The 144,179-nt window shown below is 38.1% G+C and overlaps 2 protein-coding genes across 5 annotated transcripts in view; one reads left to right on the plus strand and one right to left on the minus strand.

Moving 5' to 3' along the window:
- The window catches only part of mchr1b (melanin-concentrating hormone receptor 1b), a 9,252-nt gene extending 5,343 nt beyond the window's left edge, over positions 1-3,909 (plus strand). Inside the window, exon 3 of the mRNA XM_079891907.1 lies at positions 1-3,909. This exon is cut by the window's left edge and continues 728 nt beyond it. Coding sequence (XP_079748033.1) covers positions 1-288 — 288 coding nt within the window. The 3' untranslated portion in view covers positions 289-3,909.
- A 38,617-nt stretch (positions 3,910-42,526) lies between these two features.
- On the minus strand, positions 42,527-116,810 carry usp43b (ubiquitin specific peptidase 43b). 4 transcript variants are annotated; one of them, XM_079876279.1, is made up of 16 exons: positions 115,915-116,810; positions 106,101-106,253; positions 91,412-91,521; positions 83,586-83,678; positions 79,904-80,039; positions 79,315-79,459; positions 76,238-76,406; positions 70,923-71,034; positions 69,157-69,260; positions 61,841-61,918; positions 61,635-61,764; positions 58,476-58,821; positions 53,923-54,081; positions 48,581-48,739; positions 46,438-47,105; positions 42,527-43,199 (listed from the first exon to the last, which is right to left on the minus strand). In XM_079876279.1, the coding sequence occupies exons 1-16, from the start codon at positions 116,503-116,505 to the stop codon at positions 43,143-43,145; spliced, it is 3,210 nt and encodes a 1,069-aa protein (XP_079732405.1). In that variant the 5' UTR covers positions 116,506-116,810; the 3' UTR covers positions 42,527-43,142. The 4 variants fall into 4 exon arrangements, with proteins under 4 accessions (XP_079732405.1, XP_079732404.1, XP_079732403.1 ...); XM_079876278.1 differs by having other exon boundaries at positions 46,043-47,105; XM_079876277.1 differs by lacking the exon at positions 42,527-43,199 and having other exon boundaries at positions 44,332-47,105.
- Positions 116,811-144,179: the final 27,369 nt, after the last annotated feature.

Here is a 144,179-nt window from a genome sequence, read left to right on the forward strand (position 1 = left end):
CAACTGGCACACCTGAGCGTGCAACGGCCCAGTTACGCCTTCCTCTACGCCTATAACGTCGCCATTAGCATGGGCTACGCCAACAGTTGCATTAACCCGCTTCTCTACATCATTCTCAGTGAGACCTTCAAAAGACAATTCATCGTAGCCATCCGGCCAGTGCACAAAGACTTCCGGGCTGATCCGGGAACGGCCGACGGAAGCGTCAGTCTTCGTTTGGCACCTGACGGAGTGCAGCAGTCCCAGTCCTCTCGGGAGCTGTTGCCAGTTACCGTGGCTGTACCCTGAGACTATTATCTCACTAGAAATTCTTGGAAACTGCAGTCATGCTGAACACATTATTGTGTCCATAATGAGCATACAGCTGAAAAGAAGTCTATGAAGAAATTGCTCAGTAACGGAGTCCGTGGGTTTAAAAGGATCTGCGATTGCACATTTCCCTGGTCATATTTCTGTGCAGTGGAAGAGATATGATATGCAACCCAATTATAGCAAGTGATTTCACATTGATTTACTACCTTGCAGTTGCATTTACAACCTTTTGCTTTCTGTAAAATAGGGCTTTGGTAAGTTTACGGTTGGTACGATACACAGTGGAGATCAAAATTAGAAAACAACCTACAATTTCCTAAATATCAAGGTCACTGCTTAGTCCTATTTGAAGTTATAAGGGCAGTTTAAGAAAAAAACAAAAAACATTTTTCATAAGTTAAACACATTCTGAAGAACAGTATTAATAACTTAAACGAGACATTTAAAAAAAACTGATCAAAATTGGAGAACATTGGTGTTAATCTGGCACATGGTGCTAATTTCCTTAATTATCTGACAAACCCCATTTAACTAGCAGCATTCTTGTTAGAATAACTTTCCCATTTTCACTGACTTTGATGAAGAGGCGCTCTAAGGTGCGACAACAGGGTATTCAGATGAAGGCCTAAGTGGGATGACCCTTTCAGCCACTGCAAGAGAAGTTGGTCATTCCAAATCTGTGATTTCTAGAATATTGCAGCTTTACAATGACACTAATTCATTCAAGTCCCCCAAAAAGTCTGGTCGTCCACGTAAGACAAATGCATGAAAGGACAGGATTATGCGGAGACTCTCAATGGAGAATCGGTTCAACACTGCAGCTGGAATTGCTCACCAATACAGTGCTGAAAAGAGTAAGGATTTGTCTCGGCATCCAGTGTCTCGCCATTTAATAGAATTCGGATTGCCCACTCTGCAGTGTCCAAAATGCTTGGCTATCCTTTGCTGAGGAGTATGTTGTGTGGACAGAGGAGAATTGGCCCAAAGTTGAATTCATTTGTGTAATTTGGGAAACATTATGTTCGGCATCAAACTTGGGAAAGACTGAACCCAAAGTGCGCAAATAAGTCATTGAAAGTTGGATGAGGAAGTGTCATGTTTTGGGGGATGTTTTCTGCAGCAGCTGTTGGGCCTTTTGTACACCTACATGGCAGGATGAATGCAAATGCATTGCACATGTGGTTCCTTCCCTGCGACCATCTCCCAATCAGCCCGCAATTTTTGTGCAAAACAATGCTCCATGTCACACTGCAAAACAGGTAAAGCAGTTCGTTGAAGCTAAGAACATTGATTTAATGAAATGGCCAGCCCAGAGTGGCCAAACCTAATAGAAAATCTCTGGAAAATCCTTGGTGACAAAGTTAAGGCTAAGAAACCAATAACAGTTACCGAACTTTGGAAGAGACTAAGTAGAGTGGACCAAGATCACACCAGAGCAGTGTGAGAAAGTCATTCAATGCAAGGGCTTCTACACTTCCTACTAATTTGTGACATTTATATATATTGTTTTTGAAAGTCTCTTTTGCTCACCAAGATTGCTTTAATTTGATGAAAAATACAGTAAAAACTTGTAATATAAGAAAAAAAAATGTTTCAATTTTAATATATTTTAAAGCTAAAATAAGCGGAATAATGGATCTTGTCGTCATGCCGAAGGATCTAATAATGTTTATGGATGAGTGAATACATTGATGTTTTTAACATGACTGTGGTATGAAGCAGGGCGCGATTGCTAATGAGAGACAGATATCAGCGCCACACTCGCCCGCGGATATAAAGGAATAATGACATTTCATTCTACCGAACTACCCGCAAGTGCTGAATTACTACTCACACAGGTCAGTTTATTAGACGAATTAAACTTGTGAGGTAACGCAGCGCTGTTTCACTTGGTCTACACGATCACACTAAACTGCATTTGAGTGTGTTGAAAGTTACAATGTTATTCTATGTGTTAGTTTATCTGTATGAGACTTGCAGTAAGCCAGATCAACATTAGAATAACATACAGATCATATTCTAACATTTCATCATGTTGAGCTGTATAACATTGATTCGTTTTATGTACATTTGCTCACCTGTTTAATAAAGTACATGCAAGAGCGGCATCTCTGTCAAGTCGAAGTTAGTCGCGGACGTGGAGCTCTCGGCATCTCGAAAACGCCACGCTGATATTGATCCTCGTTTTAGTTCTCCTTTTGTCCTAAAGTCTGCTTGCCATGGTCCATAATGTTTGAATGAAACAACAACAGCGTGAGCGTGCCCTGTCTGTCGCCGTGGTTACTATGGCAGTACGAGCGGAAACCAGGGATAACGCGGATATTACGTCATTGACAGGCGACAAGTCAACCGGGACGAGCCATTATTTAAAATGGGAATTTCTCTGAAATTAAAAATCTTTGGGAACTTTTGGGATATTGTAAGTACACAACTGCAGGAAATATATCACATTGTGCAAGTGATTTTTGGATATTTTATTACAAAAATCTTACATATTGTATATTTAAATGCAATTTTTTACTGTTATGACAAAGCTGTTTTAGTTGTATTTATTTTAGATCATTAAGTTACACTAAATGAAAATGATAAATGTCACACAAAAAAAATTCAAGTGCTGATTTTTAAAAATGGTTTTAGTCTTAGTTCACTAATAACCCCGATGACAGTTTCTGTATGTTACCTATATTTCCTCATAAGTGTCACAGTTTCCCTTTGTTTATGTTAGTATTGCACTAATACACTAATATGCACTAACTGTCTAATCTGTCGTCATGGACACTAATGTAAATTTGTTATTAAATTCAGGTGTGTCCTTAATTATCTTCATTTACCTGTGTATTTAAGTTCCCTCGTTTCAGTTCAGTATTGTCGGGTCTTGTCAGTGTTATGGTTGTGTTTGTTTGCAATGTAAGCATACAGGTTTCCTCACTTCTGCGAAAACGTGCAGACTTTGAATGGGACAGTTTCGTTTGCACTTTTATGGACTTCAAAACCGAAACAGCAATTCACTGCCATTATAAAGCTTGGAAGAGCCAGGGCATTTTTAATATAACTCCGATTGTATTCGTCTGAAAGAATGTCATATACACCTAGGATGACTTGAGGGTAAGTAAATCATGGGCTAATTAAAATTTTTGGGAGAACTATCCCTTTAGTGCTTAGTGTTACCTGTTTGTTGTTAAGTGTTAAAATTGCATTTTACGTTTATAAAAAATCTGCCAACATGTTCACCGAAGGCAATTTTCTGATCTTTGCTTTTAACCAAAATAAATGTTTTAAAACCCAGAATGTTGTTTTCTTTTTCCTAGTGTGACTACTCTTATGAAACTTTAAAGTATAGTATTTGAACTTTGTAATAATAAAAGCAGTATTTCCTGTAAAAATACAATGTATTGCTGTAGACAACAGTTTAATATTGTAAAAGTATGTGGCATATACTGTATTTGGTAATTACAGTGGAGTACTGTAAATGCTGTTTACTGTACTAGTGCTGTAAAAATACAGAATGTGGCTGGCTGCCAGTATTTTACTGTAAATTTACAGTGAAAAGATTTACAGTGTGGATTTACCTGTGGATACTATTAAAGCCTGTCTTGGATCTTTATCTTCTTCGTTGTGTGTGTTACTACAGCCAATTGTGACTAAGTCCATTCTGTCACATTGTCTATCTCACAAGAGACTTGCTTGTTACATTAAATTATTTTGCGTTGTAAAGTCATTGAAAATGGTTCTTATGAGCTATTCTTTGTTTTAATTAGATCAACGCTTTTTGTTGGAAACAACTCTTGTTTTTGATGTTAGTGTAAATGTGTATACTCGTTTTTGATATGTGTTTTATGTTGACTTCTTTAATCATTTTGGTGATTGCATTACATTTTTAAATAGTCTGTACATATAAATAGCACTACAAAATATCCTTGATTGTCACTCATTACAGGCATGAAGATGTAGTATGGCAAATTGTGTGTCTGTATAACAACTATTGAATATAGTCTTCACAATGCCAGCCATTGTTCCTCTGAAAAGAGAGGTGATTTGGATGGAAAATAGTTTCCCCCATTTTATAAATATCTTCTGTTGCTGAAATCAGCATATAAAGGAATTCAAAGTGCTCCACTTCCTCTTTTTTGTTTGTGGTGGAAAACAGAACAAAACATGTTTGATATTCAGAAACTGCCTTGCAATTTCATAGCATCCCTTCAGTGCAACACACGTCAGCAGATTTGTCTATGAATTTTTAATTTTATAATGAGGGCTTATTAATTCAAAACCTATAGACAACGCGAGGCTCGTTTAAAAAGAAAAGGTATTGCTGTAATTTATAGCAATATCTTCAGTATTACTCAGAAGTCTAGTTTCAAATATAATTCTTTTGAAGTGATGGTGTTGTCTGTGACGTTATCTAGCGTGAGTGATAAATCCCGTTTGACATTTGTGCTGGCTACTGTATACAAGCCACCAGGGCACCATACAGACTTTATCAAAGAATTAGCTGATATTCTATCAGAGTTAGCACTGGCTGCAGATAAAGTCCTAAATGTTGGTAATTTTAATATCCATGTAGATCAGTGGTTCTCAACCTCTCCTACAGGGACCCCCTGACAGGCCATGTTTTTGTTTTAACCCTGCAATGGCACACCTGATTCAATTGAGTAGTTATTAGAGTAGGAAGAGTAGGAATTAGTCAATTAATTAGTCAACTACTCATTAAGCCTTTAATTAACTGAATCAGGTGTGCCATTTCAGGTTTAAACAGAAACATGGCCTGTCAGGGGCTCCCTGCAGAAGAGGTTGAGAACCACTGATGTAGATAATGAAAAAGACGCATTGGGATTAGCATTTACTGACATTCTAAACTCTATTAGAGTTAGACAACATGCGTCAGGACCTACTCCTTGTCATAATCATATTTTCGATCTAAGGTCACATGGAATCAATGTTGATGCCATTGAAATTCTGCAGCAGAGCGATGACATCTCAATTCATTATTTGATCTCATGTATACTTAAGGTTGCAAAGCCGACTATCACTTCTGCCACTAAAGATAGATTTATAAATAATCTTCCTGATCAGTTTCATCTCGTCAGCATCCCAGCTTTGAAGAACTCGATGTTGCAACAGAAATGATTGACTCTCTTTTCCAGCACTTTAGACACAGTTGTTCCATTGCGCTTAAAGAGGATTAAAGGAAATAGTCCAATACCGTGGTACAATGAGCACACTCGGGCCCTAAAGAGAGCAGCCAGAAAAATGGAGCGTAGCTGGAAGAAAACAAAATGAGACGTTTTTACATTTCGTGGAGAGAGAGCACGATTGCGTACAATCAGGCCTTAAAATCTGCTAGATCTGCTTATTTTTCAACACTTTTTGAAGAAAACAAACACAACCCTAGGTGTTTATTTGAAACAGTGGCTAAATTAACGAAAAATAAAGCTCCAACACCGGACATTTCCAAACTGCACAGTAGTAATGACTTTATGAACTTCTTTACTTACAAGATTGATAATATTAGAGAGAAAATTATAACTATGCAACCGTCTACTACAGTATTGCATTAAACAGTGCATTGTAGTCTCCCTGAGGAAAATTTAATTCATTCATTGCTATAGAAAGAATTGCCTAAACTCGTTAAATCATCTAAATCAACAACATTTATGTTAGACCCTATACCTAAGCTATTGAAAGAGCTGGCTTTTAAGCTGGCTATTATTAAAACTTATTAAAAAACCGCAACTTGATCCTAGAGAATTAGTCAATTACAGGCCGATCTTGAATCTTTTCTGTCCAAATTAATAGAAAAAGGCAGTATCCTCACAACTATGTTCCTTTTTAGAAAGAAATTATATCTGCGAGGATTTCCAGTCAAGATTTAGACCGTACCATAGTACTGAGCTCTGATTAGAGTAACAAATTATTTGCTCTTATCATCCGATTGTGGTAGTATCTCTCTACTAGTGTTACTGGATCTTCGTGCTGCATTTGATACCATTGACCACAACATTCTTTTGAATAGACTTGAAAATTATGTTATCTTATCATAAACAAACTTATCTGACCGTTATCAGTTTGTAGCAGTAAATGAAGAGATGTCATATTGATCAAAAGTTCAGTATGGTGTACCACAAGGCTCAGTACTAGGACTGTTGCTGTTCACCCTGTACATGCTACGCTTGGGAGATATCATTAGGTCATCATAGTTTTCACTGTTATGCTGATGACACTCAGCTTCTTCGCACCCCGACGAAACTTACCAATAGCTGATATAAAAATTTGGATGACTAGTCATTTCTACTTAATTCTGAAAAAAAAACTAGTTTCTAATTATTGGGCAAAAAACCTCTGCACGTATTAACCCAGAATACTGTCTAACACTTGATGGCTGCTCTGTCAAGTCATCTTTGTCGGTTAGGAACCTGGGTGTGCTCTTTGATACCAGTCTTTCATTTGAAAGCCACGTTTCTGTAAAACCACATTCTTCCATCTTAAAAAATATATCTAAATGCTTTCAATGAAAAATGCTGAACAGTTAGTTCATGCGTTCATGACCTCAAGGCTAGATTATTGTAATGCTCTACTGGGTGGTTGCCGTGCAAGCTTAATAAACAAAGTCCATCTCCAAAGTCCAAAGATCCTTCTCCTATTTAGCACCTAAACTTTGAAACAGTCTTCCTAACATTGTCCGAGAAGCAGACCCACTCTGTCAGTCTAAATCTAGACTAAAAACGCATCTTTTACCTGGCATTCATATAGAACATTACACATTTCTATTATTCAAATCAGTTAAATGATTATTAGGCTGCATAGATTAGGTCAGCTGGAACCGGGGACACTTCCTATAACACCTGATGTACTCGCTACATCATAAGAAGAATGGCATCTACGCTAATGTTAGTCTTTCTGTTTATTCCGAGGTTTACTAAAGTCAGCCGGATCCGGGCCGTATCCAGATCAGATGGTGGACCTGCGCCTGGACCCATCCACAACGCATCCCTGAAGTGCCAGCCTCATCAGCCCTGTGAAGGCCTCATCGACATGACAGCCATCGGCACTGATCCTCAACAAACTCGTCTCCATACCGGCGTGATGACTCCGACTTCCAACCAGATCGAACTGGATAAATATTCTGAATGTTCTGATCCAGTCTGACTTCTGACCTGTAATGCTGCCTGAATCATAATCATACACTGTTCGTTCATTGGCCAGAGGAGAACTGGCCCCCGACTGAGCCTGGTTTCTCCCAAGGTTTTTTTCTCCATTCTGTCACCTGATGGAGTTTTGGTTCTTTGCCACTGTTGCCTTGGCTTTTGGCTTGCTTAGTTGGGGACATTTCATTTTCAACAATATTATTGATCTGCCTTACTTTACTTACTGTGAAGCTGCTTTGATACAATCTTTATTGTAAAAAGCGCTATATAAATAAAGGTGACTGGACTTGACTTGACAACAAACTTCCTCTGTAAAGGAAACTGAGAGGAAATTGCCTGAACAAATGTAAACTACTTAAAGCTTTCATGTCAAGAATCACAATGAATGTGTAAACCATGTTCTGTTACCACAGAAAACGAGCCTGATAGCTTGGTCATGTTTCAAGGAAATGCAGTGAACACGTGAATTTTGGTGCATAAGATACAGTGGACAATGTTTGGTCTGTAATACATTAAGTGGTTTGTGTTTAATTCATTTGAGCACGCACGTGAATACAGATGCAATAAGGCTGAGTGCCTGAAACTGTTTTAGATTTTCACAACGATTGTGCCCGATATCCTGGACCGTTTCAAGTCTTTCTTTCCTCAGGACCGGGGCACAGACCTCTCCATCAAAAAAGTGTCCCCATATTTTGGTTCTCTTTTTTGATACTCTGTGATACTGTATGAGATATATGGATATACATTTTCTTTACCTGCAGTAGCTATAAAATGTGTTGGTCATTCATAAGCTGCACACGTACAATAAAAGGGCTGCTTCATCACATGACAGCATTTTTAGAGGTTTGTTTCATACAATGGATTGCAGATAAATATCACTCCATCCAGTGCTATTTTTGTTTTCAATGCAATATTTGTAGGTAAGGAGCAAGAGGGATTTTCTGCACTTCCATCTGAACATATGAGATGGGGCCGTATTGTGAGCGCATACGAATAGGTTCCCGCTTACCGCCAACGAATAAATGAAATGCATGAAACCAGCCAAACAAAAATTTGTAGTTCACTCGAGGGAAGAAAACACTCTTCGAGAAGTGGTGTCTATCTAGTTAGATCACACACACACACACACACACACAAACAACATAAATAATGTTTACACTAAGTGCAAATAGTGATAGATGCTCACACTAAGTGAAAATAGCAGCATTTTCTTAGCGATATGCGATTTACAAAGTGAAAATAGCGACAGATTCTATTTACACTGTATAAAGTAGCAGTTCTTTGCAATAAGTGCAAATAGTTTTTTGATGCTATTTATAAATAGTGGCAGATACTATTTGCACCTCAGTATTGTTGTACATTAAACGGTATGCAGTAATAACACAGAGTGTAAATGACTATAATCATTAAAATTATTAAATGGATGCCGCCTTATCTGGACAATAAAGCCCTCCCTACACCAAACCCTTATCGATTAACAGTTTATTATTAAACAGTCGTTAGGAACTTCATTTCCACTTTTCAGATATTTTCTTAATTTTTATTGTAAATAAATGCCTTTTTTGAAAGGGAGAAGAGCGAGTTCAGCAAAAGGTGTATTCGAAACCGGGTCGAATGCGTCAAAAGCTACTTTCAGGCACCACACTCCCTACGGCAGAGGTCTTCAATCCTGCTCCTGGAGGGCCACACTCCTAGCCTGGATGCCAGCTGAACTTAGCCCCGCCCACAACATTTTAGGTTTGGGAAGTTCGGTCTGGACTTGATCCATTGTGGAGCATCTATGCTCGAACCAGAGCTGTTCGGACCAATCAAATTGTCAGGGAGGGCTTTATACAATGATGGACAGATGATCAACAGTAACGTAATCATCCACGTCACCAAAGAGCGCTTGGGTTGAATTCGTTTACAACAAAGATGACTGCCGCTGGAGAACTGAGATGTGTAGATTCCGCCATCGCGTCTGTTTTAGAAGATATCGACAGCGCATTAATTTTAAAAGAGGAACAGAGAACCGCGATCATTTGTCGATCGGAAAATTGAATGAAAAAAAATACGTCACTTACTCCGTTGCTCTGATTGGTTGTAGGTCTATCCAATTGAGTGCAGAGGCATTTTCTTTCCTGGTTCGGTTGAAACACGCCCCATAATCACAGCCCAATGGAGCAATATCAGACTCATATTCTGACTAGAATCTGAGTATGACGACGTCAGGCTACCACAGTCCTGCAGACTTTAGTTCCAACCATAGACTGTAAAAAAAATATGGACGTAGTGTCCGTGACGTCACCCGTACGTTTCTGAAGAGCATTTTTGAAGCCTAAAGTGGGCGGAGCCGGCCGTCGCCATCTTGGCCTTGCGTCACTCCCGGATAACAGAAAATGGACAAACAGGCGGGGCGTGAGTGGAGCTGAGGAGCCTGGCCTGGCTATCTAAAATCTCCTAGCTCGACGTGATCGAGTTAGCTGATGATGTAAAGCCAATTAAACGTTCCTATTTTTGCCCTTCGAAATATTATAATAGTTAAAAGACATGGCTACAAGTGAGACTGTGTATTACTTCGAGAGTGTTTGTGTGTGACAGTGATTTATGTGCATACATGTCCGTCACTCTTTCATGGTCCGTCAGCGCGGCATCGCTCAAGTTCGTAGAGAGCTTATTCAGTCCATTTTAAATTCTGATGTTGGCTGTCTCTCAAATGGGTTAAACCGTTAAACCATAGATATATTGCCTTTGAAATGCAAGTAAATGCGCTTGAAAATCCGCGCTCATTCACGGACGGAGAAAGCGCCGACGCCTGCATGATTTCATCTGACGGTAACTTACATAAGCATATTATAATCCATCTGTTCCATGGGAGCAGAACGAACGAGCATTTATTGACGTTTTAAATTTGAAAACCCCAAAAAGCAACGAAATTGTCAGACATCCATTAGTGCATGTTCACAGAGGAAAACAACTGAAATACAGCGCTGGTTGTTCTCTCGAACGATAACGACGTAACTTAATCCAAAGACGTGAGCTTTGTAACGTTACCCAAGTATTAAAATTGTATGAAATGATAATCCCGAAAAAAAGCACAAACACTGCAGAGATGGCCAGTTCAGCAGCTAACATTGCTGAGGTGAAGTGACGGCTAGTAACAGCAGACAAACGGCTAGCACTGACAGCGGCAATCCATCTGTCACTCAAGTGGCTTGGCCACACCCTTAAATTTAAATATTAATCAACTAAACGGACGAGTTATAAAATAATTCACCCCCCTCACAGTTGTTATGAAGGGCAAAATTAGCTGTATAGACCAAATCCACATACAGACACCAGGCTTTAAACACGTTTTTTTCTGCTGTAAAATTTGGCATTTTAACATGGGGGAGATACAGATTTGACTCCCTTCTGACAACAGCCTCAAGCGGCCAGTCAACGAATTACAGTTTAACTCACTTCCGTGTTGGTTTCAAGGGAGAGACGGGGAGGTTGCCGCTTGGTTCCAACCCTAATCAAACACTGAATAAGCTCATCAAGCTCTTCAAAATCGCTTGAAAATACAAAGGCAGGTTGGAACTAAACTATGCAGGACAGTAGGCCTAGCCCTCCAGAAGCAGGATCGAAGACGTCTCCCCTATGGCCTACGCCACTGCATACATTAAGTGGCGCGCGTCTTTTTAAATCTTGTGTGGCCCACCAGACATCGGTGGGCAGAGTTAGTCTAAATAGCTTTGACAACAAGACAACAGACACTCCAATTTATATATCATAAATTTGATTTTATTCAGAAATCATACATTTGTTTGTTTTACCAAGAGAGATAGGCTAAACAATTCAACAATGTGAATGTCTCAGCAGTGCATTATTTGTTTGTATTTGGTGCATTTCACTGTAGATTATTTGGTAGTCGCGATTTCGACACAGGCTTTGCAAACAGACTTTTACGAAATGGATCTGCCAGCAACGCCACAAACATGTAAGTAATCATGTTTATTCTAATGCCTGATCTGAGATCAGTGATTTGTGATGTGTAATTATTTAAGTTCAGAGATCTTTCTCTCAAAATCATTCAATATGTTTATGCATCAGCAAATCAAGCTGGTGACTATTGACTAAACGATAAACTTCACATCGTTTCTCTTAGTAGGATCATTTTATTTAAACTGTGATGAAATTATATACAGAAAGCGATCAAAGAACGCTCCCTTTCCAGTTAGCCATGCACACAGCGTGAGTTTATCTGGACACATGCCTAAACTAGTTATGAAATCAATGATTCTGGCAATGATGAAATGCCTTTTATTTCTAAATTATGACAATTTTTATAAGGGCACCTCGTGAAACATTATAAAATAATAAAATAATCCAGTTCATGACCCCTTTAAAAATAATAATAATAAATTTAAGTTTTACACAAGCTGTGTTCTTGTTCATGATGAGGGAGTCTTCAGTAGACTCAATAGCACTGCAGTGCATTTTCCCCTCTATCCACAGTAGCCTATGTGATGACAGCTCATTCTTGACAGCTTCACTGGCAGTGATTACCATGGTCTGCATCAACAATAATACCCGCTGATGCTCTGATTTTCTAAGAACCACACTGAGTGTGATTTCTGGGAGCACTTATTTGCCTTGGGCTGTTCTTGAGGTGATGGGAACAACAACCACCAACATTTAACATAATAGCAGCTTTTTAAAACTGATTGTTATTGATTGTGCTCAATTCACTCTTTTATTTAATCCGGGAAAGGAGAAAAATCCTTACTGTGATTTGTAAAGATCTGGCCCTAACGAATGAACTTGCTTATTTTAAGCACAGGGAGTTTCAATCGATGAACTTTATTCATGCTTAATGTTGGTACAATGAACATTAAATGCAGAATAAAAACAATATTTACAGCACTGATACAGGGAATGCAACATAACTATAGAAATGTTTTGTAACCTTAAAATGTGCTACATGTGGACCCTTAATTGGAAAGTATTTGAAATGTTTGACTCAAATCATTAAATGGACCTAATTAGTAGAATGGACAACACATGTGGCCGTGAGGCAAAACTGTGCAGCAATGAAAAGAAATCAATTAAAAATATAATTAATTCCAAGCTCCAGCAAGGTTTACTTTTAATTTAAATCTGTTTTGTAACTCTTTTTTTTTTTTTTGTATTCGCTGCATTCATTACCATTACACTATCATTATCACACATGCTTTTTGCCATATTTAATTCCTCACAATATACAAGTAATTTATTTGACTGTTCAAAAATGAAGTTTGCTCACTAATATTTTTGTAATAAATACATCTTCCACATGGCGTACTGTAAGGGGATTTACAGTCAAAGACCCAGAACCAGATGAATGAAGTCAGAATTATAATATATTGAAGAAAAGATTTACTGAAGATAGTTTGCAGTTTCATCAGGCAGAAGTCAGCTTCAAGACTCACATGGAGTTCGTAGGCCACTCTGCTTCCACAAAGTATTTGAACATCCTTGTCAACGGCTTACTCTAACTCAGAATAACTACCGCTGCAGATCATGCCCTCACATTCTGCACCCTGGCTGCCCAAACAACATGGGTGGATGACACACTTGAGCTGCTCTTCTGCAAAATGCTGAACTCTGAGCTCCAATCTGAACTTGCATGCCGGGACGAGGGAAGGACTTGACAATTCGAGTGACAATCTCAGTCGTTTTTGCAAACCCCCTAGACTTCCAAGCACTGGAGTACATGGTCATGCCTTTCAGACTAGTTAGTCCATCAGTTTTCCAGACATTCATCAACGATGTTTTCCATAACATGCTCAACCGTTGAGTAATTGTATATATCAATGATATCCTGATGTACTCCAGCTCCTGATGTACAACACATCCTATGTCAGAGCAGTTCTACAATGCTTCTTCTACAATCAATTATATGCCAAGGCAGGAAAGTGTGAATTCCACCAGTCATCAGTAGCATTCCTGGGCTACATTATCAGTTTAGAGGGGGTAGCTATGAATAATAACAAGGTCAAAGCTGTTGTGAACTGGCCGTTACCCACCACTGTGAGGGAATTACAGAGATTTGGGGGGGGGGGGGGGGGTTATCACGGAAAACCTATGTATCTACGGCGCTCCGGCATTATTACACTATTACAGTGAGTCTACTCCTCGCTTTGCTCCGGAAATCCAGGTAACTGCATGAAAAGAGGTGTATATGGACCAGTCCTGTATACACCGCAGAATTTCAGACGAATCCGGGAGTATTGCTGACCAGATATGGGAAATACCACGGGCCCATACTGCAGAAAATTTACCAATTCGGATGTATGTTACTGAGGTATTCTTCCGTGTAACAGCCATTTGTTATAATAGCAAGCAATCCTCTTAAAAACATTTTTTCAGGGAACATTTACACCTTTGTGCCACTCTGCCCGTTGATCATTCATGTTATCTGGATTGGCTGCTTTGAGGCTAAACTCACCTTCTAGCCAGACAGTTATTGGGCCATTGAGCACACAGACTTTCCTCAAAAGTTATTGCATTGGTAAACTTGAAACTTATCCCACCCAAAATTCTTACAGCAAAGTCACTTTATTGGTTACATTTAAATATATCCCACCCCAAAACCCTTAAGGTGAACGATTTGATTTGTTTTTTTTTAGCCGCCTTAACCTAATGTTAGGCCCCGGGGCTGAGAGGTTTTGTAGGCCCCCTATCCCCTCGATTTATAGAGTCTCATTTTAAAAAAGTGTAATATCCAGGTAATCTACATCACAAAATGCATTAGTTTCTTTCGAGACATAACAGTGAGTTTTCCCTCTTTGAGCCAGAAAATATCTGACGCTCAAAGCACCCTTTAGCGTCCATATGTGACGCTTCGGTTATGGGTAGGTTTAGGCGGCATGTAACTGACGCTTTCGGAAGCGTCAATATCTGACGCTCAAAGCACCCTTTAGCGTCAATATGTGACGCTTCGGTTGGGTAGGTTTAGGTCTGTGGTAGGGTTATGCGTCTCATATGGACGCTAAAGGGTGCTTTGAGCGTCAGATATTGAAGCATGGTTGAAAGTGACGCCTTGGGTATGAGAACGGGTTGGAAAACACCATAATATTGTTATTAACATATCACTGAGCCCACTTGAGCATAAACACAAGACACTTTATTTAACAACCACACACAAAAACTAAATTTCAACTTTATGCAAATGAGAAGCGATTTTCGCGAGCGACAACCAATAGGAAAGAAGCCTTTCAGTGGAGCTCAGCTCCCGTCACCGTCTCAAGTGCAGTGCAGGCAAGACAGAAGAGTTCGAGGGCGATTTCACTGTTTTATATGATTTGACTGTAACCACAAACATGGATATAATAAAATGTTGCATGGAAAAGAAACTGTCGACAGTCTCAGTGAGTTTAATTCATACATTTATAGTTCGAGTGTTGTAGTTTTATGATGCAAGTTTAGCACTGCTGCAGTTCATTTTACAGTTTCCCCTGCATTATGTTGACTATTAGGGACAAGAAAATTGAGTATTTGTCAAATTCGGATGACGTTTTAGTAATTTATGACAGTATGAATGAGTTGAATTTGTAGATTGATCGATCGTTAATCTAGTAAATGATTTAATCCACTGAACACTGCTGTGTGGTAATATAAAAACACTCTCACAACAGCATACTGTTTCTTTTGAGCCTAATTCCTAGTCAAATTAAAATAATATAGTTGTATCACTTGTGATGGTGTTAGATGTGGCCAGACGAGCAGTCTACCAATAACATTAGAGCGACAGCACTACCAACGGCCACAAGCGACTTCACAGTATAGAGACTAGCGACATATAGCGACAAAATCGCTGGCTGTGTGAACGGGGCTTATGGGGCCACGTGGGTCACTCAATCAGCAGACATGTAACGTGCGATTAGAGTGATTGACAGAAAACCTGACAAGTTACAAAACAATATGACCTTTTCAGCTCATCATGAACCTGAACATGGGAGGCCCCTGAACTTGGGAGGCCCCTGGGCTTCAGCCCAGGTAAGCCCGTGCATTAATGCGGCCTTGGTTTTGATTGGTCTCTGTTGACCTCGTCCCCAGCAACTGCAATACAACAGTAATGTAACCACTGAAAATAATCACTAAAGGTTCATAGCCTATTTAAAATAGTTACATCATGTCAGTTTTCTAAACTTACTGTCTCTCTTTGGCTTTTTTTGCCACAACCTTGATTGAGTGTTTCATCTGGGCCTTTCGGGAATGAAACTATGAATGCTTCTTCCTCATAGCCTCATTATAAATCTTGCAGGATGTGAAAGGCGTAAAATATTTTTAGTAACAGAAAAGATTTAATAGGATAGGTAAAACAATACAAAAATGGATATTAAGATTGCAACAACCTTCTGAACTTTTGTTACTGTTTATAACCTCAGAAGATGAGTTGACCCAGTCTTGTATGTAGGATACTGTGGGAAAGAGGAAACATTATAGAATAATAACTTAGAAACAATACAGTATAGTTTTGACATTAAATATAGGCCTATTAATTTGGCACAATATAGATAATTAGTCTTACCTGGTCTGTGCATGATGTTGAAGTGGATTCTTCTCAGAACTAATGGCTTATAGTGTTTCAGTCTGTAGTTGTTGGTGTGTTTGAAACGACTCCCCAAGAAGTGTGACCGACCGGAGATCAGTTAAAGCACAAAAGTCTTTGCAACAGGGGGTGGGGTGTGTGTGTGTGTCTGTGTGGTGGGAGGGGATAATTTATGAAGAGTTAGAATATGACCAAGACCAAGGCTGTTTGACACACCTTTTACATTAAATATTTCTTAGGGGAGATATATTTTGAAAGTATGATTGTTTATGTATATGAAGTTTATATTTATTCATAAATAAAAAGTATTTGCTATTTTGACTAAACAGTTGCACTGTTATTGCCCAGGAAAAGATACACATGTCATAACACACATTTCAGGGGCATTAATCAATATCGGTAGAAATACTGTTAGAGAAACCACACTTTTCCCTCTACACCAGTAAAGGACCAGGTCTTATTTACTATTATGTAGACTATTTTGAGGCTGCTTTGTGAAACTTCCCTGGTTCACCCTCCTCCCTTCATCCTTCATCTGAGAACACAGCAAGACCTTAGGCCTGCCGACTGATTCCGCAAAGCTCCAGCACTGGAGACGGCTGAACAACTCTTCCATTCTGTCTTTCAATTCTATGGATTACCAGATGATATTGTTTCAGACAAAGGGACACAATTCACCAGCCGGGTATGGACAGCTTTCTTCTGTTTGCTGAACGTAACCATCAGCCTTACCTTTGGATACCACCACCAATCTACCGGCCAAACAGACAGATTAAAGAGCGATTAAATCAGGAGATCACATATTTCCTTAGGACTTACTTCCAAAGCAATCAGTCAGATTGGAGTCAATCATGGGCTCAATACACACAAAATTCCTTGCAGAAATTATCCACCGGCCTCACGCCATTCCAGTGTGTGTGCTGGGTTTTCAACCGCCCTTGTTTCCATGGCCAGGAGAACCCTCAGAAGTACCTGCCGCCAACAACGGGAGACGCAGTGAGGCAGTGTGGAATCAAGCACACGTTCACCTATTAAGAACTGCAAGCCGACAGAAGGAAAAAGCAGATTTGGGTCGGCATCACAAGAATAATATTGTACCATCATGATATAAAAATACAAAGAGAAAGAAAATATATTCCCTACTTTGCTGTTAAAGGAATAGTTCACTTTAAAATGAAAATTCTGTCATCATATACTCACCCTCATGCTGTTTCAAACCTGTATGAACTTCTTTCTTCTGCTGAACAGAAAGGAAGATATTTAGAAGAATGTCAGTAACCAGACAGTTTCTGGGTCCCATTGACTTCCATAGTATATTTTTGTCCTACTATCTCTCAGTAAGTAATTTGACCATTTATTGCTATGTCTTTGTAAGGCATTTTATCTTTCAAGCACATTTTTTTTATTTAAATTTTTTTATTATTTATTTTCATTTTTATGATTTAATTAAAGGAGTAGTTCTAGTAAAGATTGTAGTTATGCAATGTTGAGAAAACACTTTTTAAAATTGAAATGATTTCTGTAAATCCAGGGATCAAATCATTTGTGGTCTCTCAATTTTCCATGTAATTATAGACTAGTGGCTGGTCTGTGTGTCCAATTTCACAAACCTAGAAGACTTTCTGAACGTAAGTGATAAATCTTTATCGAAAGAAAATTTTAAAACATGAAATAGTAGTGAAAGATGAAAGATGTACTGCCATTGTGTAAGTAGTATGTAGTATGTAATCATGTAATCAATAAAAAAGTAGTCTGATTATGAGTATTCTAAAATGTATAACAATCTAATTACAAGTACAGTACTACATTTTAGGAATCTGCTTACATAATTCAAATGACATGTAATCAGTTACAACCCAGCAGAATAGCTGAACTGCTACACTTTTTATAGCATGTAACTTGACCTACAGGTCTATGACTGCATGTGTCCACACAAACATAATTACATGTTACGACTGAATAACTTCTTGAAATAAAATGACAACCTGAAATCCATTAATACCACCCACATATATAATTTATCGACTTCCACATGAATAAATAATTTCGTCCACACTGCAGATGATGACTGCCAATGGATGGTACTGACTTTATTATTCTGTCAAACTACTTTTAATGTGGTTTGACCATGCAGTCCATAAGCAAGAGAATGATCTCAACGCCTACTTCAGATATCCTTTGGCTGCTTCACTCTTATGAATGTGAATTGAATGTGATCATGCAAGAATCATGTCAGTATGACTCAATGCATCTTCTAAAAGAATGAGAATGCGTTTGAGCTGTGCCTCAGGTAACACTGCTGTATCTGAGGAATATGGATGAACATTTCCATGAATAATTCTTCTGCCGTTTGGAAGGACACCAACACCAGGAGACAAATCTCTTGCTCCTCTATCTTCTCTCATTGTCATGATCTTGCTGTTTTTCGAGAGTACCAGTGCACCCGGACTTCTTCGATTTAGAAGCACAATACCCAGGTGAAGCACAGAGTTTCTTATTGGATTATGCACCAATTTCCAGTCAGTTTTCTTCAAGATTTACAGACGCACATTAACACCAGAACAACAACAAAATACTGAAGTGCTTTGCTGTACTGACTGCTATACACTGGAGGTTTAAGTTGTAGAAGTATCCTCAAGTTGAAGTTGACAAATGACACCATCTTGAGACAGACAGGTACTATATAAGAATAGCAGCAATCTATTAGAAAATAGGGCCATGAAGATGGAGGAGAACTATCTAACATGTCAGATCGTTGGGTTTGTTCCTGTGCTCTTGTCTTGTCTCCTGGCCGGTTTCCTGAGTCTCCAGTGCATTCCCTGTCGGAATTATTGATCGCTCTGCCTGTCTTCTCTGAGGATCACCTGACGTTGTTCCCGTCCTTGTTCAGCAGTGGATTCGATTTCCTGATAGCTCCTCTCACTTCCACGGAGGATCTGGGTTGCCCATTGAGTCCCTGCGCTGCCAAGGGATAGACTGTTGCAGGCACCACATCTTCATCTGACCCTGTTCAACTACTCTCACCTGTGTCTTACAATAAATGTTTATTGTTTCACTCGCAATTGAATCCTCTGTCTTATTCCTCATGACAGAATTTGTATTTCATCAGCGAATCCAATGGCAGGAGGAATGTTTGCCATGAGGAACACTGCCAAAGCTGTTTTCTGGATGAGGAAAGATTATACTTTCACTGACTGCACATTCAATTTTCTTCGCACACGCTTATGAGTTTCACAATTTGTGATGTCAGCTGAAAAGGAAGCAGACGAAGACTCTTCATAAATTAAAGATTATGAAAACACTATCCATTATCCATACATTATCCTGATGCATCTTAAAGCGACAACCTGAGCTTACTAGAAATTCCATATGTTTGATGTTTTAATGAAAACGGATAATGAAATGACCCTTCACAATAGATAATGCTTTACAATGAACTCTTTTGGAGAGCTATATATGGCAATTTATCTGTTTAATAAAATACCTTACTCACATGCTGAGTAATGAAAACACCATCTCCGCGTCACTTTTACATAATTTGCCAGTAGACTCTCCTCTGTTCAGATGATTCACTGAAGGTCTGAGATAAAAAAAATTCCGTGTGGTGGACAGTAGCAAGTGACGGAGCGATACAGTTTTTGACCGTCGTTCCATATTGTGTTGTTATATAAAATGAAAAGGTTGTTCTTGCTTTGAAGTACAAAATAAACAAGAATGAAAAAGGAATATAACGACTTGGATGAGTTTGTTGCGTCAGACTGAGTGCCGTTACATCTAGTCAAAAACTTTGCTCTCGAAGGACGATCGCAAAAACTTTGATTTTGAAGGACGATCGTTAAACGGATTATAGACATTTGGGATTACTGTTTTTTCTAACAATGTCAACATCAAAGGGTTAAGCAATCGTATGGACGCGCTTGGTGGATGCACGTCCATTATGGAACAATGCATGTGGAGCGCACAAGACATTTAAAAGTTATTGCACATGGTTCAGTCTGTTGGGATTAGATAAGATTAGATTCAACTAATGACAAATGGAAGAAGCTTCCGATGTCAGACCGAAAAGGACACTGCATTTAACTGAAAAGGCATTAGAATTAAAGCTGCACAATTTAATAAAGGACAGAAGATCAAAATTTGGCCAAATTACCAAGTTAATGAACGAAATTGATAGTCTTAAAGATGATGAGAGGAATCTGAATAATATTGAGGAAAAGCTTCAGAAAGACTTTTCAGAGTTGAATCAGGGCTCTCAAGTTTTATCAAAAGTTTGGAGTGAGATCTGTTAGGGGAGGAGCCACCCACATATTTGCAGCAGCGGCCCCTCGGCCCCACCAAATTCACTTACATTTTTGCTAGCAGTTACATTTTCATAATTGACCTGCACAAATGGACATTATAACAATTGTTAAATCTGATAAAAGACAAATTCATCCAAATAAAATAAATAGTTATATTTCAAAAATACAAATTTATGAAAAAATAAAAAGAAATTTGGCCCCAAACGAGCCAACTGAACATCAGTGCTCAATGTACATACTCATAACAACTTGCCCTGAGCATGTATGTCAAGTTGTGTGTGTGTGTGTGTGTGTGTGTGTGTGTACACATTTAGCTTATGTTTTGTGTTGTAAGTGTTTGTTGCACATTTTGATGCCAGGGGTAGGGGGCTCACACTTAAAGCACCGTGGCTCAAGGCCAGCCATTTTCACAGTCAAACTGTTTCACCAAGCTGTTCCTAGTTTTGGTTTTGTTCAAACCCACCATGGAGAACACTCTCTCTGCATCTGTATGCGAGTAGGGAAGAACTAAAACCATTTTGGCAGTCGTAGAAAGCCTTCCAAATCTGCTTAAACCGGTCACCTTTAAATGGGTCATAGGATGCCCATTTTCCACAAGTTGGTATGATTCTTTAGGGTCTTCATGTAAAGTTTGTAACATACTTTGGTTAAAATTCCTCAATGGTTGTGTAAAACAACTCCCTTTTTACCTCCTCAAAAACAGCTCTGTTCACAGCGACCCGTTTCGGTGCATGTCTCTTTAAATGTTAATAAGCAACTGCTCACCCCCCACAGATACTCACAGATACGCACAGATACTCAGTCAACATTTTCGATAAATTTGGGAAAACAAGTATATCCGAAAGACTTTTTCATGTTGGCGTGACGGTAGTAAACAGACCAGTGTCGAATAGGATTTGTCGGCAGTGTGTCACCCTTTTAACAAGACTGGAACGAGATTTGCATGTGTATAGGAGATGGATAGAGGATGAGAAACACGATGAAGCCTCAACAAGTCGTTCTGATAAAAGAGACTGCAAGCCCACTCCATCCAAAACACCAAGGGCTCTGAAAAAGTTGTGCCACAACCCTGCAAGTCCTGGCAGAGCTAATGTTCAAAGGAATATCACGGAGGTAAGTTTGTTATACTACCATGTATTTTAACATCCAGTAGGCTAACTGTATAGAACATCCTGGTCTCTATTAGCGTCTTCATAGCAGCCGGTTTCGAATTAACCTACTCGTGGTCATGTTTTGTTATGATGGTGTGTGTCGCTGCCCCTTCCGATTATTCAACAGCTATGTATTAGTAGCAGAGATGGTTTGTCTCAGATAGCCTAGTTAGATCGTGGTTGGTTTCCAGGACAATATGTCACTGGTAGATTAGACTCTTGCCGTATCCGGTTGGCAAAACAGCAAAAACTTCTTTCTTGCAAGGGAACGATTCGAGCACCGTCTTCTGTCCCTCTTTTAGATAAAAAGCCAAGTCTAACTCATTCATTGTAGCGGCCAAAGCCGTTTCAAACAACTGGTGTTCACCCATAGCCATCTTGCAGTGTTTACTAATGACTTTGACGTCGCAGCGCTATCGTCATCTGTTTAGCTCTCTTCTGGCCCGCCTATATCAGATACACCGATGTGATTGGTGCAGCTCGGCATAAAAGGCATAGTTAATGAGCATCATTACTCAATGCCAGAGTGACTCGCTGAGCAAATTCAAATTGTGCTCTCACGAGAACTCTGGATTTCCAGGGTAACCGCAAACCGCATTCATCAGATCTTGCTCTTCCAACTTGCCGTGTGCGTGTGTTGCCTAGTAAAGAAGTGCTTGCAGCAGGAACACGTAATTTACCCGGAAACAACTAATTCTAATTTCTGATTGGATGGTAGGTGGCATTTAACTCTGTATAACTCGAGACAGCAGCTATGAACTCGGCAGAGAACTTCCCTCCATTTGCCTGTGCCTCGTCAATTAATTGTATAGCGGGACAAGTTATCCCTTACTCCTCAGCGTGAGAAATTCAAGGTGTGGCGTGTGAGTGTGTGAACCGGTTGAAATGCGTGTGTCTCACGGTGAATGCATGAGACTTGAGAGCCCTGGTTGAATAAAGAATTCAATTGCCTCAATACTGAATTAGGATTAGGAGTGCTTCTGTCTGAGGAAGAAAGAAAGAGATGGCGAAATTGAAGGCACAACAAGAGCAGTTGGAGTTGGACACAGAAATTGCAGCTTCCTTTGCCAAACTCAAGGTATTTAAAGACAATGAACTCCTGTTTGACGATAAGAGTGAATGTCAATCAAAACATGCAGATACATATTTTAAAAAGGAACTCTTTCCTTGTGGAACAGCATAGTAAAAGAGACGTGACACCACCACCTTCTCAGAGAACCCACAGTACAAGATTTAGAAAAGAACTTAAAGATAGCAGGTCTGGAGAACTTGAAAGTAATTTATATAAAGTGATGCAACGACAGAATCAGATCACTGAGATGTTTGTTGAACAGCAAAATTTGTCTCATTTGCCACAAAGAGACCTTGCCATCGACAAGCTTGGGACCTTTTGCACAAGGAGTTTAGCGACGAGCTAAAAATAGCCAGTGCTTATATAAACAAAGTGCTGAATTGGTCACAGATAAAAGCAGAGGATGGAAAGGCATTGTAAACTTATGCACTTTTTCTCATTGAATGTCGAAATGTAATGGAAGATTTTGATTATATGGATGAAATGGACAATCCCACAAAATATCAGAAATGTTATCTCAAAGCTTCCATTCAAGTTGAAAGAGAAATGGAAAGGTAGAGCCTTTGAAATTCAAGAACAACGTGGAAGGAGACCAAGATTTGCCGACCTTGTGGGCTTTATAGTCAGAGAAGCTAAGGTAGCCACTGATCCATTGTATGGAGAAATTCAAAGCTTTTCTGTAGGCAGTGAAGGAAAAGGAAAGGCCACATATGTCAATATTAAAGTTCCAAAGAAAATTCCACAAAACGGTAGCAGCTTTGTCACAGCCATTAATTAAAAGGAAGCATCTGACTCTACTGCAAAATAACCTCAGTGGTAACTGCCAGTGCATTTGAGAAACCCTGTTTGTTTTGTCAGAAGAACCACACACTGGAGTCTTGTGGTAAATTTATAGTTTATAGAGCTCTTCCAAAGAAAGAATTGACTTTTTGAAGTCAAAAGGCTTTTGGGCATGACTGTGTTGAAGTACACTGAGAAACAGAATACGCGGTTTTAAGACCTTTGTAGCTAATCGTCTAGCAGTCATTCAAGAATCAACTACAGCAAATCAATGGATGTACTTCAACACAACACTGAATCCAGCAGATAATGCTTCCAGGGGCATGAGAACAGAAGTATTCATCAGGTGCGAGAATTGGATACAAGGACCAAGTTACTTGTTGGAGGAGGAAAATGAATGGCCAAAAAGACCAAATGACATTGGGAAGGTTGTCAATGATGATGCTGAGGTCATGAAACCTACTTCAGTTAGTGTAACAGCTGTGGACAAGAGTGTTGATGCTGTGAACATGCTTCTCAACTACTACTCCAAGTGGCATCAACTGAAAAGAGCAGTAGCCTGTTTTATGCGGTTAAAAGAGTTAAGGGAATTAAAGGATGCAATACAGCAAAGTGGAAGTAACCCCGATAAATGCAACATTCTCCTCAAACAAAAGATGCAAAAACACACAGAAGCATGGTGGAGTAATGCTCTTGCTGTGGACGAATTAGAGAGAGCTGAGATGGAAAGAAAAACTCAAAAAGAAAAGTATGCTGATGAAATTGCAACTTTACAAAAGAATAAAGCTCCAGTTAAAAAGAGTAGTTCTATCTACAAACTGGATCCAATTCTTGTAGAGTGTTGAAAGTAGGAAGTAGATCGAATAAATCTGATCTGACGGAAGAGGCCAAACATCCAGTTATTTTGTCTGAAGACTTACACATTACCAATTTGATTCTCCACCAGCATATACATCAAGAACTTGGCCATAGTGGTAGGAACCACATGTTTGCAAGACTGAGACAAAAGTACTGGATTCCAAAATCTAACTAAGCAATTAGAAAGGTCATATCACAGTGCTCAAAATGTAAATGTCTGCGTGCCAAACCTGTAATACAGAAAATGGCAGATCTGCCTGAGGATCGTGTCATATAGCAGACAAACTGCCTTTTACTAATGTGGGCGTTGATTTTTTCAGACCCTTGGAAATCAAACCAGGCTGCAGTCTAGTAAAAAGATATGGCGTTATTTTTACTTGTCTGACAGTTACATATTGAAGTGGCTCATTTGTTAGACAGATTCTTGTATAAATGCCTTACAGCGCTTTATTTGTAGGAGAGGAAAAGTTACTATTATGTGTTCAGACCAAGGAACCAACTTTATCAGTGCTGACAAGCAATTGAGAAGCAATAAAAGCCTTAAATCAAAACAAAATACAAGATGCCATGAGCCAGAATGGCATTCAGTGGATTTTTAACCCACCTGCAGCATCCCACCATGGAGGTGTGTGGGAAAGGCAAATTCGTACTGTAAGGAAAGTACTGGTGTCGGTGTTAAAGTAGCAAAACTTGGATGATGAAGGTCTTCAAACGATTTTATGTGAAGTTGAAGCCATTGTTAATGCCAGACCGATCAAGAAGACATCAGATGATCCCAATGATCTTGATGCGTTGTCACCTAATCACTTGTTGTTAAAAACAAAGGCAATACTGACACCACCTGTCATATTCAGACAAGATCATCAATACGCACGCAGACGTTGGAACCAAGTGCAGTATCTTGAAGATTTATTCTGGACCAGATGGACTGCCGAATACTTGCCTCAATTACAAGAACGTCAAAAATGGTCTCAGACCCACAGAAACGTACAGATAGGAGATGTGGTTCTTGTAGTGGATCATTGTGCACCAAGAAACTCATGTGTGATGGGCAGGATCACTAAGACTATGCCAGAAGCAAACGTAACAGTAAGAGGTGTGATGGTACAAAAAAAAACAGTACTCTAGAATGACCTATAACTAAACTTTGTTTGTTAGAAAAGACTGTTTAAACTGGTAACAAAATAAAAACGAAAGAATTATTCTCAGTATTTATGGCTCCACCAAATGACTGATAATTGATATAGTGTCCCCCCCTATACAATTAGGGGCCGGAATGTTAGAGCCATAATATACATTGTGCAAATTTGATAATATTGAAGTGTTGTTAGATTATTACTTATTGTACTTGTATTTTTTAGACTAAGAATGTTTATTCTATGATTATTTGTTACACTGTTCTTTTGAACTTTCTAAAAATATTTATTATTAATGTCTAATTATAAAAGTATTAACATTGATGATAAGAAATGTGTCTTGAGCATCAAATCATCATATTAGTGTCACGGGTGGTTGCATGAAGGCAGATGAAGACGAAGATTATTAGTTCCAAGACAAAGTTTAATAATCTATAAATAGGCAAACAAGACACATGTAAAGTACCAGACAGAGAATGAACGTCAGGGAACAACTTAAATAGGAACTCAGAGAAGATAATTAATCAAACACAGCTGAACTCAACAAACTAATAATGACAGTGACCAATGACCATAGCAGCTAGGAAGTGCGGGAATACCGTACAAACAAAGGAAAACAGGAACTGAAAAAAGAAAAAGAAAAAAGTGCATGAACTGAGCTAAACTGAACATAAATGTGACAGTTAGAATGATTTCTGAAGGATCATGTGACAGGATCAAGACTGGAGTAATGGTACTGAAAATTCAGCTTTACCATCACAGGAATAAATTACATTTAAAATATATTCGGACAGAAAACAGTTATTTTAAATTGAAATAACATTTCACAATAATACTGCTTATACTGTATTTTTATCAAATAAATGCAGCCTTGAGCAAAAGATGCTTCTTCTAAAAACATTAAAATAACCCAAAACTTTTGAGTGTTAGTGTATATATGTAAACAAAATAATCTTTGGTCACACTTTAGATTTGGGTCCAATTCTCACTAATAACTAAATATTAACTCTGACTTCTGCCTCCTTATTTCTGCTTATTAATTGTAAGGTAGTAACATTTAGGTATTGGGTAGGATTAAGGGATGTAGAATATAGTCATGCAGAATAAGGTATTAATATGTGGTTTATAGGTTCTAATAAATTGGCTGTTTATTAGTACCTATAAACCACATATTAATACCTTGTAATAATCCTAGTAATATGCATGCCAATAAGCAACTAGTTAATAGTGAGAATTGGACCCTAAAGTATTACAGAATCTTTTTTTTCTGAATCCCAGCAAGATACAAATCTTTACAAAATGCAGAGGTCAAATAAGGTTTCCCATTACAGTCAGGAAAGAATGTGCATTATAGTCTTATCACAGCTATTTTAGCTATAGAAAGTGTTTGTGTTTTGGTTACAGTTTTATAATCATTTTTACTGTCCTCAGCAGAGTAAATCCAGTAGCTGGGTGCACAGAACCGAGAGTTCAATCTTCAAAATGTTCTGCAAGATTTGCACTCAATGACTTTGGGTTGCATAATTTCTTTCATTGTACTTATAATAATGTGATTTTAAGCTATTTTAAGCAAATGAATCATTTGAAATACTGAAGGGAACTTCAGTGAAAAGCTACAATTGTCCTAGTGATGAATTATATATATATAATTATATATATATAGACCTCAGCTGCACCTCAGCAAAACCTTGGTGTGCAGGAGGGTTGATGGTCATGTGCCCCTCTGTTATAAAGATTGCTACAGACCTGCAAGAACATTCAAGTCATTTCATGAAAGAAGCACAATCTGCAATCATAACATTTTATCACACACAATAAACACTTCTTTTGAAAGCACATTACATTCCTGCATTTTTCTCTTCTTTGGATTCCCGTGACAGAACGACAAACAACAAGACAGATACAGAAGCACATTTATTGCTCTTACCCAGGAGGGACTTTATTTGTTGACTTATTCTTAGTGTTGGCACAGCACTCCTTTCTGGATGATGCCACACTAAATATTTATTTACTGGATGGGAATGAGCTATTATAACCAACTGAGCTGCCAGAAATAAATAACCTACATGACAACATGGCAAAAAGCCATTCTTCGATGCCCGGAACATTTCTACCCATTGTTGTCATCGCCCACACTGCTGACCTAGAACCAGTTCCCAGCCTGTCATCAGCAACGCCACCTACGGACTTCAAGCCAGAGCTCCCCACAGACCCAGAGCTGAAGCCTACTTAGTCTGACCTGGTCCCTGAGCCAGCACCAACGTCCGTCCCAGAGGGCGTGTTATGGAGTACGAAGGCATGGAGAGAAGTACCGCCCACACTCCCGCCGCTGAAGGTGAACTGCATCAGGCCTCTGTTAATTATTTTGAGGATTTGGAAGAGGATTTTCCCTGAAATCACCCATCCCCGCTTGACCCGCCCCGCCTCATTCTCCCATCTCCTCTACCAAAGACAGCCAGTTCTCTGGCCCTGCCTCCGCTGGTTCCCTTCAGTTCCTTGGCTCCTCTTCTCTTTGCTCCACTCTGCTCCGTGGATCTGCCTCTAGATTTCCGATCTCCAGCTCCGTCTTGGAAAGTGGATCCCCTGGCTCCACCTCGGGCCACCGATCCTGTCACTCCACCTTGGCCTGTCGACCAGTCGGCTCCACCTTGGCTCCTCCCTTCCTCGGCCTCACCTGGGACCGTCATCCTTTACGGCTCTCAACAGGGCTCTCTTGTCCCTCTGGCTCTGCCTTGGTCAGTTGTCGCTTTGCCTGCACCATGGACCTCTGGGCCATCAGCTGCACCTCATCCCTCCACCCCTTCGACTCCGTCTGGCTCCGCCTTCCCTCCAGCTCCACCTTGGTCCTCAGTCCCATAGAGCTGCGCGATCAATCAGCGAGCGTTTGCTCAAGCAGTTTCAGTATTCTGGGCCGAAAGCATCGGGGCAGACAGTACCGATTTATTAGACCGAAAGCAGCTTAGCCTGCAAAGCGGGAACCTCTAGGTTATAAAACCTTATAAATGTAGACGGGGAGGCCCAGCCTGCCGCCATACAGATATCTTGCAAGGCAATTCCACTAGACCAAGCCCACGACGAGGCCATACCTCTCGTGGAGTGCGCTCTGACACCTAAAGGGCACTGCAAGCTCTTAGTGGCGTAAGCCAGCGCTATAGCATCGACTATCCATCTGGATAGGCTCTGTTTCGACACGGCAAATCCCTTAGAACGTCCGTAGAATTAAACAAAGAGCTGCTCTGTCTGTCTGAAAACAGACGTGCGAGACACATAAGCCCTCAATGCCCTGACCGGGCAAAGGAAGCTGCGTCCTTTTCCTCGTTAGAGACCGGCAGGGCGGACAGGGAAATCACCTGAGCCCTGAATGGTGTGTTGAGGGATTTAGGATCGTACCCGTGCCTCGGTTTGAGTATGACTTTTGAGTCATTAGGCCCAAACTCCATACATGTTGCGCTCACTGAGAGCGCTTGTAAGTCCCCTATACGCTTTACTGAAGCGAGAGCCAGGAGAAACACTGGCTTGAAAGACAGGTGTTTGAAATCCGCTGAATGGATCGGCTCGAAAGGGGCACCTTTCATGGCCTCCAAGACCGTAGAAAGGTCCCACATGGGAACTGAGGGAGGTCTGGGAGGATTTAACCTCTTAGCTCCTCTAAGGAAGCGAATGACCAGATCGTTCCTTCCAAGTGACTGGCCAAGCGTTGGTTTAGAAAACGCTGCTATAGCCGCCACATAAACTTTGAGCGTTGATGGGGCTCTGCCCTCATCCAGTAGCTCTTGTAGGAAGGAGAGAACCTCCGTCACTCAACAGTCTGGGGGTGAAAAGCCGCGTGCTGTGCACCAGCTAGAGAACACAGACCATTTTGAGGAATAGAGCCGTCTCGTAGAGGGGGCTCTAGCCTGCACGATCGTGTTTAACACTCCCTCTGGGAGGTCAGTGGGTACCCGTTGATGGCCCACGCATGTAGGGACCAAAGCTCCGGGCGAGGATGCCAGATCGAGCCCCTGGCCTGAGAGAGGAGGTCCCTCCTCACTGGTATTGGCCGTGGGGCAGCACTCATCAGCTGCATCAGAAATGGGAACCAAGCCTGGTTCTTCCAGAACGGAGCCACCAGTAGCACTGAGCATCCGTTTTCCCTGATCCGCTCTAACACCTGAGGTAGGAGCGCGACGGGGGGAAAAGCATAGAGCGGGCAGCGGGGCCAGACGTGGGCCAGCGCATCCCTGCTCTTGGAGAAAAACTCCGGGCAGTGAGCTGTAGCGACAATGACTGTGACATGCGGTCACATGCTGTTCAAATTAGTAAATCCTGGTCTCCAAACACATCCTCCGTTGTCTCCTTAGACAACAGTCTGTTCATGGTGCCTCTAAGTCTACCATGAACAGTCAAAATTGCATCTTTATGGTTCCCCAGAGGGACATTTGAGTCACAAAAGGAACCCTGTTTTAGAGAATCCACTTTAGAACCCCCATGTCTTTGAATCACGTGACAAGACTCGAGGCATTCCAGACACACACACACACACACACACACACACACACACACACACACACACACACACACACACACACACACACCAAGAGACCAACCTTTGTGTGTAACTCAGGATAAGCAATATTTATTTTAAATGTATGTACAATTCCATTATGCATGTGTGGTTAGTTTGCCTTATAATAGAGGTGTGGTTTGCTAGAGTATAATTTTGAATTCTAAAGGCTCCTCAATAGTGTCTTGTAACACGACCTCGACCTGGTCATAAACTTTTATGACTCCAAAGCTGCAGCTCATCCAGTTCCTCTGCAAGCCAACATTCCAGACATTTCCACACATGTGATCCAAATCAATGTTTTTGATATGTATTTTTATGTGTGTATAATTGGCCAGATAATGTCTGAGGTATCTATGCAACGTTATTATGTTAATCAAAATCACTATGCTAGTGATTATGAGGAAATTATGTAACCCTGTATTTCTTTCATGCAAAAACGTCATTTGAGGTGTCAATTTAATGGGAAAAACTTGTCGGAGTCGAATCTTGACTGCAAAGTACAATAATATGCATTTATTCCAGGAAATACCATATTTCTAAATATGAATGTTATTTTTCGATCTCTCACATGAAAGTCAAAGTAGGCGTTTCTTCTTCACACAAAGAAACTTTTTCCCGCTTCAGAGCAGAAGATCTGATTGGCTGTGTCCCAAAAAGAGGGCGTAAACAGATGTCTCTTAAAAAGAAGAGACCTTCACTTCGCTCTCTCTCTCTTTTTCCCTGATCCCTCTCTCATCCCTGATCTCTCACCCTTCCTCCTCTTCTCCCCGGTGCAGCGCTTCTCCAAGGAACATCTGAAGGAGGCCCTGGCTTTCTCTATCGAACGAACACATGTTCGAGTCGTAGCTGCGTCCTTTGCAACCAAGATTTGCAACCTCTCCCTGCCCGGGAGATAAATCTGAACTTTCTCGGTAACGTTACATTCAGTGAGCCTTTTTAAGCTTCCCGCGACACCGGAAGACACAGCAGAAACAGGACACCATCCTCGCTTCCTGCCTCAGCCTCAGCCTCACCCGAAAGAGCACAGAATCTTGCAAGTAGGCTATATTGATTCCTATAAAAGCTGTTCCAGGTGTCTCGTGAACTTAGGTTTCTGTATGTAATAATTACTAGCTTTTCCCTTCTCTCTATTTCTTTCTTTCTTTCTTTCATTTCATTTTATTCTGATCACGTATGTTATTGTTTGGTTAAATGTTTGTTTGTGTTTATTGTTTGCATTTTTACGTACGTTTGTATTTGTAGCTCATATAATCTCTAGTTTTACATTTATTAAAATCCATATATACTTTTCACTGTCTCTGTGTTTGAAAACCCACCTTATAAGTCAATGAAACTAAAAGATCTAAGCTACAAAGCTCGATATTGTAGACTACATTGAGTAGTTCTTAATTCATAAACTCAGAAAGTTTGATGTTCGTGGCCAGAAGATAAAACTTTCTTGGAGTTTGTAAAGGGATACCCCTTCTTAACTGTGATAATCTCACATTTATTCGCTGGACGAATGACTGATGACCAAACCAGTTACAGAACAAGGTAATCTCGACAATTGATAAAAATAAATGTACATGCGATTTCTGAATTATTATGACCATGAGTTATAATTATTAATATTTCCAAAATTCCCTATATCCTTGAGCTAATTCACATTTACCGTCGTTTATACTACAGAGCGTTTTCTTGAGACGCAAACAGGTCTATTTCCGCTCTGCCGAATGTCTCCCACAGCAGTTGGACTGTCTGCGGGTGTAGAGACCATTCCCCTGCTGGAACATTGTTCCTGGACAGTCTGTCTGGTCCCACGTTCAGGTGGCCAGGCACGTGCGCTGCTCTGAGCGAGCGCAGATTGTGCTGAGCCCATACCAGGAGGCGTTCTATCAACCTGTAAAGGTTTCGGGATGTGATACCTCCCTGGCGATTTATGTAGGCTACCACTGACATGTTGTCCGAGCGGACCAAGACGTGGTGTCCTGTTATCTGGGGACGAAAGCGCCTCAGCGCATTGTCGACTGCCATCATTTCCAAGCAGTTTATGTGCAGAAGCTTTTCCCGTTCTGACCACTGGCCGAAGAACGGTCTGCCCTCGAGCAGCGCTCCCCATCCCGAGGTGGAGGCGTCCGTAGACACCACCTTCACACTCGAGGAAGTCCCCAGGCTTACACCTGACTGGTACCAGTCGGTCGCTCTCCAAGGTTTCAGTGCTGAGATGCATTTCTGATCGACCTTGAGGCGAAAAAGACCGGAAGTCCACGCCCGGCGCGGTACTCGCGCTTTTAGCCAGAACTGCAGCGGGCGCATGCGAAGCAGACCCAGCTGAAGAACTGCTGATGCTGAGGCCATGAGACCCAGCATCCTTTGAAACTTTTTGAGCGGGACTATAGCACCGCGGCGGAAGGTTTCCGTCATGCATTGAATAACCAGTCTGCGCTGCGGCGATAGTTGAGCTGTCATAGACAGCGAGTCCAGTTCTGTGCCCAGAAAAGATATTCTCTGACTGGGAGACAGTGAACTCTTCGCCCAATTGACTTCGAGACCCAGATTCTCGAGATGCTCGAGTAAAATGGTCCTGTGTTCTATGAGCTCTGAGTGTGACCGAGCTAGAACCAGCCAATCGTCCAAGTAGTTCAAAACTCGTATTCCCCGAAGTTTCAGGGGAGCGAGGGCTGCGTCCATGCACATCGTGAATGTACGGGGTGCTAGGGACAGGCCAAACGGTAGGACTGTGTATTGATATGCCTGGCCCTCGAAGGCGAATCTCAAAAATCGCCTGTGACGTGACGCTATTTGTATTTGGAAATATGCGTCCTTCAGATCTATTGACACAAACCAGTCCCCCTGGCGAATTTGCGAGAGGATTTTCTTGGTCGTGAGCATTCTGAACCGGCGTTTTGAAAGCGCTTTGTTCAGCTGTTTTAGATCTAGAATGGGTCTGAGACCCCCGTCTTTTTTCGGTACCAGAAAATATCTGCTGTATAGCCCCCCTTCGCTCTGAGCTTGAGATAAAGGCTCTATGGCCCCTTTGCTCAACAGTTTCGCAATTTCGGCATGAAGTAGATGTGCTACTTCCTTTTCTACCGTGGTTTCGATTCGCGCCGCGCAACGGCGGGGGTGTCGAGCGAACTGTAGCGAATAGCCTCTTTCTATAATGTTCAGCACCCATTCTGATACTTCGGAAAGCTTTGCCCACGCATTTGCATGAATAGCTTGGGGTTGAATGAGATCTGGGCTCTGGCCGTGACATAGCTGTAACATAGAGACCGGCAGCTCGCCCGCGCTCGACTCTCTCACGGCGGGTAGCTGAGAGATGGCGAGCGGGGGGGGGGGGGGGGGACCCGTGGGATTCGTCATGTCTGTGAGTGAATGTGGGCGCGGGACAGCGAGCACATTTGCACTGAAAACACCGTCGGCCTGAGCTGACTGTATGTGTGTTGGTTTCGTTTTTACAGAAACCGGGAGACATGCAGTGTGTAGTGGATGTGGGCACGTTCACTACATTTAGAGCACAACCGACATGAGTCGATTTTATGTGTGCGACCCCTGCAATGAGAGTGTGTGTTGCGGTGGCGAACACACACACACACACACACAAACACAATAGAGGAGAAAAGGATATAACGCCGGATAGCGCAGCAGGAACGACGACTGAAGGCGGCGCGGCCAGCGGCTTCAGATGCAATGGCTCGTCCCGCTGAAAAGGCTTTTTCTGACGGCGCGGCTTCTTTCTCTCAGGATCCAGCGATGCGTGAGCTCAGCTGAAGAGATAAAAAATCAGCTAGCTAGCCTCTCGAAGCTATATTTATAGCCCAAGGCCACGCCCGTTTCGGCGGGAAGTGACGTAGTGGGCGCGAAGCGCCCCCATTGGAGCTGACGTCACGATAGGGCCTTATCGATAGGCTGCTGCAGTTGCCGCAGGGCAGCCAATAGGCGCGCGAGCCGTCTCGCCTGTGTCTGCATGCTGCCGCAATGCGTTTTACATTATTTCAAAAATTGAGGATAATTTTTTGGCTTCAGTATCTCGCGTAAAAGAGATTTTCCCCTAGCGTAAGACTTACGCAGTACGAGAGAACCTCTCGTAAGAGAACGGATGCTGCGTTAATTGCGTTAAATATTTAATTGCGTTAAACTGGACAAAAATTAATCGCATGCGCAACGCATTAACATTGACAGCACTGGTTTTAAATGTAATAATTAGGTTTCTTAGTTTCCAAGTGTACTTTTCTTATCAGTGTACTACATTAGGGTTTTATATTTTATCTTTTGTTGTTTAATGAATGTTTCAGTCTCATGTGTTACATGATGGTGTTTTGTGTTTGTACACTGTGTGCAGCTTCTATATATTTACCTCAGGTTGTGGAAAAGTTGTGATGAACTTTGATTAATCTTGTGGTTTTCTCTTTACCTCCTGTTATTATGGTAGATGTCAGTAGATATGTATAAAGTACATAATAGATTTTAGTGGCATTGTGGCCTTTGCTAATTCAGCAGAAAGATGTTGGATTTACAGGTTTATTTTATTTTTTTGTAAATTACAGTTTTAAATTGTAAAATGTACAGGTTGTTTTGTAAATATGTTTACATTTTTACTGTATTTTTTTAACAGAACTATTCTGTCAACCACAGCTACCAGTTTATTCTGTAAAAACCTAATTATATATTGACATGACTCTTGTCTGTGAATGCCGCTAGACTGTTTTCAGCTTGAGCGCTTCCCTTCCTCTGAGGAATCGATTAGTGCTTTTTATGTCAAGTCACACTCGATCATAAGGCAATGTGATGTGAACCTTCAGGATCAGTAGCGTTTTGGGTCAACATGGTAACACAAGCTTGGAGGTCTTGATCTTGAAATCGGTCCAATACAACAATAATTTTGTGGCCATATTTAATGCATCATTATTGCTGTTTTAGGTCTGTTTTATGGAATAAGAACATTTGGGATTCAGCAAAGCCTGGGCAGGTTTGATTGAAGAAAGACCGAAAGTTGTTTTTCAACAAAACATTTTAACATCAAATCACTTGCCTGACAACAATGATAAGTGTTACTTTTCAGCTCAAATCAAAGAATAAAAACTGCATTTTTCAGCCAGGATTATTCAGGGAACTGTAAGCAAATTCAGTATAAGGTGTGGAAATTAGGTAACAGCCACTATCTCTGGATTTATAGATTTGATGAGACACCTAATTAGTCTCAAAGTGATACTAAACATTCTCTACGGTCATAATCTGATTCTGTTCGCATTCTGCCCTTGAGCGAAGCACTGAGCTCCAGGAGGCTTCTCCTTGAATTACGTGCGTTTTTTTCTTCCAAAAATCGAAGGAAAAAAACCCCAGCTCATTAAACAAATAGAAGGAGAAGATCAAGTGAGAATTAATAAGATAAATAAAATATATATTTTATGTAGTGGATCACTGTTTACACCACACAGTTTGTCCTGACCTCTGTACAACTCCTGTCAATCACCCAGAATCTTTTTCAAGAATATTTCAGTCTGCAGAAGAACTGTAAAGATCCTGTAGTATGATAATTCATATATATATATATATATATATATATATATATATATATATATATATATATATATATATATATATATATATATATATATATTATATATATATATTATATATATTTGGACACCTAAATCACACTTAATCAGACTTAAAATATATGAATGTCATATATTAGATCAATATCAAAATCCAATTAGATTTTTAAATATCGTTTGCATATATAATTACAATACAGTTTATACAGAAATACAGTTTATTCTAAAGAAATGTAGCACACTTTTCAAACTAAACTTTTCACAAAAGATATAAGTAGGAAAAGAAAAAAGAAAATCCTACTGACCCCAAACTTTTGAAAGATAGTTTATGAATACGAAAACTGACATTAAGATTAGTTGGTGAAAAGTTAGCTCAATTGTTTGCAGATACCATGTGGTTTGATATTTTGTAATCTTATGAAATAAAATGCAATGAAATTCAGATATTTTAATTAGTCTAAACATGTCTGAATAAGTATGTAAGGGAGAAAGACAATAATTGAAACAGTTCTCTGACCTGTCATGAATGAACTCAATTACCTGGAACAGGAAGCGCTGGGAATATTTCCCACAACATTTTACAACAGCTTCATGTTCTCATATGTGGGAATTCAGTTCTTAACATGAAGTCGATGCCCTCATCACTCTTCCTTTGTTTCAATTCAGCATTGTTGGTGTGATAAGTGTTCTCTCTTCAAAGAACCTTGATGCAGCGTAAAAAAAACTTTTATGCTCAGGGGCTTTAACTCCTCCAACAGGAGGATTATAATAATCTCTTATTGAAGAATTTATTCTTTCTTCTTTCAAGCTGTGGATGTCCTCGTACTATTTTCTGTACACTTCAGTGGTTTGATAAAACATAGTTTAAAAACGAATCCCGTTCAAACTTACATTGGATCACGCAGGTACAACGATGAAAATGAAAGGTCCCATAATGACAGTTTAAATTGCTTTGATTTGAAAACGAAAGCCTATAGTCACAACAGGGTCTCTACTTCTACCTTTAGCACAAAAATGAATGTGGAATAAACACTCATTTTGTCTACGGAACACATAATATTGAACAACCCTGGAATGAAAGGAAATCAAGTCAGCTGTTTTTCCATCAATGTTTGTTTCCATACAACAATGTTCATGGTGACAATGTGTTTAAAAAGCTTAAAAAAGGACCAAAAACTTCAGAAGACTTGGATAGGCTGTTAAGGACTACTTTTATGGTCACTATAAAAGCCATTGTATGGAGGAGATCTCTGAAAGAAAAAAGAAAAAGAACAAGCATGATTTAAATAGGGTTTGTTGCTGTCTGGGAACCTAAACTGGTCCGGGTTTGTATGGCCATATCTTACCCAAAATCAGACCAGCCCTTATGGTCCGTAATCGGGCCGAATGTGGCTAAATGTGCCGTGGCTCAGCACAAATCAGGCCAGATCCGATCCAAAGTCTAGCCAAATCGGGCAACCATTACTGGGCCAGAGCTGGCTCGCTTTTGGTGAGCCGCTGCCAGAACACGGCAAAGTGAGCCGACACTCAGCCGCAATTGGCCCGATTGCGCTGGCTACCTGGGCTCAAGGCCTGGGCAGTCAAGATATGCAGCCTAGGATGCAGTCCAAGATATGCAGCCTAGGATGCATACTGTTTGAGAAGCACCCTTAATGATGGCTAAACAAAGCATCAAGGCTTTCTTCTCAACTGTATAGCAAAAGGGTTATTCGAAGCTTTTCAAAACGGTGTACAGTATGCCCAGTGGTCATACAAATGCATTGGATGTACCAAACTGCTGCTTCCTACACATGCTGGTTCAGTTTTGGTTAGGCAAGTATCTTTTTGTATCAAGTATTTCTTGAATATAAGATAACAGACATCGTCAAAAGTGATTATTTTACTTATTGTACTTTATTACTAGTACACCGTTAATGAAACATAAATCAACAAATTAAATCTGTGATCTGCCTATTTGCCTATAACTATATTTCATAGACAAAGTTAATTTGGGCTTTCATGAAAAATTATGATATATAAAACAAAAATGTGGCCAATTGGAGCAAGGAAAATCACTCTGGGATTTGCTCCTTATGAACCAGATATAGGCAGTCATGTGGTTTTCAGCTGAACGAAGCGTCGGACGTTACAAATCGCTTGCTTTTGGCAAGAACAAATCTCGCTCCCATTCTGTTATGGAACACAGACTCGGACATATTACTCAGCAAAATTCCTTTTTCTGTCTAACTAGCTTATGTAACCAGACAGAATGTTTTGTAGCATAATAATGTATTTAAAACAAAAACATACATAATATCACTCACTCTAATGGTTTTACTGTACAGTTGTGCAGTTTTGGTGGATTCATGGCAGGCTATTTTTTTTATTTGATTTTTTTGGCTCAATTTATATACATTTACATAAAATAGCAAAAAAAAAAAGAAAAAAAAAAGTTTAAATTCACTTTAAAGATGATCTACATTACCCAATTTTATTCATGGTGATAATATGAAGAATGTGCTGTGGAAGATAGCTGCCATCTACTGGAAAACAAACACTTTAAAATTAAATTTTCAACTACAACCACTAGATGGCAGCAGAGGATTACTCAATGGCTCATGTACCATTCCCATGTTTTTCATTTAGATTTGTAGCCTGGGAAAACCCAGACAACTTCCGGCAAATTTAGATTTGCTCTGCAAGTAGTCTGGCAAAGAGCTCATTCAAGCCCATTTCCATGCCGTCGAAATCGCAGCACCAATCAGAGACATTGGGGCGGGCTTTACACGATGACGATAGCTCTGATTGGTTTTAGGTCTAGCCTATCCAATTGCGCCCAGAGGCATTTGAGAGCCGTCCACTCCGTTGGTGAAGCACCAACTTTTAAATGCATTATTGTATTCAAATTGCAAACACATGAGGACAGTCTCCATGAAAGACCCACTGGCAGATGAACGTGCTGCTACATTTCTCTCCGAAACGGTAAATTAAATTAGATTTAAAGGTAGGGTAGGTAGGAATTTTATAAAAAACTTTTTTCCAAATTTGTTTAAACTTTCTATATATATATCAATACATAATTAAAATGTAAGTACTCTGAAAAAAAGAGTATAAAAATCGAGTGACTCTAGACCGTTTAATCTGCATTAAATACAGCTCATTATTTCCATTCGGGATGAAACAAAGGATTGGCTTAGGCGACTGTCACTCTCTCGCAACCATGGCAACCACCCTTTTGCTAAAGGATCTGCCCACTTGCGCGCAGTCGCGCACCCGTTTGATTTGAGGAATTCAAGAGGCACGGAACATAGGAATAGGAGATGCAAAACTCGACGCAGGTCCTCTTGTCCAAGAAGTGCTCCTTGCCCTGCACTTCGACCACTTCGTCCTCAGCCTCTACTTCCTCGGACCCTAGTTGCACGCACGGCCTCTTGCACGACCTCCTCTGCTTCGCCCTCGACCCCGGACCTGTCCTCGAGCTGACGATGCGGTACTTGTCACCGGAGTGTAACGTTAGTCCTCATCAGAGTCAACAATGCTTTCATCATGGAAACTCTTACATGCAGAACACCATATATGTTATGAATCTTACACGAAATTCATCTTCATCACAGTGTAACTGATGGTAATGGAAAAACGTGTATCAATGCAACCTGTTTTTAGCTTTGCCTTATAGATATAACTAGCTCGTTAGCGAATAAAAAAATATATATTTTAAACTTTACCAATATCAATATGCTAGCTTGATAGTGAGTACTAAAATACATCTTTTTTGTTTATATTCATAATGATAAAGTTAGATTTTTTTATTACATGTGATTTTGACATGATGTCACTACATGCACTGTGCTCCTTCCTCTCCGCTCGTCTCAGGTAAATAATGCGTCTTCCAGTTTATATACTGTCTATGCTTCCAGCTCAGCGGTCGGAGTTGTGGGTTCATGTGTTTTGGGGGCGTGGCTTTGGAAGGAGCCCAGAAGGGAGGGGGTGGAGTGAATGGAAATAATGAGCTGTCTTTAAAACAGTCGTGAGAGGTCTACAGACACTCGATTTTTATACTTTCTTTTTCAGAGTACTTACATTTTAATTATGTATTGATATATAAATAAAGTTTAAACAAATTTGGAAAAGAAGTTTTTTAGACAATTCCTACCTACCCTACCTTTAATAGAGGATTTTAACTGTGACAAGATGATTGACAGGGCAGTTTACGTGACAGGATGCACGCGACAGATCCGTCCGATAAAGATGACGAAGTAGTATGTCCCAAAGCTTGCCTACTTTTTTGCTACACATTCAAAGGTAAATACCTTTTCTTCACAAAAGAGTAGGCTACATACTTTTATGGCGTAGTGAAACTTAGGCGAATTGGGACGCAGCATATGGCTTTACACGATGACAATCGCTCTGATTGGTTGTAGGAGTTTTAGGTCTATCCAATTGCGCCCAGAGGCATTTGAGCGACGTCCGTTGGTGACGCCCCTTTGGAAATGAGTTATTAAAGAAGCTTTGCCAGACCATAACCCAGTTACTACTGAGAATGGTCTGGTTTTAACCAGGCTATTAGATTTGTATACACATTATAAATCATTATCATAACAATAATTTAACATTTTAGCATTTCTTTGTATTAAAGTATCTTTTTTTTTGCAATTATGTCAACATTTTAGTCAAACTAAATTATGTCAGATTATGTCAACATTTTTAGTCAAACCTGAACATGGTGTTGAACATGGTGTTGTCACCTGAACATGGTGGTTCACCCAGGACGCCATATGAGCTAGAACCGCCACTGCCCGTGAGATATGATGACAGGTTGCTTATTTTGCAGCACAGAGCAGAATGATTGGTAAAAGGTAAGTGAATAGAGCAATGAGAGATATAGATGACTTGATATGGATGATAATGGAAGTCTCTGTCTTACAGGTGCAGGAGATCATGGATGACTGAAGCAGGATGGCAGATGGAGACACACACACCTCACTGGATTGGAAACTAGGAGAGGAATGATGTTGGAAAATGATCATTGGAGAATGAATAGGAGTCAGATAGAGATTATGGAGAATGTAGTGCAGATACGGTGACTAGTGAGACAGAGTGGTGACCGCGACACATACAGTGCTGAAATGTGTTATTATTTTTTGACAGAAGCTTCGGAATCGAAGTAACATCACTACATTTTTTCATTTTATTTTAAATGGAATATTTAAGCATACTTACGGCTAGCAACCACCACTAATCATGAGGCCAGGTTATTAAGAATGTGCATGCCGAGTTGTGGCGTGCCATGCCTCAATGTGTTGCATTGTTCAGTAAGAAGTTAAAAATTACAATTTTAAAACAGGTCAGGCCACAACAATAAATATTATAGCTTCAAAATTGAAACATGCAGTCATGAAACATGAAACATGTTTAAAACACAACAGTCTAGCAGTTTTGATGGGTCTCCATAGGCAGAGTCTCTTCATTACACTCGAGGTTTTTTAATGATAACGACATTTGCTTCCAGCGGGGGGAGGCTGGAGAAGCTGATGAGCTGCTGGGATACTTTGAATATGATTCCAACTCTGCTGATCCAGTGGTTTTATGATGCTCTGTTTACTATCCTTTTATGACAAATATGATGCATTATTAATGGATAAAATCTAAATGCACAGAGTCATAAACAACAGCATGAAATAAATGGTTTGGGAATGGTACCAACTGTGCTTTGATTTGAAAACAAAGACTGAAACCAAATACGTATCAAATATACATGATTTCATAATGCATTTTATCTTATATACAGGGGTGCACTGCACATAACTGGTGCTCACGTGTGGTAAAAATAAACGACGCGCAGCAGAAAACATGGAAGGAAGCGCTTTTGAGTACCAACATTTTGGCCCAAAATGTTGGTACTCAAAAGCGCTTCCTTCCATGTTTTCTGCTGCGCGTCGTTTATTTTTACCACACGTGAGCACCAGTTATGTGCACCCCTGCTTATATAAAGGAATAGAGCAATGCAATGAAGAGGTATTTTTCTAGGCAAACCCATAAGTTAGCATCAAACTGGTTCCCTTTACAAAAACCCCAAGTGATTTTTCCATTGGCTTTAATTATTATTTTTCATCATGATAATCTTCACAAAGGAACACAACTTTAATTCCGAAGCCTAAATACAATCGGCAGAAGTAAAAAGCTAAACGAAGGCTATGAACGAACTAGCTACAGCACGTTCGCAAGACATCAATGTCACCACCATTAAGCTTCCGACAACAGCAAGTCTTTATTGGGAGGGGGAATTAAATGGGACATATTTGAATAAAACGGGCCAATAGCTTGGTGTTAATCCTGTGGCAGGGCTAAATGACTCATACTGAGGAGGAGGAAACGTCTGAATCAATATCTCAGAATCCTTAAAATGCATTCAGCTAAGTCATGCAATTCGATGTCTGCAGGACATGGTGGATAATCAAAGCCAACCAAGACTGTCTTGTTAAATGTCTCTGATTTAAATTCTGAGACACAGAGTTCTTGTCTTACTGTAATTAATAAAAAAAGAGTCAGTGTCTGGTCAAGATTTTCCTGCTATCAGGAGAAAAGAAAGCTGAAATGTTCATGATTTGCACATTGAGATGTATGTGTAAAATAAACTTCAACAGGTGAACTTGTTATATATACAGACACACACACACGTGTATATTTAATGGTATTTACAATTTTCAAAATGTTTTCAAATGATCTTCACATTTAGATTAAACCCTTAATGTAACCCTTTAATTAAAAAAGGCAGCATGACTCATTTGACAAACATATGCAATACGCATAATTGTTGTCAAGACAAACTTGGATGTTATAGAGGAGAAAACAGCAATGTCTAAAACACAATAATACTGCTCATGCATACTAACAACTACGTTGGCCACAATGGTTTATTAATATCTGCCATTTCACAGCATACATTGGTATTGACATTTAGACTGTATTGCGTCATCGCATGAACGGTTAAGAATGGCAATCTTAGAGGCAGCGAAAGGTTTATTGATCGAGGTGCAAATGCATCTGTTTCTAAAAACGTATTAAAAACATCTTTAGAAAACTTGTGACAGCGTTTTAATTTACTAGTGTGATATGTTCAAAGGAAGAAGGACGAAAAAAGTCAGGGGTGGCGAGTAATCCAAGCTTTTTATTACTCAAAGAAAAAATGAACAAAATAAATACTGTCAGGCTCTCTGCCTCCACAATCACATGCACAGCAAAATAACAGTCTCTGTGAGTAACCAGTCTCTCCCTCTCCCTGCCCCAGGTCTGTGGGGCGCTATATCTTTTCTCTACGCCAGTCACTGGAATTAGAGACAGGTGGTAGTTATCATTCACTTGACCTCCTTATCACCGCTCATCTCCGCACTCGTTCCCCCGCTACAGACCTCGCTTTACCATGCCCACCACATACCCCCACCTCCCGACTCAGCCCACATACAGCCCACCCCCCCATTTCTAGAGAGGAAGTCGGCTACAGCCATCTGCACCCCTGGCCTGTGGACAACCTTGAATTTAAAAGGCTGTAAAGCTAAACACCAACGGGTGATCCGCGCGTTGGTATCCTTCACATGGTGGAGCCACTGGAGGGGCGAGTGGTCCGAACAGAGAGTAATTCCCATCCCATGAGGTAATAACGGAGGGTGAGGATGGCCCACTAAATGGCCAATCACTCTTTTTCAATGGTGCTGTACCTGGTCTCTCTGTTTGAGAGCCTTTGACTCAGATACAGAACCAGCCGCTCCTACCCTCCGACCACCTGGGATAGGACTGCACCCAGCCCCCCGTCCGACACGTCGGTCTGCAACAAAAAAGGGAGATCAAAGCTAGTAGAGTTTAAGAGCAGCACGCCGCACAGGGCAGCCGAAGTAGCTCCGAATAATTAGGAATAAACCTTCTATAATATCCCGCCAGCCCCAGGAACTGTCTCACCTCCTTTTTGGTCTTGGGATTCGGGCAGGCTGCAATCGCAGCAGTCTTACCAATTTGGGGACGCACCTGCCCATATCCCAAGTGAAAGCCCAGATACTGTACCTCCACACGCCCAATTGCACACTTTTGCGGGTTTGCCGTGAATCCAGCCACCCTCAGCGATCTCAGGACAGTGTGCAGATGTTCCAGATGCCTCTGCCAATCATTACTGTATATAATGATGTCGTCAAAATAAGAAGCAGCATACGCGTTACGTATATGGCCGGAGGATTTGGTCCATGAGACGCTGAAAGGTGGCGGGAGCCCCAAACAACCCAAACGGAAGAGTAATAAATTGGTGTAATCCAAACGACGTTGTGAAGGCTCTTTTTTCCTTGGATAATGGCGATAAGGTAATCTGCCAATACCCTGTCGTTAAATCCAGTGTCGAATAAAAGCGAGCTGAACCTAACAGATCAAGCAGCTCGTCAACTCGGGGCATTGCATTCACCTTCCTGTAATCGACACAGAAACGGACAGAGCCGTCTGTTTTAGGTACTAAGACTATAGGGCTCGTCCAGTCTCTATGTGAATCTTCTATTACGCCCCAGCATGGCCTTCAATTCACCCTATACCACTTTTTTCTTGTGTTCAGGTAAACGATAGGGGCGACTGCGCGTCACCACCCCAGGGGTCGTTTTGATATGGTGCTGTATAAGTTCCTTGCGTCCAGGCAGGGGTGAAAACACGTCTGCAAAACCTCCCGCACTCGTCTCCGCACTCGTTTCCCCACTGCAGACCTAGCTTTACCTCGCCACAACTAGCCTAAAGATAAACTAGGTGCAATGTGTTAGCACAAAGTGTGTAATGGCTTGCTTTATCTTGTTAACAAGCATCTCAGCATATATTTAATTACACATAATACATCCAATTAAAAAGTGTGGTACAAAAACTTAAAATCTCGCCCAGGAGCACAGGAGAAAATGCTCTTTCAGAATAAATGTCCTCCTCAATAACAATTACACTCAACAACATTTATCATAATACATTGCTTTTTAAGTAGCCTGTTACATAAGCACGGCTCTTCAGGTTTAGTGCACATTAACAATAACATGGGGAGTCTAATTTCAGGTGAACAGTTCACATATAGCATTATCATATTCAGATTGGTTAGTGATATGAGGGCACAAACTCACTCCAGAGGTCTGGAAAGTGCATTGGGATTATTATTTCATTAATTATTTAAAGTGTAAGTGGTGTAACAGAGTTAAGTAATATTACATGTCTTGCTTACCAATTAGACCCAATTAAGTTGCGGTCATATTTGTTCAGCAAATTTTGAGGCGAAATACAGGCATTTCTATCCAAGTGAGCTCAGCCATTTGCAACTTGAATGTGTGAGTGTGGTAACTTGAATGTGTTTTGAGTGTCTTGAAGTCTACGCCATTGCTAGGTGATTTCTCACTGACCCAAGTCATAAGTCCAATTGGTTAGAAAAGTCAACAAGCCATGCAATTTGAGGTATCATTCGTTTGCATAACAAAAAAAGACTATGCATGAGAAAAACAATCCAAAACCATTATGTTCCGATTATATTTCCAAACATAAGAATATGACATGCATCAATATTATCAAAACTTCTCAGACAACTGCTTCCTCTAATTATTTTATATTTTTATTCCCTGTGTTAAATATTGTTCTAAGATCCTGCCTTTTTTATGCCTCAATTTATCTTCACTTACAGATCTTCATTCATACAATATGAATATTTCTTTTAAAATGAAATTCAGCACCTTGATCCTTTTTGCAATTAGTGCTCAATTTCCAGCTGATGCTTAAACGCATTGAACTCGAGACGTGACGAGCACGACATGCACATGTCTGATTGTGCTTGCATAGTCCATTCCTGTCAGAAAACAAGTGAATCCAGCAGAGCAAGGTACACAATGAAACATTTAGTGTCATTTGGAAACTGTGTGGGAGTGAGATCAATAAATGTTTAGGCTGTTTGTGGATTTATTTTATCTGTGGTGAGGTGTGTGCATGTATATTCATGAGAAAAAAACTTAATACACAGCCATTCTGTTCCTACGAATTTCACTCTCCTGAGATCATTGCAAAAGGCACTTGCAGAAATAAACATGACAGTTCCACTGAAAGCATAAAGCAGACTTGAATTCTGACATTTAAGCAGGTCCTACTGTATCTGTACTGCTAATCAGGTAATTATTCCAGCAACTAGCGTGTGATGCTACATATCTGAAGGTATAAATGGAGATTTAAGAACAGGCTTTGAGATATCCAAGTTCAATATTGCTCATACCGACAATAGACTGATACAGAAAGACAGATTTGAGAGGGGAAACAAGCTCTGTTTCAAAACCTAGTGAGCTTAGTCAAGATAACCTTACTCCCAGACCCGACATAGCTATCTTCTAAGGCAGCATCCTTATTGTATTAGAAACAATTTGGATGCCCTACATTGGCTGAAACTGTCATACAAATGGGAGACTCAACTCGCAATTGATTTCAATACAGGTGACGTGAGAGGAACATACTGCCTCATTTCCAATCAAGCTGTAACTAAGTAGCACAACTGTGCCTTGAATTTGGCAAAAACAAGGTGCACACAATGCTTACTAGGTTTAGGAAAAGAGCAATAGTACAGCAATAGTGTGTAGTTTTTAAACGTTGCCAGATGCATAACACATATATACAAACACCATTTCCCACCGTGAAGGAGAAACCAGTCAGAAGCAGGACTCGGGCACAGGTCTCTGTCTGCCAAGTGAAGTGCTGCTGTATCTGATTCTCTGTAGTGTTGCATAGGAGGATTTATCAACCGTAAGTCCTTTATGGGGGGCTGGCACCAACGTACTATTTCTTTGGAGAGACGACGTCCTTTTCAAAGTCATATCTAGCCTGTTCTGAATACTGGATGAGCTGTAGGCGCGTTTTATATGAGCTGTGCTTGAACAAACCTGGTTTTCTCTGCTACTAACCATTTTATTGGCACTCTTGTGAGAAGTACCGGATTTCCTCACCTCGACTCCCTTCCCATTTAGAGTGCCGTTAGATAGAGAGAGTTTGGTCAAGCTCTTACTGGAAAGCGTTTTTCCGTGACCCACCTCCTTGCTGATGGCGGGAAGGACGCCATCTTTAGTCCTGCTTTCCCCAGTGGCCGTTTGCGTCTGGCTGGTGTGAATCCTGTTAGCGGCAGCCGCCTGGTTCCGGAGCCGTTTTAACGTAGAGTCTCTGGAATGAGATGCACTGTTGCTAGTGCCATTGGGGAGTGCAGTAGGGGAACCTTGAAGCGACTTGCTTCCTTGAGTCCTTTCGTGCTCCTGCCTGGTTGATGTTGAGCTGCTTTTGGCCCATGAACCATCGCAACCGATACCATTAAGGTCTGATGCTGGTCTGCTCTGGCCTTCAGGTAGCCTGGGCGAATCCGGACCTTGATAGCTACTTCGCTCCACACCGTTGAGACTACTGCTACAGCTGGGGGAACTCAGGGAATCGTCCTCGCGAAGCTGGGCTTTGACCTGTGAAGGACTAGCCACGATGCTGACTATGGGCTCCTTGGTACATCGAGGCCGCCGGCCAGACTCAAGGTACTCCACCAGCTCGTCGTTTGCCGATTGTGGAGCTACGCTGGAGGGCTTTCTGCGTTCCTTGGAAGCAAATGACCAGCGCAGTGGAAGAACTTTGCTTGGGCCAGTCTTGGATTTTGAGTGGTAGCGCATACTCATGCTGTGACCCCGGACGCTCCGTACAAATGGTGTCGGCTCAACTACACCTAAAAGCAAAAAATGGAGGGCTAGTAAAAAAACAGTTTGAGGAGAAAAGGGATATGCAGAATCTTTTTTTGTGTGTGTTTGTGTTTATTTTACTGTGTTATTTTTGATCAAACAAAGTCTCAGCTTACAAATAAATTTTCCTGCATATTTCAAATTTTATTTGCGAAATTTGCTAATGTTGTTTTGCTAATTTACATTTATTTATTTAGCAGACGCTTTTATATAAAGCGGCTTACAAATGAGAACAATAGAAGCAGTTAAACTAACAATAAGACAACAATATGCAAGTTCTATGACCCTTCCCAGTTTTATAAATACTGTTAAAGGGGTCTTATTATTCTCTTTTACGAAGTCTTGATTTTGTTTTTAGGATGTACTAAAATATGTTTTCATTCTTGATTGTTCAAAAGACTTTTTTTTAATACATATTTTACATTATTACAGCACCTCTCTCCCCAGTCTGGCTCGAACACGCCGATTTTGATGAAGCCCATCCTTCTGAAATACGAAATGTGTTGTGATTGGTTAGCTGGCCCAGTGTGTTGTGATTGGCAGCACTTAGCGTGTGTTTGGGGAATGTCCTGCCTCTTCATAGTTCTTCTCTAATGTAAATATTGTGGATGGCGTCAATTTAAAACCAATTTGAACCCGATTCAGACCCTGACAATGTTAACGAACAAGAGGATTGTGCAGAACGGATTTCACAGGATGTTTCAGAGTGGTTTGTTTTTTGTACTTTTCTTATACATTATATATACAATGTTATCCACCATTTAATCGTGATATCTGTCAGAAAACTAAGGTTATACAAACAGTAATCGATCACAAAACCATGGTTAACTTTCCTAAGGAGCGGTGCACAGTCTTACAAAAGCAAGAGCTTCCTAAAGCAACAGAAAACAAGCTGTTCTCCATAAAATGTGCAGTGCACAGATAAACGTTGGGGTTATAATGTTCATGAACAGTGTTTAAAATAAGTTAGGTCAAACAAATGAGTTTTAGAAATGTTGTGGAAAAAACAGTGTCTCTTCAACAAAGTGACATCACTGTCTTCTCTAATGCATAATAAATGCTTTTTCATTGTTAGTTCATGTTAACTAAGGTAGTTAACTAACAAGTGGAACCTTATTGTAACGCGTTATTAATTTTCCTTAACCTGTTAGTGATTATTTAATGTATATTTGAATAAATCTCCTAAAGTCTGAAAATGGTCAAAACAACTTGTGACAGTCACCATTTAATTGAAATGAAACTATCTGTATTGTATAAAGCGCTATATAAATAAACAGGACTTGTATTGATTTGATTACATCTAAAATTATAATAATTATTATCAGAAAGCCAGAGACTTTCCTTTAAAAATGACTCAAAACAATGGAGAAGGTCACTGTACATATGACTTCATTAAATTGTAAAAGAAATACCACTAATTGTTTTAAAAGGAGTAGTAGACATAAATCAAGAGTTTACTGACCATTATCTTCATTTAGAGGCTCATGGATGACAGGAACGTGTGGTGTTTGGGGCTCAGGAGCTGAAGATGAATTGGACAGCTTGCTAGTTGAATTGGAAATTCGGTTGTCTGCATTCAATCGGATGAGCCAGTGATCTGATATAGAGACGCTGGAGGAACCTGTGGGTCAAAAGTAGCCTAGTCAACATTAGGGACTTTAAGCAACAGCTGCTGATGGAACGGCAACGGCAGCCGGAAATAAACGCTTAACTGCCGTAGCTAAAGAGCACAAAAATCGCTAAGCAACAGTAAAGAGTAAGGCATAGGGGATAATTTAATCATTTGACAAAATACAAATAAAGAAAGTGATTTTAAAAAGCAGGAGAGCGTTGTTTTGGGCATTTAATGATATACATAAACAATTACAATGCCACATAACATAAAACATAACATTAACTTTCTTAATCTTTCACGTAGTAACGACTACAGCAAATCAGCTGTTCTCACGTAGTAGACGGTTACAGTAGAACGTTGCGAAGTAGCAGGTAAAGTTGCGCATGCGCAATAGAACGTCAGAATGCCGTTGCCGTTCCACCAGAGGCTGTTGCTTAAAGTTCCTATTACCCATTTCATGCAAGTCAGACTGCTGTTTGTTTTCTGATAATAAACTGAAATGCACATTAAGCTGAATCCTAGCATTGTGGAATTGAGCAAACAGAATTATGGTCAAGCATTTTCGTTTAAGGTTTCTGAAAATACCAGGAACCCTGTTCTCATTTTGCTCTAGCCTTTGTATGTGTGAGTCTCGTTTCTATTAAACACCCATGAAGATAAGATGGAATGGGTCCAAACAAGTATTATGCCATGCATACAAATGATTGTGAGATGCAGATGGACTGCTGGTACAATAGCCTTTCAAAAATGAGTAACAGAACATGGGAAACATGCAGCATATAACAAATGTCTCAGACGGGTTGACAGAATCAATGCATGTTTTTATGTGGGAAGGATGGTATTTAGCCTAATGTTTTTGAAAGAGGTCATGCTTACCAAGGCAGCATCTATTTAATCAAATACATTAATTCATTTATTTAATCAAATATTTTCAACCTCTTATGCTTACCAAGGCTGCATTTATTTAATCAATATAGTAAAAACAGTAATATTGTGACATTTTCAACATCATTACTCCAGTCTTCATTGTCACATGATCCTTCAGAAATCATTCTAATATGATGATTTGATGCTCAAAAAAACATTTATTATTATCATCAATGTTGAAAACAGTTGTGCTGCTTAATTTTTTTTAAAAATTTTTTTGCTGTCCAGAAAGTTCAAAAGAACAGCAATTATTTGAAAAGAGTTTTCATATTCTTGGGCGAACTATCCCTTTAAGTCAGCTATGGAAAGTAGGAACAACGTGTTCTCTGGATCAGACATGCAGAGAAAAAGAGCTCTCATATTTATGAGCAGGTTAGGCTGCAAAGTTTCATATTATAAGGATTGACAAATCACAAAGAAAGGAGAACTATTTGATGAAGTACATCACAAGCTTCAAATAGACATATTTGAGAGTTTATAAAGTTTCATAAATGCTCTGGGGCACGTTAGTGTGGAGGTGAATCATACAACTTTGATCTGAGCACAACAGCCAACACTGAAGGTGATCGCTTTAGCTCCACAAACGTGAACCTGACAGATCAGTTACTTTATTTTGAACTGTAGCTTGAAGCGGTTCACAACAGTTTATCTCAGTCGAGCTCAGACTCCACAGAACTTGTTTCTACTGTGAATCAATGGGAGCTACTGATAACAGATCAATTAATTACTACCACGATGGAGTAACCTAAGGCCTCTGCATGACATTTCATGACTAATTACAGCACCTAATGTAAGATTCAGTATATCATTGAAGAGCAGCTCACTGAAACATTGTTCTTATCCCATCTTCTTGAAACATACAAAATTGACCATTTACAAAAGTATACCAAAATATGCACGTTTAATTGTGCCTTGTAGCACTATGGAAAATATGTTAACATACCTTAAAGGTACACTATGCACCTTTTTTTTTCAAAATGTACAATATTGATATAATGAGTGAGTACAGCATGAATCCATCTTTTTGTCTTATCCTGAATCACTATGATACGCCTATAATAATATTCGGACTATTTTAGACCGGGCGTACAATGTTCTTCTGCAAGACGCATGCAGTTTTGATTATAAACCTCTGGTGACCTTCACTTGGTGGTCAAAAATGACTTTTTTTACTTCAATGAAATGAATGTATGATTTTAGTTCGATAATGTTTTTTCATTTAATATTTGTATTTTTACAGGATTTTATGGTACTAAATTTACGTAGTTATAATTAGTTTATTCTACTTTTGAGCATAGACCTGAAAATGAAATTTCCAACTGTCATAAATCTTGAATGCTTTGAAACAGCAATTAAGTTTGATCTTTTAAAAAAGACATTTGCCAGATTTTTGAAACTTTTAGTTTCCAATTTATTTCCAATGCAGTAATTTTTCACTGTGAGGAGTACATGTGTGACTATTTTTTCAGGACCATTTCACCCCGAATTATGTCAATTTTTTTTGTTAACACTACAATTTTAGCACTCATTTAGAAAACATTGCCATAAAATTTGGAATGTGTACAGTGTGCAGACACATTCTAAAAGTAAAGATTTTGTTAAGAGGAGTAATGGCTAAATATCTCAATTACCTGTGAAATTCAGACTTCATATTATAACTGTAACGGTCACCAGCTGGAGTGCCCTTGAGAGCCACCAGAGGGCACTCCACACCAGACTATTATCACTCCCTCACAAACTAAATTTCCCATAACTCACTGCCCGGACTGATCATCACTGATTGCATTCACCTGTGTCTCATTACCCTGTTAGTCTCAGGCTATTTATACTATGTTCACTCATTCACTCACTGCAAAGTTTTGTATTTTGTTGCACTGCATTTCCGAGTGTTTTCCCTGGTTTCATGTCTCTTTTTTTTTTTTTTTTTTTTTGCCTCTGACCCTTGTTTGTTTGTTTGGCCTACCTGTGTTTTGACCTATTGCCTGTATATTGGATTACGTGTCTGGTTTGCCCCTTAATTAAAGCTGGATCTCAACCTTCGTGTCTCGGAGCAGTTCGTAACAATAACTATACTACTGTACATTAGTCTTTTAATATGAATTTAAATTCAAACCCATTTTAATTGCATTTACTTACTGATAAGCACTTGATTCATGCAACCAAAGCTGATGTTCTTAACTTACATTACTGTTCAAAAAATTGTGCTCAGTAAGTTTTTTTTTAAAAAAAGAAAGAAATTAATACTTTTATTCAGCAAGGATGCATTAATTTTTACAGTAAAGATTTATATTGCTACAAATGATTTCTATTTCAAATAAATACTGTTCTTTTGAACTTTCCATTCAAAGAATCAAAAATACATTGATAATAATAAGAATGTGCAGCAAATCAGAGTATTAGAATGATTTCTGAAGAATCATGTGACACTGAAGACTGAAGCAATGATGCTGAAAATCCAGCTTTGCCATCACCGGAATAAATTACATCTTAAAAATATATCACAATAAAAAAAAAAACAGCTATTTTAAATTATAATACTATTTCACAATATAATCATTTTTAATGTCTTTCTGATTAAATAAACGCAGCCTTGGTGAGCAGAAGAGACTTCTTTCAAAAACATTTTTAAAAATCTCACCGATCCCAAACTTGAGAACTCTCATTGAGAGTGGTCTGTGATTGTAATAAACATAGCTACAAAGAAAGCATGCAAAATGCATTCAAATCTGAATCGAAATCTAATGATATGCAAGAATGCCATTTAACCACAGAGTCCACCAGCACTACAGGCAGATTTAAAAAAAGCTTAGACAGACGTTACTGAATTCATCTCATATCAGTTTGCTTTCACCCTGTGTTTTTCATCTCTTATTTGCATAAAGTTGCATGAACACTGCTCGACTTTTTGATGTGCGAGCCTTCACCCCCCATAGAGAATAAAATGAAAACGCCCACTCAGCTTGCTTCAATGGAGATATACGGTTGTCATAATACATTTTTAGGTTATATAACTTTGATACTTTTACATGTCATTTCATTGTGTAGATTTGATTTGTTGAAGAATCATACAGCATAACTTTAGAGGACTGGAGAGGAAAGGAAAACAGTTGCAGAGACATTTGGGCAGAAAAAGAAAGTGACAAAATTTTGTCAGTGTATGTGTGTGAACATGTACGAGACAAGCAACTCGAAACCATGTCTGTTCCCAGTGAGGCTAATCAGCAGCTCGTCCTTCCTGCAAGTGTTTTATTCCTATTCCCTCACCAAGGTTGTTGTGGCAGCACAGGGATCAAGTACGCTCTGGAGTGGTTATTGAATTCATTTGTGTCATTTCTGAGTTTATATTTGGATTCTGAAGATGTGGTTCTCAAGATGTTGAGAGAGAAAGATGTTGAGAACTGTGTAGAAAAGCCCTTGGAGTCAGCAAGAGATTGGTTGTGCCTTTTTTCTCATCATTGTAATGCAATACAAGTTGTTCAAAACTTTCAGAAAAGATTTTTCTAACGATTTTGAAGGAAGTCTCTTATGCTCACCACCTGCATTTATTTGATCAAAAATATAGTAAAAACAGTAATATTGTGAACTATTACAGCTAAGCATTTCTGATACAAAAATAACTTAAAATATTATAATATAAAAATACATCAAATATTTGAACTTGAGATGGTGGGATAGATACTCAGAGCCTAGAATGCACTATTTTGCGTAAAATAAATGGTAAATAAAGTTACTCTAGCAGCGATTTCAGTGTTCTGTAGAGTAGAGGTTTTGGTAAAAATAAAATAAAATAAAATAAAATGAGTTAGTATTGCATTTTTAAATAGCACCCTTTCTAACAATTCCTCAAAAGAACAGCAAAGCATATTTTTTTCTTTGTATCGATCTTTCTAACAATGTAATTCAAAAGCAGTAATGTTATTTTCAAACTGTGGCAAGCAGGGCTGGGCCGAGAGCCGTGAGAGAACGGCATGAGTGTTTTGTTTATTTTGATAAATGAAAGTGTTGAATCTTGCCGATTCCCGCCTCCTTCTTCCCTTATCAACATACATTGCTACACAAACTCAATAATAATCATACATTTCTTAGTGTAAAGTTACATTTCATGAAGAGATAGCACATCGGACAGGCTGAAATGATATGCTTAACAAAACTACACTACTACTTTTAAAGAATATTCTTGTACTCTCTTGATAATGCACTCTTTAGTATGTTTTTTTGTCCTTGGTATGAGGATATACAGCAATGCAGATATGAGTGTTTACCTTTTAGTGAGCAGTTAGCTGACCAGGATGGAATGGCATCACGTCTCTGATAGAACAGGATATAAGCACCACGAGTGCACACTTCTCCTTCAGGCACCGGCTCAACAGTGCTGTCATCGTAGGCGTACCACTGACCGTCCACTGAGTTCCTGCAGTATGCTGTTCAAAACAGAGATTCATTATATTCAGAATGCAGTTTACTTCATGCTCAAGTATAGCCTTGCACGGGGGCCAGAATTACTTGGACCGTGGTATTGTTTTAATTTTAAACATTTACATACACATGCATACAAGTACTTACACTGCAAAACATTAATAAAATGTACAAATTTGTACGTACGCATATAAATCTAACAAAATGAAGTACATGCACACTACTGTTCAAAAGTTTGGGTTCTCTTACGCTCACCAAGGCTTGATCAAAAATACAGTAAAAACAGTAATATTGTGAAAAATGATTGCATTTTAAAAATAATAGTTTTAATACATTTTAAAATTACATTTATTCATGTGATGCAAAGCTGAATTTTCAGCATCATTACTCTAGTTTTCAGTGTCACATGATCCTTTAAAAAACATTCTAATATGCTGATTTTCAGTTGGAAACGGTGACAGAGTCATTCAGGATCCTTTAATTATTAGAAAGTTCAAAAGAACAGCATTTATTCGAAATATATATATATTTTGCAACAAAGTAAATGTCTTTACTGTCACTTTTGATCAATTTAATGCATCCTTGCTAAATAAAAGTATTAATTTCTTTCAAAGATAATCATACTAACCCCAAACTTTTGAACACTAGTGTGCATTTAATATAGATTTAAAATGATACAAAGTGACTTACAAATGAGGAATATCACAAGTAATTAATAACAAGCCAATGATATTCACAGTATCACAATGCAGGGTTTCAAGAGTAAACTAGTTTGAAAAATAACTTAGTATGCTTCTGAAATTCTTTAAAGTTTATGATGTTCTAAAACAAGAATAAAAAGAGTTTACAAAAAAACAGAATTACAAACAGAATTAAAAAAAAAAAAAAAAAAAAAAAAACTCTGTCGAAAGGGGGTTTGCAGTGTAAATGAATTAGCACAAAATTCTCAGATAAAATATTTAGTATTTTGGCTTGTACGTTGAAGTATCCAAATGATTTCAGCTTCAGCAAAGTTTCTTCTCTGACAGCTACTATACTTGGCAATTTCTGCCAATTCTATCCAGCAGCTTGTGCAGAAATGAGGCTGGAATATTTTTCCCATTCCTCCTGGGTGAAAATCAGGAGCCATCTTGTGTCGCCTTTTTCCATGGGCTTTTAACTATGTGCTTTAGTTGCAGTCAGATGGACGGAAGTGACCCGACCATCGCCTTGCATAATCTGAATCAAGCATCCTGCCCTAAATAGCTGGTTCCTGAAATTTGTTTGGGGTCAATATCTCAATGAAATGTGAATCCTCTCCCCAGGACCCTGGATCTAGAAGATGTGGTGAATTTTCAAGTGTTCTTCCCTAATAATGATTCCATAAATCCGACTGTGATCTCACAATGTGCAACACTGCTAAACAACCCCATCATTTTGGACACAGGTGATCTGTGGACGTGCTTAAAGGGATTGTTTTATTATTTCAGTAAATTTCAGATACTATGCAATATTAGAGTTTTTTTTAAATTTTTATTTATCATTATCAGCTGACATTAGACATTTATACATTTTTTAGGAGTTCCAGTGTGTAGCGCTGAAACCCTATTGTCCTTTTCAGGATTTTCAAAATTCGGGCAGACCAAACCGTAAGACTTGAAACTTTGAAGGATAGTAGTACCCACCCCATCTACAACGTCACCGAGGCTCACCCCAATTGGCCTGGCAGTGTTGATACAGCGATCAAAAGTATGAAATCACTCATAAATCCTAAACCGTTGGTTGCAGGCTCAAGTGTTTTATTTTTGTTTTTTTGAAAAACGTCTCAGGTTACGCATGTAACCTTGGTTCCCTGAGAGGGGAACTAGACGCTGCATTCCAGCTGATGCTTTGGGAAATGCCTTCAGCACGCCTGCATCTGAAGCACGTGAGCAACTAGTCCAATCTTGATTGGTGCTGCGTCAAATTATGATGTGTGCCGGCATAAGGCGGAAGCTATGAAGGGAAGCCAGCAACACAACAGCATCAGCTTTTGATAGGCTGAAACAAGCTGCTCCCAGGCATGCAGGATGTATGGCAAGGGGACGCAGTGTCTCGTTCCCCTCTCAGGGCACCATGGTTACATGCATAACCTGAGACATTCCCTTTCGAGGGAACTCCTGCTGCGTCCCAGCGGACGTTTTGGGGAACTAAATACCCACTTCGCCATGCTGTCAAATGCCTGTCTTGGTGTGAAACTGTATAGGCACGACTCAGGACGAAAGCACTTGAGACCCACAGGTCAAGGCTGAAAAATCTTACAAATGTGTGCAGGGCTGACCAACCTGCTGCATCACAAACATCTTTGAGGGAGACTCCTGACAACAAGGCTTTTGATGTCTAGAGGATGAAATGTGTACAGATGAAGCTTCGGCCTCGTCTGTACCATGGCATCCAGCCCCAGTGGAGCTGGATGCGTGAGGGAGAACCAGAGTGGAACATCAGTTGTTTCTTGTAAGATGGAAACAGGTCCACGTCCGCCTCATTTATTCCACCATCTAGGGGTGGAGTCTCCATTCCCCGGGCCTCAGTCCCTGCCTTGACAGGACGTCTGCTCCCAATTCAAGTGCCCAGGGATATAAAGTGCTCTGAGCGAGAGCAGTTTGCCCTGGGACCACAGGAGGATCTGGTGTGCCAGCCTGTATAGAGGGCGCGACCTCAGACCCCCCTGATGATTTATACACAAGACCACTTTTGTCTGTTTGAAATAGAACATGGTGGCCTCTGAGATCTGGGAGGAAATGCCTTATCACTAGCAATGCAGCTAACATCTCTTGGCAGTTATATTCTAAGAGAGATGATGCTCCTACCACAGACCCTGAGTCGAGCGGCCTTCCATGACCGCACCCCACCCTATGAGGGATGCATCTGTCGACACAGTCTTGCGATGACAGGATGCTTCCAACACTGGGCCTTGGGACAGGAACCAAGTCTTCTTCCACATGACCAAGGAACGAAGGCATCTGGGTGTAACCTTGATCGTGCAAAACGGGTTGCCCCTTGGGGAAACCCCCTGGTCCTGAGCCACCAATGTAAGGGTCTCACGTACAGCAGGCCAAAAGGTATCACATTGGATGCAGCTGCCATGAGCCCTAACAGTCTGCAACGAACTTGTGTGGACACTGAGATATGCGAACTTGTCACTTACCTCCAGGGGGACTGCCCTGAGAGGTCTACGCTTAGCGTCAGTACCTCTTTCCCGAAACCTTCCTCAAGAGAATAACAGCCGATAGTGCAGCTTCGACCCCCAGGCTTTTTTCATTGAGGGGGGGCTCAAGCCACAACCCTCTCCTCTTGTTCCACTACCAAAGCCTGCTCGGGGTCGACCACTGAGGGAAGTACCCCGTTGAATCGAGGCAGGCGAGAACCGTTCCTACAGTCTGCAGGGCTATAACTGTTAGCTTTATAGAGTATATATTTCCTTAATAAATTGCCTGTATTGTCTATAAATGGTCTTTTCCATCTATAATCTAGGTCAGTGGTTTTCAAACTTTTTTAAGTGCGACACGTATATAGGCCTACAACAATTTACATGCAAACAAGTCACCAAATAAGACAAACAATTTCACATGTAACGCTAACTCAAGACACAGAAACATGTTTTATAGTTTCTTGGTTCGTGACGTCACCCGCCTCTGACGTCCCGTCACACCATTGGACTGATTTATTAACACGTGCTTCAAGACGCAATCACGCAGAGCATTCCCACAGCATCAATCGACGCAGCACGAGTTCCCTTGAAAGGGAACAATGGTCTTGCCTGTAGTTTTTTGCCTTAAAGGGCGACCTTGAAATTAATTTCAATTTTGTAGGTTGTGGCTAAAGGCCGCAAAGAATCGTAAAAATAGAGAGATTGCTGAGACAAAAAAAAAAAATTGTAGTCAACATTTCAAACTGGATGACCATGAACACTGTCATTGTGTCAGTTCCACCTGAAGCAAAACGTGTTGCATACAGGTAAGAAAGCTGTTGTCATAGTATTTCATTTTTACCACAATGATGTTTAAAGAGTAGATGAAGTACGATACAATTTTCAGTGATAAACCTACCCTTACAATAACTTTTCTGTTTACTCAGTCTATGTCTGTGGGTGGGGATACAAAAATGCAGAAGTATAATCTGTAGTTTTCACGAAAGCCCTGAAGCTGTCAAAACATTTGCTGACAAAATAAGTGGGAATTTCTCAGTCCAGGTAACACGGAGAACGAGTAGACATTGTTCATTTACATATACTACCGACATTGTAACAAAGCAAAGTGAAGTTGAAAATTGGTTACAATAAAATAAAAGTTACAGTTTAAGTACAAATTTTGTCTCATCAGGTTTTACTAAAAGGCACCTTTTAGATCATTGTAGACATATTTCTCTTTTGCTCACACACCTGTGTAGTGGCCTCCATGCATGCCTCCATGATGGTTACACACAGCGTACAGGTCGTATAGGAAATCGAGTGAGTGCCGGCTGGCTTCAGACCTGTGATGGGCCTGTTGTTTCCAGCCATGCGGTGGACGGACACAGTTGCTCCTCTTGACCACATGGCGGCCCATAGCAAGGCCCATGAGGGGGAAGTGGACCAGCGTAGAGAGCTTGTTACGCCGCTCTCCCACCTGTCGGAAGCGTTTGAGGTGAAGGATGAGGATGTCTGGGAGGGTCCACAAGCTCATCTGCACTGTGCCCTGCTGCAGCTGCTTACAGTGAGGGCACTTCCATGCATCGTCAGGGGCCAGCTAAGTAAACATGGATGAAAAATGATATACTAGTACATCTCAAGGAAAGATTATTTGAGTGCTTTTTTTGGACTTAATTAATGGTCCTGACAGATTGAAATGATGGTGACTATTTTAGAACTTTCTAAAACTTATTTTATGAAATTAATTTCAATTTTTTTTTTTTTTAAATAAAGTATATAAATGCAAATATGATCCAATTCTCATTTGTATTTACACTACCATTGTAAGTTTGGTGTCGGTAAGATATTTTATGATACAAGACGTTTTATAATATTTAAAAAATAATAATTCTCTTCTGCTCACCAAGGCTGTATTTATTTGCACAAAAAACAGTAATATTGTGAAATATTATTACAATTTGAAATGTTTTATTTTTAATATATTTAAAAATTTTCAGCATCATTACTCCAGTCTTCAGTGTCATAATCCCTCAGAAATCAGTCTAATCTGATGAACTGATGCTCAAGAAGATTTCTTACAAGGGGTGTGATGGTACACTTACAGTATCTCACGAAACAAGACGATAAACGATATTGGGTTCACAAGAATGTGTTAAATATTTTAACAGTTTTTAAGAAATCTTCAATGATGAAATATATCTTTTATTTGACAAAGTCAAGTGCTGTCACTTTTTGTAATCGAGCTTGTTAAAATCCTTGTTATAGGGGACCTATTATGCAAAAAAATTCACCTTTACATGGAGTTTGAACATAAATGTGTCGGCAGTGTGTGTACACAACATAAAAGGTAAAAATCCACCCACTCCTCTTTTTTAATCCCCATAAATCATAAGCAGTATCTCAGAACAAGCCGTATGCTTAGGCCCCGCTGACGGACTCAGCCCTATTAGCATAGACCCCGTCCCGAGTGAGCTGTACACAGTATGCCATGTTTATCTCCAAGCCAGAGCATTCACCAGGAGCATTCAAGTAAGAAATGTATTCTTATTAAAGGTACTAAGTTATTCAATCAAGAGTAGTGAGTGATTTTCTGTTTACCTTTTGTTGTTTGATTCATATTAATAGCATATATATCAGTAGGTACTGTATATTATGATGCTTTCACTTTAATACACAGATCTAATATACACATGCACATTTTTTTTTACTTGCTGTTTACGTTCACAGACATAACCAACTATGTTTATGTGAACTTTGTGTGTTTTTGACATAATCTTGTGTGTATTTGACAGTTTAAGCGCAGCCATCTTTCTGTGTGCATGCTTCAGGTGTGTGCACTCAGAAAACCACATATCTGAAGTTTAGACTGATATGGCTTTAAAATGCATGCAGATAATAAACTTTCATTTATGATGAAGAACTGCAATGTCACTTGAGCGTGTCCACGATAGCGGTCACTGTTTGGTTTTGATAATCAAAACCAAACAGATGTTTTAGTTTTTGGCAGAGTATTGGAGGCACGAGGCGCCACCCTCTTCTAGAAAGGAGAGCGGTGAGCAGCAGCTCATTTGCATTTAAAGATACATGCACGAAAACAGCATGTTTTTCCTTCCAATCAAAAATAGGCATTTACAACATGGTATAAAAAATCGTCTGTGGGGTATTTTGAGCTGAAACTTAATTACAGTCATATTCTGGTGACAACTGAGACTTTATATTACATCTTGTAAAATGGCGCATAATAGGTCGCCTTTAATATTGGCCAAACAACATTTAATTCAAATGATCACTTAATCTTTAATATTTGGCCACTTTTTGATGATAGAAATGCTACAGCTTCTATACAGCTGAGACGCGCTCCACACATGTAAATGATGACAGTGCAACACTTTGCAATGAAACAAAGCGTGTCAGACTTTATATGGGTTCCCAAACGCACATTATTGGAAACCCAAACAAACTGCCACAAAATCAACTCCGTCATGCTGGTATTGCGAGACAATCATGTTTTTCACCTCGACGAGAAATAACGTCGCGTTTTAATATCGCGAGATCTCATAGCATAAGATCTCGTCACACCCCTATTTCTTGTGCTGCTTAGTATTTTTTTTTTTAAATAGCAATAAAAACCTTACTGACCCCAAACTTTTAAACAGTAATGTACATATATTCAAACTTGCATTTTTAATGTCAATAACAAATGAGTGCAAATTAAATTTGACCACTTTTATGGTGCTTTTTTTGTCTTTTTGGAGCTTGACAGCCAGTGGTTACTACTGTATGTTTTCACGATATGGAAAAGAGCAAGACAGTGCCCCCTTTTGTGTTCCACAGAAGAAAGTTATGCTGGTTCAGTTCTCTAGAACCACATGCATGTAATTCTTACGTGTTGATTATATTCCATTGTACTATAAAAAGCACAATACTTTTCCCATTGTTAATCTTTTCCTGTTTTGTCCTCTTTCAAATAGAAAGAAACACCTGCTGCACAAGAGCAAATGTTACTGTTATAGTTGCTCAGAATCAAAGAATAACATCCCAATCATGTGTTTCAGAAAATGTCCAGGTCTCAGCTGTTATGCATGTTTATCTGAAATAATGAATGTTACTTGAAGAGAGGGAGAACGGCGCTTGCATTTCCAGAATAAAAAAAAAAATACTAAATAATAAAAATCACCCAAATCATAACATTTCAAAATTACAAATTACAAAAGGCTAAAAATGATCTGTCTGGCCAAGCTGCATTTTGACATTTTGTGTAACAGCAGTTCGCTTCACTTTTTTAATAGGTGGAGAAAAAAATATACCAACTAACTGGCTAAATTTAGTCTTAAATTTAAACTTGGTTGTGATTTTCCATTGCATTCTGCTGCTAATATTCAGTATAATGTGTGTTTTTGTGTTGTTTACTTGTTCTTCTTTGGTGTACAGCTCAAAGCACTCATCCAGGGTGCAGCTGTGCTGCTGAACGTGGTGTTGTTGTTGAGCACGGACGCTTTCCGAGTCCTTCACCACCTCCTCTTGGATATTACCAAACAGACTGCAAACAAACAAAGTGCAGAGTCAATTCTCTGTATTTTCGCACGTACTCAGAAGGAAATAAAAGATTACATTACCAGTCTTTGATTCTGTGCTCCCACTCAACAATGAGCTTCACATGTGGAGGTCCACCTGAGCCGCACAGCTTTAGAGCTCTGAGGAGATAAAAAACAAGCCAAAGGGATTGCAAAGGAAATCAACAGACATACACATTTTTTTTATGTTATAAAAGGACTCTGTATCATGAGTTCATTCTCAGTAAAGTACAATCTTACTCTATTTTTGCTTTCTTTTTGATTTCTGGTTTCCAAATAAAAGTTACAAAGCCACTGCATATAGGCATAACCATGTTTGAATAATATTTGACCTCATATACTAACCACGCAGCATCAGAGCATGATGAAAATGCGAGCTAGATAAATAGTGATCTGCTTTAATAATACTGTTTCATAATCAAAGAAAAGTAAATGTGACTTATTATTATTATTATTATTATTTTTGCTATACGATTATACAAAGATGTTCTGAGTTATTGCTATAGGGTGTTGCTATCTGAATCTTTCCCATACATTTTTTTCTTAGAGATTTTAAATTAGTCTTTGTAAATGAGTTGTAAGCCATGAACCAAACTAAACAGCAAAAAACTATTAGAAAATCGATAAAAAAAAAATAAAAAAACAAGGTGCAAGACAAAGGTGCAAGGAAAGAACTATAATAACAAGAAGCATTGAGAATAACATTAAAAAAGATGGAGAAATATAAAACTATTGATTGCTGATTGAAAAGCAAAAGGGTAGACACAAAGTGTCTAGAGTGCGTTTACATGCCTGTTCTTAACTGATGGTCATGTAAATGCTTTAACCCGTTTTCCTTTATTGTTGTAAGGTCATAAACAGCTTAAGTATAAACCAACTGAAACAGCAAAATTGTTGTCTCTTATCCCATTTTTCGCACAGCATGTGAACACATTAACTTGCATTCTGTTGGCTTATTGAAATGCAGATGTGTGATATGGAAAGCGTTCTTAATGTGGATTTAAGCACATCCAGATAGAGAAAGGGTTTTGTGGTAGGGAAGGAGGAAATATATTTCAAACTCTGTCTCTTTCTCGACCCAAGAAATAAGTGTGATTTCACACTTGGCTAGATTGCTTGGTCCAAACCAGACCTACTGCTTCTCTCTCCTCCTTCCCCTGCTGGTCTCTGTTCACATTGTATAATTTGTGTCCGAGCTGGGATGCGCTTGCTTCATCAAGCTGCAGCCATGTACTCATGTCGCTAGTTAACGACTATGAAAGAGAAAGTGACAAAATTAATAGGCCCTGTCCCAAATGGCCCCCGAAACATTCACGGTCTTCGTTTAGGGTGCAGGCTCAGCAAAAGTGTGCATCAAATGGTTGCATATTGACTGCAAAAAAGATTACTAAATGCGTGCGCACGCGGCAGCCATTGTAAGTCCACAAGACCGAAAGTGTAAATGAAGTGTGCCATTTGGGAAGGGCCCACAGATGTACTTGCAACACTTTTTTTTTTTTTTTTTACCTTTGGTTTTGATTTCAAATCATCCACACATAGCGGCGCTTGTGTCTATCTGCCGCGAATGTAATGCTAATGTTCTAAAGAACCCTAGAGTCTGTTTCTGCTGAAGGCGCGAAGAAGAAGAAAAGTGAGTGAGAACACACATACATACACAATAGTGGTTCACTAGTTAGTACGATTGCGTTCATATTAGCAGCGAACCATCCCAGAGTTTACATCAACCGTACCTCGGATCACCCTTTTTATGCCGACTCGGGTTCAGTTTGCAGGTTTGCACACAAGTTCGGAAAACAGTGTTTGCATCATCCATACGATCCGAACTCTGACATCAATCAAACTTGTGTGGGTTCGCACCAAAAGTACTAGTGTGAAAGCACACTTAAAAGGTATTCTTATCTCGTGCAGAAGCGGTAGAGTCAAAATGGTGCTTATTTATTTAACATCACATCTTACATCTTTCAGAGCTGCTCGAGAAAGTGGTGGCTGCTCAACTTCACAACTATTTGTCATCACACAACCTTTATGAATACTTCCAATCAGGTTTTCTCCACAGAACTGAGACAGCACTCCTCAGGGTTGTAAATGATCTTCTTATGGCCATCGACTGAGGCTCCATCTGCACTTTAATTCTCCTTGACATCTCCTCTGCATTTGACACCATTTCTTACAGTATTCTCACTTCACGACTCTCTGCTCTTGGAATTTCTGGAACTGTCCTGTCGTGGTTTATTTCCTACTTGTCTGACCGTCAGTATTACATTTCTAACCGTCAGACTAAAGGCCGGGCCACACTAAATGATTTTTAAAAAATCTTATAAGATTTTCAAAATGTGAGAGAGACCACAAAAATGTTGATAAGAAATCACTGGGTTAACCATTGTGCTCCGTGTGGAGTGCCGCAAAGTGGCCTGGAAAGCACACCACACTAACAGATTCCATTCACAAACAACCAGAGTCCCGTCTGTGAACAAGGGAAATCTCGTAAAATCTCTTCTTCTTCTTCTTCTTCTAGGGTTTATTGGCAAACAACATATTGGTGCATTACCGCCACCAACTTGTATGGACTGTGGACCAGAATGTCTACTATATACATTGTAAAAATAAAAATAAACTATATCCTCTCACTTAAATTAGTTTCTCTAAGATATTGAAACAATAAATTATAACACATGTGACTTTAGAGTAAACAAACGTGGCAGATGACCAGCAAGAAGAAATGGCACTTATAGTGTATAGAATGCTTTTTACAGAAAATTTGCAGGGGAATAAAAAGAAAATTGTTAGTGGAGATGGTGTGAACATGGACTTTACGTGTTACAGCGCAAGCTGGAGGTGAGTCTTCCGTCAGCTCACTGTCTGATTGGGTATCGTTTCATTTCATGAGATAATCTCCAGAGCGTGCACGTGTTTGTCCTCAGGGTTCCCCTCACACATCTGATGTTCTTCCAAGCAGATTCAGTCAATCTTAACACACCTCACAACACAGGAAAATCTGATTAGATGATCTGTAGAACCATCAAGATAATCAGGACTTTACCTAGGATTGTCGGAAGGGGAGAATTTAGTCCAAAATTGCCATGAATATCTTGTAGTGTGTGGCGGCCTTAAGTCCACTACTGCCCCGTCTCACATGGTGTTCCACAGGGTTTTGTTCTTGGGCCTTTACTCTTCATCATCTACATACTTCCCTTAGGTCACATTATCCGTCATCAGGGCTTTAACTTTCATTGTTATGCAGATGACACCCAGCTCTACATTCGTTCCTAATGCACTGCTCCTTTCCCCACCAACTCCATTTCGGCTTGTATTGATGAAATAAATGCATGGATGACCAGTAATTTTCTCAAACTAAACACTGATAAACAAATATACTTCTGGTTAGTCCACCTCAATTTACATCCCGTCTCTGTGTTGACAATATTAATATTGCTGGGTTTTCTAGTTTGACCGTCCACCACTGTTAAAAACCTGGGTATACTTTTTGATTCTTCCCTCTCTTTCTCTACTCATATCTTATCACTTACCAAATCTGCTTTTTTCCACCTCCAGAATATTGCTCATTTACATCCCTTCGTAAATATCAACGATGCTGAGACCCACGTTCATGCTGTAATTACTTCCCGCCAAGACTACTCTAATTCTCCCACTACAACACTAAATAAGTTCCAATATATTCAGAACTCCGCAGCCAGGGTCCTCACATATACCAAATACTCCCACATTACTCCTGTTCTACGCAGATTACATTGACTACCCATTTGTTTCCGTATGCAATACAAGGTACTTCTCATCACAATCAAAGACCTTCATGGTCTCGCCTAAAAGGAAGGACAGTGAGAATGAACAAAATTGCGTATTTAAAAAAAAAAAAAAGTTAGACTGTAGTATATTGAATTTCTCTGCAGTTCAACTCAGAAAATGTTGCAAAAACTCATTTAATGAGTTGAATTTAAAATAAATTGGAAAAATATGAGAGGCCTCTATTTTTCCATAGAACATAAGCAGAGTCTAAGGTTGAAGGCACAAATAAATGATTATTGCAAATAGGACCATAAAGAGAAGCAGAAGCAAGTTTAAAATGTTGTCTGAATTGCCTCCAAATCCTAAGAGAAGAATACAACTGGATTTGTAGTGTATTTTGAGGAGCGACTGGAAAAAGGAGCACATACTAAGGCAGGAAACAAAGACGAAGAGCAGGACAGTGCTTCTAACCTACATGGGGAGAATTATACCAGCTGTGAATTTTGCTAATATTTGCTGCCCAGTAATAAATATCATCTTTGCTATGAAAGCAATGCATAGGGATATAGTGTAACGACGCCCAGTTCCAGGAATGCACTAATATTTTGTTGGTAGTACCAGTTTGCAACAATTATTAGTTAACACTAAGTTATCAACACTTCGGCTCGAGGTCATGATGCAAAGGACCCTAGGATGAAATTACTACGAACCATCCCTTTAGTTTAAAAGCCTGCAGTCTTACGTCCTCTGAATCTGGCCTATTGCTGGTCCCACACCACAAACTAGCATCGTTTGGGACAGGGGTTTCTGCATCGCTCTGCAATTCTATTCCCCAACATATTTGCAACCTCATTATAAGAGCAGAGGCGAACCAACACTGAGTGGGGGCCCCAGGCAAAATTAATCAATGAGGCCCTTTTTTTATATATATGTTTTATATAATATATACGATTTTTTGGTTAATATATCTTCATTGCTTAGAGATATTATTACACAAAATTCAAAAAGTAGTTAAAACAGAACATCTAACAGAACATAAGTTGTTTATTTTGTACAGCATTGCGTGCTTATTTTTTTAATTAACGAAATGTCAATCTTCATCTTTATAACAGAAGATACAATACAATACAACAATTTTCAAGATAGACAGTAAATCTTCAAATGTGTAACAGATTGTCACCTTTAAAACATGCATTTGCGTGGTGGAACAAGCAATGCTATTTAGAAATAGTTAGCATCTTAATTTAACATTTGTTTTATTGTTTTATTAGTTCATTAACTAATTGTTTACTCAAGTTTAATGTAACGAGCTGGATACTTATTACTAATGAAATAATGTCAACTATAGTAAATGTATTGTTTAAAAGTGGACATTTCAAGCTTTATATAGATATATTTCTCATGTATGTGAGGCTAGTAGCCTATACGCTGTGTTTCTGTTTATTTTTGAGACGCGCTCCAATTCACAGTCCATGAAAGCGCGCCCTGATTGTTTTATTTTATTTTACAAAAGCACAAAGTTTTCTTGTTATTGTGCGTTTACTCAAATAAAAGTAGTTGCGACTGATGCATTATTCTTTTCTGTATGGCCAGAAATTGAGTATTTTAAGTTGTTTCCACTGTTTATAGGAAAATGCAAGTAATCGCGTCGGCGCCTCCATGTCATGCAGTGCGCGCTCCACACTTGCACAAACACTTGGATATGCGCCTAATAATAGCGAACATTTATCTATGTTAAGGTTAGAGCGAGCGGCCATGCCAGACGGATAAGTCCTTTTCATGTTTAACAAATCAAATCATGCATTTGCTAATTACCGCAAGTAAGCGCTGCTCCAGTTTGAAAAAGGCTGCTGAGGCGAGACGGTAAAAGCATAACAAGGTAACGAGAGAGGGACCCACTAAGGGGGATGCGGAGATGTTGCTGCGTCTTTATATTAACATTCCTGATTGTTTGAATGATCAGCCCTCGGGGGCCCCCTTAAAATGCGGGGCCCAAGGCAATTGCCTGGCTTGCCTGCCCTATTGCGACGCCTCTGTATAAGAGTTCAAAGCCCACCTTAAAACATATCATTTGACCTTATGTTTCTCTCATCCCTAGTCTAATGATCTGGTTCATGTTATGTATGTTATGTTTCTCATAACATAAACATGTGTTATGTATGTTATGTTTCTCAGTTATATTTCTCTACATTCAGTGTACATTCATGCTTGTCTTAATGCCTGCTGTCATGTTTATTGGACCTCTGTTGTAAAGCGACCTTGAGTTTGTAGAAAGGCGCTATACAAAATAAACATATTATTATTATAGAATATGAACAAGAGAATCATCAACTGCTGTGGCTCGTTACTCTGTAAGGGCAGGTGGGGCAGAGCCCTACTAAAATAATAACATAGGTCCAAAACATAGACCTTTATATAAACTGAGTCAATAATAAGCTGTAAGTGTGTCTACAGCGTCCCACAATTTTTCAAAAGTAAATATATGGAACTGCAGTGTGCTCTAATTGAGAGCCATTGGGGCAGATTTCAGACTAACCCGCTTTTTTTCATGCTTACGTTACGGAAACCTTGATCCAGACCAAAACGATATGAATCCGCTTAAGCCATGTCTATCATGTATATCAGGTCAGTCACTAGTTGGCATGTCTGTTCTTCCTATGTGGAGCATCGTATCAAATTAATAAAAGTATAAATCCTTTAGTTTAAACATGCTCAAGTGAATAGTCTTTATATCGTTCTGTTACGTTTGTTTTATGTTTGTTCTGAGAATAGTCATGACATTATTTTCCTCCCTGGAATTCCTCCATAATCTTGTAATATAAAAACAAAAAAAAACAGAGGCAGTAAGTACTACATTAAGCCAATTCTAAGATAGCATTATATATTTGTCACGTGTACTAAAGTCTGACCATCAATATTAGAGCGCCACCCTCTGGTTGAATAACGCAACCTCTGCAAAAAGTGTGTATGCATGTGTTTATGATTTAGAATATAAATCTTACAAAATGGGTATCACAAACAAGAGCCAAGACCCAGAAACTGCCCTACCTAAATTTGCGGTCAGGAACCGTTACTGATCATCAAGAGAATTTCAGCAGGAATATGTGTAAGACGACGTTAAGATGATTATGAGATTAGTGTCATCTTTAAAAACATAGCTGACAGTATTTTATGGTTTCGAGGGCTGATGTCATAATTTAACCCAGTGTGATTTAACAAACTCCTTAAGGTCTGTATATACATGTTATGAGTGTGAAAAAATATTAGCAGCAGCTCAGAGGTTTACTTTGATGTTTAAGATATTTTTTTTTTTTTTTTATAAACTCAATATGACTATATCTGTAAATACTGTACAGTACTATGCATTATGAAATGGTGCTAACAATGAATAATAAATAAAGCTGAACTGAATGTTTGTTTAATTTTATATATTAAGCGTGATAAAAAATTAAATGCTTATGTCAGAACCTGGAAAACTGTTTCAAAACGTCCTCTGAACTGAATTGCTGTTATTGGCTACTCAGAAAGATGAAATCCGCTTACATTCTGTTCTGATCCATGTATTTGAGCACACACACACACACACACACACACACACACACACGCAATATTACCTGTCCACTGCAGGGTGATAAAGCGGCCGTCCGTCTTGAGGATTTAAGTAGCTATAAGATGCAGATCCTCCAACAACACGAATCTTGAACAGCACCCTGAAATTCTAATGAAAAAGATTTGGAGACAATATCGATTTCTGCCATTGTCATGAAGGTGCAACTACACTAATGCTTCAATATGGGCATTGTGATATTGTAAAATATGCAGTTATAAACATCAAGCCAGAGAAGTGACCGCAGATGGCTATATATATATATATATATATATATATATATATATATATATATATATATATATATATATATATATATATATATATATACGTACAGTATATATCGCCATTACTCCAGTCTTCAGTTTCACATGATTCTTCAGAAATCATTCTAATATGATGATTTGCTGCTCAAGAAGCATTTCTTATCAATGTTGAAAACAGTTGTGCTGCTTAAAGGGATAGTTCACCCAAAAATTACAATTATCCCATAATTTACTCACCCTCAAGCCATCCTAGGTGTATATGACTTTCTTATTTCAGCCAAACACAGTTGGAGTTATATTAAAAAATGTCCTGGCTCTTCCAAGCTTTATAATGGGAGTGAATGGTGCCTGAATGGTAAGGCTCCAAAGAGGTCATCCATCCATCATAAAAGTAATCCACACGACTCCAGAGGTTAATAAAGGCCTTCTGAAGTGTTTTGTAAGAAAAATATCCATATTTATAACTTTATAAACTGTAATCACTATCTTCCGGTAACAACCGTCCACACATTCACAAGAGAGTCGAGTTCTGGCATATGATGGCATATTCCCTCCCATTATAAAGTTTGGAAGAGCCAAGGTATTTTTTAATATAACTCAGATTGTGTTTGTCTGAAAGAAGATAGTCATTGGATAGTAATTGGGATAATTTTCATTTTTGATTGAACTAACCTTTTAATATTTTTGTGAAAACCATGATTTAAAATAGAATAGAAAGTCCAGAAGAACAGCATTTCAGGTCAGCTATTGTCATCCTTTGTGAATAAAATAATTAATTTCTTTCCCAAAAATAAATAAATAAATGAATAAAAATCTTACTAACCCCAAACATTTGCACAGCAGTGTGTGTATAAATCTGTACGCAGATCCCCTGTAGTACCTTCACTGACCCCCAGGGGTCCGTAGACACCTATTAAAAGGCCCTGGATGTGGACTGACACTGTTTTATTCTGGCTGGTGTGTCTGAAAGCACCCAGCAGGGGGCAGCAAGCAACTGCTGAAGAGCAATAGGGATGATCACAAGAAAGTGACAGGAAGATGTTTTAGAGCAGGGGTGCCCAACCCTGCTCCTGGCGATCGACTGTCCTGCACAGGTTATCTCCAACCCTAATCAAACACACCTGCCTTTAATTTTCAAGTGATCCTGACATGCTCTGAAGACCTTAATTGGTTGCTTCAGGTGTGTTTGATTAGGGTTGGAGATGAACTGTGCAGGACAGTCGATCGCCAGGAGCAGGATTGGGCACCCCTGTTTTAGAGGAAGTGATGGAATCTTGTGAGGGACTTTACTCCGTCATCAGCCTCCAACTAACTACTGATTCTCTGAAACCTAAAGATCTTGAATTGCGATTGTCTTTTTTGGGATTGGCTGTTTAAAGTTTGCACATATTTTGTATTTTCTTGCATCCATCATTTATCTAGAGTTAAACTCTTATACTCCATTAGTTAAATTAGTATACTGAATGAAAACCTCCATGAAGTATGGTAGTCATAAAGTTCTTCTCACATGTGCCTGTGATCCGTTGATCATTAGATAGTAGAGTTTACTGAGGATGCTCTGCTGTAGCTGGTCCCACGACACTGATCTGTCCTCTCTCATCAGAAATGGAGGGCCAAATCTGCAGATAAACAGACATGAGATTAATGTGTTTATACTATAAGTGAGTTTAAACTCAAATAGATGCAATTACTTTGTAAAGTTAGCTAAGTAACACATTCATCATCTCTAAAAAGTATGAATGTTTCTGTTTTAGCTAATACGCTCATTTCATTGTTGCTTGTTTAAGATACACTGGTAAAATACCTGCGTATGGTGCAGGGAGAACGGGGCTAGTTGTCACACTTTTTTACTTCAGTGAATCTTTAGGTTTCGCACAGGTTTATTTTTTACAGTCAATTTCTATACACATACAGTATATCTTAAAATTTTTGCAACAAAAAGCTATTGAACATTTCCATCACTGCCTACGAAAAAATATACAGTTCATTGATCACGGTGACTTAAAATGAAAATTAATTTATGGTTTTAGTATAATAATCCTGTAATGAGATAACTTCATCCAATAATATTAACAAGCTAAAGTTCAGCTAAATGTTTCATTGACATCCCACATTAAAATGTTTAAATTACGTTAAATTATGCAACGTTAGCATCATGAAGTACCCAGATACATGTTATTGAACTCGTGTTATTATAGGCAAGGCCTAAACTGTACCAATTAATTATATAGAACAATGTAACATGGGTCTTGTACAATCTCTCTATCCACCAAGGGGTCCATATTTAAAAGATTAAATATGTACTACTGCAAATGTCTTATAAATCTCACGTGATTTCAGGTAGTGACTATGTAAACATTGTCACATTTTCAGGAGCATGTTTGTCAGATAAATTACAGTTTAATTTTGGACACTATGTTCCAGTGTCCTTGAAATCCACCCCACCCTTTTTAGTTTAGTTTTTTGCAGCAGGAGGTTAGTGATTAAATTTCCAGCCAGATTTCTGCCACAGGACCTGTACAGCATAAATAAAGGAGACAAAACAAACACAAGAGCTGAGGGAAAGCGAGTTTTCAGAATGTGATAAACACGTAATTGTGTTGGGTTTGGCCTCAGCCAAAAACAACTGCGGAGTTTTCCCTGACAGGAGGCAGAGAGAGAGAGAACTGAGATCTGAACAAACATGCTTTGATGCTCGTAACGTCACAGTTCGCCCCGGGCAACAACACGGTGAGATTTGGGTCTGTCTGTACATCAAGCAAACTAAATATCCATCCATTGCTTGATGCTGCAGACACTAAATAAATATCATAAAACAGCATTTTACCTCAATAATGTGGTGATGACAATTTTGAGGAGGTCAAATTCACCCTCGAGAGCATCTTGACATATTGCAATGTTCTTTTTAAATCTATTTGCTATTATCACATTAATGGTATCTATTATTAAATTACTGCATTACCTATTGGCAAGATTTTAATAGCCTAAACCAATGACTCAATTGCTATTTTGCTCTTGTTGAACATTATTTATTTGGCCTATGTGAAGTCAGCTGGAAAGGAAAGAGGGGAGAAAGTTATTACATATTAAACAAAGATAACAAAGAAATAATCATGCTCAATAAGGAAATGTATTTGCGTCAATTTAATAGGCTACATTTTTAATTTCACTTGGACTTCAAAGCAAAAACTTGCTGAAATCACTATAAGCCTACAACCTGCAACTAGCCACACACTAAATAAGTGTGGACACAAATGAGAAACTCGTTGCTCACTTTTTGAACTTTTCCACTATGTTTGATGTTGCACACTCTTGAACATCAAAAGAACGTTCTCTTGCAATATACCTGCTTCTGTGATGAACAGCAAAGTCCTTTTGGGTAGAAAACTCAATAGGGAACCAACTATTCTTTCTATAATCCATATGTTTTTAATGCAAACTCTACAGTGCCTTCTGTCTTTGCAAGTGCCCAAATGTCAATGCCATTAATTAGAAATAGTTGATCTTAATAATTTTAATGCTTCACATTGTTTTTTAGCATTATTTAAATTTATTTGAGTAATTTTAGTACTAAACTTGTTTTTTTCCCAGTTAATTGCCAAGGCAACATTTCTATGTTCTATTTTTTTTTTAGGTTGTCTAGATTTTTTAGGTTTTTCCATCTAATATTTATATTTCATAATATTTTAGCTTTATTGCTATTGTAAGCTGGATAAACTGGAAGAACTGGTTGAGGAACGACCACCCCTCTGAGAGAACAAAGGAAATTAACATTTGAACTCACTCTTGTGAAGTTAGCATCACCATTTGAGACACAAAGTCTCAACTCAGAATACATCTCTTCCCCTCTTCCCCCACTCCCCCTCAGGCTGAGATCACCAAAATTCACCCAAGAATCTATAATGTGAATAATTATCATACAGTATTACACATGTGTGGTATCGTTTGAAATGTCTCAGTGCGACTGGTACAAAGGTCTCATTCCCAAATAAGTAAAACAAAAGGTAATAAGGTTTTTAAGAGTGTAGAGATAACTGGCACACAAAAGAAGGTGGTCTCTAGGCAAATAGTCTCCTACTCCCAAAAGGTGTCAACTCTGAATGTAAATTCCCATTGTTAGCAGATGTTTCCATGTGAAAGAAGTTACTGTCTATTTAATGAAATGCAACTAGAGGATAAGCGCGATTCTGTACCTCAGATCAGCCCGTGAATGCTGAGAGTCTCCAGGATTATTTCCTAATGTCGGGTTCGCATTTGATGTTTTGTATTGATTATTTTTGAATCATGCAATTGGCATGATAAATTTACCTGACATAATAAACTGTAAACATTTGATTTTATTCTAACGGACTCATTATTTGCAGTAAAGAGATGAAAGGAATAGTCAAACATTCGCTCACATTTAATGATACACAGATATCATTAAAACCTTTTCATTTATGGAGTAAATACGAGAAAATACATATGATAAAATGTATTTCATTTAATCAAAAATACGTTGCCACGCGAAAGACCGTAACACGCATAGACCTTCCCCGCTGGTCGGATGCCTACATTGGGCCGATTGAGCACGGGCTTACACTATTAATGAAAACAATGGATAATACAATAGTTTTAGTTATGGTTAACAACAAAAACACTGTTCACAAAGTGAAATAATGGGTTATTTGGGAAACCTCAGCAGAAACCCCTTATGGCATCTGCCTGTTGTGGACGTTTCTACATTTAAACATTCCCAGTTAATGAAGCCATGACAACATTTGTAGGTGAAATATAGCCCTTTCTAGACTCTAACTTTACAACGATAGGAATTATCACTTGTATCAGAATCTGGAGGGGGAAAAAAATCAATCAAAATATCACTGCTGGACATCTACTCATCAGTAAGAGACAACTATCTGTTCTAAGCTATCTCTCTATCACTTCCATTAAAGTGTGGGAGAAACTCATATCACAAAAGGCCATGGAACAAAATTTGATTTCTGGAGGCATTCACACCTAAGAGAGTACTGATCTCAGAGCGACTGTCTCTGTCAAGAGTGTGTCTGAAGGGTCTCTCTGATGTGACACATGTCAAAAAATCTTTGAGAAGCTTTTAGAGCAAAAGAGAAAGGGTGAGGTAAAGTTGTCACAATTGATATTTATCCAAGCCAGCTTTATGTGGCATAAAGTGGCCCTATTTTACACTTGTAGCATGTTTTTGTCCTCTGAAGTACACTTAATGTGCTAGTTCAGACTTTTTCCACCCTGTGTGACCCTTGGAATTAATCTTTAAGATTCATTTTTTTAAATAACCTTTGATATGATTGGCTAACCTCTAAATACCAGCATAGTGTTAATATAGTCAACAAAATTACTGGAGAGAATGTTAATTAATTTTTATCAACATTTTAAAAATGTGTATCATGAAAAATATTTTTTTTATTATAGTTGTAAACTATTTTAATATAACTTAATATACACTACTATTCAAAAGTTTGAGGTCAGTAAGTTTTTTTTTTTGGGGGGGGGGGGGTAGAAATGAATACTTATTCAATATTCAGCGAGGACGCATTAAATTGATCAAAAGTGACATTAAAGGGTTTTATATTGTTACAAAATATTTCTATTTGAATAAATCCTGTTATTTTGAACAGCCTTTTCATCAAAGAATATTGAAAAAACATCAACGTTTACACAAAAATATTTAGCAGTTTTCAGTTTTAATTAACTGTTTTCAACATTGAAAATAATAATAGTTTTTTTGAGTAGCAAATTAGCATATCAGAATGATTTCTGAAGGATCATGTGACACTGGAGTAATGATGCTGGGAAAAAAAACAGGAATAAATTACATTTGAAAATATATTAAAATAAAAAACAGATATTTTAAATTGTAATACTATTTTATAAGAGTGAGCATAAGAGACTTCTTTCAAAAACATTTAAAACTTTTGAACGGTATAGTTTATGTTAAGAATATAAAACATACTGTTGATGAAAATATGACAAGAAAAAAAATAAATTACACCACAAGATACAGAACTGTCAGTAACCCATGTTTCTGAGGAAGAAAATTATAGAAATCATGTGACAGTTTTAAATAATCTGGTCATAGTTAACAATGCTGCAACCGTGCAACTTAAAATGTTATTTCCATTGACTGTAATTAGATGGCATTTTAGTCAGAGTAAATTGACAAAAATGAATGAATATGTCATGTTGAAATATTGACTATATTTAAAGGATTTTTTCTTCAAAAGACAAAAAATATGTCTAAAAAAACGTGTACGCTTTAACAAGTTCACACAGGGTGGGCCGAACTGATGAATATTGAACGTTACAACTGTAAAGACTTTTGTAAGTGGTTCAAACCTACATCCGTTTGGTTACAAGTCCAGATCTGCAACCTTAAAGGTATAGCGGAGGATTTTCCCGAATTTTAGAAAAGTACCGCCCTCTCCACTTTTTGAAATAATGCACATGCGCAACACTCTACCTGCTCCCGAGAGGGAACGCCTATTAAACGTGTGCACGAGAGAGCATGCACGAGCTAATCATAGCTTACATTAACTTTTACTAGCAGTGATTTTAAATGGATTTCTCCAAATAGCATGCCAAACTTTACCTAGAAACTTCGCGACTGAGGCATCAGTGGGAAGCCCAACCTGTGTTTTGAGCACGCCATCGTGTGAATCGTGTGCACGAGCACGTACGACGGCCTTACGTAAACATATCACCAGAATGATTGACACTTAGGAGGACCAATAGTCTTGATGATCCACCCGGAAAAAGAAAATCCTCCGCTATACCTTTAAAAAAAGTTGGTATTTTGTGGGTTACCTCACTGCTTGCTGTCCTGCTCCGGCTGCATTACACACCAACAGCAAGATCTTCACCATCCCATCGGCCTGGTTCAGGAACTCCGAGGACAGCGCTCCAGACGCAGCCAGTCTGTGACCCGCCAGCCCAGACGAGGTGTACAGAGAGGACGGAAGACTGTGGTGGAACCCTGCGATGAGAGGGGGAGCCAAGGAGAGGTAGAGGTCACCTCCTATCACTGATCTGCGAGCAGATTTACTGTCTGCGGCTCCATCTAGCCGAATAATGTCAAACTTTATTGTGCTTCAAAACAAGGTGACACACACAGATAGAGAGAGGAAGAGAGTGACAGATGGAGACATGCAAATAGAGCACAGCAGACAGCAGACTGAACACAGTGGGGTGTATGACTTGACCCACACACATACACACTAAATATACATCAAGCTTTCAGACGTTTTCTTCCTAATAAAGTACGACCGGGCAGCGGCCATTAAAAAACATGAAATTAAGTACCCAGAACAAACTAATAAAAAAGACAGAGACTAGTATATTAGATATTTTCCAGAAATCACCCAGTTAAATTGATCAAGGACAAAACAGACACATAGTTCAAAGGTGACATTGTTAAAAGCGGAAGTGTGTTATTTCTGCGCCTTGAACATCACCGAACAGAACTGGAACTTTAAAATGGTTTTTAAGACGCCCCTCATTGGACAAACAGATAGTTCCACCTCAAACTCATGCTATTGGTAAAGTCAATATTATTGTGTCAGGCTGGCCTGGATGTGCAAAAAGAGTCATGGTACTTTTCAGGAGAAATAACTTCTCAAACGGTCTAACTTTATTAATTTAGCACTTTAACACTTTACAGCTTTATTAATTTAAATTAAATCTAGCAAACAGAACACAGAATCAGTATCAGTACCGTGATACACTATACACTGCAATTCAAATGTTTGGGGTCTGATTTTTTTTTTTTTTAAGAAATTAACAATTTGTGCAGCAAGGATGCATCAAAAGTGACAGTAAAGGCATTTATAATTTTACAAAATATTTTTATTTCAAATAAATGCTGTTCTTTTGAACTTTATATTCATCAACTTTATTTATCAAAAATTATCTCACGATTTGCACAAAAATATGAAGCAGCTTTGTGTTTTCAACTTTATTGTTTTTGTCAACTGTTTTCAACATTGATAATAATCAGAAATATTTTCTACTAAAATACTTTCTGACCAAGCCCCATTCAACAGTTCACTTTGATTTGCATTTATGCTGGCCTATGACTCAGCTTTGCGATTTATGGGAAATCAATGTCGATCAGCAAAGACCATTACACTTTATGAACACATTACACTTTACAACAGGAAGGTCACATGTGCCATCATGGACAGATGGAGGCCTGGCTGGCTTTTTAATCAAGAAGGGATGTTTCTATGGCAAAACATCAGGATGACTGTATTACCCAGTCTCAAGGTCTTTTCATATCAGGTTTTCAAAATGAAGAATGGGAAGGTCTTGGAATGACCTGTGCTGACTTTAAGTGGGTGCAATTGCTCTTCTTTCTTCTCATTCTACAAACCTTACTGAGTGCGTTCGAGGTTATCACTCAAGGGTAACACTGTGAGATTGTTAATTAAACACCTCTGCTCTCCACAGATCACACAGCAAACCACCTGAACCCAACAGATGAATTACCTAAAGAGAACCTAATGAGACAGAACCTGGTTTCACAAATGCATTTATATTTGATATGCCCTGCTGAAGTTTTGATTTATATAAGGAGTGTGTTTTCAGAGCTGTAGTGCTGACTGTATTGTAGACTTCAGTGTTGTTGTGCTTCATTCAGAATTAAAGGGGTACTTCGACCGCTGGAAAAATGCGTTTTCAAATAAAACTTGGCTGCCTATACAGTAGAAAGGCATTTTAAAAAAATGATATTTTTTTTTTTTTTTTTTACATCAGTGCTAACTCACTACAGAAAGCAGAAAAAATGGCTGTTGTCTTCCCTTTTGCCAAATAGGTAGGACAACTTCAACACCCATAATGCACTGGACATGTGGCTGTCCAAGGCCACTCCCACCAGTCTGCTATAGATACGCTTACCAGAGTCAAATACTGCCTTGCTTTAGTAGGAAATACTTCTTAGCAAACTTTTAGTCATAATGGAGTCGACTTGTATTGTTCCCAGGAGCAAGAAATCAAAGAGTAAATGTTTAGCAGGAGTGAGTTACTTTTGGATTCTAGTGAAGGAACCAGCACATTGTAGGTAGTGATGGGAGAAACTAAGCTTTTCAAAGCTTCAAATCAATTGAATCAATTGCTTTGTAAAATGATTCACTGTTTCGAGCGTTCGAAACGCCACATGCTGGTGACCCCTTGCTGGTCAGAAAAGTGTAACTGCAACAAAAACTAATTTAACTCAATTAACATTTATCAAATGCAATTAACTAATAATCTAATAAGATTAAATATCAAGTGTCTGTATAATATGTGTTTAGTATGTGTTCTTTTATACATTTTCAGGACTTGTTTTGTTTGTTCAATAGATGGCTTAGCCAATAAGAGACTATGAACTACTATTATTACTTTTAATTATACATCTCATTAAACATCTACAAATGTATTAAACTGACCAGAGATCAGGTAAAGATCATGGGCATTTGGTTTCTTAGAGAATCCGCATGATTCGTTGGCCCCCCAGTGGTGAACCATTGACATTTTGAAACATTTCAAAACAGTTATGACGTAACAAAGCCTCGTTTATTGAAGTCACGTGACTTTGGCGGTTTTATATTTGCTCCGAACCACTGATTCGAAACAGAAGACTCGTAAAGGTTTCTAAGCTTCAGATTTTATTTAATTAATTTATTAATTTCCAAATACTGGACCAAAAACAAAATCACAGCGGAATTTATACAGCAATTTAATCCAATTTAAATCTAAATATCAATCTACACATGTATAATTTCAGTCAGAAAACAACTCCTATATTTAGAGTTGTTTTCTTTTATATATATATATATATATATATATATATATATGAACATAATATCCTAATAATCCTCAAAAGCATCCAAAAAGGTAATATTTACCTGAGATTCGTGCAGATCCACCCCTGATGTAAAGGGGCGGGGCTTGGAAGGCATAGATGATGTCACTCTCTGCGATGCTGGTCAAGTCATCGTCATCAAAGAACGAGCGCTTGAAACCTGTTGTGTAGATCTCTGTCAATATTACCTAGTACAACAGAGAATTAAAAATTGAAAACTGAATAAAATTACTCAATTGTTGCAGGATATTATCATTAGATAAAGATACAACTAAATATTCAGAATTGAAGCACATTGTTTAATTTTATTATTTAAATAAATCACATTTATTAATACCCAATAAGTTAATAATAACACATTTAATGAGTAAAACAATAAAATAATCATGTTATAAAGCATAGTTGTAAAAAAATCACAAACAAGTACCATTGTATTCTTAGTACTGGTATTGGAGTACCATGCAAATACCATATTACTCTATATATATAATCATCAGTTTCAGTATCATGGTATATAGTATTACCATCTGACAATCACTGTAGCAGTGGGGGAGGGAAGGTGGTTTGGTCAGGTGATATATTGTTTGCAGGCATGAGGTCTGTCTGCGTGATGCTGTGTGTGCACCTGTCACCTGATCAGGAGAGATCTTGCCCTCATCCGCCACCATCCTGCGCAGGCATGCCAAAGAGCCGAAGAGAGGCACAGCGAGACCCACTCTCAGATACCGCTGCCCTTTACTGCTGAACACCAAAGTCACACACACTGGTCTGCAGAGAGACAAGAAAACACATCCTCTATGATCAAAAAGCAGCTTTCAAATTTTACTGATACCAATGAAGGGCATGTCAAATCTCAAACAACCTCTTTCAAAGGCTACAAAAGCTAGCAGGTGGGTGTGGCTTCAGCAGGCTGGTGTGGCTAAAGAATACATCTGATTGGCCACTCGGTTACGCACTGCTGGTAAATGTTAACTACACAGATATCCTGGCAATCAAAAGTAGCTGTGTATACCTTTAAAAGGTTTGGGGTCTGTATGATTTTTGAAGGTTTTTGTAATAAGAAATAATACTGTTTTCTAACTGTTTTCTATTGTAATATATTTTAAAAAGTAAATTATTCAGCATCATTACTCCAGTCTTCAGTGTCATTTTACAACAGTGTCACTTCAGAAATCACTATAATATGATGATTTGATGCTTAAGAAACATTTCTGATATTTTTTTATGGAAACCATGACATATTTTTCAAACGAACAGCATTTATTTGAAATAGAAATATTTTCTAACAATATAAATATCTTTACTGTCACTTTTGATCATTTTAATGCATCCTTGCTGAATAAAAGTATGAATTTCTTTTTCAAAATTATTAGTGACCCCAAACTTTTGAACTGTATAGCTCCAGCTGAAGCAACATCATCTACTACACCATTATTTATACTGTGATCTGGTTTTCATCTACTCTTCAGAAACAGTGTGAAACTTTAGTGAGAGAGCTACACAACCCTAACCCTGCTGAGATTTGACCTACAGCCTGAAAACGCCCTCAACAGACATAAACTACTGTGAATAAGTGTGGCGTTAGATGCTGAATGAATTGCCGGAAGCAGTAAGGCAATCGGCCATGTAGAAAGTGCCACACCTCAAACAGTTACCCAACTTTTTTAACTGCAAAAATGTTTAGATTTAAAAAAAATTATCGCAAGCCTGGTTTATATGAACATGTATATATAGAAATATCTGATGAGACATCATACTGTATGTGGGACAATAGTTTTGCCTTTGTGATATAAACGTAACAGCAGTTTCTCCAAAAAAAACAAACAACAACAACAACAAAAAACACCTTAAGGATTTCCCTGGCTATCCATCTGTTGCTGCTGGTTTGAGTGCTTTATTGATTTTACTTACTCTTGTCTGTGTTAGTCATTCATCTGTTATTTTGCTTGGTGATTTTAATATACATGAAAACACTGCACAATGCAAAGAATTGATGTCTGTGCAGGACTGTTTCAACTTAACTCAGCATGTAACTTTTGCTACTCACTCCAGGGGTCATACACTGGATCTGGATGTACATCTGGCTTATATAATAATCTTGTTAGTGGCTCTAATTTTGCTTTCTCAGATCACAAACTCATAAACTTCAATATCTCTATCACCACTGAAGAAAGTGCTCACCTATCGTAAAATCAATTCTGTGAATCCATCTTCTTTCTCTGTTTCAATAAGGGCTTCAACCTTGTCAGAATGTTTACTATCTAACTGTCCGTCAGAAATTTACAATAATGCTTTTTCTCAAATACTTGAGAGGCATGCTCCTGTTAAAACTAGACTGGTTCCATCTACTCGTGCCTCACCCTGGTTCACTCCTGAACTACGAACGATGAAAACTGAGGGTCGCCGCTTAGAAAAACTACATAGGAAAGCTGGACTAATTGTGCACTTTATGGCTTTTAAAGAACATTTGCTCAACTACCGTACAGCCCTCAACGATGCAAGATCCTCATATTTCTCCTCTACTATTGTGTTGTAGAGTCTACTACAAACTCACTTATCCACCGCAACATGTTATTTTGGGCTCTGGGGTGCTTGTGAATAGCTTTTCCCAATTCTTTTCAGACAAATTGAAGTCAATCACTGAATCCATCACCAAAGACACCCCTCATACAAGTGACTAAAATGTTCATTTGATGTTATCTGATTCAGCTCACTCAACAAACTCTCTCTCTGCTTTTACTCTGACTACTCCTGTTGCCATAAGTGATATAATTGTGAAGTCTAATTCCACATCCTGCCGGCTTGATCCTACACCTACTGTTTTGCTTAAGTGTGGCTTCGCAATTGCGATCATTTTTAGATGTTAATGGTCTTTTTGAACCTTTTCAGTCAGGATTTCGCCCATCTCATAGCACTGAAACTGCTCTTCTTCGGGTGGTTAACGACATTCTTTTGTCCATGGATTCAGGGTTAATAAACATCTTGATGCTTCTCGATCTAAGCGCTGCATTTGACACAGTCTGCCATGAAATACTGATCTCTCAGCTTTCTAAAATCTGCATCACTGGTTACGCTCTTTCCTGGCTCATTTCCTACATCAGCGACAGAAAGTACTATATTACCATACAAGGGAATAGATCTGCCACTGCTTCGCTTACACAGGGTGATCCTCAAGTTTCAGTTCTTGGCCCACTATTGTTTATCATCTCTATATATATCCATTTGGTGACATCACACGCAGACATGGACTTCAATTTCATTGCTATGCTGATGACATTCAAATTTATCTTACCACCAGCTCCGATAGGCCATCCCTGCCTGACTCACTCACTGCATGTATCAGGGACATCAAGCATTGGATGTCCCTGAATTTCCTCAAAATAAATAATAAAAAAAATGAGATAATGGTGATTGGCTTTGCTGCCTCAGTCAAAAGGATGGACCTTTCCTTTGATATTGATGGAGTTCATGTTAAGCCTTCGTCATCTATTCCTAACCTTGGTGTCTTAATCGACTCAACTCTATCTTTTGGCTCTCATACAGTATTTCTTCTCTTGTTAAAAACTCTTTTTTCTATCTTCGTAATATTGCATGTCTTCGACCTTCTCTCACTCTAGCTGATGCTGAAACCTTAATTCATGCATTAATCACATCACGTCTGGATTATTGCAATGCTCTATTTCTTTGTCTGCCCAAAAAACTTATTGTAAGTACGTTCAAAACTCAGCAGCAAGAGTTCTCACCTCTGCCAGGCGTTCTGCTCACATTACTCCTCTGCTTCATGACCTTCACTGGCTACCCGTGGCATCACGTATTCACTTTAAGGTACTACTTCTAACGTTTAAGGCATTAAATGGTCTTGCACCTCCATATCTGTCTGATCTACTTTACTCTTACTGCCCCGGCCTGGTCCCTTAGATCAGCTGAACTTGGTTTATTCCGGTTGTCTACAGTAGGTGGAAGGTCATTTAGTGTTAATGCTCCTAAATTATGGAATTCACTACCCCTTACACTTCGTAATATCTCATCTGTGGCTACATTCAAGACTAACATATCTATTTAACATGTATTTTGGATAATGTGACTATATGTGTCCTTATGTGATTGTAATGTGTGTGCGGGTTTGTAAATGTATTGTAATGTACAAATGTAAAGTGACCTTGAGCTACGGAAAGGCGCTATATAAATAAAACTTCTTTTGATCACAGAGTAAAAAGCTCACAATACTGTACAACAAGTAACACAAGTAAAACAATTAAGTTTCTGCATGATTCAGAGACTTCAAATAACTTTTGTTGGGTAGAATTTACTCACCTCGTCTGTCTTAGAGGAATGGGAAGAGAAATGCACAGAAAAGGATCAAACGTGTTGCTCTGCTTTAGACAATGTGGGCATGTCAGAGATGACCTAGAAAAAAGCAACAACTAAGATTAATAAACACACAAACATATACAAATATTATATAATAAACACACAAAGCTATTAGCAATTGTATTGCTTGAATAAGCCTAAATTAAAGTTCATTGGAGGAGGAAGTGATGTCACAGGGAAGAGGAAGCACAGAACGTCTCTTGGGAAGACTTATTGTTGTAGCTACGGAAACTGGTGCTCACAAAATCACAATTGCAGCTTTTTGCATCATCCTTGCCAGACATTTACAGCATGATTTCAAAAGCAGTACAGATCCTGTATGACTTTGACGATGAAGTCTGTCAGTCTGTCTGTCACTGAGTGAAAATAGTATATTTTCTTAGCAATAAGTGTAAATAGTATAGTTAGATGCCATTTATACTTAAAATAGTGTCAGATACTATTTGCACCTCAGTATTGTTGTACAATAAACGGTATGGAGTAATAACAGAGTGTAAATGATCATATTTATTAAAAGTATTAAATGGATGCCGCCTTATTGGGACAATAATTCTATAATTCAAATCTTTCGTTGTTCTGGAATCAGACTACACTGGTCGCCCTGTATGTTTTTGATTCACTAAAAATCAAACGGGACTTGGACTATACTGGTCACTCTGTATGTTTCTCAAACGGAAGGCTGCATCCTAGTGAGTCTGTGTCCTTCCTAGTCCAGTCCTTCTGAGGCTTATAGGCTTGAGTCCTCCTCAGCATTAAACGCTAGAACAAGACAGTCTAGTAAGTGCACATGACTACGTTACACATGTTCCCACCCCACGGTCACGGCATGAAAATACTATTTAAACTTAATTTTGGAAAAATACTTTGTATTAAAAATCTTTATAAGCTGGCTTTTTATTAATGTAGATAATCGTCTGTGGTCTCCCACTGGCTCACATTATTTGTTTTAATGTGTATTATTATACACATTAAAACAAAGCTTTTTGAAAACGCTCAAAGTAGATTAATTTGAAAAAGCCGTTTTCGCGGTGTAGTGTGGACTGTCAAAAACGATGATGTAAGTTTAGTCATGTGACGCATGTACCAATAGATATTCATGTTTATACCGGTATTGTGCTTGTTATGTGCTATTCACTTTCACACTGCTGCTAAAATATGTTACTTTGCACACTCTTCATATCACAGTCCTGCAAAGATGACAGAAAATGTACTCACATTTGATGTCCTGCGGCAATACATGAGAGCAGTTTTAGACCAAACATATGGTGAGTGCGACCTGGACGCATCATTGAATGGTGAGATATTTTGTTGTAAAATTATCCTGTCAGAAGAATTGCGCGATCCCAGTCAGCAATATAGTGTCGGCCCAGATCCGGGCCACATCTGGTACATGTGTATTCAACGCGTATCAGATGTGGGCTGGATCTGGGCCGACACTATATTGCTGTCTGGGATAACTTTATTATTTATTTTTCCGTCTGTATCATCTCAGTGAGCTTTTGTGAGGTTTTCCGCCTGCACAGTAAGGTGAATTTAGTGTTTTCATGCGTTTTCCAAAAGTTTCTCATCCCCACTGAAACATAGGGAACTTCCTAAAAACACAAGTGTGGACGGAGAGCGTTTTTAAACGAAAAACAGTTTTCAAATGTATCCGGATTAATGTAGACGTAGCCTTGCTATGATGTCATGCTGACGTACAGTATGTCAAAAAACTCTTGCGAAGTGTCGGATTCTGCAGTATTAAAAGCACAATGGGAAACGACTTGCTAACGACAGCTTAATGCTCATTGATTTAACAACTCTGATGTATTGTTCTCTTTTAAAATGTTTGATTTTAAAACTCTGATATCAAGTTTTTATGTGCATGAATTATGTGTAAATATTCCCAAACTCTCTGACAGTGCAATCTCTATGTGATTGTTGTCATGTTTATAAAAACATGTCTGTAATTAAAGTAAAAATGATCGATAAACACGTCTTTCGAATGGAAATAAATAAGTACTTTGGGTGTCTTTAATTATATTTATTTTCATATAAAAGCAACAGAACTTAAAAAAATTGCATCCATTTTATCAGCAACATATATATATATATATATATATATATATATATATATATATATATATATATATATACATATATGAAGAGTTCAGATGCAAAAGCCTCTAAATGCCATCTGAAATTTTCTTCTAGAATGATCATTTTTATCAAGCTTGTATATTTAAGTTCAGTAATTTCACTTAAATGACAATTAATAGGTCATTTTCATTGCCATTTAAGTGAAATTATTGAACTTAAATATACGAGCTTGATAAAAATGATCATTCTAGAAGAAATTTTCAGATGGCACTTAGAGGCTTTTGCATCTGAACTCTTCATATATATATATATATATATATATATATATATATATATATATATATATATAATCAAAAATCATGCTTGATATGGTTTCCTGCCATACTGGTTATAAAAAAGGGTTGAGTCAGTTGCATTGTGGGATGCAATATCTAGTGCCATGTGCTGTTGTATACTGGCAAATCTTAGTATTAATATCATATCATACTGTAATTTATTTTGTATTGACAAATTAGGATCATATTATTAGTGCAAACAAATAAGCAAATATAAGCTCAATATTTACTGGTCTCCAGACAACAGAAGGAGCTAGCTAAATATTTGGAAGACGTTGATGTGAATAACATCCGTGCCATGATCTGCATTAGTATGAAGGCCACTTGAGTGGGAGTCATTTAAATTCCACACAGGGCCTGTCGTTGTATACAGCGCAATGAATCTGACTTTTAAACCTTCTCTCCTGCTGTGCTGCAACTGAAGCTCTTTCAACAGTTTCTTCCACAAACGATCAACCTCTGGGCCTCGGGATAAAAGCGACTATGAGATGACACTGTACCACCTAACTAACATCAGAAAGAGATGGTTTGGCCTGAACTTTCTTGTAATTACTGGAAATCTCTGGTGCTTTGTGGTGTTGTGTTCAGTCCGACCTCCGTGGGAAGTATGCATCCCTTCGAAGGGGGCGTCCTCTGAATTGGGACACAGCTCTTAATTGTGCAGTGCTGGAGGTACTTCCAGGGTCAGGGATGGGAACCAATGCTGTGGACCTAGTGCAGCAGTGCATGTTTTTTGTTTGTTTTTTTTTGTGCTTTTTTTTTACACTGGCCTTGGTTCTGGAAGTATTTTTCCAAAAAAAAAAAAAAAACCTCATTGAGATTTAAATAAATTATTTGATTAAGGGTTATAAGCCAGCTACGAGGTGAATCAGAATATTACAAACTATTATTTGAAGAAAAATTAAAATGATATAATCGAAATATAATTGGTGGAGAAATATAAAACTATTTATCTAATGATGTTTAATATATACTGTATATATAATTTAGAATTGTATTGTCATTTTCAATGCTTCATGGGATTAGTTCTGTCCCTCATTAAAGCCACTAATTACACAGTATATATATATATATATATATATATATATATATATATATATATATATATATATATATATATATATATATATATATATATATAAATAATTTTATTTTATGTATTTATTATTTTTTTTGCATACAAATATTTAGATAATTTGAGTATGTTCATTCGCAGACAGTGCCGAGTTGTGATTTTGCTTGTCACTATTCTCTGATTGCAGGATATTTATGTGCAGAATCATGGGAAATTGTTTTTATTTATTTTATAATTATTTTTACTAGGAATTATGCTGTTAAACATGATGTATGATTAACAATGTTGCAGTTCACAGTAGGTCTCTTTTTAAAGGTTATCGCTAAAAATCAGATCCACAATATATTTTTCATTTTTAAATGGGCATTGAACAACACTATGATAAAATGGCAGATATTTCACGATTTTTTTTTAAAAGTACAGTAGTTACTTCCTTTAGGAGCAAATGTCTAGTATGCTGTTATTTTCAAAACTAATTACAGTTCTCATGAACGAGAGGTTCAGACTACGTCACACATTTAATCAGTGTTTTTATGTCTGTTTGTGTATATATTTGCGTGTTGATGTGCTCAGGCTTGCTGATGTCTGGACTGCAGGCCAGGTGTTTGTGCAGAGCTTTTTTGTCAGCAGTTGGGTGATGATAAACAGTAATTTTCTCTGTCAGTGATTCATCATAAAATTTATGTCAAATGACGAATTAACCAGCTAGCAGCAGATGGAGGGTGGGAAAAAAGAGATGTGGATGCCAAAAGAGAAGGATAAAGTAATGTAATGATGTCTCAAAATGACAGTGAGAACACAGGTAACAGCTTAAGCGAGGCTGGATGAGTGACATAAACTGTTCAGACGAGTGTCAGTGGAGAACTGCAGTGAAGGCACAGGGCAAAACTGTCTCTGCTACTGCATTTCACCACTAGAGCGAGAAGAAGATTGAGAGGGAATATAAGATCTGAACTCTCTAGGTTTTAGAATGTGATTCAAACTCTCACAATATATTATATTATACATAAAGGGTATAAAAAGACTGAATCTTCAAATTTATATTTCATATTTAAATTTTAAAATACTTTCTCTAATCCCAGTTTAACATGCGGAGGTAATATTAAACTCTACTGTTTGTTTGAGCATCTCAACACAGTAATGTCTCAACCAGTGGTGTGAGTTTGAGGCGGGACTATTGCTGCGTTCCGTTTACTTTGGAGGAGGGATGTCGAATGTTCTAGTGCACAAGTCAGAAAACTAAGATGGACACGTCCAGGCAAACCTTGGTTGTGCTTGCTCTTTCAGAATACAAGTATCATGTCGACAAATAGAGGTTGGATAGTACTGTGTGCACCACTGAGTTTGAGACACAGACAAACAGAAGTGTTAATAAACAATATATTACTACTGTTTCACTACGGTTGATGCACTGAGCAGACATATTAGATTCTGAAGTCGGGGTTGTTGCGGTTCCCCCCCAGTTTCCCTTATATTAGAGATGATTAGGAACAGCTTAGAGATGATCAAATATAGCAGTTCTGTGAAATAAATAATCAAAAACAAAAACAAAAATCTTTATCAATATAAAGTAATCAAATGTAAAACAACACTGCACAGTCTTCACTGTATGAATTAAATATAGATGAATCCTACTAAATCTGCTAGATTTAGTAGTACTCGAGCAGTGAGTGATTTTGTCTTTGTCTTTTGTTGTTTGATTAACATTAATGACACAGATGGCAGCAGGAATATTAGGCTGCGGTCACTTCAAGATCGAATACACAGATCCAATAGACTGTTACACATGCAACTTATTTCCCAACTGTGTATGTTCACTTAAGACATAACCGGTGGTGTTTAAGGGAATAATCACCAAGCCATGCATTTAAGGAAGACAATAATGTATTTTTTCCCCAGCTCAAGTCATTTTGTGTTGATTCGGTTCAGTTCAAAAACTGTGTAAAGTTCATCAATTATGAAATTTGCTCATTTCAGCTATAAGCAGCTCTACACAAGACACCGGAGTCATTGTTCAGCTGACGTCAGCTCAGTGTTGATTCAGTTTGGTTCAATAACTGTGCAAAGTTCATCAATTATGAAATGAGTTAAATTCAGCTACTGTATAAGCATCTTTACAGAAGACAATAGTGTCATTATTCAGCTCGAGCCAGTTCAGTGTTGATTAAATTCAGTTCAATAACAGTGTCCATGTTCAGTCAATGTTGTGTCCGGCTGGTTGGTTTAGCAATATTTTAAAAGCATCTTCAATATATTGTATAGTGCAACCCTGTAGCCAAGGTACCAATGCCAAGGTAATGGGTTTTGATTCAAAAGGAATGCATGAACTGATTAAATGTATACCTTGAATGCAATTTTAGTCACTTTGGAATGGATAGAAGAGTCTGCCAAGTGCTTAAATATAAATATACTGAACAGACCATTTAGTGGCTTGGTAGACTGTATAAATAGAATCTACACTATATAGTTTAGTCACATGTTGAGTCTGCTTCAGTATATGAGGCTGCCTCTGCCTATTAGACAAGCCTCTTCACTGTCTTTTTTTAAATCGCTTCTAAAAAACAACCTTTTCTTCTTGGCCTTTGACACCTGATGTTGACATTTTGTTCATTTATTTGATTGTTTTTTATGGTATGGCTATTTTTCTTATGTTTTATGTCTCTTGATTTGTTTTATTTGTATTATATGCTTTGCATGAAGTACGTATTTTATGTCTTTTATTTATTTTTCTGTACAGCACTTTGGTCCACTTTGGTGGTTTTAAAGTGCTTTATAAATAAAGATTGATTGATTGATATAGTATGATTGATTGATTGATTGATTGATATAATATGGTGTCTTACATAGTGTTGTTTTTTATAAAGTGTGTTACTACATAAAGAAACATAGCTTGAGTTGTCTGTGCAGTCAGTTTGAATGTGAAGTTTGTTTTATTTGAAACCGACTGGAGGTATTTGTTTTAGAACTTTAAATGGACCACTAAATCAAAGAATTTGCTTTTTTGATGGAGACTTCAAATGGAGATCCCTTGTGGACAACCAAACCATCTGGCCTGAATGGAGTTGATTGATGGTGATGGTTTGTTTGGATCTTCTGTCTAAGAACAGCTTGCTGCAGTTGGACATATGCTGCATCCCAAATCTGTTGGCTTTATCAATATCCGTTAACACAGATGATTAGCTGAACTGGGGGAAAAGAGGGGACCGTATCCCTGGAGTTAACATAAACTGATTCATCTCATGTCATAGCAAGTGGAGGGGGTCAGATTTGGGAAGTTGGTCCTGGGATTTTTTTTTTCTTTCATAAGTCATCATTCTCTCAAAACTCACAGAAAGAAAATTCGCAAAAATTTTACCTTTAAGGGCTACAACAGCTTGTCACTGGGACATATTAATATATATAAAATGGACTTGGTATGCTTTGGAAACAGTGTCCAAAACACAAATACCTGTTGGTTTTAATATGCTTTTTAAACAAAATAGTGTAGATACACTATCTACTGTATAGTTAAGATATGTGCCTTTTTTGTCCTCTTCAGCAATCTCTCCCAGACAGAAGGAAATTTATTCCAGTGGAAATTACCAGTAGTACACATTTTTACATGTATGTTATTTGCTACTAATATGCTTTCAAATGTCATAGTAGGATAAGTTGGCTCTTAAGTCATAATAAATTAGGTTGTGAAAAATCCAAATGTATATATAACTTTGATATAATTTATATACATTTAACAATAACATATACAAGTCTGAAGTCAGTAAGGCTTTTTTTGAAATAAATGTATTTTATGTATAAAAGTGACAGGTAAGACATTTACGTTGTTACAAAATATTTCTATCTTAAATAAAATGCTGTTCTTTTGAAATTTCTAGTCATCAAAGAATCCTAAGAAAAAGTTCACGGTTTTCACAAAGATATATACCGGTAATAAGAAGGACAGCTGTTTTAAACATTGATGATAATAAGAAATGTTTCTTGAGCATCAAATCATTATATTAGAATAATTTCTGAAGGATCATGTGACACTGAAGAACGATGCTGAAAATTCAGCTTTGACATCACAGGAATAAATTACATTTTAAAACATATTCAAATAGAAAGTTATTTAAAATTGTAATACTTCACAATAGTAGTCAGTTTTTACTCGTTTTTGTTTTTGTTTTCTTCTTCGATCAAATAAATGCAGCCTTGGTGAGCATAAGAGACTTCTTTCAAAAACATTAAAAAAAAAAATCTTACAACCCCAAATGTTGTGTGTTGCGTGTTGGCAGTGCACTTACTTGTATTGTGCCTGGAAGTGCTCCTGTACAAAGCTGTGACGTACATCAGGCTGCGCCTGTGGTGGGGTCAGGGTATCAGAGATGGGCTTTTCATCACCTCCTTCTTGACCCTGCGAAAAAAACATAAAGGTCATACACACATTTATACACTGTCACCAAGAGCGCCCCATGCATCTTTCCAGGAGGTGCTGGTGAGAATATCGATCGACCTGACTTCTGCCTCACCCAGTGAGCCAATATTGTGCTCTCATTTTAACAGTTTGTATTGAAGTTTTATACTGGCAGCAGTGAACTTGAAAACAGCTAAAAGAAAGACGAGAGGATAAAAACCACAGGGAGGACTGATTCACTTCTCAAGGTCACAAAACAAGATAGAGGTCGTAGAGACTGTTTCGCTTACCAAAAAGATTTTATGTCAGACAAAATGGCAGGTGTAGAGGCTACAACTAGTAGAAAATGTTTAAACTGGTTTCACCATGAGATGAAAGCAGAGTGGTGGCGTCTGAGACCTAAACGAATGAACAATTACCGGGACTTCCGGTTATGGCGGCACAGTGAGCAGACACGTTTTCCTCGTGCTTAGTTGCTTTTCAATAAATCCTGCATAATATTCCAGAGAGAGGTCATTTAAAGAGACAAAATTATAAGCGTAAGAGTAAACAAGTTCAAATAACATGCCAAAAAAAAGCAGCTATGGAGAATGAATAATTACCTTCTATCACCTGTTTTAGAGCATGATAATCCATTATAACCAAGATCTGAGGATTTTTAACCACAGTCAAACAACAATTTGTTTTATATCCATATAGGTTTAGCTTTTTATATTACATTTGGTTTATATAAACAAGTAGGTCAAGGCTTTGTCAAATTTAAATCTGTAAATGTTCAGAAAGTCAGACTTTTACTAGCATCTTAAGTAAAACAAAAAAACCTGGAAGCATATTGTCCTTATCAAAGCTTTGCAGTTGGATTCAGTCGGTTGGTTCCTTTCAAAGATGTCTGGCAAGGCAAAATGTTTGAGAAAGACACTCCCCACAATTCCTTGCTGTCAGCTGAGTCATGTCTGCCCCCTCACTGACAATCTGAAAGCGTTGGAATTTATGCTTGAAAAGAGGTTTTTCATGCAAGAAACTAGAGACACAGCAAAGTCCTGATGAGAATGTCTACTTTTGCTAGTGTATGATCGAAACTTTCCCTTTACCACCCAAGAGTTCGAGTAATAGGGAGAGTTCATTCACCTCCTTTCTTTGACCCTCCAGAAGAAAATGTGGTCTTTATCACCCCACATTTATCCCCACCTCCCCCCTTTAAACCCCCTTTTTTTCTCTCTTTCGCTCTTTTTCTGCACTAGTTTACTTAATACTCCTTAGCTATAATTAGGGCCTTGAGTTTCATGCAGAATGGTACTCCAGAGCACATAGAGGAACGAATACTTGTCTCTTTCTAAGGCTTGAGGTTCATTGACGTAATTACTGTTCATTGGGTCTAGTACTTTATTTGTGCTGAAAAAAGAGCAGTGTTGAGGAATAACTAACTAAAAATGGTGCTGCTAATTTTTAAGCAACAAGCTACTTTTTTAGCCACTGTGTTGCTTACTTGTTTTAGATATTGTATCACAGCTGTAGCTTTACATATGCGCAAACTAAAATAATAATCAAACGCACTAAACTGTCCTAAACTGTCCTCTCTCTCAGTGGAACTATTTAATTCTAGTGAATTGACCAATCTTAAATGATCTGATTAATTCTATTTTGATTAATTATAGTGAATTGGTATATCCTTAATGGTCTGATTCATTATGATTCATTATAGTATATCAGTTCACCCTAAATTATCTGATTCAACCTAAACAGTGTGAATCATTCTAGTTTGATTCATTCAAGTGAATCTGTGTACTAAACATCCCTCTCTTTCATATTGGAAAATCAGATGTGTTCCAGTGAATCAGTTTGTTGGAACTGTACTTGTTTTTGAATTGATTAAAAAAATATTCCCAAATGTTGCTGTTCATTACTATATTTTTTTGACTGTTTATAATGTACCATTTTTTAAAGTTTAATTGAAAGTATATTTATTTGTTCAGTGCATAATTAAGATTCTAACTGAGTTAACACATTCAAATACCCTCAATGTTTTTGTGGCAGAACATTAGGCGCTTGAATTATATGTATTATATCTTGTGGTAGATATTTTGTTGTTAATATCTTCTATAGTAGCGTAAGTAGCTTGACTGTGGTTAAACTGCTTCAAAACGGTTGGTTGCCAAGCTACATGCCTCTCAAAAGAGAAATCGTCATAATTATATTGCAGTACAGGGGTCTCTAATGGAATTGTAATTATTCTGATTTTGCAAACAAGAACTTAACTTAATGCATCTGGAATTTTGCAGCATCAATTTCAATCATCTAGGGCTGCTGTCTAAGAAGTTTTCCCCCAGTGACGTGTTTAGCCTTGTGATTTCTACTGAGAGTTAAGTACTACGTCCCACAGGCACAACACTATGAAATGAATTGCTGTACGAATACACATTCCATTGTTATCTGTGTAGGGCAGAAAGGAGGAAAAGACTTCAGGCTGTAATTCAACAAGTGGGCTTATCACTTCCCTAAATTCTTCTGCCTGCCCCAGCCTGGTTAATGAGTGTTAAGGTCCCAGAAGATAAATGGTCCCAGACCCTTAGTAGGGAATGTGTCTCTTGATAGTAACTCGAGTACCATTCCATGCTGGAAAGAGAGATCCTTTTGTTCATGAATGCATCGGTTTAACTGAATTATAACCATAACACTTTCAAATTAATCGCAAATAGCCTAATCACTGAAAAAGACCCCAGTTGAAGATAATTCAATGATGTGGCATATAAATAAATCATTGAATATATTGTACCAAAATACTAACTATTCATGCACTCATAAAAAAATAAAGGTTCTTTATTGGCATTGATGATTCATTGAAGAACCTTTAACATCCATGGAACCGTTCTATTCCACAAAAGGTTCTTTATAGTAGAAAAAAAGATTCTTACATTTTTTGAAAATGTGAAATTTTCTTCACATTGAGAAAAAGATGGTTCTTTTAAAGGGACACTTCACCCATTTGCATTAAGCTTTGTATCGTTAGAAACCCAGTCATATTTTTGAATGGTCGTGTATTATTCCCTCATTTTCCCATGAGACTGTATACGTATTTCAGTGTTGCGGTTCCTGCTTATAATGATGTAAATATCGCCATTTTGCGTCATTCCAAGCAGGAAGTCCCATATCTTTGTAGAGGGGTTGAGACTACAAACACTCGTTCCTCATTTTTCCAGGGGGTGGGACCCACTCACGCTACAGACCTATTACAGATCAGTGATCTGCACTTGCAGAAACTAAAAGCAATATCCGCCATCTTGTTTGGAAGCAAAGCTAACAGGCGCTGTGGAGCCAGATGTGAAGTTACGACAATGGCGGAAGGTACTCAATATGATATGGAAGAAGAGGATTTCGAAATTCTGATGCTCGAATTAGATGTTCATGGATACCTTAACGAGCCGCAATATAGCGAAGAGCAGCTGAGGCTGATGGAGGAACAGGAGGCGGCTTCTGCCGCCGAGACAGAAGACCTGCCTGTCGCGGACGCGGACTGAACATCCCGGTACCATGCAATAATTCACCATTTCGAAAGAAATACAAAATGAGGAGTAATTCACTAATGAGTTCGCCAACTAACTAGAAATTTTGTGTGAAATGAATTTCAAGCTCTGGTGGTAGTTAGCCTTGTAGACGGAAGAGTGATTTCTCTGATAGGCTTGCGGAGCTGTGCAATGTGGTGCATTGTGGGAGTTGTTGTCTTCCATACAAATGCACCCTAAAGTTACTTTCTGTCTTTCCTCGGTCAAGAAGGGACCAAATTCGAAATTTATGTTACATTTCGACTACATATATGACCAACTTTTAATAAAGATTAAAGTTCCCACGGGTGAAATGCTCCTTTAAGGACTGTTCACTGAAAGATTCTTTTGGGAACCAAAATTGTTTTCCAATGGCATTGCGAAAAAACCCTTGTGGAACCTTTGTTTTGTGCGAGTGTCACTTTCTCTAAGCATTGCTTTTTTCCTCGATATCCTTGCAACGTTGAAACCTGTGGAATCGCTGCTTTCTCTGACATAACAGGTCACAGTGCATTTTAACAAACCTACCACTGAGGCTGCTCTGCGAGTTATAGTGGTTTTGATTATTTTATTTACTAACAAACATTAGTCTCAATTGTGCAGACAAACACACTGTTGTTAAAGGACATTATGGATAAATTAAATGGTTGAGCTTCGTCTCACCAGTACTATATTGTTCATGCTTCAAGAAGAATGAGACAGACATCAAAGGGTTTGGTTGACCCACAATGTGATCCTTGTTTTGAATAGAGGTGGTAGTGGATGAGTGAACTGGTGCAATCGGAGTAGGAGAGCACAAGCTGCTTGAAACACGGCCAAATGTACCCGGTGCCAAAGGTGTCGTTTGAAAATGGCAGGTTGGGCAGCACTTTGATGTGTTGCATCTGGAGCCTATAAGTGAGTGTTTAAGACAGCCTCATCTTTAACCGTGTCCTGACCAGGAAGAGGATCACTTCTCCAAACCTCTTAAAGCAACCATGAAATCAAAATGGACAATTAAGAACTTCCAACGATGTTTTTTTTTTCATTCAAGAAGTCGTTTCACTCGGAAATAGGGAAGACAATACAACCGCAACTTCTTCCATTTCATGCTGATAAAATTGTCACAATTGATTTTAAGAATTTAGATGATTCTGCTGTGCAACAATTGATATACAAGTAGCTCAAGTTCAAAAACAACATGCAATCCATTTCGGCAATAGTCACCTGTAGACTTTTCTAATTTTTGTATTTAATTGTTCCCTTACAAATTAAAATAATGTAAATTTACTTACCCTATTTTGTTTCAAACAAACTTAAATTAAATTGGGGCTGTTAAGCTTCAAAACAAAAACACATCATAAAAGTACCATAATCCATCTCACCGGCATTTTAAAAATGGGGTGCCACCGATTATGTCAAACTTCTTTGATTGTGTAACAGAAGGTACGGTAACATTTAGTGTTGTTTGGTGAGTTTTCACAAGTGATTTTGTTGACCAACAGAAAGCTGAAAGGGATTTCACGAGGTGACCGCACCTTGTTTGGCATTGATTGTCAAACTTAGTTTCATTTTCTCCCATTTCTGTTTCAGTTTCCCTTTGAATTGGAATATAGCGTACAAGTCATATGGACTACTTTCGTGTTGCTTTTTGAGCTCAACAGCACCATGAAAAATGGCACATGTTCATTTTTGAGTGAACTATCTCTTTAAAGTTTTTTTTTTTTTTTTGCAAGGGAGATGCAGTTAACGGAACATGTGAGCTGGTCTGAGAAATTGAAATAAGGCCAGTATGTAGATTTGTTCTGCAATCATTAGCATATAGAGAACATGTGTTTCTGCAAGCTTGCACGGATCTCCTTTTAATTAAAGCACTGCGACATTAAAAATGAATAGGAGAAATTATGTTTTAAATTAGCAAATAGGTGAAGCAGGCAGTTTTTACTCTCATCATTTGTTCTCATAATCATTACTTTCTATCCTCTGCCAGGGTAATTTTGGCTGGGCTTCCTAAATCATTATCAGTGGTGTTTATGTCCAGTCTTTCATCCTTCTTCAGTCTTAAGCGTCATCAGTCACAACCATCAAATATATGTAGAAGAAACTGCACTTTGCTGTGAAGATATATGTTTGAAAACTACCTGAAAAGTATAGTCGGGCAATACATGCTGTCACAGTAATGGCATTTAGATGAATAATTCACAACCCTGATCAGACAGATGGATGCGTATACCTTGTGGAGGGATAGATTCAGTGCATCTGTTGTAGTGGCCGCAACACAGCATGGCCCAGATAAGCAAAAAGAGCCTTTTAAACCGCTTAAACATAGAAACACACACATGCCCACACATACACCGGATACATTAATATATAATGGACATCCCACTTCCTCAGAGAAAGACTACCTGCTGGGCTCCAAACTAAAAATATCCCCCCTTTTAAAAGATGGAGAGGAAAGAAAAGGATGAAGAATGGCACCTCTACTTATGGCCTACAGGAGATCTCTGAAAAATACAAAACAGGTGTGCACATCCCAAACACTAAGATTGGGCTCAGGTGCAGGACAACGAAGTAACATAAACATGATCATTATATGGTGTTGACTTTTCTGTTGATGATGTGCTTCCTGCTACTTTTGATGTTCAGAGTTTATATACCAATATCCCTCAAACTGAAGATTTACTTGCTTTTAGAACAATTTCTAGCACAAAGATCTGTGGATGTAAAACCTAGTACAGCATGTTTATTGGATTTAGCAAGTATTGTCTTGACTAACAATTTTTTTTCGTTTTCAGGATGATTTTTATTTACAAGTGAAAGGTACTGCAATGGCACCTAATCGTGCTTGTTTGTATATGAGTTTTTGAAAATGACTTCATTCTAAATGACTCAAATTTTTTTTTTCCTAAGATTTTGCTTTACAAACTATATATTGCTTTACATTCAGACATTTTTGTGTGTAGTTTAAGTGTCCACATAAAGGGGGCACTGCATGTGCCCTATCATTGTTGTTTGCATTCCTTACACATTTCCTCCAAAAGTTTTCTGCGCAATTCCACGAGGAGGAAATTAAGCATTAACTATGTAAATATACTGTGGTAAAACAGGGCAGGCATTTAATTAAAAATAATTATGTCCCGTCAGTCTGTGAGAGACAGTTGTTAAATGATGTGTCTGGAGCTGTGGATGTTTGCCTTGCTAATGTTAGCGTTGTTCAGTCAGAATGTAAGCAAGAGAACGATGGAAAGACTAGTGTCAGAGAAGAAATGCTGATTGAGGAGAGTCAGTGTTTATACTAATTCAAAAGTGTTTTCATGTGCGCCTCGAATGTAATTACAAGATCTAAACACTATTTAAATCATAGATGATATCCACCTCCTTCCTCCGGTAAAGAACTAGTCTTTTTGCTTGAAGGATGATGCTGTATCACTCTACAAATAGTTCAAGACTTGCAAGACAATGTTCAAAGAGAGACTGGCCTTTTATGATTGTGAAGGGTCTTTATATTAATGATTAAAATATGTTTTTTTAGCAAGGTTGTTGTTTCAAAAGAGTGGAAACTCTGAATATATAGACAGTTAGACAGTTATTCTAAATGTAATAGTCCCATGACAGATTGAGTAATCAAAGATGACATCACATTGAACTACCAACCCCATGATTCTGATGATTCTAATATCTAAATAGGTGGGTGCTGTTTTGCATAAATTGAACCAATCATATACGAGAAATATGATACAATGATCACGAGTAGTATATTATGCTATTTTGCTGTGTTCTGTATTTCTATCCTCTATAAACTGTTGTATTTTTGATGGAGCTGGGATTCTCTCTGAAATTTTTCTGAGGTCCTCTGGCCGATTTTAAAGCATGTTCGAAGGATTATCTGTGTTTGATTATTGCTGCGCAGTAGGTTAGACACTAGAGATCTTACTTCTATTCTCAAGTGATAGTGTTTAGTGGAGCAACTTATTCCCGGGTGATAGTGTTCAAAAAGGTTGAGACGTTGGCCAACTTTGTATTGAAGTATGCTTAGTAGAGTATAAAATCATAGGTGTCCGGGACAGCCGGTTTAACTCAAGTCATGTGCAGGGGAAAATCTACCACAATACTTTCTTCTTTTTTAAAAAAAATCCCAGTTTTGTGCAAAACTCATCTTGTGGAACCAGACTTTTGACTCTTTTATCATAAAGCAGGGTCTTATGAAGTGAGTTTTTTTTTTTCTTTTTTAATTATGTAAATAAAGGATTTAATCCTTTCTGGAATCTGTTTAATAAAATGTTAATAATCAAAAAGCATTGATTTCATTTTAATCAAAATATATTTTTATTTTAAAAAAAAGTTTGACACAATAGTGTTTTTTTTTAAACAGATATATCATAATTCAAGTTGAACCAAACTTTTATTTTGGCGGTTTGTAATAAAGACTTAGAGTGAATGAGTGCCTAATACACAATGAAACTCAGAGGTGCCGTTTACACGACACTGTTTTCAACAAAAAAAAAAAATGAACTTTTTTTTGCGTTTTGGCCGTTCATGTGATCATATTTATGAAAACTACAAAAACATGAATTTGTGAAAACGGTGACGTCATGTGCATGCGTATTATGTGTTCAGTCTATAGGCAGGGTAGCCAGGTCTATGCTACAAAACTAGCCCAATGACTTTAGCAACCTTTAACCTGTGGGAAAGAAAAGAAAAATCAACCTGCAGCAAATTTAGAGAAGCCCTACTTTGATTGATTAATCCAAAAATTGCAGAAATCTGTGAAATTCCGGTTTATAGAAAAATTGTTTTTAGTAGTTTACTGCTAGATTTTATGACTGGATTCCACAATATCTGTCAATGTTTTCCTTTGCGGCTTATCAGGCCAAGAGCCTCCAAATTAGACAGGATGAGACTGGCTCCCGACATGTAAAGTGAACGACTACAATTTGTTTTGTTTATATACGTCATTAAAGGGTGGATTTATCTGGGAAACGTTGATACTGCAATAATAGGTGTAAATAATAATAATAATAATAATTGTACAGCAGTATACTTGAGTGAGTACTCCGATGTGTGTGTACTTGCCATCAGAATTTCGGCTGAAAAACCAGACCCAATCCTGCGCCTGTTTGTTTGGTTTGTGTTCAGATAAAATGATTCAGATGAATATTTTAGGTGTTTAGATGCAGGGGAGATCTCATTAGTGTGACTGATCAATAACATTGTGCAAACAGACAATCTCCCCATCTGTTTAGGAAGAGGAAGTGAAGCTCCGCTAAGCAAGAGCTAAGAATAGAAAGTCCAATAAGGACGTGCACAAAAAAAAAAAAAAAAAAAAAAAAGTGTCTTTCAATGTTCCCTCTCTCCCTCTGTGTCTTTCCCTAGAGGTGGGCAACAATTCATCCAGCAATGCTGTGAGACCCTGGCTTCCTACCTTGTGCTGGTTTCTATGGAGATGCCAGTGGGCAAATACACAAAGAGAGACAGAGAGACCGAGATGAAGAGAGAAGGGGAAAGAAAAGCTAGTCCTCCGCGGAGAAGAGCTCTTGGCAAGCTTTCAGAACTGGATGCAGAGCAGCGTTTATTTCCTTTCAGACATCGTCAGGGAGAACCGAGAGTATGTGAAATGAATAATAATGAGGGGCACTTCATGTAGCGTATTTACCTCTGCGAGGCACCTGTGACGGAATGAAAGGGAAGGAAGGATGTGATGTCGCTTCTCAGTATCACTTGTCACAAGAGTATTCTGAGAGTATTACAAAGCATTTTTTAATTAGACAAAATGCTCTACATTTTTTCAATATTATTAGTTCTATATTTTAATAACTAACAACATGATGTATAATATATACAATCAATTCAGTATTATTAACTCTGTTATTTTTATAAATATAGAGATATAAGTTAAGACATTGGTTGGTACACTTTACTTGCATAAAAAAAAAAATTAATCAAACATAAATATGAATTAATTTAAATATAAATATATATATATAAAATTTTAATCATAATAATAAAATACTATAATAATCAATAAAATAATAATCAGTATTATTTTAATCATATATATATATATATATATATATATATATATATATGTATTAATGAAAATAATAATAATAATAATAATAATAATGAAATACTAAAATAATAGTGAGAAAAATATAATGCAGAAGAATTTTTTTTATTTTTTTCATAACTTTCTAAATCTGTATGCCTAGTTATCAGATCACATTAATGGATTCTCCTGAGCTGGTCTTGCTCTCCAAACTGACAGAAGAACACCTGCGCCACTAGCAGAACATATCTGGTGCTGCCAGAAGTTGAAAAGCCCACCTCATACAGTACAGCCCGCGCCAACTTTCTCTGGTCAGCCCAGTTTGCTGCTCAGGTTTGGATTGCTCCCCATGGGCAGCTCCAGAAATTCCCTGATATCCCAGATGTCCAACACAGCCCCTTTGTCTTGCAGATGTTCAACAGTAGGTGGTTTCCTCCACACCAGAAGACCTCCAGCAGCTTTCTGTACTTTGACTCATGGACATTACTGATGTTATGTATATTGGAATAAGGAAGTCAACAGAAAACATCTGCAGGTGGCGTGACCTACTGTTATATTGATAGAGTGAGACTGAAAAAAAGTCCCATGGGCCAGTCCCATGGCCTCACAAACTGCTGCAGAGATGATCATGGTCTGGCGTTCAAAAGCTAGACAAACTTCTTTAGACATTATATACAGGTTTGCAGTTATGCAAGAAATAACTTTATTTTTATTTTTTATCTTATTTTATTCTGACCCTATGCGACACGCAGTTTGGAAAATGGATGGATGTGTTTTTATATTTATTTATTTATTTAATTTTACTTTATATAAAATCTGCTGCTTCACTGTCCAAAAAACAGGTGAGCATAAAAGTGAGCATAAATTTCAACCTGCTTTTACTACATCCATAGTACTGTGTATTGTGTGGTCCATCGATGACAAAATACCGACAGATGGCACTATCTCTAGAGTTACTGTAATAACCAGATTAATTAAAAAGAATGTGTAATGATGATGTAAGAATTTTGGACACAGTCATAATGACATCACTGTAAATTAATTTAAACCCTCTATGAGGGCTGCAGGAAGGGGTTTGCACCTCTCTCTCTATCGCTCTCCTTCAGTCCATATGTCCTGAACAAGCGTCTCTTTCATCCACTCGTTCACAAAAGCTTCCTTTCATTCCATTGAGAGATGGCTCCGCACCAGTTCTGTTTCCAGAGTGATACCCAGTAAACATAGTGAAGGGAATGCCAAAAATCAGTGGCCTCGGGGTCAGTGTGTGTGTGAGAGAGAGAGAGAGAGGGAGAGAGAAGGAGAGATAGATCTAGCTGTTTGTTTACAGGCATGCACTTGTCAACCTCCATTAGAACACACATGTATAATACATTTATAATGAATGTCTTCAAGAGTGAGTCTGAAAATGTCTGCTGGGTTCTGGCTATGTCTTCATACTTGGTATGAAGGAGGGTCATGCTCCTTTTAGGATGTGTACTGACTCATAAATGAGGCATTTTGAGGCACTTATCCTTATTGAGATATATTTAAAAAATGATTTTTGAATTAAAGATGAATTAAATAAATAATTTTAACTGTAAATTTTAATTAACAAGTTGATTTTTGATTATCTATTCGTCACTGCATGAGCTAAAAGGCCTACCTTTGAATGGAAAGTCTGTCAGTGAAGTCAGTATAGTCTGGTTTGGTCTTCAGGATGTTTCTGAGGTTTTTGAACCTGGATAGAAATGGGTTTTAGAGGTTCCCTCCCATAAAAAATAACAAAAGGCACTTCACAACAGTACATTTTGCGAAGGCTATCTCGTTGTTATTCAGATGTTTGACTGCAGGTGAAAAGCAGATCTCTAGCAACTTGACACATAGCATGCATCAACACCGACTATCAATCAGAAATTTTTTTTTACTGACCTTGTAATGGCTTTTAAAACGACTACTGTATATCCCATGTTCCTATAGCGTTATACCACAAGCCTTTATCTGTGCGCCTACATAGGCAGTAGGCACGTATCTTAAAAGGAAAAAAAAGCGGGCTTTTAATAATGGATCAAGTTCAGTCAAAAAGGGCATCAACAGAGAGTAGATGAAAGAACTGCTCAGAGATAATAAGCCAGGCTGTAGCCACAGGCGTAGCCAGAGGAACTGAACCGGCTCGTGACACAAACGCACACATACACACAAAGATCATCAATTAAAGACAGTGTGCCGCTATGCTACCAGACTGTAGATTAAACGAGTTGTTTTACAGAAAATCAAAGACTCAAATCTTGGTTCATCACTAAGCAGAGGTTCAAATTTGTGTCACTAAACAAATTATTAATTAGCGAACAAAACCAACTACATCAAACCACATCTGATAACCATTCAGGCACTGTTGAGTTCAAAAAGAGACAATTAGCATGGTGCAAACGGAAGAAAATCGTAGGCGTATTATGGTGTTTGTGCGCTAAAAGCCATTTAAAGCTAGTAAAAGTGGGCCGTCACACTTCTGAGCTAGTGTTAAGCTAGCACAATGCGTATCACCAGCATTTCAATATGAATTCTGTAATGTCATTTATAAAACATATCAATAAAACATGTCATGTCAATAATTATGTTTGAAAACTGTGGGTGGCATTTTTTTTCCCACTATTTTTATCCATCCCCTTCCCCGAAATTCAATGAGAAAGTAATAACGTCTCTCATTAAACGATGCAGTTTGAATGTTTTAATGAAAGCAGTTCATTAGTCAGTTAGCATTTAGTCAGTTAGCATTTAGCATTGATCAAAAAGCAGGGGACGATTGTAAAGGCCTTAAGGGTATTCTTATTTAACTTATGTTTTAGACAAAATATTGCCAGTTACATTTGCTCCATCGGCGCAAATAGTTAAACTAAGGACTATGTCAAACTAGTCAAATTAATGATACATCTACACGACAACGATGTAGGCTACTAAAAATGAAAATTCTTTCCTTTGCGTTCCTCGCGTACAGACGACAACACGGTCAAAACGATCCCTGTTCACACGGATCCGGTAAAACCACTAAAAACGCTGCCAGGCCAGTAGTTGGCGATGCCACTTTTTAAAGAAACACTACGTGCCTATAGACTGAACACGTAATACTCAAGCACATGATATCACCGTTTTCATAAATTCGTGTTTTTGTAGTTTACAAAGATACAATAATGGTATCGTTTTCAAAAACTCGTACATTGAAACCAGTTTTAAAAATTTCACTTTTTCAGGCCCCCAAAATGCCGTCGTCTTGTAAATGAATGGGCAAAACACATATTAAAATTGTGTCGTATAAACGCCCCCTCAGCCAAAGCAATATCATTGCACATCTCTGAGCAACACACAGTGGTGGTGTTTTGCCCATGAGCGAACTTCCATTTTTCTTAATAAACCAATTCAGTGAATGAATCAGTGATTCACGCACCAAGAAGCGGGTGACTTGTTTTGTTCCTGAAAGTATCTGTATTTTTGAATAAATCATTTGAGTGAGTGATTGAATAATCCACTCATAAACATGGTCACTTGTTTTGTTCCAGAGCCTATCAGTGTTTTTGAATCAGTCATTTGAGATTCAGCGACTCATTCATATTGAACGAATCAATTAAGTGAACAGTTTAAATGATCATTGTCGCCACCTGATTAATGCTTTTTGACAATTAATATTAGACTTTGGATTTAAATAATTCTAAATATAAATATATGCATATATAAAGTTTTTTTAAAGCTTTTAAAATGGATTGCATGTCTTTTAGGCTTGTTGTGCTGCATATACATTTAAAAAATGTAAATTCAATTAATACACTTAATTTGTTCATGTCATCAGCCCTCTTGACATTTTCACAGCAGCAGAATTGTTCTTCTGGCTGCATACTGTTTAAAATTCTTACTTTTTTCGTCAAAATGATCTCTTGATTTTAATTCGTCAACTCCGTACATCACATTGGTGAATAGTTTCTTTTCAATCTCTGATGTTTTTTTTTTTTGCCTAAAGACCTCATCTGACCAAAAAAGCAGTCTACAATCAAAGCTCCTGTAATGTTCAGTGAATTTCAGCTACTCATATTTGTGACTTTTAAAAATAGCATAGGCTTTCTTCCGACATGAGCAGCTTTGATAGTTTGAAAGTAGATTTTTGGAAATGTTTGGCCTCTATATGGAGAAAAATATACCTGCGTCCTCTAGTTGTTTGAAAATTGTTTCTAAATAAGACAGTGGCTTTATTTAAAAAAGTCTTCTCCATTATCAGTGCTATGCTTTCTTTAAACACTAATAGTGGAGATATGGTGCAGTGATAATGGCTATAATAATGTTTGAAAACTAATTTTCCCTAATTTCAGAGATCTGGAGTAAATAAACTTGAATGCAGTTTAACATTAATGTTATAAAAAAACAAGTAGGCCTACATATTGCATGTTTCTTCTCGAGTGGCAATAATTGCGGAAGGTTATGCAACTTGCTGCCATGGTGATGTGGCTTCATTTGAGGTCCAAGATGAGTGGAAACCATTGCACACATGTAGACCTTCAAAATGCTATTGGTTTCAAATCAATTTCAGTCCCCATGAATATCGCCTTGTGAAAATCACAGCCACTGTGAAAAGCTATTCATCTGGGTAATGCCAAGGTTACGTACAAGAAGACCACTCTATCTCAATGCACACTGTGGCGCTTGGCACGAATCTCCATATTTCATAAACAGATGTGTTGTTTACGGGTGGCAGGGGTGTGTAGACAAGACTCTCTCACCTTGTCAAGTCATGGTAATGGTGAAGGTAACAGCTGTTTGGCCATATGGGGTTTTAGAAGAGTCATTGGTAACGCCTACTAACTTACTGATCTGTAAAATAATTATGAGTTCTCATATTGTAGATTTTTCAGGTGATGATTTGTAGTTTGAGGCATAATAATATAATGAGGGGAAGAGAAAAAATTCCAGAGCCAATTTTTGAGATTGAATGTTGCATCATTTCACTTCTTTCATGCTGTTTCATGCCCTAGGCAGGTTCTGAGACACGCGCTTACTTTGCCAGTTGATTTGCTTCTGTTATTTCCATTGGGTACGGTTGAAAATGAGTTGACGTCCTCATGGAGGCGGTCCAGAAGCCAGAGCAGGAATTCCAAAGCGTCATGCTGGGAATTCCCCCGGAACTGTGCACCATATTTAGATACGGTCATCTGGAGACAAGAAACAAGATAAAGGTCACACAAATACTAGTGTCAGATTGTCTATTAGACATTACACAAAAAAGGTATTGAACATGATCCCTTTATTCAGTCGACATACTCCATATATAAAATCCTGAGTTGTCTATTGAATGTCGAGAGAAACAAATCCTGGAGTCATTGAATAACATGATCAGTGGATCTGACTCAGAATAGGCAGTTTGTTAGAAACTGAGATGCAGTGGAGACCAGATGGAGGATGTAAATTGCATTCTGCTATACAGTGAATAATGCTTCGCACTGCAGATCATGACAACAACTGTGTAAATGAATAACTGAAGAATCCTCATCACATCTGTGATAACAAAAAAGTTCTGATGAAATGCATTGGCAGATAACAGCAGCAGTTTTTTGTGCTTGGTTTGTTTGTTTGTTTTTTTGCTTTACATATTAATGTTAAAGATTTCTATTTAAAAAGAATGCTGATCTTTAGAAATTTCTATTCATCTAAGAATTCTGAAAAAAAAAAAAAAAAAAATCACAGTTTTAACAAAAACGTCTAGGTTAGGTAACCCTCTTTCCCTCGAAGGAAGTAACAGAGACGTAACGTTGAAAGTGACCGACTGAAAGGGAACCCTAAATAGCACTACAAATGTTTTCAACATTGATTATAATCAATGTGTGGAAGCTTGTTTCCACCAGAGAATAAAACATTTTAAAAGATAATTGCTTCTTTTTATCTCACAATTGCCAGTTTACATCCCGTGATATACACTCACCTAAAGGATTATTAGGAACACCATACTAATACTGTGTTTGACCCCCTTTCGCCTTCAGAACTGCCTTAATTCTACGTGGCATTGATTCAACAAGGAGCTGAAAGCATTCTTTAGAAATGTTGGCCCATATTGATAGGATAGCATCTTGCAGTTGTTGGAGATTTGTGGGATGCACATCCAGGGCACGAAGCTCCCGTTCCACCACATCCCAAAGATGCTCTATTGGGTTGAGATCTGGTGACTGTGGGGGCCATTTTAGTACAGTGAACTCATTGTCATGTTCAAGAAACCAATTTGAAATGATTCGAGCTTTGTGACATGGTGCATTATCCTGCTGGAAGTAGCCACCAGAGGATGGGTACATGGTGGTCATAAAGGGATGGACATGGTCAGAAACAATGCTCAGGTAGGCCGTGGCATTTAAACGATGCCCAATTGGCACTAAGGGGCCTAAAGTGTGCCAAGAAAACATCCCCCCATTACACCACCACCACCAGTCTGCACAGTGGTAACAAGGCATGATGGATCCATGTTCTCATTCTGTTTACGCCAAATTCTGACTCTACCATCTGAATGTCTCAACAGAAATCGAGACTCATCAGACCAGGCAACATTTTTCCAGTCTTCAACTGTCCAATTTTGGTGAGCTCGTGCAAATTGTAGCCTCTTTTTCCTATTTGTAGTGGAGATGAGTGGTACCCGGTGGGGTCTTCTGCTGTTGTAGCCCATCCGCCTCAAGGTTGTGCGTATTGTGGCTTCACAAATGCTTTGCTGCATACCTCGGTTGTAACGAGTGGTTATTTCAGTCAAAGTTGCTCTTCTATCAGCTTGAATCAGTCGGCCCATTCTCCTCTGACCTCTAGCATCAACAAGGCATTTTCGCCCACAGGACTGCCGCATACTGGATGCTTTTTTCCTTTTCACACCATTCTTTGTAAACCCTAGAAATGGTTGTGCGTGAAAATCCCAGTAACTGAGCAGATTGTGAAATACTCAGACCGGCCCGTCTGGCACCAACAACCATGCCACGCTCAAAATTGCTTAAATCACCTTTCTTTCCCATTCTGACATTCAGTTTGGAGTTCAGGAGATTGTCTTGACCAGGACCACACCCTTAAATGCATTGAAGCAACTGCCATGTGATTGGTTGATTAGATAATTGCATTAATGAGAAATTGAACAGGTGTTCCTAATAATCCTTTAGGTGAGTGTAAAGTCACAATTGCAAGATATAAACTCACAATTGCGAGTTATAAAGTCCAATTCTGAGGGGAAAAAAGACTGACTCCTTTTCTCCGAATTTTGAGTTTATATCACGTAATTCTGACTTTATAACTTACAATTATTACTTTACATCATGCAATTCTGAATTCATAGTCAGAATTGTGAGATAAAAAGTCGCAATTAACTTTTTTATTTTTTATTCTGTGGCGGAAACAAGCTTCCATAGAAATGTTTCTTGCGCATCAAATCTTCACATTAGAATGATTTCTGAAGGATCATGTGAGACTGAAGACTGGTGTAAAGATGCTGAAAATTGTGCTTTGTCATCACAGAAACAAATTTCATTTTAAAAGTATATAATAATAATAAAACAGTTCTTACTGTATTTTTGATTAAATAAATGCAACCATGGTGAGCATAAGAGACTTCCTTCAAAAAAATTGAATGCAGTATATATAGTAAGGTACTACATTATACTGAATATGATGTCTCATAAACTGCTTACTTTTAGCTTAGTCTTTTTTCTTTAAAAGTCAAAAATAAAATAAAAAATAATGTTTATGTGCGCTAGTCTAGTAAAAAATCATAATTCCAAAGTAACTTGAAGGCAACATAAGTCTTACTAGTCCACATATTCTCAATTCAGTTAAAAGTAGTCTTGATTGTCAGGTACATTTAAAATAATAATTTTAATGCTGAGTGACATAAGGATTAATTACAGCAGCATTAACCATTCGAACTCAATCTAGCAGCTGGAAGCAAATTGCAGATAATAATATGAAGCCGTAGGCCTAAGGACTGAGATAACATAATAATATTAACATTAGTCATATAGTGAGAAAGTGGGTCATGTGGTCACAGAGTTTAAACCCATGTTCAAAAGAATGAAAGTCTAGATGCCCAAATGCCTTGTCCTCAAAGGAGTTATTCAGAGGAACAACAATTCATTCAAAGCACCCTCTATTTAAAAGAATGTGACAGAGAAACTGCTAGATATATTTATATATAAACAAAGGCCAAAGGTCACAAGGCTTGTGTTGGGTGGATAAAAATGTAGCCTAATATTTAATTATATGACATACAGTCATTATTTACTGTAGTAGACTATTTAAATTCTGGTCCTGTGAAATTTCTTTGGCGTATGTGAAAGCTTTGAGAAATGTAGGCCTCCACTTATAGTGGTATTAAAAGATAGGATCCCTGTCAGTTTTAAACTGTAGGAAAAGAAAAGCTTTCATTTCGTCAATGAGTGCTCAGCCTGAAGAGGTTTGACTTGCACTTGAATGAGAGTTTTGTACGCAAAACTAGTATTAGTATGGAAGCAGATCCTTGTGGCCATGCATTTTATTTGTGTATTTTTTGGTTTTTGATCCTCTTGTGAATAAACACAACTGGTTTATAGACATTCACAGACTCTTTTGATTTTTCATTCATAGCCATATTCCAAAAAAAAATTAAAAAAAAGTTCTGTACTGCATATAGAGAAACATTTCAGTGTTATATATTTCAAGACAAGAAGGAAAAGTACCCAGAACCATCCATTAAATAGTAAAAAAAATTAAAATAGTATTGGACAGTTTAAACATCAAAGCTTTGGTCTTCAAAGGCTCCTTTTTGCTTAAAATCCTGAGAGTGAACCCAAATATAAGGATAAAATAATTGTGTAAGATCTCAGTAAATTATTTGTCAATGCAATTTTCTTTCCTGTGTTGTTGTTCAAATTGAAACATGGATTTCCATGAAAGATTATTAAGACTGGATAAGGATTTTTAAAAATCTTTTTGAAGACATTGCGTGCACCATGAGGTATTTCTAACTGATAAGCATAACTAGGAAAACAAATTTAATTTAATATAGATATGTGACCTTTTAACATTTCATTCATTATCAGGACTTCCATTAATTTTTTTATTTTATTTCATGACAACTTTCTGTTGCTAGTTGTTTGCAGGTAGTACATATACATTCTTATCTCAGACAACATTTTATTTTTTTATATTTCGATATAGCATAAAGTTTTGGTTTGCTGTAAAAGAAACAGTGTAAATTAGAAATCCATATTTCTGCTAGTTTCATCAACTTTTAGGAGTACGCTACAGTACACAGATTATGTCAGAGCCAACAGACATAGAGACAGATTTACTAAACAGGGCAAATTAGCATGATAGCGCAATCCCATTAAAGCATGCTTTGCATCTGGTTTAAAACATGCTTTTTTTGGGGTGGTAAATAACGGCGCAAATACCAGTAAATTGATGAGCGCAAACCTTAGTAAATCACCTTGCGTGATTCATTTAAATACTCTCCTCCCATAAATTTTGCGTCTGAAAGGGAAACTCCAAATGCATATGCAATAAGGTCAGCCACAAAAATAACCCTATCCATGCCTTTTCAGTGCTAATTCAATTTCAGATTCATCCTTTATTGTCCTTAAAGGAACACGCTGACTTTTTGGGACTTTAGCTTATTCACCGTATCCCTCAAAGTTAGATAAGTCCATACATACCCTTTTCATCTCCGTGCGTCCCATAACTCGCACCCACCGCTAGCCTAGCTTAGCACAAAGACTGGAGGTAAACGGCTCCAGCTAGCATACTGCTCCCAATAAGTGACAAAATAACGCCAACATTTTCCTATTTACATGTTGTGATTTGTAAAGTCACAGCGTGTACAAATAACAAGGTCACATGAGACACAACCATCTTCTAACCGTATACATACTGGGAACTATATTCTCAGAGGGCGAAGCACTGCTACTTCTGCGGAGTGATTTACTCCAACTCTGAGCGAACTCTCTTCTCCTCACCACGGGGCTTCTCAGGTGCAGCGAGTAAAGCACTCCGCCCAAGTAGCAGTGCTTCGCCTTCTGAGAATATAGTTCCCAGTATGTATACGGTTAGAAGATGGCTGTGTCTCATGTGACCTTGTTATTTGTACACGCTGTGCATTCCTTTACATTTGTACATTCCTTTAAAAGAGGGGAAAAAAAATCACAGACTGTAGTAGGAGAAACATTCAATTCAACACGCATAATATGCACATACTACACCAAATATTGTACACATGAATAGACATATTGCACAAACAAATGGCACTAGCAACACAACAGTAAAAAAAAAATGTTTTAATTAGCCTATCCATTCTGTGAATTCAATGCTCTTATAGCTGAAAGTACAAAACTTTTCCCTAGGCGTGATTTTTGTTATGGGGTAACTGTCTGTATCTACGGCCGGAGTGGGAAGACCAAATATAATTCTTCACTGCGTGCCTTTAGTAAATCCTTTTTACCGCCAAAAGAGGGTTTGTGCTAGCGCAAACTGTTAGTAAATCTGGCCCATAGAGTACAAATTTGATTCCAGTAATTTTTATTCCCAATACTAACTTGAGCAGACTTGATGATTCAATGTAGACTCACATCAACTATTAACTCTGCTACGCTCCGCTCTGAGTGGGATAGTTGGACATCAGTCAGGAACAGTACAACATGACCTTGTGATCTGTGAAATACCATCCTGTCATCCATCAACCACATACCATCTCTATCAACAGCCTTTTTTTCCCTTTAACAACTCATTGGTTTGAGTTCCAACTGGGGTTGTCAAACGTACTGGTACTATTGGTTCCAGTCGGTGCAAAAAAAAAGTCAACCAGCATTTCTGAAGCAAGCATAGAATATAAATCTGATAGGTTGCATTTTTCAACAGAACACCGGGTGTGTTTAGTACACGTTGATAGACGCTGCTTTCAGACGCTCTTGTTCGTGTTTGTTTGAGCGCTCTCTGAGCATCAAAGGTTTCTATTTACAGCGTGTTTTAAACATTGAGCATTGTAGCAAATCACAATTATATTTGCTGATTGGGTGAACGCAATGGCCTATCAGAGGTGCTAGCCAGTAAGTTAAGCCGGGTGCACAGTGTACGATTTATTATAGTCCTTTTACCACAGTTGCTTGTCAGACTGTGCGAACATGACCATGTCCATGTAAGCCATGTCACACTGTGGGATCTCAGTTGTCATTCACGTCAGACTATACGGCAGTCAAGACATGTTAAAAAAAGGACGCATGCAAGAAAGACTCGTCCGGAGATTTACATCAATCCGTGACATGTGCGGTGACAGTGAGCTGCATTTACATGCAGGACTGAAATGGTGACTAGCAAACAAAAACAATCTCTAGCACTAATATTGATTGTGGCTTGTCTTGAAAACTGAAAAAAAGAAGAAAAAATGAACACGTCTATGTGGAGCAAGTGTTGCTTTGTTGTTGTCTCACTAATTGTGTCACCAGGTTCTGCGCTCCAATTGGTTTTAGATTTGACAGTTGCTGTTGTATGGACTTATCTAACTCTGGGGGATAAGAGGAAGTCAGGGCTGTGCGTCAAACCTTCAGACACTGCCAGAATTTCATTGGGGGTAAAATTTTATAGCAACAATCATTAATCGGCTGTCAGTAAACCATAAGCGGAGTTTGAGGGGCCAATGATTATGTCTGATCTACAAATAATTGTTTTAATTCTTTATTTTAGACTTTTTTTTTTATAGACTTGCTTGTTGCTAGGATGACAAAAAAATGTAAACGTACATTTTTTAGACTGCTCTTCCTCAGCAGTCTAACAGCACTCATCAATGTCAAAATGATCGAGACGGCCAATCAAATCAAAGAAGGCGGGTCTTACTGACACAACACAAAAACTTTATGGAAAGATGTAAGTATTAGACAACTGATTTATGATGGAAATGTTCAGCGACCGGCAGTAATAGACTATCTAGTGATGCAAACTATTCAACTTTTTTGAAATTTCACAGTTTTGAATTTTAAGTATGCGTTCATGATTCATGTAATTCATAAATGAATGTGACGAGACAAGAAATGTTTGCGTTTTCGAATAAGAGTGAATGTGTGCACATTTTAAAATAAAACATTATTTGCAAATAGTTTAAATTGATTACGTCATAGCTACAATAGACCTAGAACCAAGAATTTACCATTCTTATTTATTCATTCCCTTATATCCCTTTTAATCTTTTCATGATTTAATTCCTTTATTATTATTTATAAAATAATAAATTCAGCCTTGTGCGGTGAACATGTCAAACTAGTGATCAAAGACTTCAGATTTTGGCAAATCGTGACCAAAATCATACAGTGTAAACCCAGCTTTAGTCAGAATCTGCTTAAGTTTTTGTTTTGTACAACGTGAGCCGCACACTTGCAGATCCTTTCAATATAACCAACAAAGTGTTAACAAGTGATTCATTGTACAATTAAGACAGGGTTTTCTTAATTCTAACATGAGTTTTCGCGAGAGTGCAGAATTCCGTGAGCTTGCGCTTTAGAGATTGACAGCCTTAGTGATTATAAAAGGCGGGCTCTTCTCTTTCTTTCTGTTTATTACCCATTCACAATCTGAATACAAATTTAGTTTTTCATGCTGCTAAGTAGGCCTAATCTGCAAAGTTTCTGGGTTGACAACCGTAGGCCTATTTAAATGTGCGATCGAATTAGAAGCTGCGATGATTGACAGTGCTAACCAACGGATAAGGCAAAAGCGGGCCAAACATTTTTTAAGTACGTAATTCAACAGTTTTTGCTCTGGTACCGAAATTAGTCCCGACTACCGAGAACCGCAAAATTTTACTGGTATTGGTCCGACTACTGTAATTTTGGTACTGTGACAACCCTAGTTCGAACTCACACGTTCCACAAGATTTTGCTCTTGCAAAAATTGCACAAGTTGAACCAGTCACCACTTGTAATGCTGTCAATGTATAATTCGGGTCCTTTTTAGTCTAATTAGAAATAGATTGCACTTTACGCTGATATTAGGCAAATGAAGTTAAGCGCAGTGGGAGCCTTAAATTATACTGTAGAGCTCTTGATTGTTTATAGATGGCTCCCAATTTCTTCAGTTACACACTCATTAACTCTCGCAGACGTCTGAGAAGCAGAGTTTATTTATGCTGTCTCTAGACAAGATACTCTGGGCTCTGTCAACACAGGAAAAAGCAAATGAAGTCTCAGACAGCCTCATGTAAATTTACGACATGCAACTCATTAGACTCTGAATCAGATGAGGCTGTTAATGTTGACTTGTGGCCCAATCCAGTATTGTTTCACATTTATCCATAAATGTGTTGGGGGGGGGGGGGGTAGGGGTTCCCCCATTGATTGCACATTTTACCTTGAGTGATCTTGTAATTCTCCATTCGTCTAACAGTCAGCCCAGACCGGGGTCCTTCAAGGCAATACCGGTAATTTCAGACTTTTGATAGTAGGGTGTGAATAGAAATGGGCCTCTGTTTCTCATACCTTATGGCTACACTCCCACCTCTTCTCGATGACGCTTTTCCACAGAAATCTTTTCTGGATTTCTCACGCTTCTTAGTTTCCTCCTCCTACCTCAAGATAAATGGTTTGCTAAATGTGTTTTATTGAACATGTTATTCTAAAAGTCTTAAAGAGTTAGTAGATGTTCTGTCATCATTTACTCACCCTCATGTCATTCCAAATCTGACATTCATGGAGATTAATTATTGATCAAGAAGATATTTTGCAAAATTGAATCTGCTCTTCCAAAAAATTACTGTAAATGTTTTACTTTTGTGTGTGTGCGTGGCATGTGTGTACTATTCCTTTAAGTTTTTTTTTAGTAATCAGGGACACAACAACTAGAAATGTCAAGGTTGTTGAGTGATTTTGTTAGCAATATTATTAAAGATGACAAACGCTGGACTAATTAGGCAACATGACAGTCATCGTGAAGAAATTTGTACTTCTACCATATTAAACCATTAGCTTTCTGCCACCCTGTCTGTCTTTAAGACTGCAGTGGCAAGTTATTTTGTCATCATTTCTCAAGCAAATGTATTACTCTAGTAGTAGATTTCTAAGAAAGCAGCGTTACATAAGACTTGCGTTCCAGATTGTACTCGTCTTTGTGGACAGTTTCCAGTGTGGTGATGTCTTATCTGAGAGTGCACTCTAGTTTTTACATTTACTCTCTGGTGGTGATAATGCTATCTGTGGGAAGTTCCTTATCCTGATCTATTTTTTGCTTAGGAGAGATCTTCCTGTGGGAAAGCATTTGCTCGCATACTGAACAAAACGGTCACATCAGAGAAAGATTCATCAGCTGATTTGAAGTTATATATGGGAAGCTGAAACGCGTCCAAGAGATTTTAAGTTAAATAGATATATTAATGTAAAAGGAAATTTATATAATTTAGGTGCATTTATGGTCACCATTTCCAAGATTTTCACCATTTTAATCACTCGCGCATTTTAATAGGTCATCTGGTGTGACATTTATTTTTAAAAGTAGAAATATTCTCGATAAATACTGTATTTGGTCAAAAAAACTTGCATGCATTCTAATTATAAAAAACATTAAAATAGCATGCATACTAATTATGTATGATTTGCATGATCTTTGGAGACAGACATTAAAAAGGTTCTTCCTTAGTGGGCTATCAGGCTGTAAAACCTTTAGATTTTTAATTGGAACTCACAACACTTGCAAAGCGCATTTGAGCAGCTATAGGCTATTATATTGAAGTTCCTTGAATACAATAGGTTATTTGAGGAACCTTCACGGGATGCCTGTAGCCTAGGGGTGGATAAAAGCATCAGATAAGTGAAGAAACAGTAAACTTGAATGAGTTGAGTTTACCTTAAACTCAGCCGAGAGTTGTGGTGTGTATTGAAAAGTCCAAAGCGCTCGGACCAAAGACGCGAGCCGTTCCGTAACTTCTCCTCTCTCGTGCTGACCGTTCTCATCCATGATAAATCCGTTCATTCCCCTGTGACACAGATCCAGTTTATATCGCTCCAAACCCAGATATTCTGTGAGCATGTCCGTGTTGCTCAAGCACTGCACGACGGCGTTCATGAAGCAGGTGTTCCCGTGGTTCTTCAGACCCAACGCGCCTGGCGTTTTGTCCCCGTACAGCGAGAACAGTCGCTCTTTCGCGGAGGAACGGCAGGGAAGCGAGGAACTTTTCCTCACTTGGCTGCCGCTGTCCTCTTTTTTCACATGTCCCGAGTTTCCAGCGCAAGGTGCGCTTTCTCCAAACCCACCATCATCATCCTCAGCATCGGACCGTTCGGTTGTTTCCCCACCGCTAGCCAAGCTTCCCAAACTTTTCAAGATCTTACTCACCAAACTTTCCACAGATTTAAACGATTTCCTCCGGAACAGTTTCCCTGTGCGTTTAGTAGACTTCCCCGAATCTTTTTTCGCGTTCTTGTCGCGTTTATCCATGCTTCTTGTTTATTTCCCTCCGTGTTACTAAAACGTTCAAGCACATAGAGTGTTGTTATCCTCACCTGATGCTACGTCGATACACAGCATTGTGGACAGCAGTCGTTTCACGCGCACATCAGCGCTGAGATTTTTTCTTACGCTCGCCGTGAAGGAATGATTGACAGGTAGAGCGGTCAGTACGGAGACTCCTGTGACGTCACGCTGCCGGACGGTTAGGAGCGAATGAATGATTGACAGCTCTCAATAGTGGTAAGCACGAGCGCTCTTGGAACTACTGTGGCGGGGAAGCTGCCTTCGAGTGCGAGCGAAGATTGACAGGTGGAGCTGTCAGTAGGCTACGGCAAGCCTAATGACCAGTGTGCGAAGTATATAATGACTTTCAAAGGGTCGAGTATTTGAAAATAATTTTAAGGTGCTATTTTATTAAATGCTGACGGTCACTGCCAATAGAGGTCGCATATCAAACATCCAATAAATCATATTTTCCCACCTCAGGCATTACAGACCTTTTATTATTTTCAGTGTTGCATTCATTGGCTCCCATTCCTAGTAGAAGAAGCTAGTATTTAAGTCATGTGATGTTTACCTGTGATGTGATGTGATGTATGTAGCCTATGTTTGAACCTTAGTATCATTAACGCTTACCTGATGGCATTTGGTTGTTTGCTTAGTTAATATATTACACAACAAACACCTTTTATTCTCAACCCTGTAATGGACTAAATGGAATTGGCTTAAAAGGGGTTTCACACAAAACTTGTTACAGTATAAACTTGTTACATCTGTTCATGTGTCCCTCAGAACAACAAATGTACAATTTATAATATTTTTCAAATTTTTATGGGACTGAAGTTAAAAGTAGACAAAAGTAGACAAATTTAAATGTTTAACTAAAACCACAATTTTATTGTGCTAGTCCTTAACAGTTCAGGTGGTAATCAGCAAGAAATGCCTTCATTTTTAATCGTCTTCCAAATGCATAAATGTAAATGTAAATGTCTTCCCTATTTGTTTATTTATTTTTCAAAAATATCAATGTGGCAAGGTTGAGAATAGTGTGACGGGGGTGAAGACTGTAACAGGTGGGGCCAATTGCCTTCAATTTTATATTTTTAATTTGGTCTCCTTCTCATATTGTGCGCTTCTTTCGGTCAACATCTGCGTTTCTGCTGCTGATGTGGCTGCCATTTCTGACATGCTTGTCAATGTTCAAGTGGACACATTACATCAAAAATTAATGTGTTTGTCAACAAATTATGAGTTGTCATAAGTAAGTATATATTTACTGAAACCATGACTATTTTTTATTATTAAAATTATTCATAAATGAAGAGAAAAACTCAACCCTGTCACAAGTTTTCAACCCTGAAACAATGAGAAATACAGATAGCTGAGTGTGATGGGGTTGAGGTTTTTTGCTCAAAATGGCCACTTCTCCTCATTTAGTGTAGGAGACCATATACTGTATGAAATAAGTACATTGTGTATATACTTATGAATTAAAATAAAATTTTGAAAACAAATAATTTTCCATCTTAATTTTATTGAGTTGTTTAGCTTGACAGTACCCTCCCTCCCATTTCTGGTAAATTATGTCACATATGGGAAGAGTCTAAATTATTATAAGTGGAGAATGGTTGGCATGACAAGGTTGAGTTCAGACTTAGGGACGTAACTCTTTTTTAAAATTAAATATCTTGCAATTTTTTTAGAAAAATATTTTCACAAGAAAGTAACACAAATTGGGAAAAAATAATAATACCATGTAAGTCAATTGCTACCGTCAACTATCTGGTTACCAACATTCTTTATATTGTTTGTCTGTCTGTCTGTCTATCTATCTATCTATCTATCTATCTATCTATCTATCTATCTATCTATCTATCTATCTATCTATCTATCTATCTATCTATCTATCTATCGATGGTTTTATCTAGTGTTCTGTCTATACTGTAAGATCAGGCTTTTTGCACGGAAATTAACAATGCTGCAGTTTAAATGTCAGAGGTGTCAATGTCATTTTTATGTTAATGCTCATGTAGGTCCAGTGACCAGCCATTGGCCTGATATAATGAATAGACTGCAAAGATAAAAAATTATGAGGAAAAAAAAACTCAGGCGGTTGTGCTTTGTTTAAGTTTTTCTCAGTCGCTTTGGTACATTTCTTGAATCATCCTTTTGCAAACCAGTATGTGCATTTCTCAAAACAAATGGATTACCTGCAAAAGCCAACTTACTCAAAATCCTTAGTTCATCTCTCAAAAGTAAGTATTGTGTCAATGAACATATCAGTGCCATCAGAATGACAAGTCCTTGTGTCATAGTTCACAATATAACAAGATAGTTATATCTTATTATAAGTTAATAAGGTTATATTTATATTGTTATGAGATAGTTATAAGATGTAAACGATGGCTACCATTTTTATGACAATGATTGAAAATGCACTTTATCTTTGTTTCGTGTCTCTATGTTTGTGTTGTGTGAAAGGACATGGCTTTGTCTTTGTTTGTGTTTGCCACATGCTCTTCTTGTTCCGCCTCCTTGTTTCCTGTTACTACGCCCCCTTGTCCTTGTCTAGTCCTCTTTTGCTGGACTGTTTTCACCTGATCTTCATGTTCATGTCTTTGCTGGTTCGTTGTGTGCGTGCGTTCATTGTGTGTATGTGGTTCTCACAGATATTGTCAGTGCTAGATTTAGATTTCCTTGTTTGATCATTTCCTTTTTGTTAAATTCTAGTTTTTCTTTGGTCCTGTGTTTTTAGTCTAGTTCTAGTCTTTATTTATATGTATTGTAGTTATCTCAATCCTTGTTTTTTGGTTTCTCTTGATTTAAATTTTTTGCTAAGTAATCTTTTATTTCTTTATATATATATATATATATATATAGCCGCTTTTGAGAAAACCATTATGTCATCGTCCAACTCAGTTCAGTTCTCATATAATGGTGTCAATGCAGGCAGATCAATATTATTGTTGAATGTCCCCAACTAAGCCAGCTTAAAGCCAATGCCAACAAAGGTGAAAAAAGCGACAAATGCGACAGTGGCAAGGAACCAAAACTCCATCAGGTGGCAGAATGGAGAAATGCCAAGCCTCTGGTTCCTTGATTTACACCATTGCCACCAGAGCCTAGTGTGTCTCATCCCTGATCAGCCTGTTCTCCTGCCCTATTGTTTGGACTGTGTTCCTGCCTGTGCTTTGTCTTTGTTAATAAATATCACTCCCCGCTCATTCTGCGCCTGGGTCCTCCCTCTCTGAATCCTGACATTATCTGTATGGCATATATATTTCAACAGTATGTACTGTAGGTACATATTCCTCAATGTGGGATACTGATTGCAAGAGACTGGACAGGATTCACATTACACTTTTACTGTTGGTCTGTCAACAAATTATAGTACAATGCCAATATATAAAGAAAAAGACAAGACACATATAGTGTGTGTGTTTGTGTGTTACATTATGTCTCTATAAGGTATATTTACTGTATAATGTTAAATGCAACTGGACTACTGTAATAGTATTACAGTAAGTATACAGTGTTACATAGTATAGTGAACATTGTCTGATTACATACTTGTTCTGTCTACAAACGTTTGAATGATTGAGGACACGGATGTTCTCCCAGCATCCAGCTGTATCTTTCGACCCCACCTCGGCCAAAAGGTCATGACTGAAAACATGGTCCACAACAGTGGCCCTTATTTAATCAGAAATATCTATACAATCTTGGCCTCTTACCTCTTCCTCTATTTTGCCTCCGTACACCTTCACCACACATCTTTACTCCTCTGACCATGTTTGTTTCCTTGTTGTTCTTTCATTGTCAGAATTTGTTGCACTGTGTTATGCTCCGTCTTTCCAAATGAAGCTCTGTACCTCTCAACTCTTTTAGAGAACTGGTTGATCATTGGTTGATAGGCCTTTTACATTTCCCTTACATTTACATGTGTGAAATTCCAAATTCACCTCTGCAATTCATCAATTCAGGACACATTTACAAAAAAAAGTCTATAGAAATGTGTAGAAAATATGCTTGACAGTTTATGACAACTAGCTCAACCGTTCTCAACCATATAATATATATTGATCAACATGACATATAAGCAATTGATAATGTAGGAAACAGCAGATAGGCCTACTTGTACATAATCAATTGCATGAAAGTACCAAAGGATTTGCAATTTCTTCAAAACAATGAGATATTGCTTTTATGATGTGCACAAGTGACCAGATGATGTGAAGGTTGAACTAGTAGTTTTGAAAATTTCAGTTGTGATCCGAGAAACGCACCAACGCGACTGAGAAAAACTCTAATATGAATACACTGCTCTCCTCACACTGAATTGGTGTGAATGTTGTTATCACCTCTGACTATTTAATTCCACTCCATCACTCCCATGATGTTTGCACTGTGTCCCTGTTGCCGTGTGTCTTTTACTGGACTTTGAGTAACCCCACACCTTCACTGGTTTATCATCACCTCTTGTGGACAGAGAACAGACGCTCAGTCAGAGTGAAATCCACATCAACACTGTTCCCCGGTTATCTCTTGACTGCCTCGGTGATGGAATTTTGTCTCAAAACCAGACCACCTACAGTTTTCCATTTCTACTGCATTCAAACCGCCGAAGCACTGAGGTGGTTTTAAACTCATTCTGTCCTCTTTACATCTGAACAATCAGAGGAGATGAATGTCTAGGATAATGGCCAAAATGGTCTTATTTTTAGATTTCCGGTTCTTTGTACTTTTTTTTTCTACTGAGATCTTATATGCAAATGACTTCAAAGTACAGAACATGCAGAGCTTAAAGACTTTTTGTGTGTATAAATGTCTCTAGGTTGGCAGCTATCGCTTTCAGTGTGGCAGCCCTTTGCAAAAGAGCAGATTCGCAGTTATTTTTATATTCGGAGGTACATTTACTTCCTTTCTTTTCTTTTTCTTTTTTTTTTTCTGTGTGATCACAGACACAGAACAATGCAGAAAAGCATGACATTAGCTCTAGTTGGACTGTATAAACAGTTTGCATGTGGACTGGACTGGAAAATGAGAAGAGAAGCTATAAGTCTGGTTTTTATTTATCTACCAGAGGTAATTCAGTCTAGTCTGGTTTGCCAAGCCACAGCATCATGTTTCTCTAGGGTTTTTCATTAAGTCTTCATTTTGAACCTTACCATGCTTACATTCTTCTTTGGGATCAATAATCAACATGATGACGGGGTCTGTTGTCTCTAAAAACAGTCATTATCTCTAATGATAATATGCTGTTAACACAGCCTTGTGGTCCCCATACTTTGCTAGCAAGCTGTGTAGACCAAATAGATGTGATATACCTCACACCAAGGTATAAAATACTGAAAATAAAAAAAGAGCTTTACTTTGGACTAGAGGGAATAGACCTTATTCAGAGCAGCGCCATGACAGGTATGAAAGCGAGGCTGTGAGGGACAGACTTGCCGTGTTTCCAATGGCATCCGCTGTAAAAAAGCTGTATAAAGCTACTAGATTACACAGTTTTATATTGTCGGGAGTTTTTTGTCAACTGAAATTTCTTGGAAAGATATTTTTGCAGTGTTTCATGAGCAGAACAATCCAAAAAACACATTAAATAACAGTACAGCCCATTGAAGAGATGCATGTCTGTCCCTCACAGCCTCGCTTTCATTCCCATTAAAAAGCAAAGATGGCGCTGCTGTGAATAAGGTAGATAACTGTGAATTGTCCCTTTACACTCATTTAACATTTACATTTTATCATTTAGCATTTATCAGTTAAACTAGCAATAGGACAACATGTAAGTGCTGTGACCCTTCCCAGTTTAGTCTAACGCAGTATATTTAAAAAAAAATAAAAAAAATAGATATAGAGTAGAAGAGAAGAGAAAAGAAAGTAAAAATAAAGGTTCTTTAATAAAGGTTCTTTATTGGCATATGATTCCATGAAGAACCTTTCAAATGCACAACATTTTCTTTATTGTGAAAATGGTTATTTTAAGAAATGTTGACTGAAGGGTTCTTTGGGGAAACAAAAATGGTGGCATCTCTTTTGGAACCTATACGTGTTTAAAAATAGGCATATTCTTTCTTTTACAGAAACTGCTCATGTTTTTCTTTTTCATTTACAGAGAGAAATTCATTCTGAATCCACCTATGAATGTGAATGACAATAAGAAGAAAAAGAGCTAAAAAAAAAAAATGTTGTTTTAGAATATTTTATAAATATTATATTAAAATCCACAATCATTTTTAGCAAGATTACAGGTTAATGCTTGGATTCTAAAAAAAAAAAAAAAAAAAAAAACATTTTTTTTCCTCATATAGAAGTTTCATAAATGACATTTCTGATTATACCAGCTCCAGTAGGCTACAGCTTGATCTTAGTTGTTTGACGTTGTCGCAGACCAATGCTTTGGTCTCTGTTATGGTCTTGGATCATTGGTTCTGGCAATGATGCCTGTCGAGTCGCCGACCCATGATGTGAGTCAGTATCAGCATATTTCACTGGTGAAGACTTTAATCTAATCCTTTTTCCAGGCTGACAGATCTGAACGCTTCTAAATCCCACCACACGGATTGTCATGACATCCATATCACCAATTTTAGATTACAGATATCGCTTTCATTGAACATTTTGCAGATTATAAAATGATTATTTCTCTCATATGCTGCTGAATTCCGTGTTAAATTCCTGACTGAGCAAGTCCTCCGATCAGACTCTGGCTAAAACTCCAGGTAAACTGGGACTAAATGTTTGACTAACCAACGCAGACAGGGTAAGTGCTTCAGAAACCAGTTTGAATACTGTCATTATTTTTGCAGCTCGAATTGGTACCGATATCACTATCATAATCGCTTACAGAAGCTTTCATTTAATCAAAATCGATCTAAAGACAGTGATGAGTGAGGTGCACTTGAGTATTGGTTAGTCTGGGGCGCCATCTAGCGGTAAACAAGAAAAATACAGTGCTAATCTTTTTTTTTAATGACTGCTCTCTTGTGGCTAACACTAATTGAGTACACCTGAAGAGCAAGTAAAAATGGCATTCATCTCTCTTCCCTTGATGGCCTTAAAAGCCCTTGTAGAAAGAAATCTGAATGCATAATGTCCTTTCAGGTCGAAAGTGAAAATGGCTTGAAATTAGTAATTTTGCTGATAGAAGAACATTGCAGACTGAACTTATATGTTTACATATGGTTGAAAAATATAGTTCACCCAAAAATGGAAATTCTGTCATCATTTATTTGAATTTAGGCTTTTATTCACATATAAATATTGACCATGTACATGGACAGAAAGCTCTCAATTTTAAACAAAAAGATCTTAATTTGTGTTCCAGAGATGAACGAAAGTCTTTTGGGTTTGGAATAACATGAGGGAGAGTCATCGATGGCTGAATTTTCATTTTAGAGTGTACTAACGCATTTTTGTTTACCAGTGTTGTTATTGTTAACTAAAACTAAAATTATTAAAAATCGTTTAAAAAATAAATAAATAAACATTAGATGGAAACCCTAAACTTAAAAAACTTAAACTTTAGGCAGTTAGGCAACATTTACATTTTTAAGTACTAATATTGTTAAAGCTTAAATATAATATTAAATATTATATAATATATAATATTATTATATATTATTAACTATTAAAATGACAAAAGCACCCCAAAATGACTCAAATTTAAACTAAAATTTAAATTATAACCGAAAATATGAAAACAAAAGCTTATGAAAAATACTAAAACCAGGAACAAAGCAATCGAATCAAAAATATATTTTAACTGAATCTTACTATATTTCTTTTTTTATCACTTTTTGTGCCATTTAAGAAGTTTGAAATAGCTGTATACTTCTACAAAGTGTTGAAAAAGTATAGAAATTGCAAAGCTAATTGTTTATCTTAGGGCTGTCAAACGATTAATCGCGATTAATCGCATCCAAAATAAAAGTTTGTGTTTACATATGTGTGTGTATGGAGTATAATTATTTTCTATATAATACACATGCATATATATTTAAGAAAAATGTGTTATTTATATGTAAAATATTTATATATAATATAAATATATACACAGTATATACATGCAAATATTTCTTAAATATATACATGCATGTGTGTGTATTTATATATAGAAAATAATTATACACCATACACACACATATATTATGTAAAAACAAACTTTTATTTTGGATGCGTTAAATCGCGATTAATCGTTTGACAGCCCTAATTTATCTACATTTTGGAGTAGAAAAGTGATGATAGCAAGTCATTTTTAAATCATAGTTCAGTATCTAAACTTTCTTTATTTTTTATTATTAAGTAGCGGTGAAGAGTTGACAAAGTTGGATCAGCTTAGCTGTTGCAAGCCACTTTTGCCATGTACCTTATAGCCACTTTCTCAAAATGACCAAGCTTAGTTCATATTTCTGTACAGTAGTTAGTAGCTTACTGTAGCTATTTCTTGAATACCTTACACTGCTTCTAAAGAAGAAAATAACTAAAACAAATGAAAGAAATTCAAATCTGATTTGAAAGGAGTACCTCTGTTGTAATTGAAATAGTTATGTTTACAATAATTCAGAATACACAGCGTGTTATAGAGGAGTCTACTGTATACGCAATGGAGAGTTATGCATAATGTTCACTGACCATTTGCCCTCTGACACCTCTGTCCAGTTTAAAGTTCAAATTGCTTAGAAACAGGCAATTTAAGGGTCAAACCGGGGTCATATCCGGCACGGACCACCCATCCGTATGCACAAAATCCATTCAAGTCAACATGTGGTTGAAAGAAGACCCCAATATGCATGTGTGATAGATGACCATAAAAAGAGTCACAAAACAGACTCAAACAAAGCAAGCGCTTTGCTGTCCTGTTGAAAGAAGGATTTTTTTGTTGCTGACCTTTTCCAGCGTAGGAATCAGTTTAACAGTAAATGGCTCTTGTACACAAAGAATCACTTTCAGCCGAGAGAGACCTTATGTTTCAAGATTCCCCTGTGAGTGGGAGAGCAAAGGACAAGCCAGACTATTAGACTTCATCAAACAGATCTCTGTTCAACTGTGTCTTACTCATAACTGGAATGCTCTGACCCCAATAAATCATGTGGAAATATTTGTTCTTCTCTGTACATTTCAAAAAGGCTTGATTTAAAGGTGTAGATCACAGTCGATTCATTGTAAGTAAAAGGAGATTCTTCTGATCAAATTAAAACGCCAACCAAAGATATGATTTTGCAGTGATCTAAATGAGTTGCAAATTGCGTTTTCACCAAAAGAGGGCACTATTCTGAAAGAAATTGATTACTTTAGGATTAGCAACTTTGGGATCATTTATAGTGTAGAATTTGTAAATATTTTTTGTAGGTTTTTAGATTTCGTTTTAATTTTAGTTTAAGTTTTAGCATGTTGTTTTTGCTTTTGCCATTTTTTTTATTATTATTTGTATAATTCTATATAGCTTTATCTTCTGGTTTAGTCATTTTAGTAATTCAGCTTAAAGGCCAGGGCAACATTTCTAATCTATATCGTTTTTTTAACGTTTTTAAGCCTAGGTTTTATTATATGTCAGCTTTATTTCAATTAAATAAGTTGTAATAGTTTTAGTTAACAAAAACAACCCTGGTCAATCTTATCATATCAGATTTGACAGTTGTTTTAATAACTTTGTTGCAGCATTGGAACCATTTGTATTGTGAATAGCACTATACAAATCAACAGAAGTGAAATTCAATTATGGCTTCTAATTAAACCGTTCAAACAAAGAAAACAAACAAATATGTTTATTTCATCCTGTGTATTTCAACATTTCGTAATTGAAACTCAACCCATTTCTATTATTAGAACAACACGGAGTCAACATTGAGAATCACAAGGTGAGTAGAGCAGGTAAGTAGCCTAGTCTGTTAATGTGACCAATGACTGTATGCGAGTTGTGTGCTTATATGGCAGATCTGATTGCTGATTGTGAACAGGAGCAGAAGTCGGGTCGCATTCGGGTGAGTGAGCGAGATCGCTGTGTGTGTGTGTGTGTGTGTGTGTGTGTGTGTGTGTGTGTGTGTGTGTGTGTGTGTGTGTGTGTGTGTGTGTGTGTGTGTGTGTGTGTGTGTGACAGGAGCCTGGTGAAACCGTGACAGTTGTGTTGATTCCACGACCTGTAAAAGAAAAATCTGTGTGCACACTCAAATAATCAGTTTTAAACTGAACCATTTGAACAGAACTGTTTGCAAATGTATAAGCCAAGAGATAAAAGAATATTGAATTGGACTTCCCCATTGGCTTCTTTCCTGCAACTCTATTGTAAAAGGCCAAAGTAAGCCGGACCTATTCAGATGGTGTTAGTGGAGGCTCAGATGCACTTGATTGGTTCAGTGAATATCCACAGGTACCACATTTTTAAATTAGCATTCGGTTTATATAACATGGGAACAGAGGGTCAATGTGAAGTCAAATAGATCTGTAAGTGTGGAATAGGTGGTTGTTAGTGTATGGGTGTATTGTGCTATTGTATAAGGCAGGTCTTTGGGTTTAGACACTATACGTAGAACCATAATCATTGGTATTTTAATAACCACATAAGCTCTTGCAGCTAAAGACGGCATTAAAAGACTTTTGTGTAATGTGTATGTGTGATTTCCACCAGTCTTCAAAGACACATGAGTGCAGCACATGTGAAAATGACCCACGCTGCAGAGACAAATGTTAATGTAGCAAATTAACAGTTCCAATCATTCCATCATTTTAGCATTAGGTCATTGTAATATCATTCTTAAACGTTGCCCAGATGTTCCGTGTTGGCCTTAAGAATCCCATGAGGAGAGATAATGCATACAGGTTTGCTGTTTGGCCGGCAGTGTTGCAGTGCTCTCTAACGGAAAATTTGTCTGAACAGATTTGTCTGTTATATAATTTAAAGATCAGCAAATAATCCCATCAATTGTAAAGATTTATGCTTTTCCTGTGAACTTTTTGTTTTACTATGCATTTTTTTGTTGCATTGTAAAAGAAAACTGCCAAATAATTTTGTCAGATTATCACTTCAACCAATTTTAGTGTTTTGTTCTTTTATCATATAAAACATCATATTTTAATGGTTTAATCGAACTTGTTGGGTCATTAAAGGCAAATGTCCCCTCCAGGCATAACTTTTGGCAACTACTGTATGTGTGTATATATACTTTTATTATTAAAAGTGACAGTAAAGACCGTTATAACGTTACAAAGTTTTCTATTACAAATAAATACTGTTCTTTATTAACTTTTATTTTGTTACCTCTTCCAATAACCTGTCATATAGTGACCACTTTTACAATCGGATCAATTCCTGATGGATAAAATCATCTACAATTTTCTCTTCATTTAAAAATACATCACATTATAACAGTTAAAACTTGACTTTAAAGGGGTGGTATATTGCCCTTTTCACAAGATGTAAAATAAGTCTCTGATGTCCCCAGAGTGTGTATGTGAAGTTTTAGCTCAAAATACCCCACAGATATTTGCATATAGCATGTTAAAATAGTCACTTTTTGAGTGTAAGCAAAAACGCACCGTTTTGTGTCTGTTCCTTTAAATGCAAATGAGCTGCTGCTCCCGGCACAGGGGGCGGGGCTTCAACAGCTTTAGTCCTTTTTACCTCACACAGACATGCACTGAAAATTTCTAAACTTTTAGCCTTTTATGTTCAAACCGGAGTCAGACAATGATGGAGAGACTCAAGAAGAAGTGACAACATGTAGAAAGCAAGAGGACATTTCTGAATGGTTAGTTGATGAATTTATGTAGCTTAAGTTATGTGTAGTTCTAGTCATTGATTAGCATATTCTATCATGATAATCTATAAATCGCGTTCCGGGGGCGGGGTTTATGTAAATTTTAGGGTTGGTGAAGTCACTAACCCGGGAGGAATGTCTTGTAGTCCCTACCAGCCATTTGTTGTAGTCCTTAAAAAGCAATTTCTTTAAAAGCAAATATCTCCCTTTGCTTTGAACTTTGAGTGTTGTAACTTTGCAGATGTTGTTTATGCTCAAACAGCAACATTACACACTAACTAAAGTTAAAAAAGTGAAATCATAATCAACCACCCCTTTGAACTTATCATATCCTTAATCATCATTTAGTCCTTAATGCCCTTTCACTTTCACACCTTTTTTAATCTTTCATCTATTTTTATTAGTAATAATGAGTCTGACTCAGCCATCTTTCTTTTTTCTAGCACAGACAACTCTATGTTCGGAATGCGATTTGAAATGTATATAGATTATACGAATAAACAATTTGTGAACATATACAGTGTTAGGATTATTTTTAAGGTCACCAGATATGTAGCAATTGTACCTGGTTTAAAAAAACACACAACTTAGAAACAGAAAAATGTAGGAAATGTAATCAGTCATAGAGCGTAATTAGACCAGTGCAGTGAGGTCAGGGTAATTTGGCTAAAATAGGCTGACAGTGATACGACCCAGACTACTTCAAGTATCATTTTCAACACATTTCTTCACCCTTTACCCTCCAGAAAACTTTACAAAAGAGTAAGCGCGAGTCTTTACATATGATGTGAGCTTTGACCTTATAAAGCAGGCTTTAAAGAAAGTGAAAATTAGGATTCACACAGGGCATAGACACATTATATAAATGAAATATATTTTATTGTTCTTCAGTATGCTCTTTCATTAATGTGTTTTGAATCACATTTTCTGGTATAATTTGAACCTCATTTAGGTGAATAATGGAGGGCACCACTCAGACCCAGCTGAGCAAAACATTATGTTCTCAAGAGGACTAATTCAAACACTGTCCAAAATATAAATACTGATTTGCTTAGCTTAAATAAATGTGTGCTATTGTGAGTACAAATTTGACAAGCTAAATGACAACTAACCATTAAGGCTGTTTTCCAATTTGTGCTAGCATAAATTATCATTTTTATCATGGCATTGCAAACTGACTGGAAATGAGAAATGTATGCAACAATACCTATTTGTGATTCTCCCCTTAATAAAGCTCCTCTCTTTTTGTGATTAAAAAATAAAGTTTACAAAAGTGATTGGAAGGAGATGAACAATCCAGTTTTTAAGGCATAAGATTTATTGTCTACTTCTGGCAAGGTAGATTCGAAGAACAAGTTATTGCATTAGTCTGTTGTAATAGTCTAGTTTTTCATTTCATTAACAATGTTGTCAGTATGAATTTAGCAATCATTTAAACACAATATCCCACCTCAATGTATTTTGTAATCCTATTTTCACATTATTGAGCCTGAAGCAGTGCATTCATGTTGGGTAGAAACTCTTTTTTCTCAAAGTCATACTGTGGCCTCTGCAATATACAGTATGCAAAGCAAGGATGGAGCAGCTTTGCCTTACTCTTGACCTTAAAAAGCCACTCCAGCAATGTCAATGAGCTCTTATATTCTTCTGAGACAGGTCTCAAAGCCATGATGTATCCCAGAATACATCTCTTCGGCTGCTCATGGACTCCAATTATGGAGTGATGTAACTAAGGATGTCCAATACAAGCCTGGTTATTCTCTGTCACACTCACTCCAGATTTGAAGCAGGTCTACAAGTACTTCAAGGTCTTCAAGTAGTAGTCATCCTAGTGACGAGAGGACTTTTGTAAATAGTTTGCAAGGTGATGGTATCCTAATCATAGTTCACACTCCTTGTATTCTGTTGGTGTGCCACTATAGCTTTAAATCCCAGGGAGAAGCTTTGATTGTGGACATCAAAATCCTGTCTTATAAATCTTATAAAGTAATGAATTCTTCAGGATACTGCATTGGTGGTAGTTGAATTTATCATTCACTAGTTCACATGCAAGTTTGAAATATTATTTGATCGTGTTGTCAGTTTCTAACAGGAGTGTAGTGAAGTCAATTGAACATACTGTAGTTTGCCGTGTTTTAGAGCATTCCGCGGGATTCCAGTGCAGAAGATGTGGAAAAAGTCTGCAGATTCTTCTCATGATTAACCGCAAAAAGGAATACAGCTATATTATTAAATAACTAGTTGCTGAAGGAAATACTGGAAGAAACATATTTCTTTTCACGGCGATAGGGTCACATGATCAGATTCTCTTACGCTTATGCAGGGAAAATGCCTGGGTGTGTGTCAGGGACTAACATTCCAATCAGCATGAGCCAAACTCCTCTATAAGAGCACTTATTACTGTTAATAGCAATATAAAAATATATTTTACTTTTAACTTTTATTTTCATGCATTCTCGAAGCTAATACTTTAAAAAGCTCTATTACTATTTATTTAAGAAGTTATTTTAGCTGGAATCACAAGAAAAAAAATCTAGAACAAAACCATGTCTGAAAGTTTTAAATCATTTTCAAATATTGAAGGTTTTACAGGACGTACAAACAGTCAGACAGAATACTATAAAGAAAGACCACAAGATAAGTTTAAATAGATCTTGCTAAGGCATCGCTAGGGTGCTCTGGATGTTGCTAAGGCTTTGCTATAGTGTCTTCTGGGTGGTTTCTAGGGCATTACTTTGAGGTGCTAATGTTTTCTGGGTGATTGCCAGGGCATTGCTCAGGTGTTCTGGGTGGTTGCCAGTGTCAGGTCCGGCCGTTTGCTTTTCCATCCATGTGAGTTGTTTTGTGTCAGAGCGTGGTGTTCGGATCCCGGCTCTTTGTTCTAGTTTGGTTTCGGTTCTGTCAGGGTTTTGGCTGTTCATTTACACGACAACAGAATTTTGGGGACCTGAAAAGGCAAGCTTTTGAAATCGGGTTTCAAAGTGCAAGTTTTTGAAAATGTTATAGTCTCCATGTAAACAACAAAAACATGAATTTGTGAAAACGGTAACGTCATGCACATGAGAAGTACGTGTTCAGTCTATAGGCGCACAGTGTTTCTTTACAAAGTGAGATCGCCTACTACTGGCCTGGCATGAATAATACAGCGTTTTTTTAGTTGTTTTTGCGGATCCTTGTGAACGGGGATAATTTTTATCAACGTTGTCGTCTGTACGCGAAAATAAAAAACTTTCCGTTTTTAGTACATTGTTGTCATGAAAATGTAACCTTAATTTCCCTGTGTTCTCAGTTCTGTGGCAGATCATCATCATAACTGTTTTGTTTACCTGCTCCCCGTTGTTCCTCCCTTGTCCTGCCAAGTCCATCTCCCTGTCCTGTTTCCCCCCACATGGTAGTTTTTGTTTTATTTTGTTTTTTGATTAAGAGCACATACTCTGCATCTCTGAATCCTCACCTCATCCCTTGATCAACCTGACAGCCACGGCATTTCTAGGGTGTTCTTGGTGGTTTTTAGGGCATTGTTTAGGGTGCCAGGGTTTTCTATGTAGTTGTTATGCTTTCAGTTTCTACTCAGTTGCTAAGGTGTTGCTACAGTGCTACAATGATAATTTTGGAATTATTTAAACTCTAGAACAAAGCTTTTTCTGAATGTTTACAGTAATTTTACTAGATTTAAGTAGGAAAGTTTTACAGAGTGTAAAGTCAGTCAAAAAGTAGTCAGAAAAACCATGAGATGTATGAATAGATTCTGCCAAAGCGTTACACAGTTGCAAATGGGTTCTGGGTAGTTACCAGGGTTTCTATGGTTGTTTTAGATAGATACTTTAGATAGACAAGCCAACAAATAATTCACATTATTCTATACATTCATAACTCTGACTTTGTATTCACTATAATGGATGACTGCAGTCATGGTTGTGCAATGCCTCTTTCTAGTGCTTAGATGATGCTTAATGTTGCTCTTTACCCTGCCTTTAAGTTATTCTGAGAATGGATGAGAAGTAAGAACAAAGAGTTGAGTGAAAAAAAGGGCAGAAAGTAGGTGACAGGGGAAAGAAATGGCTATGTGTGAGAATGATTCAATACGTCAGCTCCTGGCGGGAGTACAAACCCAAGCGGCGATTGGCTCCAGGAGAAGTCTGTACACCACGCTCATGCATATTCCATTCTGTTTCTTTATAAGTCATGGTCTGTCAACTCCACGTGTCTCCTTTTGGGTGTCGATGTAGAGCAGGAGAGTTGGAACGCCACATTCCACCTGGGAGATCCACTGCTGTTATTTTTACATCCGTGAGGTTGTGTAAATCAATGGGCACCCCTTTGCAGGGACACACCAGTCCAACCTGAGTCTGCAGGACATTCACACTCTATCTGTCTGTCGGTTGATGCATTAGTGCTCAGCAAGACAGTTAACACTGAACGAGTCAGTTATCATTTTACTAAGTAGTTAGCTCATACTTTTTATCCAAAGTGACTTACACTACACTTATTAAAAGTAACAACAGTTGTTCATGGCTCACATCAGATGGAGATCAAACCAGCCACCTTCTTTTTATAAAGAAGTTTGTTTATATGGAAGTTTTGTACAGTAACATGTTGCTCCAAACCTGTATAATTTTTATTTATTTATTTTTTTTAATTGATTTTTAATTGATACACTCTTTTTAATTTAAATGTTTTAATTGATACACTTTTTAATTGGTACACTCCTCTTTTCCATATGAAAATTATAAAATTATTCAGTTCATTTTTATTGTAAAATTCATAGTTACTTTTTATAGCTTTGTGTGAGGAACCTACTGAAATTGAAGTCGTTATTTACTTCAACTGTAAAAAAATTCTAACCCTCCCAAATCAAAAATTTCAAGTGACCGATAACATCTAATTTTTTCACTTGGCCCAAGTGAAATTCTGTAAATTATCAAATTAAATTCACAGATTTTCACTTGGGCCAATTGAAATTCACAGATTTTCACTTGGGCCAATTGAAATTTACAGAATTTCACTTGGGCCAATTTAAAAATTTAGATGTTATCGGTCACTTGAAATTTTTGATTTGGGAGGGTTAGAAATTTTTTACAGTGTGAGCTCTCGAGTCTCATTTGTGACCCATAGAGAGACACCATCATTCCTATTCACAAAATAAAAAAATAATAATGCAGTGTGTTATGCAGTGTGACTGCACGTCATAGCAGTGTGAGGACGACAGCGCCAGCCTAACAGTCTGATGCCGGAACTGCATACCATACATATCCACCTTACATATACCATACCTAAACCTATCCATAAACCAATAGGTTCATTCTTGTGTTACGCAGTAAAAGCTTAACTTCAATATTTTCATCATATTAGTTTTACTATCTAACAATGTAGGGACAGAAATCTCTCATTTCATTAAAATAATTTTTCTGTGTTCTGAAGATGAACGAGAGTCTTATGGCCGGGCTATTCAATTGGTGGCCAGATCCAGCCCGCCAATCATCTCAATCCGGCCCGAGGGCACCCCAACCTCCCTCCACTCTTTTCCTGGCAGTGTGGCTGTTACGGTGCGTGTCCACTACAGCGGTAAAACTCCGCTCAGTTCCGCTGGCAATGCTATAATGTCTCCGCTTTGGGGTGTGTCTATTGCAACTGTGTTTAATCTATGTTTTTTTCAACACACGGACAAATATAATCATCAGAGATGCACGCGATTTGGAAATAGACAAGTTTCCAAATGCCCCAAGCAAAGATATCCTGTCAGTTTTATAAACTTTTGTAAACCCATGCCATAATAACAATGAACACATCCAAACTGAAATATTTAACATAATAACTGCAAAGCGTCTAATTTGTAAACAAAATGATTTACACACCAAATCCAGTATAAACTCTGGCACAATCTGCATATTTTTGAAGCTCGACTTCCATAGGAATTACTTGAAAACGCTCGCTCTATGCCAGTGGACATGCACCGTGAGATACGTGGTCGCATTGACACCTGTAGCTGTACGGCTATGCGCACTTTGCGTACCATGAGCGCTCTGACTGACCTGAGAAACGTTTTTCGTGCGAATATATCAGCAGTTTTTATGTGCCCCGTATTTCTACCAAAAAGACTCAGGAGGATTCTCGAATGAAATAGATTTTATTTTGTAAAAATAAAAGTAGATGCTCGACAAGCTCCGTCTCAGAATTCTTTGGCGTAGGCCCAGTCCTCCGTCCGGGTCTGAAAGTTAGCTGGTAGGTCCTGCCTGATGATAGAGGCAGGGGCGGAGCCTACCCCCCTGACGAGTGGACGGGAGCCATCCTGGTGGTGGTGGGGAGGATGGGGGAAAACTTTGCTACTACACCTACAGGCAACAAAATAGGATGGTAAGATCAGTCTTTTATATTTGATGTCAAGCTGTGATTGGTAGCGCTGAATTATGAATTAATGACATGGCAGTGAAGTCTTTCTGGTAGAACTTACGCTTACGCTTTCATTTCTGTCGAATGAACCAGCGATACCAATCATTCGTGAATTAATCATTCTTTTGATTCGATTCTTTCCTTTCCATGAATTGGCCCAATGCACTTGCATAACGGTCTAAAACGATTCGGATTCGTTCGGACCGCTCTGTAACCGAATCATCGGAAGCGGTTTCTCGGTCATTAACATCAAACCGCAATGTTTTCAGTTGCTTCACTATAGTTTACTTTGAACTACGCAGCACGGCCGAGATAGGTCTTACTGCAGAACCGCAGAACCATACGTCATAGCTGTGTGAGGACGACAGCGCCAGCCTAACAGTCTGATGCCGGAACCGCATACCATACATATCCACCTTACATATACCATACCTAAACCTACCCATCTCCACCCCCTGACCCCTAAATCCACCCCTAAACCTACCCATCTCCACCCCCTGATCCCTAAACCCACCCCTAAACCTACCCAGCTCCACCCCCTGATCCTTAACCCACCCCTAAACCTACCCATCTCCACCCCTTAGATGCTTTTACCCCGCCCACTTCCGGCATCAGACTGTTAGGCTTGCGCTGTCATCCTCACACTGCTATGACATATGGTTCTGCGGTTCTGCAGTTGGTTAATATTGGCACGGCCCAGTGGATAACGGAACGCAAGCTTAAAGGAGTTGCGTTTACTCCCGATCCCGGTGTGGTGAAGAGATGAGTCCCAGCGAAGTGATGAGTCCCAGCTTAGGACCGCAGTAGTATGCCTGATCAAAAGCTGCTCTCGCGATTCTTAATGTAATCAATCAAACTTTAATTCATGTACTAATCTTTTATTTTTATCCCGATTATTTACACTCACCTAAAGGATTATTAGGAACTCCTGTTCAATTTCTCATTAATGCAATTATCTAATCAACCAATCACATGGCAGTTGCTTCAATGCATTTAGGGGTGTGGTCCTGGTCAAGACAATCTCCTGAACTCCAAACTGAATGTCAGAATGGGAAAGAAATGTGATTTAAGCAATTTTGAGCGTGGCATGGTTGTTGGTGCCAGACGGGCCGGTCTGAGTATTTCACAATCTGCTCAGTTACTGGGATTTTCACGCACAACCATTTCTAGGGTTTACAAAGAATGGTGTGAAAAGGGAAAAACATCCAGTATGCGGCAGTCCTGTGGGCGAAAATGCCTTGTTGATGCTAGAGGTCAGAGGAGAATGGGCCGACTGATTCAAGCTGATAGAAGAGCAACTTTGACTGAAATAACCACTCGTTACAACCGAGGTATGCAGCAAAGCATTTGTGAAGCCACAACACGCACAACCTTGAGGCGGATGGGCTACAACAGCAGAAGACCACACCGGGTACCACTCATCTCCACTACAAATAGGAAAAAGAGGCTACAATTTGCACGAGCTCACCAAAATTGGACAGTTGAAGACTGGAAAAATGTTGCCTGGTCTGATGAGTCTCGATTTCTGTAGAGACATTCAGATGGTCAGAATTTGGTGTAAACAGAATGAGAACATGGATCCATCATGCCTTGTTACCACTGTGCAGGCTGGTGGTGGTGGTGTAATGGTGTGGGGGATGTTTTTTTGGCACACTTTAGGCCCCTTAGTGCCAATTGGGCATCGTTTAAATGCCACGGCCTACCTGAGCATTGTTTCTGACCATGTCCATCCCTTTATGACCACCATGTACCCATCCTCTGATGGCTACTTCCAGCATGATAATGCACCATGTCACAAAGCTCGAATCATTTCAAATTGGTTTCTTGAACATGACAATGAGTTCACTGTACTAAAATGGCCCCCACAGTCACCAGATCTCAACCCAATAGAGCATCTTTGGGATGTGGTGGAACGGGAGCTTCGTGCCCTGGATGTGCATCCCACAAATCTCCATCAACTGCAAGATGCTATCCTATCAATATGGGCCAACATTTCTAAAGAATGCTTTCAGCACCTTGTTGAATCAATGCCACGTAGAATTAAGGCAGTTCTGAAGGCGAAAGGGGGTCAAACACAGTATTAGTATGGTGTTCCTAATAATCCTTTAGGTGAGTGTATAATAGTTAAAGTGAAAGAAATTGCATTTTTAGGTATGTTTTGCGACATTGTTCATTGTTATTAAGCAATAAGGCATAATATATTTTTTTTAATTACAAGCATGTCATGTCATAATTAATTCTTAATTATACTTAAGTATCATATTTGTTATCGAAGTTTTTTATCGAAAAATACATTGTAGATGTATAAAAAAAAACGTTATCTCTAATAATTTCGGATAGCTGTATGCTATGCTATGCTACTATCTAAGCTAACAAAAAAAAAAAACACTAAGAATGAGAAATGTTTAATTTCATAATCTATAGCTTTGATTCTATACTAGTATATGAAACATATAAGTTAAAAGACATTGATGGTCGTTGTAACGTAGTTCAAACGACTTATATAATATAGTGATATCTGATTTGTAACCAGGCACTAAAGCGATTACCCATAAAACGTGCTTTGAACCAATCGGATTGCTTGGGTCCTAAGCTGGGACTTTGCTAGGACTCATCTCTTCACCACACCGGACACCATTATTAAACAGCTTTGCGACATCCAGTGAGAAGCGTTTCAATTCGACACACCTCTCTGTTACAAACCACAAATCACTCAATGATTTAACTAGTTTAAATCAGATGAAACAGCCTCAACATTCCCAACATGACTGATGAGGAAAACAACAGAAACATTGTGCCATGAACGAAGTTAGAAGACTTTAAATTCCCTAATCACGAAACAACAGAAATGTGGAATATTTATATTGAATACTATGTTATAGTAATTTATACTGCATTAGATTTATTAGGTGGGTAGAGGAATATATAATAATTTTTTGTTATGAAATGATGGCAGTTTCTTTGTGAGGTTGACAGGGTATATGTATAGTTTTTACCTGTGTTAAGGCATTTTTTATACAGTGGTAGTGAGTGAGTATCCATGCAAGTCTCACTGTCAGAATATTTTTATTTAAGCCTATAACTATAAATAAAATAATTCTTACCAATAGCTATGAGCTTGTAAAATTCATATATTTGTTCCAAGGAAAATTGTACACAGCTGTAAATAAGTTATTTATTATGGTCTTATAAATCTGCATATTGTTGGGTACCACATTTCCAAGTAAATACAATACTTTTTTTTAGGTTTACTTTAGCTTATTTATTAATACTGTTGTTTCAATAATAAATAATGTTTCATTAAATAAGCTAAACCCACCAGCCCACCTCAACTTTTCGATTTAATAATCCAGCCCTCGAATTAAGCTAATTCAATAGCCCTGTCTTACGGGTTTGGAACGTCATTAAGGTGAGTAAATGAAGACAGAGTTTTCATTTTTGGGTGAACTAACCCTTTAAACTTTGTAATAAGTGATTCACACATGTACATAAATGTATTGCAAGGCAGAAGTGAATTGCATACTGGCAACAGTGAACAACACTAAAACAGGCATTCCCTTGGTTGCAGACACATTTGGTTGAGGATTACCTTAGTTGTTCCTATGCTTTCATCATTCTATGTATAATGTTCTCCCAGGGAGATGATGTTTGCTGTTTGATCACTCAGTGTACCCACAAACCAGAAGCTGCCAAAACACATTGTGGTTTGTCATGTCATTCTGTGGTGTACAGTCCATCTCTGTTTGCTTCACGTCTGTAGTATATGCAAGGTTTCAAATACCGGTAAGTAAAAACAGTATCTGTCAGCCTCTAGCAGCCAAAGTGAATGATGCAACTAAAGAGGTTATACTTTATTATATATATATATATATATATATATATATATATATATATATATATATATATATATATATATATATATATATATATATATATATATAAGTTTTCTTTATGTCAGGGTTAGTTTAATATTTCTAAAATAACAATAACTTAAATTAAAAAATATTAAATAATTTGTAAAAAGTCAATGGAATGTCCTAATTTTGATATTACGTAAATGTGTGTGCTTGTGAATGTTATAAAAGTGAATGACTAGAGTTTAAATTGTTCTAACAGACATTGTACTCAGAAAATCAGAAATGATCAATCAATTGACCACAACAGACACAAGGAACAGTGATCCAGTGACCGAGATCATATTTCCTTATTACTGCCATTTTATGCCCAATGCATACACTGTACGTCACACACAATATTGGAAATATGGCTTGGAAATCTGCCCTGTGAATTTAATGAACTATTAAATGACAGTGATGATTTTGAACATGGACATTTGTGAGAGCTGGCTTCCTGTAAACACACAGATGTATTTCTGGGTGGCCGTGTGTGATAGAGGGTCAGCGCTTCTGCGCTTGCGTGTATGTTGGTGTGTCTTGCGGTAAGACCTTGGTTTCCTCTGTTGACTGAGGGCTTTATTGCAGAGCTATTGTACCCAAACATTTTCTTTGGCCTCTGATTTCAGATCCACCACAAACAGGCTCTCATTGCCAACCTTTGTGTTTCCTCAGCTGGGGACTAACCTCTATTAAACTCCCTTCTATTATAAAGAATCTTTCGCTCTCCCTCTCTCAGTTCTTTTCCCTTGATCATTCGGTAAAATGCACATTTCTGTCTCCATATTTCACACGAAATGGCTTTCTCTCTGCTGTAAAAATACAATGTCTACTCTTGCGTGTCTGAGACCGATTTGGTCGAAGGCTTTATTCTTATAGGAAACTTTATGCTCGTAATGCCTGAGTAATGTGGTTCAGGGATCCAGACTAAAAATAACTATAAAAAATACTATGGGCCACTGGCTCCTAAAATTAAAGCATTTAAGAGCCAAATTACTTTTTGAGATGCCAAATTACAGAATCACTCAGTATAGATGGTTATGAAGCAAATGTTTTTCATTTGGACATAACTGCAAAATAAATCACAATTCAGTGAGTCAGTTGTCAGCTCAGTATCTGCTTGAACAGTGAGCAAGTGGTTAAAGTAATTTAAAACTGTCGAGTTCAAGACTAATATGCGAGTCTTTTTGACTGATTCATCTTCTAAGAGTAATTTGTTAGTTACAGGTTGCACTGCGTTTGCTGTTACGTGCAACAAACCAGGGGGGGAGTAAACGCAGTCTCCTGGGTACCCCCCGGCCTTATGAGGGGTGATGGGGGTATGTGGCGAGCAGGACGAGGCCGAGGGCCATGGGAGAACGGCGCGAGGCCGGTGGCATGAAGCCTTGTATTGCACCGTGCAGCTCGGATCAAAATCAGTGTGGATACTATAGATGTGAAACTGAACGTGTCTGCTTAATAAATCGTGAGCTGAATGAGAGTCGCAGCACAGATCAGCAATCAGATCAGATTTCATTTATCACGAGAGTAAAGAGCTGACTGACAAGATGATAGAGCAATATTTGGTGTCAAAGCGAAATGTAAAAGCGCCTATTTAAGCGAATTTGTCATTGTACTATTTTGTTGGTGTTTTTCATTAAGAATAATAACTCAACATTCAAGCGATCAGACCCCAAATTGGCGCTAATTTGAAAGCGAAACTAAATTGCGCATGTCCGCACGGGCATTCATAGCAGTGCGTGTTCAAGGGCGCGAAGCAAGCAGAATAGAGCACCTATGAACCTATGGTAGGAATTAATTGAAAATGCTTGCTCTGCTCCGCACCATTATGAAATTCTGTGCGGATGTGCACATTTTAGTTTTGCTTTCAAATGAGCGATTTAAAAGCCCCCGTCGTTGATACCTGATATCTGGTATTACTCGTGTTGTCACACTTTGATTTACCAGTGGGGAAATATCCTTACTGCCATATCCCTACCAACCTTCCGGACGTATGACTTACAGAAGGTATACTTAACTAAGAATGTTTCAGGAAACACGTATTAACGATAAGGTTCAGCTTAAGGTATAACTTAAGAACGACGTAGCGTTACGAAGGTTTCAGGAAATCCACCCCTTATCGTTAATACGTGTTTCCTGAAACACTCGTAGTGTTGCGCTTTTATTGAGCAGGTCATCCATTAACAGAAATTAGTTATTTACACCAATAATGCGATGCGGCTGCTGGGCAGTCTGGTGAGTTTTGGAGGTGGAGCATTGAAGAGAGGGGTGTGTTTGTTTGGGTTGATTTCAAATATCAACAATGTCCTTCAGCGTTTTTTAAATATTGCTTACCCCACCTTAATATCTGACAGTTTTTTGTGTCCATCTATAGTTGCCATCATCTGAAGTCTTTGTGAGTGTTTGCATCATCTGAAGTCTGAGGCTGGATCAAAACTGGAGCTGCTGTAATCTCTAGTAAACTTGCTGAGCATCCTGAGAAACAGGGAAGCAACAGGAGAAAGATTAGCATAGCTGCTGTCATATTATTTCAGACAAAAGATGATCATGTGCACTTTTTACCATTTCATCACATATTAACTGTAGTACAAGATTATGAGATTTGTTAATTGAATGCTTGGCTAAAGAGATGTGTCTTTCTTTGTCCCGCCCACGCTATGGTCTCGTGAATATTCATGATAGCTCCACCCTTTGGAACCAAATATTTCAGGAACCGAATATATTGTAACACCGGCATAAAGGAAAGTCAAAATAGTCACTACAAAGTTAAGTTTTACTGATACTTCATTCAATGTGTAATGTCGCCAAGTTAGATAAATGCTTTTATATATTGCAGAACAGAATGCAGAAAAAGAGAAAAATTATCTTAAAATCGTTTTGCCACCTGAGGTTATAAATAGCTCCCATACAAGGACGCAATGATAGCAATAACGTTAGCTTCGCGTTTCCCAGTGAGCATAAACAACGGCGGCGTTGTAAACCAATTTAGTCAAAGTTGTCAATAGCCTATAAATGAACATTCAAATTCACGACAAACCGTGGGTGAAAACAACCCTTAACTTACACAAATTGTCGCCCTACTGTGAATTTGCTTGATCATTTACAATAGAGATTGATCGCTGCTAGAAACATACATGTTGTATTCACCAAAGTTAACGCTGACAGCATAAATCTAGCTAATTACATCCTTGTGTTGGTTTGGCGAACATGACCGTCAGTTTAGAAAGAAAAGTGGATTTACCTGTTCTGCAAAAACAGAGAATGTCGGATAGTAGCTAATCCCTTCTGCCGGCGGAGGTCTCGCCACATTTCAAAGGTTTTTCCGATGTAAATTCGGGACTTCGCGCGTTCCTTATCCTTGTCCCTCTTGCAAGTTGTTCTGTTCATCGGAACGTCGTCTCTTTGGTCGTGTGTCAGCCATAATTCAAACTTCCCTCTTCATCTCTCTCCTCCACACTACACACCCACCTCATGTGCACGCGCACTAACCCCGCAAACGCGCAAACCCCACCCTCCAACACTTCTTGTCGGTGATTGGCTGGAGCTCTGTTTGTTATGTTTCGTGGTGCGGGTGAGCACAGTTTGTTTTTGTTGCCGTTTGTGGAGCCTGTGGTTTCTACAGAGACCGCGTTTTTTTACAGTGTGTTCAGGGGACAGGCAGCTAGCGGATAGTGAGGAGATGTTTGCTGTATGTGACAAAAAATGTTTTGGCCTCACATCGCTTAGACAACCTTTAAGAACGACGTAGCGTTACGAAGGTTTCAGGAAATCCACCCCTTATCGTTAATACGTGTTTCCTGAAACACTCTTAGTGTTGTGCTTTTATTGAGCAGGTCATCCATTAACAGAAATTAGTTATTTACACCAATAATGCGATGCGGCTGCTGGGCAGTCTGGTGAGTTTTGGAGGTGGAGCATTGAAGAGAGGGGTGTGTTTGTTTGGGTTGATTTCAAATATCAACAATGTCCTTCAGCGTTTTTTAAATATTGCTTACCCCACCTTAATATCTGACAGTTTTTTGTGTCCATCTATAGTTGCCATCATCTGAAGTCTTTGTGAGTGTTTCCATCATCTGAAGTCTGAGGCTGGATCAAAACTGGAGCTGCTGTAATCTCTAGTAAACTTGCTGAGCATCCTGAGAAACAGGGAAGCAACAGGAGAAAGATTAGCATAGCTGCTGTCATATTATTTCAGACAAAAGATGATCATGTGCACTTTTTACCATTTCATCACATATTAACTGTAGTACAAGATTATGAGATTTGTTAATTGAATGCTTGGCTAAAGAGATGTGTCTTTCTTTAATCTAGATTTAAATTGGGAGAGTGTGTCTGAGCCCCGAACATTATCAGGAAGGTTATTTATGAAGGTAAAAGAGTAGCAAAACTCGAGAGCATATAGATGTGAATTTGAGAACTTGTCCAATAAATATTCAAACTGGTACGCTAAAATTTACACTCACAGCTCCAATGTGAAAGCTTGTAAAATACAAGTCTAAAGTTGAATTTTGAGATTTACAACACGCGTCCTCGGGGACGTTCTGAAACGCTAACGCGACTCAACGCGGCTTAACGCATTAGACAGTGATATTAAAATAAATAAATGATAACTCAACACCATATAATTAAAAATAGCCTACTATGTACAGAAAAGCAAATGAGCCCAGAATATATACGCAGGACGTTTAATTACGTTAAGCGTTTTCCTCCGATAGAAAACTGGTAGAAAACGCTTAACTAGCTTAATGCTAAAATTAGGAAAGTGGTATTAAAAGACCAAACTCAGTAAAACACCATTCTATGTACAGAAAAGCAGATGAGCCCAGAATGGCAAAAGAAAGCAAATTTGTGTTCAGGGTGTAACTTAATTGACCCTCCGCAGAGAGTTTGATTGACAGTCGATCTGACCAATCATAATCAGCCATCCACTAAATCCGCCATTTTTGTCCGACAAAGCAGTCAGGAGAGTTAGTAGATTAACGTTGGAGGTACTGACGTCTTTCCGCAGTTAAAACAACATTCTTTCTTATGTTCATTCATGTTTATTTGATGTCATAAATTAACTAGAAGGAAGAGATGATCGGTTCACAAGCAGCTTTAACTGAGGCTCTACAGCAATCTGTCAGACACATTAAAGAGCCACAAGACGGAATTTATTGTTTAAATCTCTTTAAAAATTGACCAAATTTGAAAGTTGAGACTTTGTTTCATATTAAAAGTAACGTGGTATGTCCTGTCTGTCAGTGCGTTGTCAGTGTCCTCTCTGCTCTGCAATGTATTTTTCACTGTGTGAGAACTTGGTGTGGCGTGAGAGCGGCGTGGCGTGAGAGCGGCGTGGCTTGTTGGACATAGCAACAGTAACTAAAGGGGACGGGTCTTTGGGAACGGTCAATTAAGGTTGCCAGAGATGCCTTTTTGGAATAGTTCTCCCTCTGTGTTTAGGACAATCTGTGAGTACAAATTTTGTTTTTGTAAATCACCAAACCTGCTGCCTGTGCTTTAGTAATAATGTATAACAAATTTTGTGTTTTTTTATAACTGTTGGTTATTAAGCCTTAAGTGTTTAGTTGGTTTTCTATGGGAGGAAAACGCTAAATGTATAATTAAACACGTTGCGTTC

This window comes from Squalius cephalus (assembly GCF_949319135.1).
Source record: "Squalius cephalus genome assembly, chromosome: 1".
Classification (NCBI taxonomy): Eukaryota; Metazoa; Chordata; class Actinopteri; order Cypriniformes; family Leuciscidae; genus Squalius; species Squalius cephalus.

What these genes read in the sequence shown, in the direction of transcription:
- usp43b (XM_079876278.1), bottom strand. Translation starts at nt 116,505, where the DNA reads ATGGATAAACGCGACAAGAACGCGAAAAAAGATTCGGGGAAGTCTACT. An exon ending in GAGCACAGAATCAAAGACTG is followed by an intron (nt 61,765 to 61,840) that starts GTAATGTAATCT and finishes GTTTGTTTGCAG; the next exon opens with TCTGTTTGGTAATATCCAAG. An exon ending in TGTACACCAAAGAAGAACAA is followed by an intron (nt 58,822 to 61,634) that starts GTAAACAACACA and finishes ATGTTTACTTAG; the next exon opens with CTGGCCCCTGACGATGCATG.